The 112,407-nt window shown below is 33.7% G+C and overlaps 18 protein-coding genes, 2 long non-coding RNA genes, 1 other non-coding gene and 1 pseudogene across 30 annotated transcripts; 9 read left to right on the forward strand and 13 right to left on the reverse strand.

Annotated features, from left to right (window-relative positions):
• The first annotated feature begins 626 nt into the window (after positions 1-626).
• Positions 627-4,778, forward strand: LOC107175571 (disease resistance protein RPV1-like). Its single transcript, XM_025094942.2, has 4 exons — positions 627-1,105; positions 2,108-3,194; positions 3,928-4,212; positions 4,398-4,778. The coding sequence occupies exons 1-4, from the start codon at positions 627-629 to the stop codon at positions 4,776-4,778; spliced, it is 2,232 nt and encodes a 743-aa protein (XP_024950710.2).
• On the reverse strand, positions 3,954-7,389 carry LOC102607303 (alpha-glucosidase-like; annotated as a pseudogene).
• A 5,409-nt stretch (positions 7,390-12,798) lies between these two features.
• Positions 12,799-15,133, forward strand: LOC107175570 (disease resistance protein RPV1-like). The gene is made up of 2 exons (XM_015527106.3): positions 12,799-13,280; positions 14,038-15,133. Exons 1-2 carry the CDS (start codon positions 12,802-12,804, stop codon positions 15,131-15,133), a joined length of 1,575 nt encoding a protein of 524 aa, XP_015382592.2. The 5' UTR covers positions 12,799-12,801.
• Positions 15,134-16,838: 1,705 nt separating this feature from the next.
• LOC127900387 (uncharacterized) lies at positions 16,839-19,889 on the forward strand. Of its 2 annotated transcripts, XR_008052465.1 has the most exons (5): positions 16,839-17,351; positions 17,725-17,809; positions 18,010-18,138; positions 19,015-19,553; positions 19,651-19,889. It is a non-coding gene; the product is annotated as an uncharacterized LOC127900387 (long non-coding RNA). The 2 variants fall into 2 exon arrangements; XR_008052464.1 differs by having other exon boundaries at positions 19,015-19,889.
• Positions 19,890-22,033: 2,144 nt separating this feature from the next.
• LOC102627503 (hypothetical protein) lies at positions 22,034-22,651 on the reverse strand. The gene has a single exon (XM_006468402.4). The coding sequence runs from the start codon at positions 22,519-22,521 to the stop codon at positions 22,252-22,254; it is 270 nt and encodes an 89-aa protein (XP_006468465.2). The 5' UTR covers positions 22,522-22,651; the 3' UTR covers positions 22,034-22,251.
• Positions 22,652-24,088: 1,437 nt separating this feature from the next.
• LOC102627218 (UDP-glycosyltransferase 43-like) lies at positions 24,089-26,173 on the forward strand. The gene has a single exon (XM_006468401.4). The coding sequence runs from the start codon at positions 24,430-24,432 to the stop codon at positions 25,918-25,920; it is 1,491 nt and encodes a 496-aa protein (XP_006468464.2). The 5' UTR covers positions 24,089-24,429; the 3' UTR covers positions 25,921-26,173.
• A 5,440-nt stretch (positions 26,174-31,613) lies between these two features.
• On the forward strand, positions 31,614-36,806 carry LOC102626549 (hypothetical protein). 3 transcript variants are annotated; one of them, XM_052434666.1, is made up of 6 exons: positions 31,614-31,908; positions 32,891-33,397; positions 33,707-33,850; positions 34,129-34,369; positions 34,919-35,419; positions 35,953-36,806. In XM_052434666.1, exons 2-6 carry the CDS (start codon positions 32,903-32,905, stop codon positions 36,378-36,380), a joined length of 1,809 nt encoding a protein of 602 aa, XP_052290626.1. In that variant the 5' UTR covers positions 31,614-31,908; positions 32,891-32,902; the 3' UTR covers positions 36,381-36,806. The 3 variants fall into 3 exon arrangements, with proteins under 3 accessions (XP_052290626.1, XP_006468462.1, XP_006468461.1); XM_006468399.4 differs by having other exon boundaries at positions 31,634-31,908; positions 32,833-33,397; positions 35,947-36,806; XM_006468398.4 differs by having other exon boundaries at positions 31,635-31,908; positions 35,947-36,806.
• Positions 36,807-38,711: 1,905 nt separating this feature from the next.
• LOC102626358 (uncharacterized) lies at positions 38,712-43,161 on the reverse strand. The gene is made up of 2 exons (XR_369524.4): positions 40,524-43,161; positions 38,712-39,600 (listed from the first exon to the last, which is right to left on the reverse strand). It is a non-coding gene; the product is annotated as an uncharacterized LOC102626358 (long non-coding RNA).
• Positions 40,607-40,947, reverse strand: MIR167C (microRNA MIR167c). The gene is given in 1 exon segment (NR_129305.1): positions 40,607-40,947. It is a non-coding gene; the product is annotated as a microRNA MIR167c (primary transcript).
• Positions 43,162-48,014: 4,853 nt separating the features above from the next.
• LOC102625860 (cytochrome c6, chloroplastic) lies at positions 48,015-50,314 on the reverse strand. 2 transcript variants are annotated; one of them, XM_006468396.4, is made up of 6 exons: positions 50,150-50,314; positions 49,943-50,072; positions 48,764-48,861; positions 48,647-48,678; positions 48,311-48,374; positions 48,015-48,220 (listed from the first exon to the last, which is right to left on the reverse strand). In XM_006468396.4, the coding sequence occupies exons 1-6, from the start codon at positions 50,207-50,209 to the stop codon at positions 48,080-48,082; spliced, it is 525 nt and encodes a 174-aa protein (XP_006468459.2). In that variant the 5' UTR covers positions 50,210-50,314; the 3' UTR covers positions 48,015-48,079. The 2 variants fall into 2 exon arrangements, with proteins under 2 accessions (XP_006468459.2, XP_006468460.2); XM_006468397.4 differs by having other exon boundaries at positions 49,943-50,064; positions 50,150-50,268.
• A 176-nt stretch (positions 50,315-50,490) lies between these two features.
• Positions 50,491-55,835, forward strand: LOC102625573 (lecithin-cholesterol acyltransferase-like 4). Its single transcript, XM_006468395.4, has 11 exons — positions 50,491-50,897; positions 51,827-51,918; positions 52,104-52,222; positions 52,609-52,744; positions 52,900-52,951; positions 53,392-53,492; positions 53,785-53,967; positions 54,368-54,525; positions 54,680-54,734; positions 54,934-54,987; positions 55,259-55,835. The coding sequence occupies exons 1-11, from the start codon at positions 50,654-50,656 to the stop codon at positions 55,676-55,678; spliced, it is 1,614 nt and encodes a 537-aa protein (XP_006468458.1). The 5' UTR covers positions 50,491-50,653; the 3' UTR covers positions 55,679-55,835.
• A 1,341-nt stretch (positions 55,836-57,176) lies between these two features.
• Positions 57,177-59,237, reverse strand: LOC107175569 (receptor kinase-like protein Xa21). Its single transcript, XM_052434989.1, has one exon. The coding sequence runs from the start codon at positions 59,235-59,237 to the stop codon at positions 57,204-57,206; it is 2,034 nt and encodes a 677-aa protein (XP_052290949.1). The 3' UTR covers positions 57,177-57,203.
• Positions 59,238-60,190: 953 nt separating this feature from the next.
• Positions 60,191-60,952, reverse strand: LOC127900343 (LRR receptor-like serine/threonine-protein kinase EFR). The gene has a single exon (XM_052434990.1). The coding sequence runs from the start codon at positions 60,950-60,952 to the stop codon at positions 60,191-60,193; it is 762 nt and encodes a 253-aa protein (XP_052290950.1).
• A 5,212-nt stretch (positions 60,953-66,164) lies between these two features.
• Positions 66,165-72,313, forward strand: LOC102624546 (phosphatase IMPL1, chloroplastic). Of its 2 annotated transcripts, XM_006468392.3 has the most exons (11): positions 66,165-66,602; positions 67,063-67,130; positions 67,301-67,434; positions 67,730-67,818; positions 67,899-67,956; positions 68,068-68,120; positions 68,441-68,539; positions 68,672-68,785; positions 69,378-69,479; positions 69,700-69,842; positions 71,805-72,313. In XM_006468392.3, the coding sequence occupies exons 1-10, from the start codon at positions 66,309-66,311 to the stop codon at positions 69,796-69,798; spliced, it is 1,110 nt and encodes a 369-aa protein (XP_006468455.1). In that variant the 5' UTR covers positions 66,165-66,308; the 3' UTR covers positions 69,799-69,842; positions 71,805-72,313. The 2 variants fall into 2 exon arrangements, with proteins under 2 accessions (XP_006468455.1, XP_015382607.1); XM_015527121.3 differs by lacking the exon at positions 71,805-72,313 and having other exon boundaries at positions 66,166-66,602; positions 69,700-70,059.
• LOC102625021 (lectin) lies at positions 70,552-71,873 on the reverse strand. The gene is made up of 3 exons (XM_006468393.4): positions 71,498-71,873; positions 71,296-71,414; positions 70,552-71,181 (listed from the first exon to the last, which is right to left on the reverse strand). Exons 1-3 carry the CDS (start codon positions 71,768-71,770, stop codon positions 70,800-70,802), a joined length of 774 nt encoding a protein of 257 aa, XP_006468456.1. The 5' UTR covers positions 71,771-71,873; the 3' UTR covers positions 70,552-70,799.
• A 61-nt stretch (positions 72,314-72,374) lies between the features above and the next one.
• On the reverse strand, positions 72,375-73,495 carry LOC102625305 (protein PHLOEM PROTEIN 2-LIKE A5). The gene is made up of 3 exons (XM_006468394.4): positions 73,100-73,495; positions 72,866-72,993; positions 72,375-72,771 (listed from the first exon to the last, which is right to left on the reverse strand). The coding sequence occupies exons 1-3, from the start codon at positions 73,145-73,147 to the stop codon at positions 72,375-72,377; spliced, it is 573 nt and encodes a 190-aa protein (XP_006468457.1). The 5' UTR covers positions 73,148-73,495.
• Positions 73,496-76,014: 2,519 nt separating this feature from the next.
• LOC102624260 (protein PHLOEM PROTEIN 2-LIKE A9) lies at positions 76,015-77,753 on the reverse strand. Its single transcript, XM_006468390.4, has 3 exons — positions 77,609-77,753; positions 77,338-77,423; positions 76,015-76,744 (listed from the first exon to the last, which is right to left on the reverse strand). Exons 1-3 carry the CDS (start codon positions 77,663-77,665, stop codon positions 76,378-76,380), a joined length of 510 nt encoding a protein of 169 aa, XP_006468453.2. The 5' UTR covers positions 77,666-77,753; the 3' UTR covers positions 76,015-76,377.
• Positions 77,754-82,413: 4,660 nt separating this feature from the next.
• LOC102607007 (alpha-glucosidase-like) lies at positions 82,414-85,817 on the forward strand. Its single transcript, XM_006468411.3, has 5 exons — positions 82,414-82,720; positions 82,829-83,502; positions 83,592-83,822; positions 83,953-84,599; positions 84,688-85,817. Exons 1-5 carry the CDS (start codon positions 82,452-82,454, stop codon positions 85,576-85,578), a joined length of 2,712 nt encoding a protein of 903 aa, XP_006468474.2. The 5' UTR covers positions 82,414-82,451; the 3' UTR covers positions 85,579-85,817.
• LOC102623981 (uncharacterized) lies at positions 85,648-87,551 on the reverse strand. Its single transcript, XM_006468389.4, has 4 exons — positions 87,286-87,551; positions 87,072-87,164; positions 86,678-86,859; positions 85,648-86,007 (listed from the first exon to the last, which is right to left on the reverse strand). Exons 1-4 carry the CDS (start codon positions 87,446-87,448, stop codon positions 85,936-85,938), a joined length of 510 nt encoding a protein of 169 aa, XP_006468452.2. The 5' UTR covers positions 87,449-87,551; the 3' UTR covers positions 85,648-85,935.
• Positions 87,552-88,011: 460 nt separating this feature from the next.
• On the reverse strand, positions 88,012-93,451 carry LOC102623690 (exocyst complex component EXO84C). 2 transcript variants are annotated; one of them, XM_025095154.2, is made up of 8 exons: positions 93,095-93,451; positions 92,542-92,636; positions 91,623-92,095; positions 91,051-91,481; positions 89,827-90,342; positions 89,205-89,393; positions 88,631-88,764; positions 88,012-88,545 (listed from the first exon to the last, which is right to left on the reverse strand). In XM_025095154.2, the coding sequence occupies exons 1-8, from the start codon at positions 93,188-93,190 to the stop codon at positions 88,302-88,304; spliced, it is 2,178 nt and encodes a 725-aa protein (XP_024950922.2). In that variant the 5' UTR covers positions 93,191-93,451; the 3' UTR covers positions 88,012-88,301. The 2 variants fall into 2 exon arrangements, with proteins under 2 accessions (XP_024950922.2, XP_006468451.2); XM_006468388.4 differs by having other exon boundaries at positions 91,051-92,095.
• Positions 93,452-94,005: 554 nt separating this feature from the next.
• Positions 94,006-98,893, forward strand: LOC102623016 (CBBY-like protein). 3 transcript variants are annotated; one of them, XM_015527095.3, is made up of 11 exons: positions 94,006-94,337; positions 94,499-94,548; positions 94,662-94,725; positions 95,110-95,158; positions 95,257-95,325; positions 96,125-96,186; positions 96,626-96,706; positions 96,808-96,962; positions 97,067-97,151; positions 97,826-97,969; positions 98,148-98,522. In XM_015527095.3, exons 1-11 carry the CDS (start codon positions 94,054-94,056, stop codon positions 98,224-98,226), a joined length of 1,122 nt encoding a protein of 373 aa, XP_015382581.2. In that variant the 5' UTR covers positions 94,006-94,053; the 3' UTR covers positions 98,227-98,522. The 3 variants fall into 3 exon arrangements, with proteins under 3 accessions (XP_015382581.2, XP_006468450.2, XP_006468448.2); XM_006468387.4 differs by having other exon boundaries at positions 98,168-98,522; XM_006468385.4 differs by lacking the exon at positions 98,148-98,522 and adding an exon at positions 98,573-98,893 and having other exon boundaries at positions 94,007-94,337.
• Positions 98,894-99,429: 536 nt separating this feature from the next.
• LOC102622723 (protein ROOT HAIR DEFECTIVE 3 homolog 2) lies at positions 99,430-111,541 on the reverse strand. Of its 2 annotated transcripts, XM_006468384.4 has the most exons (22): positions 111,154-111,540; positions 109,840-109,906; positions 109,647-109,749; positions 108,839-108,909; positions 108,015-108,078; positions 107,869-107,934; positions 107,715-107,762; positions 107,559-107,621; positions 107,383-107,439; positions 106,970-107,128; positions 106,807-106,875; positions 106,642-106,733; positions 106,184-106,262; positions 104,221-104,386; positions 102,950-103,074; positions 102,568-102,830; positions 102,290-102,386; positions 102,029-102,199; positions 101,839-101,943; positions 100,751-100,845; positions 100,545-100,641; positions 99,430-99,987 (listed from the first exon to the last, which is right to left on the reverse strand). In XM_006468384.4, the coding sequence occupies exons 1-22, from the start codon at positions 111,305-111,307 to the stop codon at positions 99,697-99,699; spliced, it is 2,502 nt and encodes an 833-aa protein (XP_006468447.2). In that variant the 5' UTR covers positions 111,308-111,540; the 3' UTR covers positions 99,430-99,696. The 2 variants fall into 2 exon arrangements, with proteins under 2 accessions (XP_006468447.2, XP_052290538.1); XM_052434578.1 differs by lacking the exon at positions 107,559-107,621 and having other exon boundaries at positions 111,154-111,541.
• Between the last annotated feature and the right edge of the window lie 866 nt (positions 111,542-112,407).

A 112,407-nucleotide genomic window follows, 5' to 3' on the forward strand; every position in this document is an offset into this window, starting at 1 on the left:
CTTTGATATCTGAGCTAGAATAATTATAGAGTTCATTTATGTTTCCTTGAAAACTATCAAAAAAAATCCTTGTTCCCATTGAGAGGGTTTAGTGTGCAGTGTGTTGGCCACCCGCAATTGACAATTAATGCAATGCGCATGCAAAAACAAAAATATATTAATGTATCGTCGGCTATTTCTTTTCACCTCTGTAATATTCTTCCTTTTCACCGTCACTATTTTCTTGCTTGCTCTAAAGAAATGATGACTTGTGTATTTTATTAACATTTCTATTGTAAGCTTTAGGAAGACTTCTCATTTGCGGCGGTGGATGCGCATAATCTCCAAGAAAATACAAGGAAATTAACCCGGCCCCAAGGTGGCAGGAAAGTCATACAATGAAAGATTAGCAGCCAAAAGTTATCTCATGAGGAAAAAAAGATTTGTGTTACCCATAAGAGAAAGCTACAGCTACAAGTGCAAATTTTCTTTATTTTTAGTCACCTAAACAAAAACACTCTGATTAAAAGCTCCAACCACTTGTGCATATAAATAGACTGACCTCACCTCCACATGATTATCATATAGTACGCCTTTCATTACACTTATACTTGCCATCTCTTTGTGTCACACGCATATATTAGAACATGGCTTTATCATCATCATTCTGCTCTCCAAGAAAATACGATGTCTTCCTCAGCTTCAGAGGGGAGGATACTCGCAACAACTTTACTAGCCATCTCTTTGCTGCCTTTTGTCGAGAAAAAATAAAAGCCTTTATTGATGAACAACTTAAGAAAGGAGATGACATTTCGTCAGCCCTTTTGAATGCAATTGAAGAATCAAAGATTTCGGTAATAATTTTCTCAAAAGGTTATGCTTCTTCAACTTGGTGCTTGGAGGAACTCGTCAAGATTCTTGAATGCAAGAAAAGGAAGGGCCAAACTGTTATACCGGTTTTCTACAATGTGGATCCATCCGACGTAAGGAACCAGACTGGAAGTTTTGGAGACGCGTTTGTGGAGCATGAAAATGATTTCAGGGACATGCCACAAAAAGTTCACAAATGGAGAGCCGCATTGACCCAGGCATCCAATCTCTGTGGATGGGATTCCATGACAATCAGGTCTCATTTACTCTATCATAACTAAATTCGGCGCGGGGGGGTATCCCCTTTTATAAATTAATAATTACTCATTGGTCATATCTTACATTGTACCAGGAAAAGTTATTCGGACGTGTTGCTATTCACCCACAGAGTCAGTTAATATCACTTTTGACATTGAAAGAATGACCTACAAATTCTGCATAGACGAGTGATGTTAGATAAAAAGAATAAAACAAGTAAATAAAGGCTGAAGCCGCCAGACAATATAGCTTCTTTGATGCAAATATTGATTCTGCATTGTGTATATATAATCAGTATGCCCTTATTAATTACTCTATGGGGTTGAACAAATTTTTTTTTTCAATAATAAATATTTTCTATACATTTTTTATTTTTTTAAAAAAAAAATCACAACTTTTTCTTCGGAGTCATCAATATTTTTTAAGATGAAAAAAGTAATAATGTTAGGGATTCTAATATCCAAGTTTCATCTTGAGTCCTAATTTAATAGGTTATAAAATTATGAGTGATGTTACAGATACAAACTTTTGTACAAACTTATCTTGTACAAACTGATGTGACATTAATTCATTGGTTGAATGAAAATATAAAATAATATAAATAAATCATATGGACCAAGAGATATTTAATTCAACCAATGAATTAATACCACATCAGTTTGTACAAAATAAATTTGTACAAGAATTTGTGGCTATATCATTGCTCTAAAATTATATAACCACAATTTGATGGATAAATACCATATCAATTGAGACTCAAATTGAAACTTATATGTTATTATGCCTATATTACTTACCAAAAAAAAAGGTCTTTAACTATTAGTTTTTAAATAAATACCTCTTCATCTTCTTATCTGTTTCCATTCTTTTTTTTATTATTATCTCTTGTTTTCATAAAATAATATGTGGTTTCTTCTCCATTTTTTTCCCCTTTATCTTTCTTTCTTTCTTTCTTTCTTTCTTTGACTCACTAATGTTGTTCATTTCTCACATTTGGTAGACACGAAGCAGAACTTGTAGATGAAATTGTCAAGGATATTTTGAAGAAAATTCATGATATTTCACACTTCGGTAATTCAGAAGACCTAGTTGGAGTAGATTCACACATTCAGCGTATTAATTCACTTTTATGCGTCAGATTGCCAGATTTTCAAATGGTAAGAACTTGGAGCATGAGTGGTATTTCTAAAACAGATATTGCTGGAGCCATCTTTAACCAAATTTCTAGTCAGTTTGAAGGTTGGTGCTTCATGGCAAATGTTAGAGAAGAATCAAAAAGGGTTGAATTAGTACATTTAAGGGATCAAATTGTTTCTCAAATTTTAGGAGAAAGTACCGTAGAAACTTCCATTCTACCGCAATGTATTAAGAAAAGGCTTCAGCAAATGAATGTTTGTATTATTCTCGATAAGGTGGATAAATTTGGACATTCAGAATATTTAACAGGAGGGCTTAGTCGATTTGGTCATGGAAGTAGAGTCATTGTAACCACTAGAGATAAGAAAGTGCTTGATAAATACGGAGTAGACTACGTATACAAGGTTGAGGGATTCAACTATCGTGAATCTCTTGAGATCTTCTGTTACTATGCTTTTAGACAAAACCATTGCCCTGGGGATCTTCTTGTGTTGTCAGACAATGTAGTTGATTATGCCAACGGCAGTTCATTAGCTCTTAATGTATTACGCTCGTCCTTTTATCGAAAGAGCAAACAACATTGGGAAAATGCATTGCACAACCCAAAACAAATTTCTGACCCTGATATTCACGATATGTTGAAAATTAGTTACGATGAACTAAACTATAAAGAGAAAGATTTATTTTTAGACATTGCTTGTTTCTTTAACGGAGAGGGTAGAGATTACGTGAAAATAATACTAAACAACCGTTATTTGGTGCATTATGGACTGAATATCCTAGCTGGTAAGGCACTAATAACAATATCAAACAATAAGTTACAGATGCGTGACTTATTGCAAGAAATGGGACAGAGGGTTGTTTGCCATGAATCTTACAAAGATCCAGGCAAATATAGCAGCTGCTTGTGGTATCATGAAGATGTCTATCACGTACGAAAGAAAAATAAGGTTAGCTAATTAATTTGCTTTTTCTCTTTCTTATTTGGAGATTCAAGTAAGTAATATCGAATCTTCGAATTTTCAAAATTTCAATTTATTATGCATATCCTTACAAATTTGATTAAGATTTTTCTGCGTTATTTTATGCTCACTCATCAATTGCTAATTTCCTTTATTTTTTTAATTAGGGAACTAATTCAATTGAAGGTATGTCCCTAGACATGTCGAAAGTAAGTGAAATACATCTAAGTTCGAGAGGCTTTGCGAAAATGCTAGATCTTAAATTACTTAAATTTTATATGCCTAAGCATTTTGATGATTTGGGTATATTCTCTAAAGTGCATCTTCTCCAAGGCATACAATATCTCTGGAATGAATTAAGATATTTCCATTGGCATAGATATTCTTTGAAAATCTTACCATTAATTTTTGTTTTTTTTACGAGCTTACCATTAAATTTTATTCAAGAGTGTCTTATTGCACTTAACCTACCTCATAATAAAGAAATTGAACAACTTTAGGAAAAAACAAGGTATACCAATATTTTTTTAATGATTTGTCACATCCTACTTATACGTTACAATTTTGAACCAATTTAGAATATTTTTTAATTCATACATTTATATCACAATCTATGATCTATAGAAAATAGCTCAATAATCATCTATTTTTCTTTTGTTGAATATAAATTGTAAAATTCATTAATACTAATCCATTGTAGCAATATGCCTTTTTGTTACAGGAAGCATTTAAGATAAAATGGATTGATCTTCATCACTCTCGAGACTCGGCGAAAATCCCTTATTCCTCAGAATTGCCAAATCTTGAGAGAACAGAACTTTTGAACTGTAGAAAGTTGCCTTACGTTGTCCCACCCATTCATAATTTCAATCATCTTAGCAGCTTGTGTCTCGAAGGTTGCAAAAGTCCTAAGCAATTTCCAAGTAACACCCATTTTAGATCTCCAATTGCAGTTAATTTCTCCTTGTGTATTAATCTCACAGAGTTTCCACAAATCACCGGAAATGTAAGACCTTTTCGTGGGACCCCAATGGAAGAAATTCGTTCATCAGTTGAGTGCCCAAATCTCGAGAATTGCAAAAGGCTTAAGAGTACTAATATTTCAAGTAAAAGCATTTGCCAAAGGCTTATAAAAACTGCAATTAACTTACGGTAAATTTTTTGGCTGTGTAATGTGTATCCTCGTTGCAGTCTTTGGATCTAAGGGGAAACGAGTTTAAGACTTTGCCTCAAAGTATCAAGCAACTTTCTCAGCTGAGATTCCTGTACTTGAGCAGTTGCATTATGCTTCAATCATGGCCAGAACTTCCATTTTCTGTCAGTTATTTAAAAGCAAAAAATTGCAAGCAGCTTCAATATTCTTTGCCCGAGCTTCCGTCATGTCTACAAGAGTTGGATGCATCCGAAGGCTGCCAGCACCTTCGGGGATCTTCATTTCACAGAGTCGAATTCATTTTCGCTGATTGGCTGAAACTGAATCAAGCCAACCCTTTGGCAGATTTACGGCTAGGTATTCAGCAAAAGGCAACTGCGGCATTCAGATTATTCTCTAAAGAGGTTAGCAGTGTTTGAAAGTTTGACCTTTTAACTATCTCGAGAGGTTTTACTAGTGCCTAAGCCAATTTATTAATGCCCATAAATAATCAACGATACTCTTAACTGTATCGCAGAATATGGGGCTTCTTATCAGCGTTCGTTAATAAGTAGAGCATTCCTGAGTGGTTCATCCGTCGAAGTAGAGCATCTTCTAACCATTCAACTGCCACTGCATTGGTGTACTATTCAAAGGTTAATCGGATTTTCTCTTTGCGTTGTTACTGAATTTGAGGAAACTTTAGCTGCTGGGCGTGATTATTTTAGAGTCAAATGTAGGTCCAATTTTGAAACCAAGACTGTGTGTGAAAGTGAAACAAAATTTTTGGAAGGCTTTTACAATTTGACGGTTGCCATGACTATAGGGTTCAAGATTTGATTATTGACTCGGAATCATATATTCAAATGATCCATTGAGAATATCCACTGAGAGCAAATCAACTTACCTTAAGGGCTAAGTTGCCAATATATTTTTTCACATTTTTCACAAGACTTTCTGAAATATGTAAGTCTTTTGCCTTGTTTTCTTGTTCTTTTATTTTTAGTTGTTTTTCTTACTGCATATTTTGAATCTATCATAGATTTTTTTTTTTTTCATTTTATTATGTTACGATATGACTCCAATAGGGCTTGTGGGAATAATTTTTTTTTTTTAATTGTAGTTGTTGTTATCATTATCATCATTTTTAACTCGGCATGGCACTAATGGCATGCAAAGGAGCATTTGTTAGCAAATTAATTGTTCATTTTTTTATTAATTTTCACCAAGCTGCCTATTCTAATGGCGGCTCGTCTGAATTATTATTATTGTTCATATTTTCTTTTCTCCGAAGCTGCGTGTTCAAATATAGTCGGTTCATTTCTATCCAGGGACGGGAGGACTGTCGTACACCAACTTTCAATATGGCAAGAATTGAATAGGCCAAATCATCCCATCTAGCGGCATTATCGCCAGTCAAATGAGCTGCATACTTTCCGGAGCTAACAAAAGTGGATCTACTAAGTATGAATGGCCTTTTACCGGTGACATTGATCAAGGCTGCATGAGTAGCCTTTGCTTCCAGCAGTCCATAAAGGTTATGGCCTTATGGGAATTATACTCTGTAACGTTGCCGAAATGCAGAGCACTTGCCGGAAAAGTTCTGTCATTAATTTGCTTTCCACCTCCACCATTACTAATCTTGTAGGGAGGATCGTCAAAGTAGAAGACGGGGCGAGACTCGAAGTTATGAAATTAGATAACTCATTCATGTCAAGCCAAACCCATCCACCGCAAGAGTATTCCGAAATAATTTGATCTCACCTTCCCAAAAAGTTTCAATGGCAGGATTCAGAAAATCAGGGAAGTAAACATCACCGGCCCAAACTTTACCTTTGTAAGGTACACCTTCGCGTTTAATATAGATATCAGCCTTCATCCCTCTATCGAAAGTATCGTTAGTCTCATTTGTGCTAATACCTATGGGAAATAAGAACCAAATGAGCTTTGCACAGGACAAATAAACCGCAAAAGTGTCAGCAGCAATCAGCAAAGGGGGAATTTGATAGATACCCGGATCCACTATGACCACATATTTTTGACCATTTTTATGAAGATTATCAACAAATGTTTTCATTGGGTCCACAGGGAAGTTGATGGGATCAAGAGTGAAATCTTTGTAAGCATCCATGTAATCAATATCTGTCCACATAACTTCAAGCGGGATACTAGCGTTTGCATAGCCGGCGACCACACCCTCAAGGTATGACACATTCTTGTAACCATATCGACACTGATGAAATCCTGGACACATTTTGCAACAAACCAATGATCAATAATAAGCATATAAATAATAAATTATTCAAATTGAATGTGAAGCCTCAGGACTTACCAAAGGATCAATATGGCATAGGGGCAGGGCGGCCCATCAATTCTGTGTACTGTCGTATAACTGAATCTGGAGACGGACCGGCGAAAAAATACAAATCGATAATCCCTCCAATAACCTTGAAAGTAATTCTGTCACCAGTGTAAACAACATCCATGCCATTGCTGTTAAGTAGCAAGACACCGTGAGTTGTCCCATTGGGGGATCTCAAATCAATGTAAAAAGGGTGAGCGCCATAGAGGTTAACATCAACAGCTGCTGCTGCATTGTCAGCATTCCACAAAGTTATCTGTTTCTGGTCAGGCTTCAGCTTGAATGTCTTCTTCGTGTGGTCTCCGAGTCCGTAAAGATCAGAGCCTTGTGATGGCAAAGCGGAAGACAGCTGAATGTACTGATCTTTGAACACCAAGACGCTATCAGTACTCGAGGCGTTTGGTGACGTGTCGAAAAGAAGTTCACCGGAGGACCTGCGGGTGACGGAGAAGCCGAATGGGGTGGCGTTATGGAGGTTGAAGACCAAATCGGATTCGGGGTCCGAGAGGAATTGATGGTTTCGTGTGGAGTTCGATTGGCGGGCTATTATATCTTCAGGAATTTCCCATCTTTTGTTCTTTGAATCTGTTATTCGGACTCTGAAACGATCTTTTGTTTCGTAGCTGCAGTAAAGCAATAGAATCATGTGTGTATATATATTTACGCATAAAATGATAAAATAAATGAATAAAAACAACTCTTTTGAAACACCTTGCAAAAAGACTGAGATTCTGAATATCAGGACCAAAAACGGAGGAGCTCTTGATGAGGGCAAGATCAGCAGTCAGTGAGGAGGAATCATTGGTAGATGATCGAATAACATAACCGAAACCTGCAGTTTGATCCTGAGCTTCTGCAACTGAAAAAATGTAGCCGAGAGAGATAACTAATAGTGCAAGAATTTGAAGATATGAATGTGTATCCATTTTCTGAGTGATGAGGAGAATAGAATATGCATTTAGGCTACAAGATTGCTTTCATATTTAGATCGGAATTAACTCTAAATTTAGTAATAAATGTTAACGGTCAGTTAATGGACGTGATCATAGCTTTCCATATTGGTCACCACCTCACCCTCGCCAATTATATTATAACTGAATGATGATATGTAGATGGAAAATTTCGTGTGCTAATTTAAAGCACAATGTATACCATCATTTTGGCACGAGCATTATTACCGGGTGATTAAAAATAAATTCCAAGAGTACAGAAGAAAGTCAATGATGGGAATCGTATGAGGAACTTTGCGAATATGGAAATGAATTGGTAGAATTATTGCATTTGTATCAAATTGAATTTTTATTCTTATCTTAAGCCTTTATGGTATTGTCAATTATATGTATATGATACAATTAGAGGGTTCACGCTTCTCCGGCCCACACTTTCAATCTTATTTCACCTTATTTACCCTTTTGTTTTGTTTTGTTTTTTTTTTTTTTTTTTCCCATAATTTCCGCACACAGAAGGGCTAAATTGGTTAATAAAAGCTAGTGCATAACCCATGAAATAGCGTGAACTATTGGGCCAACAGACAGTCAAATCAGCAAAATCATATTGGGCTCAAATACACATTGATCGAATGGACATGGACCAACCCGGTTCAAAACAATGTAGCTGATATTTCTGCCCCAACAGTTTTGTCCAAGATTACCTAATTTTTAGAAATTCCACCTTCAAATTAAACACTATTAATAAGAAGTCTGGTTATAAATGAATTCCAGTTCGTTGACTATGACTTATCGTATCTTGCTCAATAATCCACTTGGCTTGTGTAGCCAAATAATCATCTACCACAACGTATCTAGAATAGTAGTGATTAGCATAAAAAAAACTACTTATACAAATTATGGGAGTAAGACCATTGCCAATAGTTTAAGGATTTAATTGAAAAGCCTTCAAATAATTTGAGCCATTCATGAACATAATAGTAAATATGATTAAAACATTTATGGCTTCCATGTTAATAAGGAGTTGCAAGACAACTACAAAATGAGAATTTGATATAATATAGAATAATGATATATAAATAAGAATCAATCCTAAGAAAAAGATAGAACAAATTAGGTTGGTAAATTATACCACTCCCATATTTCTTAATATAAGATTTAATCGTAGAAAACTAAAAGAAAATAGTGTATTGGTCTAGGCAAATCTATATTAGTATTTTGTAAGTATTTGATAAAAAATAATAAAAATATAGATTTTTTTATCAAATAATTGTGAATAGAAAATAATCTCAACAGTTCGAAATAATAACTATAAAGATTCAATACATTTTTTAAAGTTATAGCCACCATACAAATAAGGTGAGGTTCCCTTCAACTTAAAATTTTTTTTATTTAAAAAGGTGATTTAATTTTTCATTTATTAGATCCACTGAATCAAATGGGTAAGAATTTAAAGTCTATAAGTAATTTCAGTGTCTCCAGCCGTCTACCATTGAATTGAATAGATATAATAGATAAAAATTAAATCACTTTTTAAAGTAAAAAATTTAACGTAAGTGAACTCCCCCCCCCCCCCCCTACAACAGTCTTAGTCGACTTTTAATATCAAAATTACCCTTGTAAGAATTAGTTTTCTCTTTCCATGGAACTTCCATAATTTCCTTCTATCCTTAACACGCTGGCTAATTCATCCTCAGCTTTTCAAGATGTGCTTGACTTGGAAAATTCCATTCATCTGAAATAATTGTCAAGCTCTTCTGTTAAGCCCTGATCAATGAACCTACAAAATCCTTCACATTGGATCTGTCTTTTTTTTTTTTCCATTTTTCCAGTCAACACTTTATTAACAGATTAAAAACCTAAGATGGGTGCTTGACTTGAAAATTTCGTCAACCGAAATAATGTTCAAGAGGGTAACGTGCACAGTAAATTTATATGGTAGAATTCAACAATAATCATTAAACTAAAATAGTTGAGCTTTAATCAAATTAAAATAATAATGAAAGAGAGAAAGCAACGATCGATCAAAAGTGATGGAAGAATTCCATTTCTTTCTATTTTCTTCATTAACTTTTCTTCATTCTTCTGTTTCATCTTTATCGGCGCCCACCGCCACGCGTTTTTCACTCCAAGAAACAAAGAAAAAGGCCAATGACGCGCACCTGCGTCACTTTTTTGTGACATAACTGCCACCTACCTTGTATAATTTTTAGCATTTAACGCTGTGTATAAATTATTTGATAATGAGTAATGCTAAACGTGTCATTATTGTCCAATTAAAATATAACTCTGATATGATAAAAGCATATTTTTGAAAAAAAAAAAAAAAAAAAAAGATAAATGTTTGAACTATAACAGGACAAAATGAGAAAATTTTGGGAAAATTGCTGGGGAGTGGTCTCAAAAAGTGTGCTTGACTTTAGATTCCCCTTCCATCCGAAATAATTAATGGTCTGGATTAGTCAACTACTTTATTGAACATTTCAACTGTTGTTTAGTCTATTAAAACCAGTCTTTACTTCTCTAATCACCCACAGAAATGTTAAAAACATTCATCAGATTGCTGACGTGTGTGAGTCTTTACTAATAAATTCACTGGTTACTATTGCTAATAGCACCATAATCACGTTCTTGGATTTGTGGGGCTGTGTTGACATCATTTTTGCGCAAGCGGTAATCTGTTTTGGTTATTTTTCTTGTTAAATTATTCGCGGGGCGGTCTTGCTATTTTTCCTGATACTGTTGCTTGTTTGGAACATTTGCCAAGTGTCATTTCTTCTACCATCCATCCGTTTACGGGACAGCTTGCCGCCCCACCTTTGAAAACAACTAAATAAGTCTGAAGCCCTTTATTTCCTAAATAATTAAATTTTTATTTATATTTAAAAAAAAAAATTAAATCATATTATTACCCATTTTAAACAAAAAATGATAAGTGTAAAAATCTAGTAGAAGGCCTTCGAAGCATGAAAGAAAAATCTGTTTGAAAAGGATGAAAAAATTTTAAAGTTTTAAATTGTGTAAGGCTTCATTTGGTAAGCTTTTCAAGTAGAGCTTTGTTAATAAAACTTTTATAAATAAAATTTTTACAAAAAAAAATTTAGTTGTTTGATTGTTAATAAGAGATTTTATTAAAAAATTTATGTCTTTATGAAATACTTTAATAGACGAGTTTTTTAAAATTATGTTATGAAAAATATAAAATAAGATTGTCAAATAAATAGAAGATATTTTAACATTTAAAAAAAAAATTAACCTCTACTCCTAAAAACTCAAAATTTAAGCTTTCATTAGTAGAGGTAGAATAACTTATTTAAACTTTAAAAGTTCTATTAAAAAATAAATAAACAGCAACAAAAATTATGATAAGAGCTTGTGGGATTAAATAAGCATTTATGGCCATTAAATAAGTCATACCAGATATGCAATAACATATGTATGGAAGAACTGTTATTGGGTAAAGCTCATGATATGTTCTCCTAATTTGTTGTTTCTCTTCTTTCAATAGTTGTAAAAGGCTACTGTTTACATTTGTTTGTTTTATAAATTAATATAAGGAAATTATCTCCCAACCACATCAAGAATATTTAAAGTATAAGTAGTTAACATTAGTTTTCAATAATATTTCAAAACCACCTCAAAATTTTAGTTTTAAATCAACTAATCATTTTTTAGTAACTCCATCAGCTATGTTAAAAAATCTAAAAGAAATGAATATTTTTCTCTGAATGCATCCTTTACCTTGTTAAATGAATCTAGGGGCAAGATAGTCTTTTATTTTAGATTCTGTAACTGTGGCTAACAAAATTAATGGAAAAGTTGCTGCTTGAAATAAAACTAAAACTTGAAGTAAGATATTATAAGAAACTTGTGGTGTCTACTTGCACTTTTAATACTCTTGAGATGGGTGGGAGATAATTTCCCTTAATATAAATCAAACTCCTCCTAAATATGATATAGGCATAATTTGAGACCAAATCTCTAGTACCACGAGAAGAAGTAAAGGGGGAAAATGAAGAAGTTAAAATGATATGAGAAATTTTAAATGAGCTTTCCAGTCCTCATTCATTATAGAGAGATTTTCAGTTTTCCTCGTACTAAAATCAATATATATCACTAACTTTTTACTGTTTTTACAATATCCAATAGCTCCTCCGGGCCAAAAAGAAAAATATTGAAAAGAAATAGGGATAATGAGTCATATACAAAACATATATTTATTATAAAAATTTAAAAATAACAAAAAGCACTAGAAAAATATTATTCATATCAAAACTCATATTTCTTATTTTCAATATTTAAAATTTTTATTTTTATTTTTATTTATATAATTTATTTAATTTATAATAAATATAAATAAAAATATATATGAAATTAAAAGTAATAATGTAAAATTACAATGTTGAGGTTATTGGATATTATAAAAATAATAAGAATATAAGTATTAAGTAGTATATATATGGTGGAAATTTACCATCTCTTCCACCAACTGCAAATGAATTTTCTGACGTTTTCTTCATAATCCGCTTTGATATCTGTGCTAGATTAATTATAGAGTTCATTTATGTTTCCTCGATAACTATAAAAAAAATTCCTTGTTCCCATTGAGAGGGTTTAGTTTGCAGTGTGTTGGCCACCCGCAATTGACAATTAATGCAATGCGCATGCAAAAACAAAAATATATTAATGTATCGTCGGCTATTTCTTTTCACCTCCGTAATATTCTTCCTTTTCACCGTCAATGTTTCCTTTTTGGCTCTAAAGAAATGATGACTAGTGTATTTTATTAACATTTTTAATGTAAGCATTAGGGGGACTTCTCATTTGCGGCGGTGGATGCGCATAATCTCCAAGAAAATACAAGGAAATTAACCCGGTCCCAAGGTGGCAGGAAAGTCACACAATGAAAGATTAGCAGCCAAAAGTTATCTGAAGAGAAAATTAGATTTGCATTACCCATAGGAGAAAGCTACAGCTACAAGTGCAAATTTTCTTTAGTTTTAGTCACCTAAACAAAAACAATCTGATTAAAAGCTCCAACCACTTGCGTATATAAATAGATTGACCCCACCTCCACATGATGATCATATAGCACGCCTTTCATTTCACTTCTACTGGCCATCTCTTTGTGTCACACTCACATATATATAGAAGATGGCTTCATCATCATCATCCTGCTCTCCAAGAAAATACGATGTCTTCCTCAGCTTCAGAGGGGAGGATACTCGCAACAACTTTACGAGCCATCTCTTTGCTGCCTTTTGTCGAGAAAAAATAAAAACCTTTATTGATGAACAACTTAAGAAAGGAGATGACATTCCGTCAGCCCTTTTGAATGCAATTGAAGAATCAAAGATTTCGGTAATAATTTTCTCAAAAGGTTACGCTTCTTCAACATGGTGCTTGCATGAACTCGTCAAGATTCTTGAATGCAAGAAAAGGAAAGGCCAAATTGTTATGCCGGTTTTCTACAATGTGGATCCATCCGACGTAAGGAACCAGACTGGAAGTTTTGGAGACGCTTTTGTTGAGCATGAAAATGATTTCAGGGACACACCACAAAAAGTTCACAAATGGAGAGCTGCATTGACCCAAGCATCCAATCTTTGTGGATGGGATTCCATGAAAATCAGGTCTCATTTACTCTATCATAAATAAATTCGGGGGTGTGTGTGTGTGTGTGTGTGTGTCCCCTTTTATAAATTAAAAGGTTATTCGGACGTGTTGCTATTCACTCACAGTGTCAGTTCATATCATTTTTGACATTGAAAGAATGGCCTACAAATTCTGTATGGACGATTGATATTAGATAAAAGGAAAAAAATAAGACAAGTAAATAAAGGCTAAAGCCACCGGGCAATATAGCTTCTTTGTTACAAATATTGATTTTGCATTGTTATATATAATCAGTATGCCCTTATTAATTACTTTATGGGGTTGAACAATTTTTTTTCAATAATAAATAATTTTTATACATTTTTTTTAAATCACAACTTTTTCCTCTAAGTCATCGATATTCTTTTAAGGTGAAAAAAACAATAATGTTAGAGATTCAAATATCTGAGTTTCATCTTGAGTCCCAATTTAATAGGTTATAAAATTATATAACCAAAATTTGACGGATAAATACCATATCAATTGAGACTCAAATTAAAACTTATATGTTATTATGCCTATATTACCTAAAAAAAAAGTTTTCAACTTTTAGTTTTTAATTAAATACCTGTTTATCTTTTTACTGTTTTCCTTTTTTTTTTTTTTTCAATTATCTCTTGTTTCAAAATCCAGTATAAACTCATAAAATAATGTGTGGCTCTCCAATTCTTTTTCCCCTTTATCTTTCTTTCTTTCTTTGACTCGCTAATGTTGTTCATTTCTCACATTTGGTAGAACCGAAGCAGAACTTGTAGATGAAATTGTCAAGGATATTTTGAAGAAAATTCATGATATTCCACACTTGGGTAATTCAGAAGACCTGGTTGGACTAGATTCACACATTCAGCGAAATAATTCACTTTTATGCGTCAGATTGCCAGATTTTCAAATGGTAAGAACTTGGAGCATGAGTGGTATTTCTAAAACAGATATTGCTGGAGCCATCTTTAACCAAATTTCTAGTCAGTTTGAAGGTTGGTGCTTCATGGCAAATGTTAGAGAAGAATCAAAAAGGGTTGAATTAGTACATTTAAGGGATCAAATTGTTTCTCAAATTTTAGGAGAAAGTACCGTAGAAACTTCCATTCTACCGCAATGTATTAAGAAAAGGCTTCAGCAAATGAATGTTTGTATTATTCTCGATAAGGTGGATAAATTTGGACATTCAGAATATTTAACAGGAGGGCTTAGTCGATTTGGTCATGGAAGTAGAGTCATTGTAACCACTAGAGATAAGAAAGTGCTTGATAAATACGGAGTAGACTACGTATACAAGGTTGAGGGATTCAACTATCGTGAATCTCTTGAGATCTTCTGTTACTATGCTTTTAGACAAAACCATTGCCCTGGGGATCTTCTTGTGTTGTCAGACAATGTAGTTGATTATGCCAACGGCAGTTCATTAGCTCTTAATGTATTACGCTCGTCCTTTTATCGAAAGAGCAAACAACATTGGGAAAATGCATTGCACAACCCAAAACAAATTTCTGACCCTGATATTCATGATATGTTGAAAATTAGTTACGATGAACTAAACTATAAACAGAAGGATTTATTTTTAGACATTGCTTGTTTCTTTAACGGAGAGGGTAGAGATTACGTGAAAATAATACTAAACAACCGTTATTTGGTGCATTATGGACTGAATATCCTAGCTGGTAAGGCAATAATAACAATATCAAACAATAAGTTACAGATGCGTGACTTATTGCAAGAAATGGGACAGAGGGTTGTTTGCCATGAATCTTACAAAGATCCAGGCAAATGTAGCAGCTGCTTGTGGTATCATGAAGATGTCTATCACGTACGAAAGAAAAATAAGGTTAGCTAATTAATTTGCTCCTTCTCTTTCTTATTTACAGACTCAAGTAAGTAATATCGATTCTTCGAATTTATAATATTTCGTTTTATTATGCAAATCGTTACAAATTTGATTAAGCTTTTTCTACGTTATTTTATTCTCACTCATCAATTGCTAATTTCTGTTTTTTTCTTTTAATTAGGGAACTGATTCAATTAAAGGCATGTCCCTTTACACGTCAAAAGTAAGTGAAATACATCTAAGTTCGAGAGGCTTCGCAAAAATGCTAAATCTTAAATTACTTAAATTTTATATGCATAATCATTTTGATGATTTGGGTATAGTCTCTAAAGTGCATCTTCTCCAAGGCCTACAATATCTCTGGAATGAATTAAGATATTTCCATTGGCATGGATATCATTTGAAAATCTTACCATTAAATTTTATTCAAGAGAATCTTATTTCACTTAACATGCCTCATAATAAAGAAATTGAACAACTTTAGGAAGAAAAAAAGGTATACCAATAATTTTTTTAATGATTTGTCACATCCTACATATACTTTACAATTTTGAATCAATTTAGAATATTTTTTAATTCATACATTTATATCACAATCTATGATCTATAGAAAATAGCTCAATAATCATCTATTTTTCTTTTGTTGAATATAAATTGTGAAATTCATTAATACTAATTCATTGTAGCAATATGTCTTTTGTTACAGGAAGCATTTAAGTTAAAATGGATTGATCTTCATCACTCTCGAGACTCGGCGAAAATCCCTTGTTCCTCAGAATTGCCAAATCTCGAGAGAATAGAACTTTTGAACCGTAGAAAGTTGCCTTACGTTGTCCCAACCATTCATAATTTTAATCATCTTAGCAGCTTATGTTTCGAAGGTTGCAAGAGTCCTAAGCACTTTCCAAGTAACACCCATTTCAGATCTCCAATTGCAGTTAATTTCTCCTTGTATATTGATCTCACAGAGTTTCCACAGATCACCGAAAATTTAAGACCTTTACGTGGGACCCCAATAGAAAAAATTCGTGCATCAGTTGAGTGCCTAAATCTCGAGAAATGCAAAAGGCTTAAAAGTATTAATATTTCAAGTAAAAGCATTTGCCAAAGGCTTATAAAAACTGCAATTAACTTACGGTAAATTTTTTGGCTGTGTAATGTGTATCCCCGTTGCAGTCTTTGGATCTAAGGGGAAACGAGTTTAAGACTTTGCCTCAAAGTATCAACCAACTTTCTCAGCCGAGATTCCTGTACTTGTGCAGTTGCATTATGCTTCAATCATGGCCGGAACTTCCATTTTCTCTCCGTTATTTAAAAGCAAAAAATTGCAAGCAGCTTCAATATTCTTTGCCCTAGCTTCCGTCATGTCTATAAGAGTTGGATGCATCAACATGCTGCCAGCATGTTCGGGGATCTTCATTTCACGGAGTCGATTTCATTTTCGCTTATTGGCTGAAACTGAATCAAGCCAACCCTTTGGCAGATTTACAGCTAGGGATTCAGCATACGGCAACTGCGGCATCCAGATTATTCTCTAAAGAGGTTAGCAGTGTTTGAAAGTTTGACCTTTTAACTATCTCGAGAGGTTTTACTAGTACCTAAGCCAATTTATTAATGCCCATAAATAATGAATGATTTTCATACATATCGCAGAATATGGGGCTTATTGTCAGCATTCGTTAATGAGTAGAGCATTCCTGAGTGGTTCATCCGTTAAAGTAGAGCATCTTCTAACCATTCAACTGCCACTGCATTGGCGTAATTTTCAAAGGTTTATCGGATTTTCTCTTTGTGTTGTTACTGAATTTGAGGAAACTTTAGAAGCTGGGCGTGATTATTTTAGAGTCAAATGTAGGTCCAATTTCGAAACCAAGACTATGTGAAAGTGAAACAAAATATTTGGAAGGCTTTTGCAATTTGACAGTTGCCATGACCATAGGGTTGAAGATTTGACTGTTGACTCGGAATCATATCTTTCTTGGATTTGATCCATGTTTGAGAGTTAGGTTTCTTGAGGTTAATTCTATACAATTGCCTCGTTTGAGTTTTGAGTTCTCCATTTATCATCCTTATCAAACACTTTAATTTGCCAGGTCAAATTTCGTGCGATGCGTCCATTAGATCCAAATGATCCGAAGAGTATATCCACAGAGAGCAAAACAACATACCTTAAGGGCTAAGTTGCTAATATATTTTTTCACATTTTTCGCAAGACTTTCTGAAATATGTAAGTCTTTTGCCTTGTTTTCTTGTTCTTTTAGTTTTAGTTGTTTTTCTTACTGGCTATCTTGAATCTATCATTGACTTTTGTTTTTCATTTTATTATGTTACGATATGACTAGAATAGGGCTTGTGGGAATTTTTTTTTTTAATTTTTAGTTGTTTTTATTATTGCCCTTATTTATTATCATCATTTTTACCTCTGCATGGCACTAATGGCATGCAAAGGAGCATTTGTTAACAAATTAATTGTTCATTTTTTTATTAATTTTCACCAAGCTGCCTATTCTAATGGCGGCTCGTCTGAATTATTATTATTGTTCATATTTTCTTTCCTCCAAAGCCGCGTGTTTAAACATAGTCGGTTCATTTTTATCCAGGGGCGGGAGAACTGTCGTAGACCAACTTGCCAGATAGCTAGAAGTGATGTTCTTTGAGATATATACTTGTCTTCAGATGGCAAAGGTACTTATTCTTTTGAGCCCGCTTTGGGGGCATATGCAAGGCAAGATTACCATTCACAATTCAATTGATTCAATATATCTTTTTTTAAACCAAGCCTTGATGTTGTTCGTTCGTTCGTTTGTTTGTTCTTTTTTTTTCTTTAATCTGTCCCCTTTTTCTTGAACATTATTATATTTTAAATTGATTGATATTTTTATCAGAAACTTGTGAGAGCGGAGATGAACGCAACTGGAATATGTGAGTCGACAAAAGCCATTTTTAATAAATAGTGAAGAAGTCTACTTCAAATGCAACTTGTCGATTGAACTACTTCCAAAAGATTAAATAAGGTGAGAACCATTTCCCCTATATTAATTTGTTCTAAAATGTACAGTTTTTTGCACAAAGGAAATTTCTAGTTTGCCTGAAATTTTTGACGGAGAAAGTGCCCCAAGAGGCAAACTACTTCTTTTTGAGTTTGCCTATTCAAGAACTAATCATTAGGGCTAAATTTTCGGGCAGTCTAGCATGACTCTTGCATAATTCCTTTCATGCTTGATTCAAATGCAACTAGAGGATTTGAACTACTTCCGATAGATTTGGGTACATATATATGTTTATGTCCTTACTATTTCTAACTTAATATATAGGGGCTGATTTTTGTTGAAATAACTGGCTTTGTTAGAGAAATCGTTTGATTCAAAAATTTAAGTTGGTAGGTGAGGGTCTAATAATAGTATACTGAAGATAAGTCTTAACAGTTCTCTTAAAGTGAAACATGGAGTAAAACTTGAGACAAAAACTTGTTAATGAGTCAAAAAAAAAAAAAAAAAGAGCTCAAAAGTAAGCCCAGAAATTGAAGAAATTATTGAAAGAGTTTGTAGGTAGGGGGATTCGAACTTGAGATATTGGCTTTGATATCATGTTAGAAATCACTGCTTGACACAAAAGATTAAGCTGATAGGTAATTAAGGGCTTAAGGATATATGGTACTTAAGACAAGTCTTAACAAGTTTGAGATCAAAGTTTGAATTGAACTCACTGACAGCGGAAGTAGTTGTTCTTATATCAACAGAATTTACCACTTATATTCATAGGTTGGTTCAACTTAATTTGGTTTCAAACTCATCTTTGTCTGATCTCTGGAATTCCACTTCATGATGATTTACTATTACTGTTTGTTGGCAAATCTTTTAAATCATACCTCTCTAATATTTGGTTGACAGAATCTAGCTTGTACATGGAAGTGTTCATAGAATGAAAGGATGTCAATCTCTCTGGCGGGAGCTGATTGCTTGAAATTAATTAACCTATCTCCTTGTAATTCAGCTGGTCTTTTTGAAGGTAGTCCCTTAATTATCTTGAGGCAACTTCTTGTATTCCAGGAGATAACTCAAGTTCTAATCTAGAGGGGGCATTCATATATATTTTTATGGTGGACTTATGGCTGTAATTAATCATTGTCATAAGTATAGAAGAGGTTGTTTCGATTGAAACTGCATGCACGCTTCCAGTGATGAATAAATGTCATCGCGACTTTGGGAGCTTCATGCAAGATGGAATAATTGTCTTCAGCTCATGAAAGGAATGCATGCATGCGCTTGCAAATTATACCACGCATATCTTTTGTGAATGTTATCGAGTAGCTGACACCCTTGCCATTCTTAAATGGGTCTCTTCAGGCTTTTCTCTCTGTGGCCGGTCAACTTCCTATGGAGAGACAGGTTCCATGCTTCTTCTTGATTTCTACGGAGAATATGCCTATGTATATATATCGTTCTCCTTTGCTTTGGTTTTTGTGCTTAATCTGCATTGTCTTTAGTGCATTAAGCTGGATTTGATTCTGGGTATTTTTTCTGTAGTAAGAATTGATGATAATGAGACGGAAACTTGCCTTTTAAGCAACTTTAATTGACTCGTTGAGATGATTGATTTCGAACTCGTACGTTGATTAGCTGTTCTGCTTCTGCGTTAGCTCTGCAGCTTAAATATAATTCCCATTGGCGACTGCCATTTTCTCACTTCATGCGTTTTTGAAGCTGTCACCAACGTAGTCCGTCATTGCAGCTTTGTTTGACCACCTAGTATTGGATAAACCGAACTTTACCCCTACTTAGGAATATAATTTTCAATTTATTCTTAAAAAATATAAAAATATCAAGTTACCTCTATTTTTTATTGTTAAGAAAATGAAAAAAAAATATTAATATCCTTCTATTTGTTATCATCTACTAAATGAAAACAAGGGTAATTAAAATTTTATATTTTTTAGAGATAAATTGAAAATTGTAATTCTATCTGGATGATAAATTAATGTTTACCCTCTAGATTTAATTTTTTAATTACTTTTTTATCCCAAATACTTTCCAAAGTGAGTGTTTTGATTAAACTAAATAGCACCATTTTTTTTGTTTCAAATTTTCACAAGTAATTTTACATTATAAACGATATTTGAACTGCTTATCGAATAAGGATTATAATCATCTCCTTCTCTCTCTCTCCTTATATTCATAATTTTGTAAAAAAATTGACTTGATTGTAAATAAAATGAAAAAATAAATATAAAATTTGAATTTAACCACTAAGGGGGTTAAAAAAAAAGGACAAAGAAGATGAGCCGAAATGTTTCCTTTTGCAAATTGATTTCTGGTATTTGTCCCGGGTGAAACCTCGAAAAGGCAGCATAGGTCGTCGTTTTCGGCTCTTTTTTTTTTTTTTATTCGTTTTGAAACGACGCCGTTCTTCTTTTATTTTTTTTCTTTTGTTCTGATTTCTTCCTTCTTTTCGTTGAACCCAACTGCAAACCACTTGCTTCTTCCTCTTCGTTCTCTTCATCCACCGACAGCCACGTTCATTTGCAAATCCAACTGCAAATCCTTCAGAACCCAGCTGCCCCTTCGTTTGCCTCGTTCCATTTTCCTTCATCGACCGAGGTTCGGCCATTCACAATCCCTAGTCTATTATTCATTAATCTAGTCTCATTTGGTCAGGATGGTGGTAATTTATTCAAGTTAAAGGACATATTTTGCACTAGTAAGGAAAATTTCAGATTCTCAGGTCAAACACACAACTTTATACTTTCCTGCACAGCCACATATATAGCTGCAGAGTCTCTTTGTTGTTGAAATGGATCAAGACATAAAAACATATGAGCACAATTTTTTTAGGACAATCTCCAAGTTCAAAGGAAGAAATTAATGGCAATGAAATAATCATGATGCGAGATATGATTCATATAAACACAACCCAGAAGCATGCATAAGTTTAATAATTTATACACATCAATCTACACTATGCTTCAAACTAAAGAAACCAGGGGCACCATTTTTCAGTTAAGGTATATTATTGTTTCTCTTCTCTTCGTTCCCAGCAAATCAGAACAAAGAAAAAAATTAAAAGTAGAAACGGTGTGATGAAGAGAACGAAAAGGAATAAGCAAGGGGTGTGCAGCTGGGTTAAGTTAAACGAAGAGAAAGAAGAAATAAGAACATAGTAAAAAAAAAAAATAGAAGCAAAAACGGTGTCATTTCAAAAATAATCAAAACAAAAAAAATAATAGACGAAACGACGGCCTATGCTGCCATTTCATGGTTTGATCCGGGATCTCACTCGGGGTAAGTAGTATTTTCTTTACAAATTTATGTTTGAAAGCAAAGCACTTTCTGTAATAGTACTATCAAATAGTGACGAATTTAGAAAAATAATTTATCGGGGGCTAGATTATATATTAATAAAATTTTAAAACTAAAATTTTAAATTGATAGAATATTTGTTAATACATTTATAATTATTCTCGACGTATTTTCAAGAATAGAAAAATGTTTGTGGTGATGACCTATCATTATTTTTAATTATAATATAAGCTTTTATAGTTCTAAAAGTCAAAGTTGAAATTTTGTGAATTCATAAATTTATAGAGCTATTTTTAATAGATTTAATGGAGGCTGATTAGAAATCTTACATTTTTTTTTTCTTTTATTCTTAGAATTTTTTTTAGCCAGCGGGGCTACAGCCCCCATTGGTCACATACTACATCCGCTGCTGCTATCAAATACAAACTTTAATTCAAAAGAGAGCATATTTATGGTTATTCTAGCTTATATTCGTATAATTTAATTTCCAAGCTTATTAATATATTCTCAGGTGCAAATAATTCAAAGTATCTCTGTTTCATATTTTATCAAAAGAAATTAATCTTAAATTATTTCACACACAAAGCCACAAGAAAAGTCGTTTGAAACTAGATAACCAAATGCTCAGAACTGAAATAATAATTAACGATATACGATACAAAATACAAATAGTAGTAATTTTATACACGTCAAGGTGTACGTGGTAAGGAATAGACTTCTTGTGACTCAACTCCTAAATTGCCCTAAATGATTTTGTTTTTGGTGACCAATGAATACTAGACAACAGAAAATTTTTTTGAAAAAAAATGTTGAGGGCAAAAGGGTAATTGATCATGAGGAACGGGAGGAGAGACAGACGGAGAGAGCGAGCTGAGCCTGTTGGCACTGCGATCGTTTGAGTGCGGTCCCACCACTTGAACAAAAAGAGCGCACCGCCTCCGATTCTTCGGGACACGCATCCGCCACCAGACACTCCGCCAACGCCCTGTTCAGGTGCCGACACACCGACTCCCTCGCGGGACCCGATGCCACTCGCTTGTGGCACTCGCACAGCGCCCTGTGCAGCCTCTCGCAACCGCCCTTCGTCGCTTCGCCTTGCATCGCCTTCCCCTGCTCAAATTGCTAACGATGAATTCATTTACGACTATTGATCGATGTGTTGTTCATTATTTATTTAAACATTTTGTTTGTTTTTTAAATAAAATTTAAAGAAAAAGCAATCTGCAGATCAGAGTGAATTAAAAAAATCGTGAGGCCAGTACATGGACCATGATCGTGAACTTTTCTCTTGACGGGCCTGGTCCACTCAAGATCGAGAACCCGGTCCAATAAGATAGATCGGTGGCGATTACCATCCCACTATAAATAAACACGAAGGTTCAATCAAGTTCTTGAAACATATTTCACTTTCGTAAAAAGTTCAATCAAATTCGTTCTGCGAGAGAATAAATTGTTTCACGCTAAGGTTGAAGAAATTTGTCTCTTCAAATCATTGACTTAATTTATATACCTTAGCTTGGCTTTTACCAAACCAAGTTGGTAAGTTCAATTATAGTAGCACGCATGCTTGCTATTTACTGAAGAGTCAAATTTTTTAAGAGTAATGATATAGTTGTAAACTCTTGTACAAACTGATGTGATATTAATTTATTGGCTGAATTAAATATGTATTGGCCCACATGATTTATTTATATTATTTTATATTTTCATTCAACCAATGAATTAATATACATCAGTTTGTACAATATAAATTTGTATAAGAATTTATGACTGTATCATCACTCATTTCTTAATGAACATATAATGTGGATCATTTTTATAGTTGGTAAGCGAAGTCATCCACTACAAAAATTCAAAGCTTTAAGAGATCGTTTGTTATTAAACTGGCCAAACTATTCAATCAAGGGGCGGCATTCATTTAAAAAAAATATACGTATATGTATATGTATATAAATGATAAAAATGAAGGGGCATGGCATGCGATAATGCGTGTGAAGTCATGCCCACGTTTTAACTGTTTCGTCAGGAATTTCGTTCAAAATTCTCCCGAGCAAAGCCCAATTTAAAACACCTTGTTTTTGGAGGATAAAATCACCCCAGCAAAACACCAATTCTCTTTACAATTTAATATAATTTTATTAAATGAAATGACCACTTCACCGATTTTATTTTTATTCTTAATAATTGCTTTTATATATTTATAAAATGTAAACAATTTCATAAAAGAGTTTCTCATGTTTTGTTAAGCTTTAGCTTTTGCTCGGTTCGTTTTTTCCTTCACCAACAAAAAAAAAAAAAAAAGTTTCTCATGCAAAAGATATTAGAAAAGTCATGCATACGACAAAATCCAGTACCATCTAACGTGGCCGAACTTGACTTTTGGAAAAAAGAAAAAAAGAAAAATGCATTTCTCTTGTGGTCCAGAACATAAAATTGACAATGACATCTCAATAACATTCATGGCTTGCAAAATTATCATAATGACAACATTCTGTAAAAGTATTATTTTCATAACCCTTTTTTTTTTTTGAAAAAAAAAAAACAATCGTTTTTCGATCGCAAGAGCCCAACAACATTAGTGGAGGATGTTGTAAGAGAGAAGAGAAATTTGAACTCCGATTTATTATGTCGTATTAAAATCTACTCCTAATCTAAGATCTCCTAAACTTTTAACCATCTTATACTAATGTGTCATACAGTCCATTTTGTCGGCGCACCGCACAACTTTCCTCTGAGACGTCAATACGACTCTTGAGAATTTAAGCGAATGTTTACCGCAACGGCACCTTAGGAAATAAAATCACCACTTCTGTTTTTTTTTTTTTTTTTTAAAAAAAAAAATATTTAAACCGTTCATGAATCCAGAAAAAAAAATTAATTTTCTTAAGATATTCGAGCGTCACATTTCCATTTATATTCAATGAAAATGCGAAGTCATTATTCACTTCACAATATGAGATTGTAAGAAGGAGAATAAAACAAGGAAAGAGATAAACAGACAGACACCCTATGACCATGAGGAAGCTTAATCTGGTGTTCACATCCACTCCAGGAATTGGCAACCTGGTTCCTGTCGTTGAATTCGCGCGTCTCCTAACAAATCGCGACCGTCGATTCTCCGCCACCGTTCTCATCATCACCATACCGGAACGACCCATCGTCAATTCATATATCCAGACACGCGGCACCGCATTGTCCGTTCATGATAATGATGATGTCAACTTCCTCCACCTTCCCACGGTGGACCCTCTCTCGCCAGATGAGTACCAATCCTCGCTGGGCTACTTGTGCACGCTGATTGAGAAACACAAACCCCACGTAAAGCATGCAATCGCTAACCTCATGGCAACCGAGTCAGGCTCGGATAATGCTGTCTCTGTTCGGGTTGCTGGGTTGTTTGTTGACATGTTTTGCACGTCCATGATTGATGTAGCTAACGAACTGGGAATTCCCAGCTATCTTTACTTTGCTTCTCCTGCGAGTTTTTTAGGGTTCTTGCTTTACTTTCCAACTCTGGACGCCCAACTCGCCACTGAGTTTGTTGACTCGGATACTGAGTTGATTGTTCCAAAAGACTCGTCTATCACTGAGTTAAAGATACCGAGTTTTGCGAACCCTTTACCTCCGCTCGTTTTACCTACAACAGCTCTGAAGAGAAAGCAGGACGGATACATGTGGTATTTATACCATGGGCGCAGGTACTTGGAAACCAAGGGGATGATTGTAAATACGTTCCAAGAACTTGAACCGTATGCAATCGACTCGCTTCGTGTCACGGAGATGCCACCGGTCTACCCTATTGGACCGGTTTTGGACCTCCACGGACTGGCTCAATGGCACCCAGACCGGGCCAGTCAAGAGAAGATCATGAGATGGCTCGATGATCAACCTCCATCATCGGTGGTGTTCTTGTGCTTCGGGAGCATGGGAAGCCTTAGTGAGGCTCAATTGAGAGAGATTGCGGTCGGATTGGAGCGGACCGGATTTCGGTTCTTGTGGTCAATCCGTGAACCGTCCAAGGGCACAATTTATCTCCCGGGTGAATACACAAACCTTGAGGAAATACTGCCCGAAGGATTTTTCCATCGCACGGCTAAGATTGGATTAGTGTGTGGATGGGTCCCGCAAGTTACGATCTTGGCCCACCAGGCCGTAGGAGGGTTTGTATCGCATTGTGGGTGGAATTCAATACTGGAGAGTCTATGGTTCGGTGTTCCAATGGCGACGTGGCCTGTGTATGCGGAGCAACAAATGAATGCGTTTCAATTGGTGAAGGAATTTGGATTAGCGGTGGAGATTAGATTGGATTATAGGGAGGGGAGTGATTTGGTGTTGGCGGAGGAGTTAGAGAAGGGGTTGCAACAATTGATGGACGGTGATGATCAGGTGCGGAGAAAGGTAAAACAGATGAAAGAAAAGAGTAGGACGGCTATGATGGAGGATGGATCATCATATAAATCTTTGGGATCGTTGATTGAAGAATTAATGGCTAATATTTGATGCTAAAACAAAAGTAGCTTCAAGCAATTACAGGGTGTCATTTGTTTTTAAATAAATAGTACGGTTGAATTAGGTGGCAAATGGAAAGTGTTTCTTTTGTATTTGGTCGGTTGCTTAAAAGCTATGTCTACGAGAGAATTATTTTATAGTTGGGAGTCATTTGAAATAATCAAATTATTCGCTGTATTTATTTAGAAAAATAAATCTATTAAAAATTTAAATTTTGAAAAATATCTAAAGTCCTTTTCACCAATCTCTTTCTCTAATTTCTTGATTTTTTTTTTAATTTTTCGTCACTGATAAAAAATTATTTTTTTTTTAATAATGAGTTTTGTCCCTCTTAATTTGTGAAACTCTATAATAGAACTAATTATTTGCATTAAAAAGAAAATATCTTAAAGACTTGATGAGAATTGGAAAATTAAGAATAAAAAAAAGGAAATGGATACTAAGTAATTTTATAAAAATTTATTTTGATAATAAATTTTTAGGTGAGATTATTTACGCTCTAGAAAATACTTTGAACACTCTATTAATTTGTACACTCATCTACTAATACTAAATTAAAAAAAAATGGATATTACTTTGTACACTCTTTAAAATACTAAAAGGAATCCTCAACTAAATTTTTAAGTAATTATATTTAATTACTCTACACGCATAAAATTTATAATTCACTGGAAAAATAACTCGAAACACTCATTTCTTGTATAAAATTTTATTCTTTTGAAAATCAGGTGTCAGAATACTATAAAAGAAAATAAATCATCTTATTTTCCATGTTCATTATTCTTCTTTTCAATAAGTTTTATTATTAGTTAAATTTTAATGTATTACTTCTTTTTCTTTTGTTTTTTCTTAGTGGCGGACCTACAATTGGGCTACCCAATCCTAATCAGAAAAAAACCATTTACACCCACTGTATTTTCATTAATTTTATATAATAATAGAGTTTTTCTTTTATTTTCAAATATTTCCTTAATTAATTATATTTTTGCCAATTGAAATTAGTGACTTATGTTATAAAATGATTAAATTATATATTTATTGAATAGACTTAAAATAGTGGGGGGCTAAAATGTTATTACTGCTTTAGTTTATTTAAAAAAATTATAATTGAAAAAAAATGCCAATTTAAATAAAATTATCACTAGTATTAAAAGTACTTACAAAAACAACATGTAATAGCAATTATCAACATTTTCATAAACTTTTTATGTGAATTTTGAGATTTCATTTAGTAGTTACAATAATTAAGATAGCAAGTTAGAAAATAATATTTGAGTATTTTGAGGAGGTTTTACTAGAAGAATTACTATATGATTCTTCAAAGAGAGTCAAAGCGCATACTAAAGAAACAACAACATTCAAATATGTTTTTACTGGATGAGCTTAGTTTATTATTGAAACTTTTAAGGAATAATATGTTTATAATTTTAAAAGATGAATAAATTTTAGTTGATTAATTTCTTTAAGCCTAGTAGCTAGCTACTTGACTTCAAATATTAAAGTTTTACTTGTGAATTTTAATTGATTGTGATTCCATGCATTGATTTAATTTAGCTTAAAATTCTTAATTGATTAATTAATTCTTATATAATTACGTGTTATTATAAGTTGTCATGTCATATTTCATAATTAAAAAATAATATTTTAGCCCGAGATAATATAAATGATTGGGTCAGCCCCTGTTTTTCATTGAATATCAATTTTAATTTTCAACTTTTTTTTAAAATAGAAACTGAATTGCCTTAGAATCCTAATACTTTAAAAAAAAAAAAGTCAATTATATGGCATGAAGCTTTTTCACCCTAAGCCAGCAAACAGACACGTACACCAAGCACGATCGGCTAATGCATCAGCTAGCTGATTACAAGAAGCAAAGGAATCTATCAAATTTATAAGGCATTACAAGGCAAAATTAGTCATCTACGTATTAAGGATTTGACAGTGAGAAAATTAAATGTTGGATGGGCATGTTAAATGAGTGTTCAAAGTAGTAATTTTATATTTGTTTATAACATATGGTCCTTAATAATAATAATCCATTTTGCGATAGTAGAATATTTTGATTAAAGATGGCTAATGGGTCATGCCAACCATCAAAGATGAAATACCAGCTAAGCAACCTAAGAGGGTGGTGAATTGAGTTTCTAAAAAATTATGAAATAATTAAATCAAAATCCAATGCAAATATCTAATAAAATTAAGCAAATAACAAACAAATAAATAACAACAATTAAAATGTAAAGAGAGAAGGGAAAGAGAATCAAACACGAGATTTTTACGTGGTTTGGCAAACCCTACCTACGTTCACGCCTCCAAACTCATCGGATTTGATGATTCCATTAACCAAGCCCTATACACCCCAAGGTTTAAAAATCTTTACAATTGACTTCCAAAGTGCAATTTAGTTTATTATCATCAAAATCAATATTGTAGGAATATTTATGTTAACAGAATGAAGGCTCATGCATGCTCGTACTTGTGCTATACCGTGTCGTGCCTACTATGTACTTCGTGCCATGCCTAATTTTTTATGCTTAGGCCCAGCCCAGCACACATGGCGTGATGTGTCGTGCTTGAGAAAAATAGAACAATAAACTTTTTTTTTAATTTTTTTAAGAAGGCATGACAAATTATTGACATATTTTTTTTAAGCTTATGTACTTTTTTGAGTTTATGTGTCTCTAGTCAAATTCAATATAATCAAAAATTCAAAACTCAAGTCTATATTCAATAATAATAAACTAATAATAGTAAGAGAATATATTACTAATTATTAAGTTAGACCTTACGGCATTAAAATTTTTTTTAACACTTAACAACAACAACAATAATATTAAATTTTTCTTAATGGTTCATTTAATTGTTAACTCGGATTAACATTGAGTCATAAATCATAGTTCATATAACATTAATACATATCTATAAAATCATGATATTTATAATTTTATTTATTAAAATCATGATATCAATTATTAATTTAATAAATTATAAACATAAATCAATTAGAGTATTTTTTAAAAAAACTAAGAATTAAATGAATTTAGAAAACTTGCGCTAATAAAATATTTCAAGTTATTTGTAAAATTATAAAATTTTAAATTTACTTTTATTAAAAAGTGAAACATACTTATTATAGGTATTTTCTCATGTGTGTTTTAACCTAACTATAATCTTACTGTACTTTTAAGGTCCCACGTATTTAAAATTTTAAGTTCGGCCCAACCTGCATGCATGTCATGTTGTGCCACGTGTCCCACTGAAACGTTCTCGTGTTGTACCACTTGCCGCTTGACCCATTAGCCATCTCTAATTTTAATAACAAATAACTCTATAAAAATATGAGCGTTAAAAGTAATTTTTATAGTGTAAATAAATAACATCGTCTTAAAATTTTAAATTAAAAAATATGTAAAAAGAAAATTAGTTGGTTCAAATAACCACTTTTATTTTGTTTTTCAATACGTAAACCTCCAAATTTGTGTTATGAATTGAAACTTTAAGAAAAAAAAAAAAAAACATTGTGATGGTTCATGGTTGTAACATACAACACAGATAACGGTTGTAAATTTATTTTCCTTGTCAAGGCTGTGTTTTTTTGGGCTAATCTAAAAGCACTTGGTTGTGGTGGAACCCATACTTCGATAAACTCTGTCAATAATTGCTTTGCTGTGCCTTTTTCTCCACGAAAGACTTTAAATTTCTACGCCTTTTTCAATTCATTTTTTCTTTCTTTCTTTCTTTCTTTATTTTGCTCCACTCTCAAGAACACACAATCTTTCAATTCTCATGCGTGAGAAAAGGCACCAACTGTTGGGACAAATCATATTAAAATTATATACATGAGACAAAAGAATACATATGTCCAATCACATATTCTTCCAACCAAAATTAGTGAGTTTTGAGGGTGCCAATTACGGTTAGCTTATTTAATATGAATTTTTGGATGGTCAAACCCAATTTGAGATTTGAAGTTTTGAACTCATTCATATGGGTGAAGAGTGATTTAATTTACAATCTCTTCTTCTTCTTCTTCTTCTTCTTCTTCTTTTGGGTTAAAAATAGAAACCGTAACAATTTTTTTTTTCCATGCATGAAAAGTGGAAAATTTAAAAAGTGTGGATCTCGTTTAATTCTCGAGAGAGTGAAGAGTAAATTTTACAATGATGTAACTCAGTTTTAGTGTGAGGACTACATTACGTTAAAACAGCTTCATGTGTGAATGCTAAAATTATATTCTGATAGAAGTCCATTGATGATGATTTGATAATTGACATATAAAGAAAGATAATGTGGGGGTGGCATGACATGATGCGAAGATAATGTAAGAGATAATATATGTCACAATTGGAGAGATAGGCTGACAGTGAGAGGCTGATTTTACCTTCCAGAAAGGCAACTCTCTTTAGTAAAGGTCTATTATTGGGATAGGATTTGTAGTACAGGAAATATAATAACAGGTCAAGCATATGACACATAAGAGAGAAATAAAAATTAAAAAGAAAAAAAAAAAACAAAGTGTGCGTGCTTTGAATTTGAAATTTCACTATTTGAGATAAAACCCATTAAAGAAGAAGAGAGAAGTAAAAAGTAGTAATGATATGTAAAGTGATGATGATTGCTGAAAGGCTTCTGCCTCCAATATAGACCTTTTGTGCCCCACAACTAATTGACCACTTTCAACTTATATTATTGTTCAAACGACCTTTAAATCATGGTTCTCAAAATTTTAAATAAACCTAAAAAAAATTGTAATAATAATGTTAAAAGATTTTATAAAAGAAAGCCAAGAGCTCCTGTAGTACTTGCATGTGTAATATACAGCCTCAAATATATTATTGGCCTACGTAATTAACTTTAGGTAGTGATTACGATAGAGTTACTCTGTTATATAATATTATTTTATAACCACACAATTAAAATAATAAATAATAAAAAATAAATAATCATTATGATTGTTCAATTATTAGTAGTGTTCTGCGGTAAAACAAATCTATTGTAGGCAGATTCCTTTACTTTATTGATTGTTTTGATTATTAAAATATGTAATTACAAATTTTTAATGCATAAAATCTCGAGAAGCAATTAAACGAGGTATTTTAATTTTTTTAAATGTGTAATAATTTTTTTTTTTACTTTTAAGTGCTGAATATTACCAATTCAATTCAGTTTTGAATTTGCATGGTGTGTTTACTTCTTAAATTAGATAATATGAATCATTGACAGTATTTTTAACATATTCATCTAACACGTATAATAGATGAATTAAGGGAATATATATATAAACATAAATGTGTAAAAACAAAAAGAGAACAAGGCCTCTAGCGTTAGGCTAGTCTCCAAAACCAAAAATGGATGGTGGAAAATTATTCGGGTGAAGAGTGTGCTGCTTTTGGGGAGCAAATATGGATGGGTCCCTAATTTCCCCACCAAAATTAAAAATATTAATGGGATCCAAGAAAATTATTTCTTTCTCCTCCATTAAAATTTCTTCACATTGCCACTGTTGCACTTGCTTTCCACCAGAAAATGTAAGTGTGAAGTGATCTAACCAAAAAGAAGGGAAAAAAAAAACAAAAGGATTGATAAAGGCTGCCCACAAAAAAGTATATGCAAAAGAATAATTAAAAAAAACAAAAATCCCATATTATTTTATTTATTTGTTATATACAATACAGTTCTTGTAATTATCAGATATTTATGTGCCTTTCTCTTTCCAAATATAACAATATTTTCCAATTTCCCTTTCTCTTTCCTCAGATTATTAGAAAATTTCTTATAGCTTTCTCTTTCTAAAAATATTTTTAGCTGACGCACAGATACTCACTCAATTCAACACTCTAATAATCACTATGCAAAGTGGCAATTTTGCATTTGTCTCATCATCTTTTCTTCACGGAGATTGTGTGGTAGGGTATGAAAGTCTACTACAATAGTCCTGATTTTTGAGTTACTCCATCACAGCTCCACCATTGCTGATCGGTGAGTTTCGCCTGAGAATATGCTAAAGATTTCATTTTTAATCGTATATGCCATCTGGGTCTTAGCTTAATTTGTCAACTTGGTATCATTTACTATCCGGGTTTTGCTCAGTTTACCATTTTTTTATGTGTTTGTTCTGTTTTTTCGTTCCATTCGTGCAGTTATGGACCCTGTTAATATTTTAGGAACCCATTTCAATTTTTTTTATAATTTATTATAATTTAAAGAACACTTTTTTTTTACTTTTTAACTGAAGTGTTTATTTATTTGGGCTGGCTCTATTTCCTTTCTTTAATCTTTCCAGCTTCTCAGCCCTCCCATTTGTCGAAAAGGTTATATTTTTTTCATCTCTTGATTCTGCTTCTGTTATCTTAAAATTTCTACTTCAGTTCTCCAGTGATGAATTTGTTTCTTTTCGCTCGTGGAGCTTTGAAAGAGATGGATACACCAATATCTTTTCGTACATAATTTTTTTTTTTTTTTTGGGTGGCAATTTGAATGTGCAGAAAATTATTAGAATTTGTAGTCCTTTTCATCTGAATAGATCAGAGGGCACCAAACTTTACATCAGTGAACTGTGGTCTCTATTTTGTGCTATAGCTATGGTTTTCAATTTAGATAGTTTCCCATTTTGCTAGTCTTTATGAGTGCTCGGACTTGGTATTGGTCTCAGAGACTTTCATTCTCTGTTTTATTATAGACAGTGTGTTTGTTAAATCAATGATTTGTGATCATCAATGATGTTTGTCTAGCTTGTTTATTCATCCTTTTTATGTTCTGTAACCAATGTTCTACGGTGTACTGTTATGGAGGTTCATTCTAAATTTACTTTATGTCTACTCTAATTTTTTTTTTCCAATATTATTTTGGTCCCTCATCCCTGATGATCGAAGATAATAACATGATATGTCTGGTCTTTGCCAGAGTTATTAGTTTAGTGTCAACTTGGGATCATAAGAGCTATTGAATTAATGCCATGTAGGAGGGCTGAAAGATGGAGAAGAATAGATGGGATTTAAGATTTCAGAACTCGGGATCTTCACAGTCCGAGGAATCTGCTTTAGATTTGGAAAGAAACTACTGCCATCATCCTAATCTTCCTTCATCAAGTCCATCACCACTTCAGCCTTTTGCTTCTGGTGGTCAGCATTCTGAGAGCAATGCAGCCTACTTCTCATGGCCTACATTAAGTCGATTAAATGATGCAGCGGAGGATAGGGCAAACTATTTTGGAAACCTTCAGAAAGGTGTGCTTCCGGAAACTCTGGGACGGCTGCCAACAGGCCAACAAGCTACTACATTGCTAGAACTGATGACAATTAGAGCATTTCATAGTAAAATCTTGCGTCGTTTTAGTCTCGGCACAGCAATAGGATTCCGTATTCGACGGGGTGTTTTGACAGATATACCAGCTATTCTTGTCTTTGTTGCTCGGAAAGTACACAGGCAATGGCTTAGCCATGTTCAGTGTCTACCTGCTGCCCTCGAGGTGACAAATATGGCTCTTCCTTATGTTTTTCTACTTTCTCTTCAGTGGGGAGGGCGGCAGGGCACGGAGGATAGTTTATTATTAATGCTATCAACTAGAAAAATATTCGAATATTAAGCAGAAATCAACTGTATATGATTATATGAATTTTCGGTGGTTGGGGAAGGGTTGGAATATCCTAAACTTATGCATTGCTGAACATTTTGAAATTTCTGAAATTTTAAATTTTTTTCTTCGATATTATTCCGTGGGTGACTGAGCTCATCTTTTAATTGGGAAGTTAAAAAGCCTTTCTAATACATGGAGCAGGGGCCAGGAGGTGTTTGGTGTGATGTAGATGTTGTGGAATTCTCGTACTATGGTGCACCTGCACCAACTCCAAAGGAAGAACTATATACTGAGCTTGTAGATGGCTTGAGGGGAAGTGATCCATGTATTGGCTCTGGTTCACAGGTATCTTCCTTATTTATAGCACCATTCATGTTATATGTGTGCCCTAAATGGTGGGGAAAAATCTGAAACATGTGTAAAAAAAAAAATTATCTTTGTTTTGAATATAAGTAGTTATTAAAACATGGATCAATTCTGTGGATTATGAAATTCAGGCTGTATTGTTCAAGAATTAAGTTAATTGGTAATTGGAACCATAAATACACCAACCCCTCTTCCTGCCGACTTCAAATTTTTAATTTACAATGCTCTTGGAATTACATTGCTTCTTCTGTATTTAGGTTGCTAGCCAAGAAACGTATGGGACCTTGGGAGCTATTGTTAGAAGCCGAACAGGAAATCAACAAGTTGGTTTTCTCACAAACCGACATGTTGCAGTCGATTTGGACTACCCAAATCAGAAAATGTTTCATCCTTTGCCGCCCAGCCTTGGACCTGGTGTGTATCTAGGTGCTGTTGAGAGGGCCACATCATTTATCACAGATGATCTTTGGTATGGCATCTTTGCCGGAACGAATCCAGGTAAAGCAGTTCTAGATTGTAGCAATCAATAATTTGTTCCTGCATATACTATAGAAAAATCATTACTAATGTATTTACTTGTTCTCAAATTATGTATCTGGGAGTTAGAATTGAACCAAGTTGGCAACCATTAGATGAGTTTTAGACTTCATTAATTCCCTTAATTAGGCAGAATGCTTATAGAGGCTTTCAAAATATTGGGGCCAAAAAATATCCCGAGGAACTAGGTTAAACTAGCAAACTAGCTTTTAACTTTCTAAATTGGCAATATTGAAGGGTGGCACCTCTTTTTCCCCGCTAGTCCAAACTTTTGAGTCTCCTCTTTCTTTGTGAGCATTGAGCTTCATTCTTAGCTTAAACTGTTAAGCTCATTCTAGGTTACGTGATTTATTGTCCTGCGATGTAGTTGTTGTTTAATAGTGGTCTTTATCTTGTATATCTGAGTATTATGTTTAAGCATGATTATCTATTACTTCACCTTTGTGCTAATGGGTTTCAAATTATGTCCTGACCCCCACACATGCCCATTACGGTTTGGTGCCCCTGCAGAAACATTTGTACGAGCAGATGGGGCTTTCATTCCTTTTGCAGAGGATTTTAATTTGAACAACGTAACTACATCTGTGAAAGGCGTGGGTGAAATAGGTGATGTCCATATCATAGACTTGCAGTCTCCAATTAACAGTCTCATTGGCAGGCAAGTGATGAAAGTAGGAAGAAGCTCTGGCCTGACTACTGGGACCGTAATGGCCTATGCTCTTGAATACAATGACGAGAAAGGGATCTGTTTCTTTACTGATTTTCTCGTTGTGGGTGAGAACCAGCAGACTTTCGATCTTGAAGGTGATAGTGGAAGCCTCATTCTCTTAACAGGTCAAAATGGGGAGAAGCCACGGCCTGTAGGGATCATTTGGGGTGGGACAGCTAATAGGGGACGGTTGAAACTAAAAGTTGGTCAGCCCCCAGTAAACTGGACTAGTGGAGTTGATCTGGGGCGCCTTCTTGACCTCCTTGAACTTGATCTCATCGCGACCAATGAAGGGTTTCAAGGTTTGTTTTACCGAACCAATTAGTGATCTTTTCCAGGTTAAATTGTGTTTTGGTCAATCCTATAAAATCTGTTTTTATCTGATACATTTTAGTAACATGAATAAATGTGAAGATATTAAGTAAATGCATAAGTCAGTTGCATCATGTGCATACTGTGGATATTGGTAACTAAAGAAACCGCACAATGTTGAAATAATAGTTATCTTGGCTTTAACTAGTATGCTTGGATTTTAATGGGCTCTTTGTCTGCTAGTGCAAGAAAAATGGATGGTACCCAGTTGTCAACTAATAAAATGCTGCGTGCAAATGGTTGTTTAGGATATGTTAATTTGAGTCTTATGCGTAGCTTGCCATTTGAGATTTTTAATTGTAATATCTTCAAGTAGATTGTCAAGTTTTGAGAAAGTTTGCGATGAGGCAAAGGAAGTTTGGAGAGTTAGCTGGACTGATTTTTCCTTTTATAGTCCCGACAGTTTTGGTTTTTCACTTCGTTGGTAACTGTTTATGTTTTCTTCTTCATGATGTAGCTGCAGTGCAAGATCAAAGAAATGCTTCGGCGGCAGCAATTGAATCTACAGTTGGCGAGTCACCTCCCGCAGAGCGGGAGCAATCGAAAGAAAAAACTGCAGAAAGATTGGAGCCTTTTAATTTGAACATCCAACAAGATTTGGTCGATGGTGAATCCGAACAAGGACCCACTCCCCCGTTCATCCATACGGAGTTTCATGTAGAAGATGGGATTGAATCATCTTCGAATGTGGGACATCAATTCATTCCAAGTTTCACTGGTAGATCTCCAATGCATCAAAACAACGCACAGGAAAACAAGGGATCAAAGAGCCTATCAGCATTGAGGAACGGCCCTGATGAAGATAATTATGTTTCATTACAGTTAGGTGAGCCCGAGCCAAAGAGAAGAAAGCACTCAGACACTTCACTCAATGTTCAAGAGTCAAAATAAACAGAGGAATCACATTCATATGCTCAGGAAAATGTCAGGTCACCACCAGGGCTTTAGATTGTTAGGGCCTTCAAATCCTCAACTGTAAGTATCTCCAAGTGTTGGTTGCAAACAGAAGCTTGTGGGTAATGCCTTCAACCGGGTGAGCCACTGTTCCTTTTATTTTTCTTGCGTATTTAGGTTACAAATGGGGGTCATACAATATTTAGTAGAAAAAAATGTCTAGGCATCAGAGCTCTATCCATATTAAATACTTTGCATATTTATTTTGATTTGTATCACCATATGTTGAAATTATTGTACCATAAACATAAAAGTACCCCTGAAAGTGGGAGTATGAACCGTATCGGAACTGAGAAAAGCTTAAATATTAGTTTTGGTGGGGCACAATGGCTAATGAAGAGCGGTATGGAAGTCTCTTTTTCATGTGTTGATGATCCAAATTGCTTTCCATTTATATACAAAACAATGTATTTCAGTTTGATGATAATAAAAAACTGATTCTTTCTGTTGTCTCGTTGGGGAACTAACTTTTAACCAAAACCAATCCTATTTCAACCGCATTTCTACCTGTCAAAGAGCACCTTAAAGTTGTAGTTAATTATGAATTCTTCTGAGACAGATAATTAAGATGCCATTTCAGTGATGATAATTAGTCACCTATAAGCAATAATGACGCTTGCTGCCAAGTTAATTTGTGAGTACGACGTGATTCAGGAATAACAAATGCTTTTAAGTACTTACTGCTTTAAAATTTGAGACACATCAAGCTAGCTGGTTCAGCACTCTTTAGGCTCTCATTCCCAGCTGTTGGGCCGCTGCATTTTATCTGTTAGGTCCTTTTCTTTTTTTTTTTCTCCTTTTTTTAATGTTTAATTTCATACATTTTTTATAATTATTAATAATAAAAAAATATTATTTACCTTACATTCATAAGCTTTACTTTGATAGCCATATCTTTTTTATCATTATAATTTAAAAGCCACAACACCTCGCAATTAATCGAACCCTCAAATTGACTTGTAATTACATAATTTTTAATAAATCGTGTGTTATATATATTACATGCGCATCATATTGTGACATATTTCAAACAATACTCGGGAACATAAGTTGTATCATTTTTAATTGACCCGGTAAATTAATACCCATCTTATTATCAGAACAATAACAACGGAATGCAAAAGTAAGAAAATATTCAATTAAGACTCATTACCAAATAGAGAATGATGATGGAAAGATAATTGTTAGTCTCCGTGAGGTGGTTCAATAGTAAACATTTATCCTCATTTGTCCCTTGACAAGCTCATGCAATGAGACTAGCTAGCTATTGATGTAACTTTCTCTTAGTTTAAAAGTCTTACGGACCGAGTCAAAAAGTTGGTCATCTATAGTTATGAAAAATAAAATAAAATCAATCAATAAACAAGACGCTCCATTATTAATACATTTACCTTTTAGTTATTTAATATATATTCATATCTCAGGCGTTAGTACGTTGTATTGTAATAATAGAATCAGACCTTAATAGTCAGAATGTGATGGACTCACGTTTTAAACAAAATGATTGAAATAATTATTTAAAAAAAAAGACTGGTATCGCCACCAACCGACATGACTACTAACCACAAATATTTCGTTAGAGGGTAAAAATTTTACTTACCTACTAAGTTAGCTTTTTGGATTGAATACTATGATTTAAATACAAAGATCATTTTTGTGACAAGAAAATAGTAGATTGGCTAATTTTTTTTTTTTTTTTTGAATTGAATACTCAAGCTCTAAGTTTTATCTGGACCCTTTAATTTCTTATCAAGGTAACAGTAAACTAAATTAGCTTTTTAGGACAAATACCGAGTCTTAGTTTGAAGGCGACCAACCGTTGCGGTTTATCCACCATAATATATACAGAGAGAGAGGTAGTTTTAAATAGTCTCCTAATTCCTATTTTGATATATGGGTTGGATGACTGACAAAGTGAAAGATTGTGTCCGCACGGTCGTTAACTTACTCTTAACAAAGGACTAGATTCTGAGATCAACCACCATATTGTCATTTGGTTAGGGTCTAATATGGACCCTTTTGGGTTATTATTAATTTCATATGAATAAGTTTCTTTATTTGGTACAACCACCATGACCTTTGATTTTTATATGCTAAGGGTCATGGAAGATTAATTGTTCGAAAAATATTTCCAATCAAGAACTATTAATTATGATTTGATAAACAATCACACACAAGCAAGAGACACAAGGAGAACTGGAACCAAACAGGCAATTAGTGTAACCTAAAGTCAAGAAATTAAGCTAGAATGTTTAAACCCATAACAAATAAGGAAAAGTGAAAGGAGATTGGAGAAGTAAAAGAGCAAAAATATACAGAAGAAACTAGGCTCTCTTCAAGGAGTGAGTCTCTAGATATATAACCAGTAACAATCACCATGCATGTAGAGAGATAATGAATTTCTTTAAAACAATTCTCATTTGGTTTTAAACTTTTTTGCACAAGAGACTCATGTAGCTAGAACTGAAAAAAAAAAAAACACCAAAATAGTAGCTCTTCTAACACCGATTGCTAATGCTTTGCTCTAATAAACATCTGAATCTTCAAGCTACCTTGATACACCGCAGCTTAGAAAATCTGGATTTCGCAACACAACTCATCTCCCACATGAAAAATGGGTTCTGCATATGATATTCACTTGATACCAAGTAGTGTTTACTAAATATGTGTCAACTTTTACTTGGCAATTAGAACGACTTTCGTTCCACAACACATATGATTTTCAAGTCATAGCATTGCAACACTAAACCGAGCCTAAGAATGAAAAAGAGATAGAAACAGTTTCTCTGTTTGTCACATCAAGAGTGATAATTCGTCAACACAAATATTAATGCTGTCAAGTTAGAGAATTATGATCCTCTTTATATTTTGAACTTATTCTCGGAGGACTTTTTACCGTTTTGAGGTCGATTTGGTGCTAACAGTTGATTAAGAAAACCAAAGCCGCTAATTATATACTCTATACGAAGCTATACCTCTATATCATACAACAGAACTGAAAAATGGGAAATATCAATCAAATGAATGCAGGAATGTTCACCAAAAATTTGAAAAAGTTAATTCTATGTCATAAACATTTATTCATAAGTCAATAAGTTGTTTTGAAAGGAGTCTCTAGAAATATTCATAAATCGTACGGCCGGCCGTTGGCCACCACCTGATATAAAATTAAAGCATGTATATATAGAAAGAAAGGTCAGAATCAACTCAATTCACATGGTATTTATATATAATATACACCACTAGTTCCAAAATCATATTAATCAGTGACAAATTCTCAGTCATCATTTATCAGAAAAATATTTAGACATGACTTCATTATTAAGCACAAATCCACTCAGTCTAATAAACACAAATTATCAAATACTTAACCATTTTTTCTACAGCCGCCGTTTAATTACTTTTTGAACGCAATTAAAGCTTCGAAGGCACAAAAACAGTACTAAATTGGCCTAAATCAACTTGACAAATCATTAATGACAATGTTATTGTATTCAAGTGTGTGTGGTAGTGCAAAATGGTCGATTGTGACTAAACTAAACCTTAATAAACAAATAAAACTAATTAAATACAGGCAATTTTACCTCTTGTATTTTCTTTAGATTTACGTATTAAATAAACCAAAACACTCTGCAATCCTGATGCGATGGGATTTGAATTGGTGAGGATAGTATTAGACGATGAGAGATCACATATTGACATTGTAATTAACAGATAAGCAATTGTGTCTGTTGGGAACATCTATCTTACAATATTATATAAATCAGATTTGTCTAACCAGTCTGTCTTTCTTGTGTCTCAATAATTTTTTTTTTTTTTTTTTTTTGTGTACATTCTATACGTATGCAACAATATATAAAGTCAAGACTCAAGACAAGTATGTTATCACATACATACAGGCAGAGGTAGAAGGACATTGTCTTCAATTGCTTGACATCAATATTTTAGTTATATATATATATATATATAGCTGGATGAGATTGGTAAGAAAAATTGCAAGCTTAACATCAGAGGATGCAATTAAAATCGTTAAATAAGTAATAATGTAATAGAAAATGATGAATTGAAGAAATTAATTACCTGAAATGAAGCTGTGAAGTTGTGAGATGATGAACTTTTGAAAGCTATTAAGATTCAAGAGTACCCTTCCATAAATGTTGGTGAATGAGTAATTGAAGCTGCAAGATGACCTGATGGAACCATTCATCTACGAAGCTAATAAATCACACCCTAAAACTCTCTTACATATTAACCTTTACCCTTAATTTTAGGGGGCAAAAAAGATCAAAATAAAACTAAAAAAGTGATTGGATTTAAAGGCGCTATTCCATCTATCCTCTTAATAATTGCACGAAAATATAAAACCCCACCATTTATTCAATAGAATTGAAACCATGGATCTAATTAAAAGAAATTAAATCTAAAAACTATAAGGAATTAATATATATATATATATACAAAAAGGTTGATTACCAGATCATGCTGGCAGCTTCAATCTCTCAAACCAACATATCAAACACCAACAGGAAGAAGAAGAAACGGGAAAGTAAAATGAATATGTTCAAATGGGAAGAGACGAGAGGGTTCTTTAAGGAAACGAGCAGAAGCTTCAATATTCAAAAAAGGTTAACAAAAAAGAAAATGAAAGCACGAGCCATGCATGTTTTAGGCATGGAAAATGAATATACTCGTGATGACTAGCTACTTTATAGCTTTATGCTGCTCTCTCCTTCTCTCCTTCAAATTTATACATAGATGCAGCTCTCTAATTTTCTTATGCTCTTTCTTTAGTAAAATTGTGTCTCATAGAGAAAGAGAGATGATAGATAGGAGTATTTAATGGTAGCTTTTGGTCCTTATTCGATTGATATTATTATATCCCTTACAGCTATTGACACTGACCCATTAATATAATTTCCTCCCTCTTCCGTTCAACTTATATTTTACATAACTAACACATACGTGGCATCAATATGGGACCACTAACAATATTTTTATAAATTAAGTATCAAGTTTAACCTTGTTTAAACTCAAGTTAAAAAATTTCTCGAAAAGTGTTGAGAATAACTTTTTTTTACTAAGAATATATATTTGATGCAACCCTCAATTTATGAGCTAGCTTCTTGAGTGTGAGTTAGAACCATGAGCTTCTATATGATATCACAACTAAACTCATGCACAAGTTGTAATATTCCCCATTAGTTGATAATATTAGTTTTTACGCTAAGAATATAAGTTTGAAGCAACCACCGACGCATAAGCTATTTTTTAGTATGAGTTATGTTGGAAATACGAACCAATATTGCTTCTTTGAACTTTAAAATTAATTAGTTAGAATAACGACAGCAATAAGAAAACCCAATTGCAATGAACAATGGCTTGAGAATAACATCCTTGTTAATTAATGCATAGTTGTACCCAAGAACACGTAACTCGCAACCATAAACTAGAAAGTTGCATTCCATAAACCTGAAGTTGTTACTCAATCAACTAATATAAATTTGTCAAGACGTGCAAAGCTCTATCCTTAAGGCAAAATTCTACATCTCAAAATAAGATTTTTCTGTGCACAAAGGACAAATAAGATAGTTTGACCTCCAGAACATAATGACTATTGTGAGGTTACACTCCCAAGAGCAACAATTTTGAATAACAAAAGTAAATTGATGAAAAAAATGAGAAACAATTAGAGAGGTATAATTAGAACAATTGAATTATTTTCTTCTCTTTTTATTGTTGTAGTAGGTATCATTAAAGGTTTTGTATAATCTCTTTTATAGAGAAACCTTCTATAGACCCTTTCCTAATTCAATTTGAGTTAATCACTAATTTCCTTATTTAATTTGAATCAATAATCCATTTATCTCATAATTTAATTCAAATTAAATAATTAAATTACATGTGAATTTAACTTATTCTACTCTAATTTATAATTAAATCAAACGCATAAGCAATTTCAATTCAAACATGAAAATAAGTATTCTCCCTTCCTCTAACGTGGGATATTAATATTTTGAAATTGCCGTATAATTCCAACAAGTTAAACACATGACCTTCTATAATAATAAGTTACGAAAGGTAATAATAAGAATTACCCATGCCAACCTTAATAATACAAGCTAGAAACCTCGTGGCGCATGCTTTGTTAATTTTGTCACGATTATGTATTATATATTAAAGACGGATTGAATGGTTCTTCAAGTGTTATAAATAAAAGATTCTAGCTTCTGAATCTTAATTACCTCATTACATGTTGGGATCAACTAGGGTTCCGGGAGCCATCTTCTTCTTCTCTTTCATATACCCAGTTGAACGAATCTATAATAGAAAAAGGATGCATGTTGCCATGTGCTTAGTGAGCTAGCTAGCTCTTGGTCCCTACAGCAATGCTGCAAATTCAATAAATGGGTTTCATTGTTATTTATTTATATGAAGGGGCATGAATTGGCCAGGTTGGTGGAATGATCAGTTGATCAGGCTGCCATCCTCTTTGTCTTTAGCTTCGGGTGGTTCTTCTGTCTCTTCTTTTAAATTGCTGTCATTAGTTGACGCTAACAATGACAATATATATAAATAGACATGTCCTAGTTTTTTTTCAAAAAAAAAAAAAATTAGAGAAGAAGAGGACCACAATCTTTATAATATAGGTTCTGATTAGTAGATAAGAGTCACATGGTTATGCTTTGTAATTTTTCTCCAAGAGTCGAGTCGTCTGTTGATTAAGGTTGGTGAGGTGGTGGTTGAGAATAAAGCAATCTGGGTTAGGGTTTTTCTTTGCAAATTCATTGGAGGTTTCTCCTTTTTTTGCCATTATTTTTTGTCCCACCACTTGTATGTTAGTTGATTGTCCCCTTTTATATCCCCTTTATTTTTAGGGTTTTTAGATGCCCCACAGTAATCAAAAGTTTCTGTCTATTAAGGTTGGCGTAGTATATATACATATATGACTCTTACATGATTTCTTTATTTTTAATTAGCTAGATATATTCTATACATGAAAAAAGAAAAAGACAATTAAAACTAGTGAATTGTCATATACAGAGAAAAAGTGTATATGTTTGTATACATGTATTTTTATTTTATTAAAATAAGAATCCTACTAAAATATAAAAAAAAAAAATTTAATATGTTAAGAATTTATTTTTTATTTATTAATAAATTTTATTAAAATAAAGATGTCCTGTTTATTAAAAAAAAAATTATATATACATAAGAATTGAAGTTTTTAATTCCAAATTCAAAGTTGATGGATAGATGGGAAGAAGATAAAACTCAGAGCTCACCGCACATGGGGAACATCTTGTACTACAAATACTACACAGTTGGCGACTTGGCTTGTCTTTCTCTGACATTTAATTTCTCATTGGAAAATGTATTTCTAGCTCGTCTTATCTGATAGCTAAGCCAGCTAGCTTCAGTGAAGACTCGAGAAAGTTTTTCTCAAGTCCAAGTCTCATGGTCTCCATAGCTCATGGAATCTTTTTCTTTCTTGTATTAATTAAAAGAGTGGAAAAATTATGTTACCCCAGCAATGAATCCATCTCAATTCCACTAATTTAAAATTTAATTCAAAATTTAGGATAACATTATATTTTATTATATGTTTAACTTTTATTTATGCTTATATACGCAAGAATTGAAATAAGTTCTCATACTAAAAAGATTAACTATTTAAAGTAATCAACTTAATTGCAATAACTTAAATCTTGGAGGATCTAGGCATCCATTAACCCCATCTATTATACATAATAATGATTATTTAGCTTGTCCTTTCTGCTTTTAATTATATGGGAGTGATTCAAATTACAAATGAAGTTCCTCTTAACAAGCCAACTCTTCACACATTTTTGCCTTTGTTTTTTTCCCAAAATTAATTATTGGATGCTCCCACTCGAAACCCTCCTGATCTTTGGTTGAATTTTTGTCACATGTACTTGACAACAAATCATGCATTAATAAATACGCGAGTAAATGATAATTGACTTTTTATTATATACATGTTCATATTAAAATCTTATCTCAGTATGTCTCTACTTATACTAGTAAATGCCCTCGTATAAACTTGCCAGTCTTGGGGCAAAATAAAGAGTGCAATAAATGCTTCAACGTCCGTAATAACGGCACAAATTTTCCAAGTGAATCACGTTGAACTTTCCAATTTAATCTTAAATTGAGCATAGAATAATCAAATATTATCCCCCCCCCCCCCCCCCCCCCCCCCCCCCATTTTTCAAACCGTATCTTTGAAATTAACATAATCATTCCGTTAATTACGCAAACCCAACTTGACATTTAACCCAGAGCTAATCAAGATAATTAAGGGCAGAGCAATTTCTCTGGTAAAATGTTAATTGCATATGTATAGTATAGATTGTTCTTAATTAATTTATTAATTAACAAATTGTGGGGGGGTCCACGTCTGATGTGATTATGTTTCGGTGTGTTTCCTATGTTGATCATGTCAATAATTAATTGGACTCGTAAATGAAACCATGGCCATGGCAAACATGTTTAGTTCAAATCCATCAACCAGATAATCATGATTAAGATGCATTAACTAGCGTGGCACTTATATATATATATATATATATATATATATATATATAATTACTTTCCGATTGGAAAAATATCATCTTCTAATTTGATCTCTTCTGAATTTTTTGAAATCTTCTGCAATATGTCTTGTAGTGATAGTGTATGAGTAAGATTTAATTTTTTTTTTAATTTTTTTATTTATTAACTATCAATCAGCAATTAAGTTATTTACTCATGATATGATCAGATTATGAGAGAATCATGATCCTTTAGATTGTCCCCCCGCAACCTCTCATTTGTCGACACGAGCGATCAGGCTGTGAGTTCTTGTGAATCTCAACTTCACCCCATAACGTACGTTCTGGTGGCAATTTTCTCATGTGTAGTGTGTTTCTTTTCCATTTGTGATCAATCCTTGTCACCTTTTCTTTTGTTTTCTTTTTTCAAATTTGTTGTTTTTTTTATAATATATTAAATCAGATCCCATCTCGTCAAATTACAAACCCAAGAGATAAAAATTATTTGTTAAATTGATAGACGACTATATGATTTTAAAATATTATTTAATTTTTATTTTTTTTCACAACTTAAAGATTTTTTACTCTGATTAAATTAATGGTCGTTAAACAATAATAAAAAAATAATAATATCATTGTGATTATTGATTCATTGTTCAGTAAAAATGTAGGTAAATGCTGAATCTTAATCTTAAATTTTGAAAGAGATCTTATGTTTTAAAAATCAAACAAATAACATTGAACACTTTAAAAAAATCAATTTTTATTTTTTAAACTGGTGTTGCAACTTTCATGTTTTAGTAGACTGGAAGGATGCGTATTGGTTTGACAAGTGACATGACGTAAAAATAAGATAATAATCATAAAAAATAAGTGAGATGTAAAATTTTGTTTTCTTTCCCGTTTTGGACGTAATCCTTTTTTGGGACCAATATTGACTGAATTACCAAAAGCTAGGGGGCATAAAGTGAATTTGATTCCATAACCAAGAAGAAAAAGCAAGTCCCCACTCCCTACCAGATTCATCATTTTTTTTTTTAAAGTTTTACGAATTAAATAATTTATCGTTGACTTGGTATTTCAAGTAAATTAAGCATCCACCCTTTTCTTTTCTTTTTTTTTTTTTGCTGGGATACAACCAAAATATTATAATCAAACAATTTCGTTGGTTATTGGAAAACCCAATTTTGGTATCAAATCATTCAAAGTAACTAGCGTGCACTAGTTAACTTGAGTTTTGACTTAACAAGTTTACAATTGGTGGATGGATTCAACAAATAAAAAACTAAGTTGCAAACCAAGCTGTCCTTATAAAAAAGGATGGCGTTTAATCATAATGGAATTATCTTTTGACTAATGAAGCATCAATAATTTCCTGTTTAATATAGCTATTAATTTTTTAAAAGTAATATAATTATTAAAAATTGTTAATAATATGATTATTTTTTTCATTAATTCTTAATTTTGGTGAGATATCAAATTCTCTTAATTGTTGGTGACTACTGATTGATAAACCAAACTCCGTGTCTCTCTTTTATTCTTTTTTTTTCCTCTCTCCTTTTTCTACGGAAACTATGCACGTCAAAGGTGTTAATCCAAGAGTCTTTTTTCTTGATTATCATATTAAACATTATTTTCACGATGCTTCTTTATTTCCTTTTCATGATTTAGTGATAGTCATTTTTTATCTCTTCGTCATTTTCATGACCTTTCTTTTATTTTATTTCTACATGATGCAATAATAGAGGCTTTGTCTCTTGACTATCATACACTCCTTTGCTTTCGTGTTTTTCCACATCACATCTCAAGGGAGTCTTTAGTATAGCAAAGATGTATTAGCTAACTATTAGGTCCGTTGTTTGGATGCTTATATATGGTTGAAAGATTTTCCACCACATTTAAGCTACCACCTTTGATTGATTGTGATCTCGATTTTAATGAAGTATTATCTTTTGAAAAAAAAAATAATAATAATAACAGCAGAGGCTTTTTTTTTTTTTTTTTTTTCTGTCCATTTCCAAGTCTCGCTTATTATTTCCAATCATCCGAGCTCTTTGTATTATTTCATTAAATTAGTTTGAATTAAGATTTATTTGGATTTACATTGAAACCTTCACAGTTTGAATCCAATTTTCGAATTTAACAAATTTGACATTTGTTTTTTTTAAAACTTATTGCATCTCTTTGTAAGGTGGCCCATGACCTAAACTGATTGCAAATTCGAGATAAAGTGGGCCAAGCCCATTCAAAACAGAGTCAGGCCCAATTTTGAGCCTGGTTAGTTCACTCGAGGCACCCGAGGTCAAATCTGTTAGAACTTATAAAAACTCGTCGACGCTAGCCGGAGTAAGTTTGTGCTATGTAAACACAATATGAGCAGTGGCGGATCTAAAAAAATAATTTATCAGGAGTTAAATCAGATAATAGTAAAATATAAAAAACTAAAATTTTGAATATATAAAATATTTACTAATACATTTATAATTAGTCTTTACGCATTTTTATATTTTAAAAATGTTATGCAATAGACTCATTATCAATATTATTGAATTTATTGTTTTTTCTATAAACAACCAAACTATCACTTATCCCATCCGATTTCAAAGATGATCCTTCATGAGTTTTATTACTGAAAACGTTCGTTCTACTATTATTATATAAACTGTAAGAATTAACCATATTTTTTAGAACAGAAAATATTTTAAGTGGTGGGCTATCATCATTTTTAATTAAAATATAAGTTTTTTATTTCTTAAAAGTCAAAGTTTAAATTTTATGGGGGTTTATATTTTATAGTGACTATTTTAATAAATTTAATGGGGATTAATTAGAAAATTAAAATATTTTTCTCTTTTATTATTATTATTATTATTATTGGCCAGTGGGGGCTCATGTGCTGCATCCGTCCCTGAATATGAGCATTAAAATTATACAAGCATAAGTAACTCCCCACATTGAGTTTGATGCTCCTAAGTCATAGGCTGTAGCGATCCATGGTTAAATGTCAGTAATCTAGAGATTGAAAAGCAAAGATCCTTATATTGAAGATGTGATATGACATTTATGAAGTTTGGTTGCAAAGAATCAATCCTCCATACTTTCTATCTTTGGCCACCCTTGATCAGCCTGCGACTTCACAAACTGTGCCAGAAGCTTGATATCTTCATCCTGCAAACGTGCTCCAAATGTGCATTGGCCCCTTGGTGTGCACTTCTCACCAAAGCCCTGCATGCAAACAGGGGACTCACACTCCTTTGTTGTCTACCAAGTTAAAATAGTTCAGCAGAAATGCTAAACTTTTAGAAGAAAACTTACTGGCATTCTTCCCTTTCCAAAGTATGTAACATGGTATATCTCATCTTCTGTGTCAACTCCATTTCTGTAGAGGCAGGCAGCCAATGGACTATCTTAAAATCGAGGGCATAAAAGTAAATGAAAACCTAGAAGCTCCTACATTTGTTAATCATATTATGGCATTTAATTATACTTGGAGAACATATAATCATCTCAAACGAGTCTTATGAAAAGTAAACCCAATTTAGGTTCCAGCACATTCAACTGCAAGCTGGCCTATTTTTAAATTCTCCTATAGTTACACCAGTTCAGAATGTTGACGGCAAGAGAAAATGCAGTGAAATTGTGCCACGTTACCTCTGTAAATCTTTCAAAAAGAGCGTTGCGCCCTGATAAATATCGGAAGTTATTGATTAGAGAGGAAGCTACAGTTCAAAAGGATGATTATCTGGACTTCACGATGAGGCAACTTACTGGTTGAATTACGTTTCCACCACCATCATGGCACCCAATGCAAGCTTGACGGAACAGTGAGGCCCCCTTTTGAATATCCACGGTTTGCGCAAGTGACACTGCAGCATGAAAAAAGCCGAGAGAAACTGGTAAGCATAAAACATTGTAAGTGTCATATTTCTGGAGTTCCAATTCCATGGAGAGTTGTTGCTTCCAATGAAATGATTTTAGTGGGGAAAGGCGATATATTGTAGCAAGTCTAGTTGGACACTGGATACTAGTGATAACTTGCTCCTCTTTCATGATGTAAGAAATTATTCTAAATCACAAAAGCTGAAATTCTTTCCTGCAAAGTAAGTTTCAGCTGCTGTCTTGTGACTACCTGGTGTTCGCACGTGAGATGAAGACAAGGCATTGCAAAAATGAACATTCAGAGCACTGAAATCTGATAGACTGATAAAGCCATTTCAATGCACATTGAATCATATTACAACTTTGTTTCAGAAAAATGAGTTGCTAGTAATCATAATGACCATAACAACATGATCAAATTGCAACATTAAGTTTAAAGCTAGCTATATTGAAGGATAAAGAAAAGTTTTTATTTTTGGCCAGCTATCTCATCAATGAAACTGATTTTACTGGCTTGCCCTAGCCAGCAAAAATATTATTTTCAATACAGTGAAAATAGCAATTTTTAAAATTCTTTGCAACATCATGGGAAATATTCCACTTCTCTTTTTCTCTTAATGTACAATGTCCTTGTTACGCCCCTTATCCTATGGTTTATTAGAAATGAGCTTCAATGATGAATATGATTTGCTTGATCAAATACGCCAGTATTTTCTTTTTCCTACCTCTTTTACAATCTAATTTTACCCGATAGAATATGGAACTTCAAGAATTAATTGCCCTTCTCATACCAAAATTGTATCTAACAAAATTTATTGAAATCAAGCTATATATGGAAGTTCAAAATTTCTTTAACACGGTCTAATAAGATTGCCACGCAAGGTAAAACAAGAAACTGAATGCTCTAAAGTATTAAAGCTTATCACAAATAATATATTCGTCTAAGAAGAAATTTTGACGTGTGCTGCCGGTTGATTCTCAAATCTGGAAACCACAAGCAACAGTAAAATATATGCAATAGCGGATAATGAGCCCATTAACTGAATGGTGATGGTGGTTAAATTTTACCTGGGTCGTTGCAGATAGGCGATAAGACTAACATTGCAGCCATGAATGGAGGAGCCAAGCTCTTTACAAACTTTACTTGTTTGCTCTGCAATGGAGCTGGGTTTTGCATTTCTGCTTCTTTCCTATTTCCCTTTGAACACAAAGCACACATTACAAAAAATCCTTATCTTCCAGTTATCGAAAAATATGATGCGAAGAGAGGCTGACCTTTGTTGACAGGCGAAGCTTTGGATTGTTGCAGCAGGTCACCAGTGAAAGCAGCGCCATTTCTCTTTTTTTCTATTTGTACTTTGTGCTTGTGGGGAATTTTTTTTTTTTTTTTTTATAAAATGGGTTGGTTTGATAAATTTGACTAATTATGCTTTTCCCGTATGGCTGTGATGACGTGTCATGACTCTTTTGGTTCCGGAGAGACTCTGTCTTACTAGTAAAAAACACCAAAAATTATCCTCAATTATTTTAAACAAAAAGAAAAAAGACACAATAAAATAATAATAAAAAAATTGTCGTCTTGTCAATCAAAGTTCCGTTCAATTCATGTAATCCATAATGTGAAGATTTGGTGGCGCCTTTAGCTTCACGGCTCTTTCTTCTCACACTCCATTAACAAAGGAAATCATTTTTTTCCCAGAATTAACCAAACCCTAAAATTCCAACATTTCGCTATTCGAACTGATAATCAATAAAATTTCATACCAATCTTGATTCAATATGGCTGTGTTGTTGGAGGAAATAGTGCAATCGGTGGAGCTATGGCTGAAATTGTTAAGGGATAAGCCGCAACCTTACGTTGACCCGGACCTTGACCCGGTTCTGCTGGTGCCGGGTGTTGCCGGTTCGATTTTGAAGTCAGTGGACAAGGCAAACGGGAAAGATGAGCGGATTTGGGTTCGGATACTTGGGGCAGACCACGAGTTTAGGACCAAGCTCTGGTCTAAGTTTGATCCTTCTACCGGTAATTTTTTTTTTTTCAAGATAATTTTTGGTTCTCCAAAGCTTGATTGTGTTTTAGTTTTCTTCTTACTTAACACAATTGGATAATTTTGCTGAAATTGGTGGAAAACGGAGAGAAAAAAAAATATAAATTTTGTTGCTAAATAATTAAGTGGAGAAGAAAGATTAATTTCATTTGAGGATTGTTGAGACCTCCTTTTTGGCTACTTTATTTGTTTGTAGTCATAGATAAAATGTTGTTACTTTAATATAAATGTTAACAGTATATATATTAGTTGCAGGGATTTGAGAGAGTCTGTAGAAAGTTAATTTTTTCACTAAAAAGTACATGCTGAAGATGTGGTATTTCTTGTTAGCTGTTATGTATGATTCATTTGGGACGTGATATGTTACGAATTTGAATTTAGTTACTTACCAGGTTTCGCTCTAAGTGAAGTCTCTTGTTGCTTATCTTTTTGCATTGGGTAATGTATGTTAGTGATCATCTAAACACACTTGTGATAGTCAGTAGATGCTTTGGGGTTAGTATGAGGAACAAGTTCACTTTCATCATGCAAGATACTAGATATTATTTGATGTCTGTGAAAACTTTAATAGAGTGGGCTTATATTATCTTGGTGGATACCCTATTTTGAACTTTCGTGTTATTGGGTATTCATGTGTATGGCTCGTGCCCCCTTCCTATAGCACTTTGGGGAGACAGTGTTTATGGTCAGAAGATGGTAATCAGCCTGTTAAACTCCTTTGAGCATGTACTTCCAATATCTAATTATGTTCTCCAAATGGAACTTGATAAGTCCGCTGATGCTTTTCTGTGTTATTTATTTTTGTGCTTTTTGTTTTCAAATTTTTTAATATTTGTTATGCAGGTTTTGCAGATTTAGATTTCAATAATTGAAGTTGGTTAATCATGTTATTCTTGTGAAACAGGTCGAACTGTGTCTTTAGATCCAAATTCAAGTGTTGTGGTTCCTGAAGACAGATATGGATTGTATGCAATTGATGTCTTAGATCCTGACCTGGTATTGTAGTTCTTTTTCTCCCCTCAATATTGTTTGATACTTTTAAGGAATCACTAACGTGGACACTAATGAAGAAAACAGAATAGCTAGTGAATATTTTAAATGCCATGAATGAACTTCAATTGTTCTATATGAGACAATGTAGTTGTTTGGACTGGTGTTAACTAATTATATGTCCAATGCAGATCATCGGACGTGATTGTGTTTATTATTTTCACGATATGATTGTTCAAATGATCAAGTGGGGTTTCCAAGAGGGAAAGACTCTTTTTGGGTTTGGTTATGATTTCCGCCAAAGTAATAGGTAACTTTCTAACCTAAAACGTTGTTAATTGCTTTTTTTTTCTATGACCTTGAGTAGCAGGACATTTTTAGGGTGTCATGCTTTTTGGATCATAAATTCTCTTCTTCTCTCGGAAGTTTCTGTCACTTTATGAGAATGAATTGCACCCCATTCCTAACGAGGGATAAAGCAAAAAAAAAAATTGGATGTTGCTTGCTTACATATGTATATTGCATGGTTTTCCAATATCTCTTTGATTTTACTTTTTAAGTGTCCCTGTAAATGGCATCTGTGCTTCAACATCTGTCTTCCATTTTAAAATGATTTTTCTTCTTGAAGCTCAAAGATCTTCTCCTTCGTTATATTCTACAGATCTTTTGAATGTTTATGCTTTATTCATTTTTTAGATTGCAAGGAACAATGGAGCAATTTGCTGCGAAGTTAGAGGCTGTGTATAATGCTTCTGGAGGGAAAAAGATAAACATCATCAGTCATTCTATGGGGGGTCTGCTGGTCAAATGTTTCTTGTCCCTGCATAGTGATGTATGTTTTTAATTTTTTTTCCTTCCTGGGTTGCTGTTCTTTTGTCTTCTCCTCTCCACACTCTAAGTTCGAATCTGTAGTCTATGCTCTTGTTGTGTCCTTATGCTGCAACTTAAACTTGGCAATTTCATCCTATTTCTTTTTTTTGTTCCCAGATTTTTGAGAAATATGTGCAGAAATGGATTGCAATTGCTGCGCCATTTCAAGGTAAGTGATTGTTGATTTTATGATACTTGGGCACGGAAATAGACATCAAAGCAGCTGTAAGAGAGAAAAATGCATAGCTAAGGAATCTGTTTCTTCTTGAAGTTTAAAATGCCAACACTCAAAAACTCAAAGGAGAACAAAATTAGTAGTAGTAGTTGTTGTAGTAGTATTAGTATTGTTCAATCTTATCTACTTTCCTGAAAATGTAACAGTGATAATATTCATGTTCAATCTTATAGACATGGTTTATTATTGGTGATATTCCATTGATTAATCATGGAATGCAGAGTCATAGATTCAAATTGAACTTAAACTTCTAATAAGCTTGAAGGCGAAGGACTGTGGACCGGTCTTTATTTCTATTTGTAAGCAAGTACTATTTATGTAATCTTTCCTGAATATGACTTTGAAACTTTGTTTGATTTATAATTGTCCAACAGGTGCACCGGGATATGTTACATCCGCCTTTCTCAATGGGATGTCATTTGTTGAAGGGTGGGAACAGAACTTTTTTATATCAAAATGGAGCATGCACCAACTGGTATGAGTTGAATACTTTAGTTATTTCAAGTTGCATGTCTGTTAAAAAATTTTCCTACATTGAGCGTTAAAATTTTCTTTTAATTTTAGATTTTTGGTGTTTCATGGCTTGTTAAGTCGTATCTGTATGTGTTTTATCTGTACTGTGCTGTCTGGTGTTCAGTTCTCATATTGATCAGATCAATGATTCATACACGACTATAAACATTTTCTTTGCCATATATATTTATATGTGTTTTTGTTCCGAATCTGTGATGTGGTTGAGATTAATTATTAATACTGCAAAATTTCAGTTGATTGAATGTCCATCAATATATGAGTTGATGGCTTGCCGGAATTTTCATTGGGAACACATTCCTCTTCTGGAAATATGGAGAGAGAAGAAAGCTGCCGACGGGAACTCTCATATTATCTTAGAGTCTTACCAATCAGAAGAGAGTGTAGAAATTTATAAGGAAGCTCTCTACAGTAATACGGTGAGCCATGAACTTTCTTATGTTGAAATAGTTCTGCTAAGGTTTACTTGATCTTTAAGTGAAAGTAAGTTTCACAAGTTTAAATATTTATGCTCAATTTGAAATTCTTTGATCATGTTGAGATGAAGATGTCAGAGAGTAGCTATACTTTCAGAGCTTGACTTTTCTTGTTTCTCTGTTGACCTTTACCAAAGCATTTTGTCGTAAATGACAATAGACTTCTTAATTTAGAAAATTTTCCCCCCCAATATCTGAGAGTTTGAATTTTGTATTAAGATTTGTAGCACAAATGACAATACAAATTATAAGTAGTGACCATAGTTGGAACTGTTGAGTCGAAATTTAGGATATGTGCTTAAATGGCTATTTTAGTTTAATATTTTTTTATTTGATAATTCAGGTTAATTACAATGGAGAAATGATTCCTCTACCCTTCAACTTGGAGATCTTGAAAATGGCAAATGAAACATGCAAGATCTTATCTCGTGCTAAGATTCCTTCCCAAGTTAAATTCTACAACATCTATGGGACCAATCTTGAGACACCGCACAGTGTTTGGTAATTTTTTTATTTGAGTGTTTCATCAATTTTTACACCGTGGAAAAAACAGTACTTATATGCTAGGATTAACCATCGATAGAAGCTCTAGAACAGGAAATATTTTGTTGCTTGTTGAGTTTGTGGATTCTTTAATTTTAAATTTTCTGTGCAGCTATGGAAGTGATGATGCACCTGTCACAGATCTACAAGAACTAAGAAATATCCAGGTCCTTGTCTTTTACTGAATTTGGTCTCATTTCATGTAGCGTAATTTCTGAATTTAATAGTTTGCAGTTCTCTACCATAAATATTTCAATGTTGTCCTCTCTGATTTAAATCTTTCAGGTTTTGTTGACTATGTATGAATTCCTAGCTTTAAGCAGTTTGTTGTATACTAAGTTTTAGTTAATGCTTGTAAATTTGCAGCCTAAATATGTATATGTTGATGGAGATGGTACTGTCCCAGCAGAATCAGCCAAGGTTTGCTAGCTTTCTTGTTCTTAATTCTTTCTGATTTGATGTTATACCATATTGGTTGTGCTATAAAAATCATTTTTCAGTTTCTATTAAATAATAATAATAAAAATAATAATAATGTTGGACAAATTTGTAAGTTGTTGACATGATGTCTCAAGTAAATGAATTATATTATGGGTAATATATTCGAGTCACATGATGATGAAGGGGAAGTTTTGCCACGAGTGAATTGACCACACCTATCTAACTGTTATTACCTTTGTGAGACTTGCAGGCGGATGGGCTCAATGCAGAAGCAAGGGTTGGAGTCCCGGGTGAACACCGGGGAATTGTCTGTGAGCATCATGTGTTTAGAATTCTCAAGCACTGGCTCAAAGTTGGTGACCCTGATCCTTTCTACAACCCAATAAATGATTATGTAATTCTACCCACTGCTTACGAAATGGAAAGGTACAAAGAGAAAGGCTTACAGGTTACTTCACTGAAAGAGGAATGGGAGATCATATCTGAAGAACAAGATGATGGTGATAATATGGCTGATAGGAAGCCTCTAGTGAGCTCGATATCTGTTTCCCAATCAGGTGATGACCAATCTTCACGTGCAGAAGCCCATGCTACCGTTATTGTTCATCCTCAGAATGAGGGTAAGCAGCATGTTGAGCTGAATGCCATGAGTGTGTCCGTTGATGCTTAAGATTGAATTGTTGTACCAATCTTGAGACTGCAAGTGCTCCCCTGTACATGTCTATGTTATTAAAATTGTGTTGTATATAAGAGCTGTTGGTGATACAACCTCGATCTTGTGTTATTGTTGTATGGGACATAAATGAATATGGCGTGTTATGTGCATAGATAGTAGTGCAATTAGCTTATATGAACTTGTATTGGCGTGTTATGTGGCAGATGATTTTCAGAATGTCCTTTTAAATCTGCTTATGCAATAGTTTAGGACGCTCTGCATTCACAACATCTCAATCCTGGCTTCAACCAAAAGAGGTTATGGCGCATGAATGTTCTGGCGATGTATTTTGTCGGTACAAACTACAAATCTAGCAATATCGTATTGGATGAAATGTGGGTATTAATTCAACGTTCGGACGAATACAACTGATAAATATATAAATGAGTAATGATATAGCTACAAACTCTTGTATAAATTTATTTTGTACAAACTGACGTGGCATTAATTCATTGGTTGAATGAAAATATAAAATAATAAAAATAAATCATGTGGGTCAAGTGATATTTAATTCAACCAATCTTATCATGCCACATCAGTTTGTACAAAATAAATTTGTACAAGAGTTTGTGACTATATCATTACTCTATATTGGTTGAATTAAATATCACTTGGTCCACATGATTTGTTTTTATTAATTTATATTTTCATTCAACCAATGAATTAATGCCACGTCAGTTTGTACAAAATAAATTTGTACAAGAGTTTGTGATTGTATCATTACTCATAAATACAAAGCAACGGATGGAACTAAAAATGAACAGCCTCTTCTTAGACATCAATGTAAGCCGACAGTGTCTCTCTGATTCGAACGAGTCTGTTCGCCACGTCTTTCATGCTAATCCTCTTATCGGGTAAATCGACTGTACAATCCATGGCCAAACTAAAGATTGAAGACACACATTGTTCCCTAGCAGAGAAATCGTTTTCTTCACAATTTAGCAAATTGGCGTCTGCAACTTCAGTGATTGAACAGCTTAATAATGAGTCGCCAACCCAACGCTTTAAGCTCATTTCCCCAGCAAAAATTTCATCTGTCGGTTTCTTTTTTGTAAATGTTTCCATTAGCATTATACCATAGCTGTAAACATCACATTTTCTTGATACTTTTCCTTCCCTGCCATACTCTGTGGAGGATATAGTTGACATTGACACAAAAATTAGTAATCTATGATAACAGAATAAAAAATCAATGGCGAAGAAACTTTGTAAGTTCTATTTCCATTGACAAGACCTTTTGAGATAGTACAGTAGTCTTAGGATCAAATCTCACTTGCTCCAAATGCTAATGAACTTTTTTATTTATGAAAAAATAATGACGTAAATGAAATCCAAATTCCTCTCTAACCCTGATGCAAGCAGGATTTGAATCTTGATCTATTTGTTAAACCCAAAAGATCTTACCGGTTGAAAACTTGAGAACTAATATAACAACAATAGTGTAGACAAAAAATTAATTAAAAAAAATGAGAAAGAAAGTTTAACAAGAACCTGGTGCCATATAACCAATTGTGCCAAGGGTCTTTGTTTGTCTCATAGATTCTTCTTTGCCCAAGATCTTCGCAATGCCAAAATCACTCAGATGCCCTACCATGCTTTCGTTTAACAATACATTCGAAGGCTTAATGTCGCAGTGAACTATTGGAGTGGAATAACCGAAGTGAAGATATTCCAAAGCTGACGCAACATCTATCATTATCTTCAATCTTTGCAAAATGTCGAGGAAGTAGTTGTCAGAATACAAACACTTCTCTAAGCTCCCGTTCGACATGTACTCCAATACTAACGCTTTGAAATCATTATTTGAACAGCTACTGATGATTTTGACAAGGTTTCTGTGACGGATGCTACCCATTACTTTACATTCAGCATGAAAACTCTCAAGTGACCCGTCAAATTCCATGTGGAACACTTTTGCTGCAATTTCCATCCCATCTGGAAGTACTCCCTTGTAAACTGAACCAAAACTCCCCATGCCAAGTAGTTTGTTTTCGCTAAATCCATCTGTCGCACGCAAAAGATCTTGGTAAGAAATTCTTCTCCATGTTGCTTGTGGATACATATTAGCATCATCATACGGCCGTGTGCTCCCTTTCTGACGTCTTCTTCTTCTTCTTCTTCTTCTCACAAGCTTGGCAGTCAGGACAACTATCATTGTTAATGCACTAACCAGTGGCAAAACAATAAGTAGAACAACAGTAGTCCTTGACCTAGGATGAGATCTGGTTTTGCATGGTGAGACTTGAAGCTTTGGAGAACCACACAATGCTTGATTCCCCAAAAATGATTCAGCTGAGAAAGTTATGAAAGGTCCTCTCGTAGGAATTTCTCCTTCTAATTGATTGAAAGACAAATTTAGATGTTTGAGGTAAGAGAGTGCCTCCATCGACTTGGGAATAGTTCCAGAGAGATTATTGTTGGACATATCTACGAAGTTCAAGCTTTTTAAACCGCCAAAGGATTCAGGAATTGGACCCTGTAATCTATTATACCTCAAGGAGAGAAGCTGTAGACCTTGTAGGCCTCCAATAGTGACAGGGATAACACCTGATAGAGCATTCAACGACAAGTCCATTTCAATCACAACCTTAAGATTTCCAATATCTGGCAGAAGAGAACCATTTAGAGAATTTGATGACAAGTTAAAGCGCAAAATATCCTTCAGGTTCCACAGAGTAGAGGGTATAATGGAAGTCAAGGCGTTGGAGCCCAAGGAGAGATCTCTGAGGGAAGTGAGATTACCCAAGCATGCAGGTAGTCTTCCAGAAAGCTTGTTATCACCCAAGTACAAGTTAGCCAATCTATACAAATGGCAAAGATCTTCTGGGATGGATCCTTCAAGTTTATTATTTTGAAGATACAAACCTTGAAGTTTCTGTAATCTGCCCAGGGTAACTGGAATTGTTCCTGTCAATTCATTGTTTCCCAGTCTTATTACTGACAAGTTGTTTATGTTGCCAAGTTCTTTTGGAATGCCACCACTGATATTGCATGATTCCATGGATAAGCTTTTCATAGAAATTGAAAAATTCCCAATGGAACTTGGAAGAATCCCATTTATTGGATTTTCAGATAAATATATTATTTCCAAATTTCTGCAACTCGTCAAGGAGGAAAGAAAGCTCAAATCTGGAGTAGGAGATGTCAAAACATTACCAGCTAAGCTGAGCAATTTAAGGCTTCTTAAATTACCAAATGTGGTAGGAATCAAGCCTGAGAATGAGTTAAATCCAAAGTCTAGGACAGAGAGCTCGGAAATGTTGGTAAGGGAGCTGGGAATTGTCCCGCTGAAATTATTTTCCCCCAAGAAAAGCCTCTCAAGATTTGGAAGGCCAAGGTCTATGCTTGATGGAAGACTACCTAGGAGGTCATTATCAGTGACCGCTAGTTCTTTCAGTGTCGAGATATTGAAGATTGAAGCTGGTATGAGGCCAGCTAAGTTGCTTGATTGAACCCCCAAAACCTCTAAGTTACGAAGATTACCAATTTCATTTGGAATCTCACCTGCAAACATGTTGAGAAATGAGCCACACTGATTTTTTTTTTTTTTGCATAAAAATCATTCAATAAGAATTCTCTCCTGAAAATGTACCAAAAGAGAACTCTGTACATACAACTGAAGATTTAATAAAACTATTATTATTTCAGATAAAATTTGTTCATATAGAACCGTTATATATAAGATGCTTTCAGTAAATAACAAGAAAAATTTTGACAGAGAGAGGTTCATATATATATGTACCTATCAAGCTGTTATTGCCAAGAAATAAATTCCTGACAGATGTCAAGTTCCCAATATCCCTTGGTATGCCTCCTTGGAACTTATTAAATGCCAATGAGACGACATGAAGCTCCTACATTTCCACAAATTGGTTGGAATTGGACCAGTAAGCTGATTATAAGATATGAATAACCCTTCAAGAACAGGAAGATTTTGACACCTGTTATCAGGAAGGCTGCCGACCAGCCTGTTATAAGTAAGATCCAAGTTGGTTAAAGAAGAAATGTTGAAGATTTGTGAAGGAATGGACCCTGTTAGGACATTATTTGGCAGCAGTAGTAGCTCCAGCTTTGGGAGGTTCCCCAGCTCCTCTGGTATTTTTCCTGTGAAGTCACCGAAAGAAAAAGAAAATTTTCAGAGGTGATCATCTATATATTGTAGGATTCGGTATAATTTTATTAAGATGAGATGATGTATTAATTGGTTCAACTGCTCATCTTCACTGGACGGTACAGGAAATTTTGGGATGGAATCCTGCTCACACAACAGAGTTCGAAGGGGGTCTAATATTTGTATACACAAGTTGGGTTTATGAATTACTGTATCTATTCAAAAACATTTGTACTAGTTCTATGATATTAATAATAGTAGCTGTGTAGTACCTTCGAGTTTGTTGTGGCCAAGATACATACTCTCAAGCTCAGTCAAGTTTCCGATTTCTCTTGGTATGGCACCGGTGAAGTTATTCAACGATAAGGATAAAGATTCCATCTGTTGCACTTTGATAAAGTGGATGGTATCTCACCATCCAACATGTTTCCAGACAAAAAAAGGAACTTCAAACTCGGAAGATAGTTGAAAATATTTGATGGCAGCCCACCAGAAAGACCATTATCACTCAAATCGATTACAAATAATGAAGGCATGTTGAAGGCGATGGAAGGGAAGGAACCGGAGAGCTGGTTACCACTGAAATCAAGTATTTCCAACGAAGATATGTTGAAAATGGAGGATGGTATGGTTCCTGAAAGCTGGTTATCACTAAGATCAAGTTCTTGCAGTAAAGAAAGGTAGCCTATGGTTTCTGGGATTTTCCCAACAAAGCTGTTATGTTTCAACAGCAAGTGTTGAAGTCTTGGTAAAGATACGAACCATGATGGGATCTCTATGTGGAAGTTATTGAACCTGAAATCAAAGTACTTCAGTCCGCGTAAATGGCTCAATTCTTCAGGAAGAGAGCCAAAAAAACTGTTGTTTCTGATGGCTAGCACTGCTAGAAATGATAGATTTCCTAGTTGAGGAGGGATGGTGCCTGTAAGTCCAAGGTAGGAGATATTCAGGGCTGTCACTCTACGGTTGCGAACACCACAGGCAACACCAATCCAGCTACAAACAGATGAAGTTGTGGACCAGTTGTTGGCCAATAAATTACTGGGATCATGTTTTATATGCTCCTTCAGGGCAAGAAGAGCAAATTGATCTGTGGTAACGTTGGTTACTGCTGCCATCACTGAGGAAAGCATCAAACAATGAAGCAAGGGAACAAGGGTAATGATCATAAAACCAATATTTCTCCCCATGAAAGACAGTAGGTGGAAGAACAGTGAATTGTGAATATAATATTTTGCTAATAGAGAAACAAGCTAATGAATATAGGTGAGTGTGTGTTCTTGTGTCTGTGTGTGTATGCATATATACAAAAGATGAAGTGCACATAATTTCTAAGAAACTTTGAAGAAAATTATCCCAGTTGAGTGTTACGGGTCACTCAAATTTACCACAAACTGACGCTGAATTGACGTGCATGGGTTATTGTGTAACATGCTAATCCCGTGGCATAAGACTTAAAATAGAAAAATAGTTTTAGACATAAGACTTGAAATAGAAAAATAGTTTTATAAAATTAAAGAAACATTATTCCTTTGTCATAGACTTTGATTATGTGTCTTGCGGCAACTTGCTACTGTCCGTCTGTTTTTGACTCCAAATTAACTTATTGCTTAGTAGTTTAGTTGAAAGGCTTATTAAAAAGGTCCCTATTGTCTGTCAAAAAGGTAACAAAAACCAGAGGGTTCAGAAAACTATCATCCAACACCTCCTTATTTTCAGATCCATCATAGCAGGTGCTTCGACGCGATTGACATAGTTACAGATGATGTTCGTACAGCAAAGACGGTAAAAACTGTGGTGTAATTACACCCAGTTGTTGGATTCTAATGGATTCCATCCATCCAAGTGGATTCAACGATTGAATGCAACTGTAGTATGGTACTATAGTTGCACCATAGCCGGACCCAACAAAGACATATTAATTTCTAGAAACTGAACACATATTCTTGGAAAATCACATGTGCACCGGATCCCTAGCCATATAAGCTCATAAAAATTATCTGAAATTTTTGCAGATCTGGTGATTGACTTAATGGATTCATAAAAATGGGAAAAGAAGGCAAATATGTGACCTTTTAAGTGAGACCAAGCGCGCGGGAAGATAGCGGACGAAGAAGACAAATTTTTCCTTTTGTTTTTGACAAATGAGGAGGACTTAAATGATGATTTTCAAAATATTCTCTTTCCATTATCATTTAAAAATATCAGGAACCTAAAAAGAAACTCCTTAAAATCCTCTCAATTCAGCTTATTCTTTATAATTAACGTGATGATAATTCCATAACAACACCCGAATTTTTTTTTTTCATCTTTGAATTACAATTCTAAACTAGGATGTCATCTTTCAGCGGGTGGAGTAGAAATTTCTCCACCCTTGTTGTTTAATTATTTATTGGAATATTTTTCAACTTCTCTTCACAATATTTCAAATAATGTCATTTTCTTAAAAGAATTTTCCGAACTTATGTCTATCATTAACGTTTCCTTTAAATAATAATAATAATTAAATTAAATAAAAACTGATTCTTATAAAATGGTAGTTGGGTAAGTCAACTTTTTTACATTATTAATTGGGCCATCTTATTTCTTACATAAGAAATTCTATTAGAGGCAAATGAAAGAGTGAAGAAGTGTTATTAACAAACAAAGTTGAACTTAGGATGTGACACATACACCGACGAAAACTGAAGTCACTATTTATGAATCAACACAACCTTAAAATAACATGTAGTGCTAATAGATTAATACTAGGAGGATCCCTCTAAGTTACATGCATGTACCTTACAACCCTCTCACATGAATAGTATCCATACACTATTCATGTGAGAGGGATGTAAAGTACATGTATGTAACTTAACATTACCCATACTAAGAAGTATCAAGCTATTTTCTACTACCGTTATTAGGTCCTAATTTATATTTATATTGAAAAGAAAAAAGAAAAAAAAAAGTCACCATCTGGTGTACTTGAGTCCAGCTGTTTTTTTTCATCATTTTGTGGTTTCCTACTAATTCTGGTTGCTTTCATTGCACCACTACTCTCAATCCAATGTTATGTTTTTTAATAAATAAAAAATGTGAATAAGAGTGCCAGTCAGGGTGCAGCCAAAATGGTAAGTATGGAGGGTCACAAGAGTCAGGGTAACAAATATTTTGAGGCGAAAGTTAAAGAGAAGCGAAAAGAGAAGTGAAAATGTAAAAATCCGAACTATACTAAAGTAGTGTTTATTTTTTAGAGTAGGAGTATGGAATGTGGATTTCTTCCACTTCAGTGTTTATTTATCATTTTTAAGGAGGGAGTGAGATTCCCACTCTATGGGTCCCATCCAATTTTGGAGTGGGGAGTGAGATTCCCACTCTCATGGGGGGAGGTGGGAGTGGGAATCCACTCCCCCCTCTTCCCTTTTACCCTCATAATTAAAATAAATAAATAAAATTTAATAAAATAAATAATATTATATTTATTAAAAATAATAATTATAACATATTTATTTTATTAAATTTAATAAAATAAAAATAAATAAATATTATATTTAAATTAATAATATTAAACATTAATTTTAATAAATATTAATTAATTATTTAATTAATAATAATAAAATATTTTATTCTAAAAAAATATTAACTTTGTACTATATTATCAATAATAATGTTTCATTTGTGTTGCTATTATTAATAATTTTTATTCACATAATTTAAATTAAAATTAATAAAAAATTATGATTTACATAATTAAGAATATTATTAATTATTATTAATTTATAAATATAATAAAATATTTATTTTATTTTCTAAATATATTTTTTATTAATTTTTTAATTACAAATTATAATTCTTTACATAAGGATAAAATTATAATTTAAAATAATTTACTCCCAATCTAAGACAAAGTAAACAAATAATTGGGATTCTGATTGACAATCCATACTTTCATTTAGTTTAAGTAAACACCCTACTCTCACTCCCACTCCACACTCCTAATCCAAGGATTCCCACTCATCGAGATTCCCACTCCAATCTAAAAAGTAAACGCAACATTAAGGGTCAATTTGGGGGGGGGCCCCCTATGTTGCAACATACCATTATTTTTGTCCATTTGTAATCTAACCATTGGATTCAAGGCAAGAATGATGCAACGGCAGTGATGTATTTATTTAGGTTATTTTTATTGCAATTCCTCTTATTTTTTGAAATGTCAGGAAAAAATGTAATAATTATTATTATATTTATTGGCTTAGTTGTTAAATGATATGAATAAGGAAGAAATAGGAAATTTTAAGAGGACTTTTATTATTGATATTAGGCAATTACAATGCATGATTCAATATTCTTTTATAAGAGCCACCATCTGTTAAATATAAAATAAAGCCTATGTTTGCTTCCTAACTTCAGAAAGATAAATATGTTTATTTATTCTACAAATTCATAAATATTTCATAATTATCTAATTATTACTATCATTTCTAAATCTACTCTCATTATTTAAATTTATTATTAATTATATTTAATTATTATTTTTATATTAATTATTAATATATAAATATACTATGACATAATAAAATAATATTATAATATAATTTATTTTTAATATTGTAATTATTATAGTAAAAATAAAAATATAATTTAAATATAATTAATGTTTCAATTAAGGCAAAAGTTAGCACATTGTAGTGAATTATATAATTAACCACAATCTAGCTTTCAAAACTTCCAAATATAGGTAAGCAATAAATTAATGTGAACAATATTATAACAATATACAATACTTTGCTCCAAACACATTCTAATAGTGCATTTATTAAATAAGAATCGAAATGCGCTAGAATCGTAATAAGGAATAGACTATTGATATGTTTACTTTATTTTAGAATTGGAATAGACTATTACAAGTTATTAAAATACCTTTTGTTAATTGTGTCCCTAATATTATTTGTATATATTATAATTAAAACAATAATAATAATAATAAACTAAAAATAATAATTATGACAATAATGTTAATTATAAAAATTAATAAAATTTAACAATAATAATAATAACAACAACAACAAATTAACTGAATTAATAATATTAAATAATTAAAATAATTAAAATAATAAAAAAATATTAATAAGTTTTAATAATAATAATATTAATAAAAATAATAACAACAATAATTAATAATAATTAAAATAAATAAAGTTAATATATTTTAATAATAACAATAATTTTAATCATAACAAGATAAATATTAATAATAATGAATTAATTATAGTATAATAACAATTAAAATAATAAAAGTAATAAATTTTGATAATAATAATAATGACAGTAATAATCATAAATAATAATAATTAAAATAATAAAATTTAATAGCAATAATCTTATATAATAATAATGATATTAATAATAATAATAATAATAACAAATTAAAATTCTTTTCAGATGCCATTTTATCCTAAAAATGTACTTATATATAAAATTTTATAACTTTGAGTGCGTATTAAATTTTGCAAAAAATATAAGGCTGTGTAGTGTAATCAAACGCAAAAAGACAAAAGTTGTTGCATGTTGCAACGGTTGCAACATAAGCGGACTCCGCATGTTTGAGATTGTTTTTGGGAGGTTTAAATGTGATTTTAAAAATTTAAAAATTAATTTTAGTGTTTAGTAAAAAAAAATTAAAATAACTTTTGTCAAAATCAACTCCTCCTACAGCTGATTTAAAAAAGCAGGAAATGAGTAGTTTTTACATTTTGATTTTGATAATCAATTTTATCTTTTAATACAATTCTATAAGTATCCTTAAAATTATTTTTTAAACTCAAAATTATCCTTATTCAAATTGGAAACAAAATCAATATTTTAATAAATTTTTATTATAATTCATCAATATAAATTTATTAATATTAACTTGTTGGTCGAATTATTATTAAATTTATTATATTATATTATTAATTTTATTATTAATTATTTTAAGATAAAAAAATAAAATTAATATATTATAAATTTTATTTTTAATAAAAATTATTATAATACATAATTAAAAATATTATATATACAAGTTTTTATATGCATAAGTAAATTTTATTCTACATTATGTATATTTTAATCATTTATTTTCTTTCAGTAGTTTAACAGTAAAGTTTATTAAATATTCATAATTACTTTCAAAACTCTAAGTACTTTTAAAAATAAAATTTAATTAATTTTTTTACAGTTAATTATTTATACGGTAGAACTAATAATAATTAGTTTAAAAGAATTCCCAAAGTGGCCGTACGTACAAGTGTCTTGGAGTCAAAAGGGAACTATAATTTCTATTTATTTATATTTCCTTCAGATAACCAAAAAAAAAAAAAGGGACAGAACAAAACTCGACCAGCCGGTCCACACTCGAGATTCTGTCGAAAGCTGGCAAGTTTTAAGGATTTTGGAACACAAAGGAGCAAGGACACGAACGCGAACGTGAACGCGAGGCCAGAATAACAGAAAATGGGGAGGTCTCTAGTTTCCTTCACAAACGTTCCTCTGAGATTTTCTCAAGTACCCAGATCATTTCCCCCACCTAATCACTCAACCCAGTGCCAAGTTCCGAGACATAACGCCAATTCCTTCTCTGGGTATCAAAAAGCTCGAGTTTTAACCGCCAAACCAACGAGGACATTTTGTACGAAGGCCGTGCTTTCTGAGATCCCGTACCAAAAAGTGGGTGCCAAATCAACTGGACCTATTCCTCCTAGTCAGCTCATTCAAGTTGTTGAGAGTGCTGCTAAAACTGGCGCTGAGGTTTGATTTAACTTTCTCTCTTTCTGTTGATTCTTCATTTTTCAGCGGTACCCAGTTCCTTTTTTTTTTTTCCTTGTATTTTGCAATGCATTTTCAGCTTATGAGCTGTTAATATTATTACAATTATTTATGATTTTGTTTTCTTTATTATTTTCACGAGTTACCCGTTTGTTTATAATCTGTGGCTTTTTTTGTTCAATGCATTCTCATTACTAGTTAACGAAAGATAGGAAGGCGCCGGTTTTGTTGATTTATTGTACAAGTTTTTGTGCTTTGAGATGAGTGTTCATAAAATGTATTTTGGGTTCTGGCAAGTAAATATTGACTTTATTTATGGCTACTGCTAAATTTGCTATAATAAAATACGTTCTATGTAACCATATGCTTATTTTCCAGGGTAATGATCCCCTTTCTGCTGTTGCCAATTAAAAGTGACCTCTGACCACTTTTTTCTTTCCAGGTTGTGATGGATGCTGTTAATAAGCCTCGTAATATAACATACAAAGGACTTACTGACTTAGTGACCGAGTAAGGGACTTCTCTCTCTGTCCTCTTCCTCCCCATCCATTGACACTTCTGATTTATATGATTTTTAGTTTTATGTTTTTGTTAATATGTCATACTTGATTTCTTAATGGATAAGACTCTGGAACTGAGCCCGGGCAGGATTCACCTCATATATGCAAATTTACTTGCAGCACAGATAAAGCTAGTGAGGCTGCTGTACTAGAAGTTGTACAAAAGAATTTTGCGAACCATCTCATTCTTGGAGAGGAGGGCGGAGTTATAGGAGATTCATCATCTGATTATTTATGGTGTATTGATCCTTTAGGTTTATTTCTCAAAACCCTTGACCTTTCTTCTTTTACCTTTTTTAGTTAAGTTTTATTATTATTTTTCCTGCAACTCGGAGTTTATCTTGATATTTTAGATATTTTCAGTGTGGTCAATATTATTATTAGGATTTGCATAATCAAAATCATTTGTGTCAGAAGAAATTTTCATGGGAGTGGCTTTCAACTATTTCTCGTTATCAATTTCTGGTGGATCATTTGTTTATACAATTATCTTTGATTCAAATGAGCAATATAATTGACTTTGAGTTGCAAACACTTGTATTGGTGTAGATGGAACAACAAATTTTGCACACGGTTATCCTAGCTTTGCAGTTTCTGTGGCAGTTTTATTTCAAGGAAACCCTGCTGCTGCTTCTGTGGTAATAATCACTTAAAATTTGACTTTATATTTCCTTAATTTTGTATACAAAATAAAATAACAATGTAGTTTTATTTTCAGGTAGAGTTTGTTGGCGGCCCTATGTGTTGGAATACTCGAACATTTTCTGCAACTGCTGGTATGAACATTTCAAATTGTAATTATTATTTCTTTCAAAATCAAAAGATTATTCTTGCCCAATGTTGTTTGAGTCAATTTTATGTTAATGGATTAATATTCATTATCACAGGAGGAGGAGCATTTTGTAATGGCCAAAAGATTCATGCCAGTCAAATTGATAAGGTGAGTGCTTAGACGTAAAATGAATATCATTAAGCATAATAAGTATACCAAATCTTAGAATACATAGACCTGAGCTTCATTACTTTCAGATGATGGCACCGAGAAAAAGTTAGTCAACAAGAATGTGTTTTTTAGCATCATCTACTAGGGCATAAATTTTACAAATATTTAGCAACAGGTTCCTATGTATCTATAGAAGTTAACTGTATTCAATCTTTTTGGTATAATTGCTTTTGAGAAAATGTATGCTGATTATGCTTCATATTTTTGAAAGTTGAACCTTTTGGTTTTATACTAGCTTTTTTTTATCTTGTTTCTAGGTTGAGCAATCTCTTCTAGTGACAGGCTTTGGATATGATCACGATGATGCATGGGCGACTAACATAGAATTATTCAAGGAATTTACTGACATCAGCCTGGTACTAAGTGTTTGTATTCTTTTTCCGCTTCCTGGACAGAAGCCTTTCTGGTCCAAGTTGTATAACTCATATTCTTCCCCCCATCTCAACCACCTTACCCTTCTTTTTCCCTTTCCTAAATGTACTGCTCAGGGTGTTAGAAGACTTGGTGCTGCTGCCGTGGACATGTGTCATGTAGCTCTAGGGATTGTTGAAGCGTATTGGGAATATCGTCTAAAGCCATGGGATATGGCTGCCGGCGTTTTGGTAAATTTCTTTATTTTATGAATGCTTTTACTTGATATTTATGTTGTTTGAAATTGGTTGCCTGTTTTTGGAAACTTGAACTGTTACTTCCACCCCTAATCTGTTTCATAAACCTTTTTACTTGTGCTCAAGTTTGATGTACTTGTTGCCAAAGTAGCATGATTGTTGACCAGGATAAGTTCATCCCCCAAAGTAATTCTCTTTTGTTTTTCCCAATTTGTAATGCCTAAAGGTCAGATATGTATAGCTTTGCTGGATTTATGATTGCAAGGTAAAAATTGATGATCAAGACAACTTCTTGGATCTAGGTACTAGTAAACTCTTTTGATTTCTGGGGAGCAGCAGACATCTCTTTAAAAGTTGTGGCCAACATAAGTTATGTTCTGTAAAGATTATAAATTGTGGTTGGAGTCCTTTCCAAATTTCACTGTTATGAAGTTTTAACCCCCTTTTAAAAATAGTGAGAATGTTTTATTTTGCTTTCCATGTTTGCTTTTATGTGGGCTTAATACTGCTCACTTTCTGTAGACCAAGATGTTTTAAATTCAAGTTTCAGTTATTAATTTAATTTAATTTATTCCTTTTCAAGCAGATTGTTGAAGAGGCTGGTGGGGCAGTTAGTTGCATGGATGGTGGCAAATTTTGTGTTTTTGATAGATCTGTTTTGGTATCTAATGGTGCACTGCATGCCAAGGTTAGATGACTGAACTGGCTCTAGTGTGGAAATCTGTGATCTAGAACGATACGTATTTGTATTTCCAAGCTGAAAATGAAGCTGTTTTATATTGCCACTGAAACTAACAGCTGCTTCACATATTTGGTTATTTCACCTTGAAACAATTTAAAAGCTATTTCATCAGTGTGTTCTGTGATATTATCTGATGCATGATATCTTAATGTTCATGAATATGTAGCTATTGGAGAGGATAGCACCTGCAACGGAGAAACTTAAGAGCAAAGGAATTAATTTTTCACCATGGTATAAGCCGGAAAACTATCACACAGGCTTTTGAAAGGCTCAAGACAACTCCGTTGGAAGGCTTTTTACGGCAAACAGGTGCTCTCAGTTGTGTTCTAAGTTTTATTCATACTTTATTTTGGTGATCTGAGATATCATCTAATAAAAGGTAGTTACTGCAGTAACATCATTTTTATTTTGTATGGGTCTTTGTTGTTGTATGCTCCCCAAACTGTATCCTTTATTTTCCTGTTCTTCCGAAAATATTTATCTGCATATGAACATAACTCAAAAAATACCTCAACTTACTTGATTAGTGACCTTCAAGGTAGGGTACGGTTGCAGGATGGCTAGAATATTGAGAATTTAAAAAAATTAGTTGAAGTGTGTGTTACTTAGGGATAATGTGGCGTGTTATAAATGCATGGAGCACATTGAAAAGTATAAGATTGAGGTATTTTTTTGGTAAAATGGGAATCACCTTGTGTCTTTTCTTTCAACGTAAAACAGGGTATTTTTCCCAGTTTTAACTTTAGCATATTTGTGTAATTTTTCTGTTTTTGGAGAATAAGCAAATAAAAAACCTGCTGCTGAGCACTTGTTCAATCAGAAATAGAAAGTGGTTTCCTATCATTACCCTTTTAATCCTAATATTGATGACCCAAAACTCATACCTTGTATGTTTTTTTTTTATCCTGACGGGATTCATAAAACAGCCATTTTATCTTTGTTTCTTCCAAATGACAAGATGGTCTTTGTCATCAGCATCTTGAATTACCTTGTTCAAAACCAAAAATAAAAGACTCAGCCCACTGTTAGAAAGCTGAAAGAGTATTTTATACATGGTGCAAGAGTGACTTAACAGGCTCAGGTCTCTGAGTGGTATTGAGAAAAATAAAGCATTAAGTTGTAGAAGTGAGAGTTGATTATACAGCATACTTCGAACGATGCTAATTATTCATAACAAGTTTAATCTGAGAAGCTAATTTCTCCAAAATGTTTAAAAGAAATTATTGATTGTCCTGAAATTTGGTTCTGCAATTGGAGAATTGTTTCTTATTCTAATGCTTGATTCTTTGGACGAATGATGACACCTTTGACGACAAGTCCTTTCTTCCATTTCCCACCCTCGTATTCATACATAGAGATTTCCATCTCCCCTGCATTTTCTGGTGTACTTTTAAACTCGCCAACAGGGATCTCTATCCACTGGTTTCTTGGCTTTACAATCAAATTTTCTTTATGTTCTTGCTTCGTTCCATTTGGTAAGAGGAGTCTTAGGCTCACTGGTACTTCCCATCCGTATGCCGGGTCCTTCAACATTATGACAAATAAAACTTCATATGAAATTCCTGGAGACAGCTTTGTAGTATCAAGTCTTGCATGAATCTCCAGCCAACATACTTGAACTAGTTCAGCCACATCCACAATGTCATCACTGCAAATGACAATTAGGATTCTATCAAAAATAATAGCTAGTTTCCTTATAATCATATTAAATATGTAACTCGGTTCTTCTGGGTATCGATAATTTCTTGTTCTTGTTAATTACCTGGACTCTTTTACAGGAGTCCATATCCAGAAACGATTGTCTTCTGCCCAAGTAATTAACAGAGCCCTTGAAAACAGCATGAAGCTGTTGCATCCTGACTTCTTCTCTACCCAATACCTCTGCATTATAGTTAGAATAATTATGTTTAATCATGATAATGATATGAATTAATACAATTAATAAGATTAAATATTGAACTTGCCTTGCTCTTTTGGTTTAAGAAAACTCCATAGTACAGCTGATCATACAGCTTGTCCACAGAGGACTTGTCAATTGGTGAGTCTGCATCTTTAACAATGGCTTCGTACATATGTGGCAACTTAACTTCTGCTTCCTTGGCTTCACAAACTTTTGTTTCTTTTGTATTGTCAGCCGGCTTGGCGGCTATTGCAAAGTTTTGTGACTCATTCTGACTGGGTTTCTCATTTGGTTGTAACTGTGAAGAAGAGTCTTCTTTGGACGACCCAGTTCCCATTTTTGTGACTTATTCATAATCTTTGGCCATGCAGTTCAAGTTTTATAGCATGAGAAGGGTCAAATTAGCCATTGATATATCCGAAAACAAGAGTTGAATATGGGAAATATTGAAAATAACACGACCGAGGGAGGGATACCATTCTTCCATTTGTAAAATACTTTAAAAGCTGTTATTAATCTTATTGGTGACTCAGAATTATTCCTATGCTTTACCAAAAAGGCATTGATTCGTGGTAAAGCAGCCGTTGTATCTTTATTCCTTCTAGATGACAAAGATGATCTTTATCAGTTTTCAAGAGCATCTCAAGTCACCTTATTCCAAATGAAAAGTCAGATTCTCAGCCCACCATTAGAAAGCATATGGTGTCTGTGGTCGCAGAAGATACACAAGCAAAGGATTTTCCGATAAGCCTTGAGTTGGATGAACGTATCACGTCATATGTATTATCATATGCATTTAAAATGTTTCAATTTTAGCTGTATATCGTAACTATTATTGTGGTTCGATAGTTTTGATTATGAATGTGTGTATTTAATAGAATTTTACTGGATGGAATATGATGGACATCTAAAAGCAAAGACATTTAACAAAAAGCAATCAGTTAATCTACTAATTTTGGCTTAATCACGATTCCTGCAAGAACCATGCCGCCCTTCCACCAGTCGCTCTCAATTTCAAACATGCCAAACTCCACGGTTCCAACAGTATCCCTCGGAACCGCAAAATCGCCACCGGGAATTTCTTGCCATTCTTCTTGTTTCTCTCTGTAGAGCTGAAGCATTACACTTTTCACTTTCTCTTCTCCATTCACTCTCACCTTGAACTTGACTGGAACTGAATGCCACCCAAATGCATCAACCCGGAACTTCACAATGTAAAATATTTCGTATGCTTTCGGTGTCAATGCAGCCATGGATGAAATGATTGGCAACTTTCCTGTGACCTCAATCCAGTTCACTTGGAGTAGCATTGAACCTTCTTCAAAGCCAGCTAATAACCTGGAACCCCCGAAACGGAGAAAAAGAAAAAAAAAATAGTAACAATAATGCTGAAAATATGAAAATCATTAAAGAATCAAGTTAAATTTCTTACTTTGTGTTCTCTTCTGTTAGTTTGATCCACTGCCAGTACCGGGGATCGTTGCCCCATATAATGTTGAGAGCCCTTACAGGAATTTTGATTAATCCTGAAGAATCTTGGTCTTTCACTAAAGAGCCATCCTAGACAGAAAAATAATTTGAGCATGCATGATTAATACTTAATCGTAAAATAATTTATAAATAATTATCCGGAATATTGAGCAAGGATTGAAAAAGTTGTACTTACAGCCTTCCAGTGGGGATTGGAATAGCTACGGCTATTCTCATTATCCATATTTCAACTTGAATAAAAAATTTGCCACCTTCAACTTGAAAAGCTCGAATTGCAAGATAAATAATTTTGAAGGGCATGAGTTGGCGCAAGATAATTTCCTGACCGAGTTGCGTAAAGTAGTAATAAGTAAAGACACCGTCTAAATTGGAACACAACTTTCCGTCTTTAGCTAACTTTAATTTCTTTGCCAAAGGTAAGAACGGAATAATTGCCTTCAGTCATTTACATAAACAAAAGTGATATTATTGACACATGGCATGCTCTTTCTTTACAAAGTTACAGTGATTCGTGCATGTCTTTAATTAGATGAGATATGGATGGAAATGAGACAGATATAGATTGGATCTACTTACCTCTAGATTCAGATCTGTAGTAAAAATTTAGATATGTATCTACTCCAGATTCGTCATGAATTATTGTTTTTCGCTCCATATTTAAATCTAAAATAAAAAATAAAAATAAAGATGTATATCTGCTTCAAATTTAAAAGAAAATTTTAAATTTAAATTTGCTCCAAATTCGTCATTAATTCTAAATCTCAATAATAAGACAACAATATTTTTTAGAAAGAAAATTAAAGACTAAAATGCATAGATAACAATTAAACTATATAATTTGTATAAAAAATCTAATAAATATTACAGCTTCTACTTTTACATCAAAACAAATAAATAAGAAAGATAATAAAATATCTATAAAAAATAAATGGAGGAATAAGATCAATATAATATTCTAATATCTCATTCACCATCCTGATATTCATAGCACACCATCATTATTCCTATAACATTAAATAATCACATATGAGTTAAACATGATTTATTATATTCAGTACTTTATTATTTTTATTGTGACCATGTTTAACTAAATATATGGATCACAAAATTATTTTATAGTTGATAGCCACTACTGATTAATAATTATACGATATGAATAAGATTATAAGAAAATGATAGAAAAGAAAACTCAAATCTAGAGATTCACCTAATAATTAAAGGATTGATTCCAGTATTCAAATGAAGTGGAGAAGCGAGAGTAGACTAAAAAGAAAGAAAGATGTTGAAGTGAAGAATGAACAACTTAAAAAAATAAGGGTTGGCTGTTCTAATTTTATTTTACACTTAATTAATTTTTGTCTTAATAAAAAAATAATTTTTGTCTTATTATCATTTAAATACCTTTAAGTTTTAAGATTTTTAAATACATACTAAATGCCACTAATATGTTATGAATAAATTTTATTATCGTTTATAATTACATAATTGTTAAGAAATTTTTAAAATAAAATAAAATAAAATGGTAAGTGGATATGGATTTGAATCTAGATATTAAGATGAATCCAAACTTGCTTCACATGCATCTTAGATCCACACATCGATACCAAACCTAATCCAAATTCATTTTAGACCGACCTGAATCCAATCTGATTGGATTTGAAACATGTAGATTTTTGGGTCAGATCTGATCCATTAACATCCCTAAGATGAGAAACGAATCGAGACTCCTCGCTTACTCTATACGTGCAAAATTATGAATTGTACGAAACAAGTGAACACAAAGTACACCCATAAATAAAAATAAATTAATTAGAAAAAGAATATCACTGAACTTTTTTTTTTTTTTCAGACTTCACTATCCAAAATACGTATACTTATGGTGTGTTTGAGATTGAGGTTGGACAGCTGTACCTCTAAAGTGTTTGGTAAACATTAACTCTTGTAACTTAGAAGCTATGTTAATATGATTTTTTACTTGTATAATAAAAAAATTATTATATCTTTAATAATTTTGTCCAAATTATTATTTAAAATTTATATTTACTATATATTATTAATTTTGATTTCATAGTTACAATTTTTTTTTTTCCACAGTAGTTGTAACTTAAAAGTTATAACATCTCAATTCTAAACAAGACTTTAATTAAGGAGAACCCAAAGCGCACATCTTAGGCTTCCCTTCTCTACTAAGGTGGGAAGTGCCAGAGTTAGACTAAGAAATACTGAAAAAAAAAAATCACTTAGTTACAATAAGGTTTGAACCTTTGGGTGCTAAAATAAGTGTCTTTATAATCTTTGAAGGCATACTTAGTGTTCTGATCAATATTGAACTAATTCAATTGCATTTGCATTATCCTTTTTTTTTCTTTTAAGTAGTTCAGATTTAATCTACTCAGTACAGGGACATCTACGGAAATTTTTATTTTATTTCATTTTTTTGGCATTCCTCAAATCAACAGCGTATTGTACTATTCCCCACCTTGCATCAAAAGGATCTTCATCTGGACACTTGCTCTAAATTGAAGAACTTAATTTTGTAGAATAGTAAGAACCAGTGGATCACTCTCATCACCCACATGCGGCTTCATCATATGAGGGCTGGTGTGTTATCACATGCAGTGTCAGTTATGCATGTAGCTTACCTAAAAGTCTAAACTTCTGAAAATAAAGATGTAGATAATAGTTGTCAAGTTCTAATATTCGTATTTTGTGGGAGGCTCATTTAGGATTGTTATGTGGATCCATTTGTTCTCGAGGGGTCTCGATCGCATGCAAGACCTCAAAGGGTAATCATGCCTTTGATACCACGTTGGGTCGCCACTTGACTTGTAAGCAGAATATAACCTGGAAGGTAAGAGTCTCTAGATAATACTAAGAGTATTGAACCATGCACCGAATATGCTCTTAAAAGAATTGAATCATTTGAAAGAAGTAAAGGTTGAACAACTGCAAGAAGTAGATAAGAAAATACAAATTATTATAAGTGCATGCTAAGGGGGGCACAAACTAACGGCATTTGATTTTAATTAAATACAGCAAGGGAAGAATAAAGAACTGGAACTGTTGTAATACCAAAAATGACAGATATAATTGGGTCCAAATTTCACCATTCTCCCATTTATGTAATGACAATAAGAATAGTGACAATAATACAAACAACATTTAAAAATATATATGCTTGCAGCCACCGATAACGATAGAAGCTTAGGAATTCATTATCGGGGACGCTACGTTCATCTTTGTCCGGACATTAATTTGCCCTTGTATACATCCGATGCATGCAAATTAGCAAAACTAAAGTGGGGATTTATTTGTTTAACAAAAAAAAAAAAAAGTGGGGATTTATTTGTGGTTCATATTAATTCCGTGTCGAGTTATGACGAATCATATTACGGAGGCCCATGATCCGGGAGTTATTAATAGAAACATCTATACTCAAATCGTTTTGGTAAGTTATTTCACTTCTCTGATGAATGCATGGTGAATTAGCAAACCTCCCTTCCACTTTCCATTCCATACCTCATACAGTCCAAAATAGAGCTGGTTTTCGCCTTGTTCCGGAACCAGAATCTCAAACTTTTCGTCAGGAATTTCAGCTGCTTCCTTTCCAAGGTGATCAAGTGGCTTCATTTTTCTCCAGGTATACTTTCCCTTCTTGCCTAGCTTAGCCATCATAAAAACTGGACAGCCGCTCCAGCCGAAGGCGTCCGCTTTCAGAGAGATCTTGAACCCAATTTGATACTTCTTCCCGCGCTTTACTTCCACTGAACCTGTTGCTTCAAGCCAACATACTTGAACTAGTTCTACAGGATCATTCGACCTATCATAGAAAGCACAATATTGTCAGAATGCAAGGAATAATTTATATTGTCAGAATGCAAGGAATAATATATGTGAAGCAATGAGGTGGCTATTAGGGCACTTATTCGAAGGACTCTCTCTCTATTACTCTTTCATATGAGCAAATATAAGTTGGTGATTGGTTTTTAATAAAATAAACATGATAAATTAATAAAATTTGACTCGAAAGAGGTAATAATATATATGTGATATAAGATCTTTAAAAGTTCAAGTTAATGATAGCTTAATTGGTAGGATCTTATCCTTATAACAAATGTGTAGTCTCCTCCCCAATTAGTTGAAAAAACACAGGCATCTTGTTTATGACTTATAACTAAATGTTATTCAATATGGTTAATGTAACAAGACAATGTAACACGTGATACAAGATCTTTAAAAATTCAAGTTCATGATAACTTAATTGGTAGGATCTTATCCTTATAGTAAATGTGTAGTTTCCTCCCCAATTAGTTGAAAAAACACAGACATTTTGTTTATGACTTATAACTAAATGTTGTTCAATATGGTTAATGTAACAAGACAATAGTGCGCAAATTGAGATTTGAGACTCACCTTTTTTCAGGTAGATGCCAATAGCGAGGGTCATTGCCCCAGACAATGTTTAATCCCCTGGATTTTATGGCTGCCTCCGTTCTCTCCTAAAACGAGTACTTCCAATTAATTAATTCTCAAGACTTTGAATTTTTGGTTTAAGCATAAAACCAATTAATAAATAAATAAATAAAGCCTATAGGTATTATAGAAAACAAAGTAAGAAAAATATATTTGAAATGACTAATAAATGAAATCTGAAGTATGAGGTCGATGAGCATATATTTCTTACCGCGTTCCATTCCATTGCCTCCTGTTCTGCTTCATGATGTGGTTTTTTTGAAGACATTGTGAAGATGTTTCTTCTATTCTTTGTAGGATTAAATATGAAGAAATAGGTGGTCTAGGTTAGCCTTTTATAATATAGGAAAGAATAAGTAAATAGAATGCAACAAGAAAAACAAAGGAATCAAGTAAATTAATGCCAAAGACTTTATGCCAAGAATAGTATCTACACTTTTAAAAAGAGATTGTTGTCAGAAAAATTGAAAAGGTGGACAGAGCAGAGCATATACTTATATTTAAGTGCATAGTATTTGATCAAGAATTGGTCGGCTTCTCCCAATTGCTTTCGTATAGATGCTTCTTTGCATTTTATATTCCTGATAATTTTTTTCAAAATATTAAGATACAAAGAAGACGGAACTTATTCCAATCGCCCACCGTTTAGGTTAAAGTTGACGCGTAAACTTTCTTAAAAAAGTAATAATTTTGTGTACATTGATCATCGATCGATGATCGTCATCATTATGTTGATGGATTGGTATTTGGTATTGTTTAGCGATTTAATATGTTCTCGTGCCGAGTTGAATTTTTTTATTTTTTTTCCCCACCTGCCCTTTTTTTATGTAAGAGATATACACAATGGTATTGGCGGACAAAAAGAAGACGAGATATTCTTAACTCATGGTCATAACTCATAGGTTTTCGTCGAATTTGGCAACAAATTCTTGAAAGGTGACATGCACGATGCAACAATTGACCAATGTGCAGATGAACAGAACACTTGATTGTATAATTTCATAGAGTCTAGTCAGAAAGAGAATGCACTTGAATTATTGGCCGAACCTGAATCTATATTATGAGGAGGCCATCATGTTTTAAATGGTAACTACCAGGGGTTAACTGATAATAAGATTATATCTAAAGGTTAAAATTGTAAAGATAATAATGATTATATACAGTAAGGTGGTATTTGTTTTTGTTTGAAATCTAAATAGATCTGAAATAGTTTGAATTATGAATATAACTGAATGTCTGAATCTAAATTAATTTTTTTTTTGTCTGAATTACTAAAAGAAAATTAAGTTGTTTATTTTTTTAATTTAAAAAATTTAAAAAGTAGTAATTTTGTGTATGTACTCTTACAAATAATAAGTATCTCAAAGAACTTGAATATGATAATATATTATCATAATATAAATCATGTTCAATTTAATACAACCCTTTGTATTCTAAATTAGTATATGTTCAATCAATTTTATTGTAGTTCATGATGTTTTTATATGAAAAATATTCATAAAACATTATGAAGATAAATAATGATAATTTGAAGAAAAAAAAGATAAAAATAATAATAGTCTAAAACTATATTGTTATAAGTTATAGAGATGGGTAATAATGCTAATTATTATATTTTATTTATGTAAGGATGAAAATTAATTAATTGGATGGGGATATTTTAGAGAATATCTTTTAATGATATCATTCAAACTTTTTAGATTTAGAAAAAAGTTTTAAAAAAAATAGCTTAATAACTTAATGACTAAAACTTTTTATTAAGTTGAAAAAAAAACAAATTTAATGACTGAATTGATTGAAATTAAGTCATTAGATTAAAAAAAACAAACAGCCCTAAGGCTCTGGAATTGTGGTTGGATATATAGTTTTACCTTAAAAGCTATAACATTAAGGTAAACATTTGTTGTTGTAATTTGAAAGTTAAATTGATTTTGTCTCATTCTTGTATTATGTAAAACCTTTAACATTAATCTTTATTATTTTTATCAAAATTATTATTTAAAAGTAATATTTACCACACATTATCAACTTTAATGTCACAATGGCTATAACTTAAAAACTATTGCACCTTAATATTAAAAAGAGCCTGAATGAATGAGAAATAAAAAAGGAGAAAAAACAAAAATAAGGCTATGTGCTTATTAAAGTACATAACATTTTTAATTCTATCATTTTAAATTTTTGCTGCCACTGCCCGTTGACGTTGAAATTTGGACCATTTGGTTACCGATTGGATATCAAATCTATGCGTCATCATTAAATTTATTTGTTAAGAATATGATTAAAAACTAAAAGTAACCCCTCCACTTTCCTTCTTTTTCTCTTTTTTTTTTCCTCATCAAACACTGCCTACAATTAATCGATCTCAATATTTTGAAGAAGTATAATTTATATATGCGGGTAATATTGGAGCCATAATTTTTTCAATTAAGACAACAGTTCTAACAATAATAAAATAACTTAACATCTTAATTCATAAGTAACTCGAGACGGAACTATGTTGAGGTCAAGAGGACTTGCCGGTGGAAAAAAAAATCAGGTAAAATAAAGTGAAATTGAAATTTAGTTCATTTCTATATAAGCTTTATTATTGGACCCCTAAAATTTATAGGTTTTATCGTATAGCTCTTTTAATTAAGTTTCTTATTTTTCTATTATGACTCCTATTAACCAAAATCTATTGTTTATATGTTTCAATTTACTTTTATGTATAGAAATATTGACAAAATTGTTTCATAATCGCTGCTATCTATATTTATAGAGTTATGTTCTGATGAGGGATCTTACAATATAGTTAAAGTATGGGATCTCAATTTGAATCTAATGGCCCTTATGTTTTTTATTTTAAAATCTACACATGATAGGGCCTAATTACTCTTAAGGGTTAATGTCGTATGAGTAAACATGTTTCAACAAATATTAAAAAGGTGATACAATTTTTAAAAATAGACAGAAAGATGGTAAATCATTAACTTTTCTGTTAACTTTAACGAAATTAGTTGTCTTTTAATGAAATAATGTTTTTGCCCTGTGACTTTGTTTAAATATCAGGGCTAATGTCACATGGGTGACATGAGTTTCAATATTTATCATACGGGTGACAATCATTTTAAAAATACCCGTATAGATGACAAATCGTTAACTTCCGCTGTCAATTCTAAAAAAAGTGGTCAGTTAATTAGGATATGATGTTTTTACCCCTTTTCACCGATTTTTAATTTTCTTTTATAAAAAAAATCTAAATTAAAATCTTGTTGAATCAATCTAATTTTTGAACATAAAAGAAGAAGCAAATCTCTCATAAATCGTGAAGCATGACATAAATCCAATATTTTTTTAAAATCTCATTAACACTAATTTTGTAAATATTAGTACTCAAATCCTCAAGAATCTAATATGATACCTTAGTAAACATTTGTTATTTCAAAATCCTATTCATAGCAACCAAAATATCTGCCCAATTCAGCAGCAAAAAAGATATCCTATACATTTTTCAACAACGCTCTATTAATATCTTTCCCTTATGTCCTCTATCAATTACAACATTCTTGTGTCATTGGAGTTAATAGCAAAAGTCAACGGTTAGTCACTTTTAGAAGTATTTTCGAAATAGCTTTCACTATGAGATAAAGATTGATATATGTGTCACCTAGGAGACATTAATCCTTTGTTTTTTATTACTTCTATTAATTGTTTCCATTTTGCCCTTGCATCGTTACAATTAACAATAAAAGTTAACGATTTGTCACGTGTCTACTTATTTTTAAAAAATTATATCACCTTTTTTATAATCATTGAAACGTGTGTCACCCGACATTAACCCTAACTCTAATTTAATTAACTTCAGTGGCATGTGGGTAAGTAATGTTACACTTATAAACTTTGGTTAAAAAGTTTATCTATTGTCGTTACTAATATATAAAAGTTTCTTAAGTAATCTAACGGGTTCTATGTAATTATTTATTAAATACTCTTTAAATTAACTTCAGTGGCATGTGGGTAAGTAATGTTACACTTATAAACTTTGGCACGGGATAGATGATTAAAATGTTCGTCTCCCTCAAGGACTAGGGTTGCGCACGTGTTTCCTCGCAGATTTCTTCAATTTGATAAGTTGATTTCGTGTAATTGTTGTTTGTCCATCTCGGAACGAAAAATTAATTAAATTAATAACAACATAGAAGTGAGAAGATATATTATATACGAAGAAGAAGATATCGTGGATTGTCATGATTTTTGGAATTATCTGTATGCATTTGAATGTTGTTGATGCAGTCAAGTTGACGTGAAATTTCAATTTTCAAAACATATAAATTAATTTAAGTAATCATCAAAGACAGGTTGTCTGTAAATTATTTAATACATATTATATCAAAATAAAATCACCGGAGTTGGAAGATTATTTTGTCACCAAAGCAATTGTTTTATTTTCCACCCAATCAATCCCGTCGATGGTTCTCAAGATTTCATTGTCTTGGGATATGCAAAACCTAGGCTCTAAGAAACACAAAGCAGTTTTCTTGTAAATTAATATGTTGCATATTAGTCAGCACACATATATAACAAAATTTGGTATAAAATAAAAAAGCCATAATATATCACAACATGAAACACCACACCCATATCTTGAAGGTCATAAAAATAGCATTCAATCGCATGTCATGTTATCACCGGATAGTAATGCTCACCTGACCAATAATAAGAAGAGTGCCACTTGAAAGAAAATTTAACAATTCGTTACTTATTTAGATGTATTTGACATATTGTATTACAATATTAGAGTGTATTAAATTATTTTATAAAATAATGATATAGCCACGCAAATTCTTTGTGGTTGTATAATTATTGTAAATTATAATATTATTTAGATTTGTTATTTGAATATTTTGTTATTACTTAAATATGAAATTAATTATTTAAATTTGTTTAAGAAAAATATTCTGCATGCCGCCGGCCGCCATCTACTACAGACAAGTTTTCCAAGATATAAATAAATGTAAGAAAAGTTTGGGGAATAATAATCAGGTGATCATCACATTCACACAAAATTAATAATGGATACAGAAAAAAGAGCTTCTTTGTGTCAACATGCCATATTCTTACTTGCAGTACATTTTTGCTACTACATTTTGGCATTAGACTCGTGTAGTGTTAGTGTAGCTGCAGCAAAAGATCAAGAACCCGTTGGATATGGCTACTCTATTCTATCGTCATCATCAGCCACCGTTGACACCTCTCTAAAATCATTAACGGCTGATCTTAGCCTCATCAAAAACTCATCCGTTTATGGCCCCGATATTTACAACCTGAATCTCTTTGCCAGGTAATTGAATTAACCGAGCAATTACTACAATTCATGCATTTCATTTGATGTTGTTTTCCAAACTCCCGTGATTAATTGAAGATTCTATCTCTGTGTCACTGCATGCAGCTTGGAAACCAAAGACCGTTTGAGAGTCCGACTAACAGATTCCAATAACCAGAGATGGGAAATCCCACAAGAAATAATCCCCCGCCAATTTCATCCGACAGGTCACAACCGCTCTCTGCCGGAAAACCACTTCCTCTCAGACGCCACCTCAGACTTAGTCTTCACACTCCACAACACCACCCCATTTGGCTTCTCCGTCTCCCGCCGCTCCTCCGGCGAGACCCTCTTCGACACGTCACCCGAAGGTTCAAATGCTGACACATTCTTGGTCTTTAAAGATCAGTACATCCAACTCTCTTCAGCATTGCCAAAAGGAAGCGCTCATCTTTACGGACTTGGAGAGCACACAAAGAAGTCACTCAAGTTAACGCCTAATAGCAACGACACTTTGACTTTGTGGAATGCCGACTTGTTTGCGGCTTATCTTGATGTTAATCTCTATGGGTCCCACCCTTTTTACATTGATGTGAGGTCGCCCAATGGGACTACTCACGGTGTTTTGCTGCTTAACAGCAATGGCATGGATGTTGTTTACACTGGTGATAGGATTACTTACAAGGTTATTGGAGGTATTATTGATTTGTATTTTTTTGCCGGACCTTCGCCGGATTCAGTTATACAACAATATACAGAGTTTATAGGCCGCCCTGCCCCTATGCCATATTGGTCCTTCGGTAAGCAGTCGGTTGAAATTCTATTATCTTCTGATTTTTTTTGTGTGTTGATGATATTTGATTCGCAATTTAACCTTGTGTATTTTCAGGATTTCATCAGTGTCGATATGGTTACAAAAATGTGTCTGATCTTGAAGCCGTGGTTGCTGGCTATGCAAAAGCTGTCATCCCTCTTGAAGTTATGTGGACAGACATTGATTACATGGATGGGTATAAGGATTTCACTCTAGATCCCATCAACTTTCCAGCTGACCAGATGAAAAAATTTGTCGACACACTTCACCAAAACGGTCAGAGATACGTTCTCATCTTGGATCCTGGTAATTATATGTACATGGCCGGTTAACAGAGACCGAAATTAATCCCCTAGTTTAATAAATTCACATTAAGATGGATGACATTGTTATCTCATAATCACATAATTAACGTATTGGGGTACATTTCCTGCAGGTATCAGTGTGAATAACAGCTATGAAACCTACATTAGAGGAATTGAAGCTGATATCTTCATAAAACGTGATGGTGTCCCTTATGTAGGTCAAGTTTGGGAAGGGCCGCTCAACTTCCCAGATTTTGTAAATCCAGCCACTCAAACTTTTTGGGAAAATGAGATCAAATTGTTTCGAGATATCCTTCCTATGGATGGTCTTTGGCTTGACATGAATGAGATTTCTAACTTCATCACTTCCCCTCCCACCCCGTTTTCTACCCTTGATGATCCTCCTTACAAGATTAATAATAACGGGACGCGGCGGCCAATTAATAACAAAACTATTCCCGCAACAGCTCTGCATTATGGCAACGTTACAGAATATAACGTTCATAGTTTGTACGGACTCTTGGAAGCCAAAGCTACTCGCGCAGCTTTGATAAATGCTGTCGGCAAAAGGCCATTTATGCTTACTAGATCAACTTTTGTGAGCTCTGGAAAGTACACGGCTCACTGGACAGGAGACAATGCTGCAACGTGGGATGATTTAGCGTATACGATACCATCTATTTTGAATTTTGGACTCTTTGGAATTCCAATGGTTGGAGCCGACATTTGTGGTTTTCAGAGAAATACAACTGAGGAACTCTGCCGACGGTGGATTCAGGTAAGACTTATGGGGCTGTGAAAACTTCAGTTGAGTACTTCAATTATGTAGTCCATGCAACTAATTTCAGAATCCTTTTCGAATGCAGCTGGGTGCCTTTTACCCCTTTGCAAGAGATCACTCTGACAAGTTTAAAATTCGTCAAGAGCTATATCTCTGGGATTCAGTAGCTGCAACAGCCAGGAAAGTGCTCGGTCTCCGTTACCGGTTACTCCCATATTTCTACACATTAATGTATGAAGCACACACAAAAGGAACTCCCATTGCACGACCACTTTTCTTCTCATTTCCTCAAGATGCCCGTACTTATGAAATTAGTACACAGTTTCTGATTGGCAAGGGTGTGATTGTGTCACCCGTATTAAGGTCAGGAGCAGTTTCAGTCGATGCATACTTCCCAGGTGGAAACTGGTTTGATCTCTTCAATTTCTCAAATTCAGTAAGTGTAAGCTCAGGAAAGCAAATCACTCTTGATGCGCCGCCTGATCATATAAATGTACATGTTCGAGAAGGTAATATTTTGGCATTGCAAGGAGAGGCCATGACAACTGATGCAGCCCGGAAGACTCCATTTCAACTCTTAGTGGTTGTCAGCAATACAGAAGATAGCACTGGAGACGTTTTCTTGGATGATGGCGAGGAAGTGGAGATGGGAGATGTCGGAGGCAAATGGAGTTTAGTGCGATTTTACGCTGGAATAATTAATAATAATGTTACTATTAGATCACAGGTTGTGAACAGAGATTTTGCTTTAAGTCAAAAGTGGATCATAGACAAAGTGACTTTCATAGGACTGAAAAAGTTTAAGAGATTGAAGGGGTATAAGTTGAGCACCACCAGGGAATCAGAGTTCACCAAAAACTCATCAGTGATCAAGGAAAGTGTAAACAGTATTACAGGATTTCTAACAATAGAGATCTCAGAACTATCACTACTCATTGGACAAGAGTTCAAGTTGGAACTGGAACTCACCAAGTAGTCACAGAGCAATTCAAGAAGAAACATTAGGGGCATGCAATGAGTGTAAACTAGTATTGCAAAGTTAGAATAAATGCTCAATAGAATATTGCCATAGATCTGAATTGTCAACCATCTTCTCTGGCTTGACAAAATTCCATCAAATTGATTCATATCAATATAGTTTCTTACTTGGATCTTGCATATTATTAAATTCTTTACTATTAACATGTAGGAGGGAGAGAGAGAGGGGGGGGGGGGGGGGGGAGAGAGAGAGTGCATGTTAACATTTTTATATTAACTACAAAAATGACTAAGCATTAGCAATAAATCAAACAAACAGTGCGTGAATATGATTACATCCTCAACAATCTCACAATCACTTAGATCCATCTTTCTTCAGAATAACTGCAGCAGAAGCAAGATCTTCAGCTGTCACAGGCTTGTGTAGCTGCAAGTTCAAATTTCCAACTTAAGTTGACCAGAAGAATCTAGGAATAAGCTTCAAATAAATAATTTTTAAGTGATGCATCTTCTTTATTGCTTTGCAGCATTGATTTTCTGAATCCATGATTGATTACAGAATTATCCATACAAGGCACAGCAATCAGTGAGAAAATTGAATATGACTTTAAGCCGGCTACCTCGTTTATGCAGACCTAATAAGTTAGCTTACTTACATTCTGGTAAAGTAATCTATCCTCATACAAAATTATTGGCAGGCTTTTTAGCCTACCTAAAGATTTTGTGTTAGCGACTATCATTTGATTTCAAGTGTGTGTCTGTGTGAAGACTTACATGAAAATTCCTACACCAATACATGCAGCAAGATACACTGAGTCGAACTGTTAAAAGTTCTATAACTGCAACATATCACTTTTTACAGATCCATTCCTCGGCATGTCAGATAAAATTATACCATTCAAATTTTTGCATTACTTTTTCTAGTAATTAAATTCCTAATCAAGACAGAGAGAAGTAGCAACCAAAGTTTAACACGTGTCCAATGTATGCACTAAGTATCCAATATGATTCTTCCAGAATAAAAAAACAGAGAAAAAAAATTGAATTCTGCATACGTACATGAAAAAAAAAAAGCATTGGGTAAAAAGGAAACTTACAGCTTTTGCAACACTAAACCAATGGAAAGAGCGAATGAAAGCATCATCTTTTGAAGGATAGGTGTCATGATTCCAATATGTTAATTTGTCAAACCTCGCTTTCGTTTCCCAACAGTTGGAATTCGCTTCAGACATATCAGAAACTTTTCTCTTGCCAAGATTTTTCTTTCCAAGAACAAAGCCTAGAGAGCAAGAATTTGACAAAGAGAATTTCATCGTTTATTATTATATAACTGCTGAAATCAAATAAAAAAAGAAAAATGATAAAAGAAGAGAATTCTTACAAACTCAAAATGTCACCGGATGGATGAGTTATTTTCCATGAATTAACTGGTTATGCAACAATTAAAACACTTGATTAACTAAGCTGCACGGAGAAGAGAAATAGGCATACCAGAATAGCCATCAGGAAGGGGAATCGTTGCGCCGTGCAATTTCCTTCCTCTGAAATGTGCTTCCTCTACTTTTAATCCATCAGCCTCAATCCCTGTTAAATTAAACTCCAAATTTTAAATCTTTTTTATTTTTTATTTTTTGTTTTTATAAAAGATAAACATAATATGCATACATATAGGTGCATAAATGAAGATAGAAAGGGACATACATACCGGTGGGTTTGGGTCTGAAGTAGTCGGAGACGGCGCAGGGACCGTCGAATTTGATGCAACAAGGGAGCTGGTGGACCTGACCACTCAAATTCACCACCGAATCTTTACCTTCACTGCTTCGAATTAGGTTTATGCTCCCTATCGATCCTCTTCCTTCTTCCATTTTCCCCTCCTTTTGATCGCCTAACCCTAACCCTAGCCTCTTTTTAACGAAGCCACATATTCCCGCGCTTTTTAGCCGTGTTTAACAAAATGAACGTGCTATTTCAACAAAATAACAAAAATGTAACCGTTGGATGCTCATCATAATTTTTATTTAAAAATATTTGCATTGAAATGAGAAGAGTTGATAAATATTTATGATGAGTAGTGTTACACATCTCAAAAAATCTATCACGATTAATATGGTATTTATTCATTGATACATAAGATAATTTAATTAATTCATTAATAATATATGAAAAGTGAGATAATTTAATTAATTTATTAAGAATTTATGAAAATTTGTCAATAATTTAATAAATAGAAATTACACATCACATACCACATTATTTAGAATAAAAATTCTAGGTGTCCATTTTTACTCACTCAGTTTTTCTTTTTTAATATATATAGACAAGTGTACAATGTGAAAATTTACCCCCGGTTATGAATCCACCATGAACAAGAAAACAAAAATGGGAGAGCATCTAGCAATGGTATAAATTTTCAGAAGTTCCTTAGGGATTGGGGGTCATAAATAATAACTTAGGATTGCTTTTCATACAACAGTTTTACAATTATATCCAGGGACAAATACTAGAAGATACAACATTACAACAAAAGATTCTCATCTATTACAACACTTGCCGTCGTTTTTCTCCTCTTGACCTGTATATTGATTGCATCATCCAACACACATCTGCAATTCAAAAATCTTCACCCGACAAGTGATCCGTCTACCATCCTCTTGCGTTAAAGAATGGAGTCATTTTTTCCTATCTAAAAATCAATGCTAAACCACCTAAACACAAAACTTAGGCCTCAGGATCAGTGAAGTTTGGGCTCTCAAGTTCACCCATACTTGCAGAAGCAAAAGATTCATACGATTCTACAGTTGATAGTGAAGAAGCAGTATCAGCTGAATCTGAGTCTACGTCGTCGTTTAGGATAATATGTTCCTCATCGATATCCGAGGTATCTGACCCAGATCCTCCTAATAGAAGTTTGTTAATCGCTGACTTTGCAGTTTCAACAAACCATTCGTCCTCAGGGAGTGCACTAATGAGAAGATTGCACTTGTTAGTCACTATTAGAGAGCAAAGGAAAGATAAATAAATAGTTTCAACAGTAATAGGAATAGTACCTTGGGTCTATGCCTCTAGTAGAAAAGGTCCTGATTGCTCGAGCAATTATGGCAGATGCAATCTGGTGTACATGACGAGATGGGTAGCCCGCAAAACGTGCAATTTCAACGGTAAAGTGCATATCAAGAATGAGCTGCCAAGAGAAGATAAAATGAGAGCTTAGCAGATGTATGAAGAGAGAGAGAGAGAGGCTCCATGAAATTTTTCCTTGGCTGCTAAATTGTAAAAATAAAAGTATTTTCAAGTAGCTATCCAGACATTCTCATTCCAATCATAAACTATCATCTAAGTAGCTATCCAGACATAGAAAAGAAAAAGATGGCCAAAGTTTTAATTCCGGACCTGAAGCTGATTCTATATCGAAAATCTTCAAATCTGGAATTAAAATCGGGATTAAAGTCCAAGACGAGTTTACAACGTTATAAAACAGAGAAAAGCGCAGTTTACAACATTGCAAGCTCGTCATGGATTTTAATTCCAGAAGTAAAACTGACTGTGTGTTATGTGTGTGTGTTTGTGTTGAAATGTGATAAAAAACCAACAGAAATAAGTTTGGAATCAGGATAACATTACCTGTTGCAACCCAAGTGGCTGAATTGGAGATGATTCATCCTCGAACACAGCCCAGAATTCCTGTTCAGCAGACAACCACATCACAACTGTCTCTGTCAACCTAGCAAGCAAAATTTTCTGTAACTTTTCTTTCCCAAGCAGCACATCTCCAGCAACAGTTGCCAACTGCTGAAGCTTTGCAAAGAGTGCCTGCAACAAAACCACCAAATCTTACAAAAAGAACCAGATGCATAAGTCTGTTTTACCAGGGCTAAAAAGTATGAATGCAAGGATAAACAAAACTTCAATTAAAATTGAAGTCCAAGTTTGTAACAATAGCAGAAGCTCAACATACTACATAGATATTATATCCATGGGGGACTAATCCCAGATATCAACAAATATTTGCTTTGAAATAAGCAATGCTGATGTTGTCAAAGTGAAATGGATAAACCATAATTAACCAAGGATTAGAGATGTTGATTTCAAGTCTCTTCATAAGAATATGGTGATTATCAAGAATTTCAAAGTTAGAAACCATTATAAATAATAAAATAAGAAAAGAGAAGATAATGACCACATCCAAGTGTTAGCATTCAAAAGGCCACACAAAAAACTTCAACTTTACAGGAAGAAAGATAACCTGAAATGGAAGTGAAGGCAGAGGATCAGAATCCCACTGTGTATATTCCTCATTTCCACTTAAATATATTTGTCCATTTAATCGTGTTTTTCCCTCTCTTGAATAGATGAAACTCAGAACATATTGCCGACAAAAGTGATCTCTAAGTTTGTCAAATGAATGCTGAAGATGGCGTTTCCAATCTTTTAGTTCAGTTGTAGTGCTAGCGTTAGGCGCAATGTTTTCATTTCCCACTTCTTTGCTTTCATTCTTGGGATTCCAGACTTTTGACACAGTATTTGGTAGAAGTTCATCCATGATTGTAAATGCTACTCCTAAGAGTGAAAGTTGTTCTGAATCTGTCTCAGCTCGAAAGGGTATGGTCTCCTTCAACTCAGTCAGATTGTCATCGTCTGAAGGACCAGGCAGGGCTCTATTCAGTGCATCCAAGTATTTATCAAATAACTGTGAAATTCTAGTCAATACGTTTCCTCCAAAATGCAGAACAACCAGGGGGGTTAGCTGCTCCAATATCTCCTGTAAAAGTTTTTATTTATCCCAATATTATATTAAAAATGGCAATTGAGTCATCAATAATTAATTGAGTAGCAATCAGTCAATACAACAAACACATACAGGAGAAGAGAGAGAAAAGAGAAGAAGAAGGAACAATAATGAACTGCAGAGTTTTAATTTGAAACATCCTGCCAGGTCTGAATACATATGCATGTAGAAGAACATAAGTACCAGTGACAAAAATATTGATTATGAAAATGCTCACCCTTAGAAAGATGAGGATTCATGAGTCCACATCCACTGGTCCACATGAAATTAGGCGTACGCGTACAAACATAGAAACTTAAAAGCCTTATCTTCTAGGCCTCACAAAAGAAACATAAATTCTCACACCCTATTACCAGGGCACACACAACTATAGAATTTTGATATAAGACAGGTAAATCATGCACCGAGTCAAACTACCCAAAGACTAACTTATTTTGGACCATTTGGCTCAAAATTTTATCAGGTACCTCCTTGACAAAACATCCAAGAAATTGATTACAAAAACTGTTTGAAGTAGCTGAGAACAGACAAATTGTCCAAGATAATCAGCTTAACTCAATTTTTCAAGATTAATCTCTGAAAGGCGCATCATTTTCAGATTCTTGAAGTTAAAATAGTTGAAAAAGACAGTTAAGTCAACATATACGCAAAGATAAACACATGAATAGGAGGCATACTTACCTCAACAATGTGCATAAATCTACTTCCGCTATCAACAAGCATGCTATCTGACGATGTCGCAAACAGAGACAATGGAGACATAAAGTGAGGTGACAACAGCAAGCTTTCATCAATATCCTCCAAGTTGAACACCATTTTTCTAGCCCGTCTAAAGTTCAATTCTAAGACTTCTTCAATGTAGGGCCGCAAGAGCAACAAAAGCAACCTTGACAATTTTAGGCCTTGCGATTCCAACAATGAACAGTAGTTAACACTAGCCTCAACAGAAATGCTAGCTGCACGCATGGCAGAGATTGTCTCAGAAGGTGGTGCATTCTCCTTCACCAACCTTACAAAATATTCAATTTCCCATTCTACCCATTGGACAACTCTATTACTATATACAGGATTGTCACCAAAAATCAAACCAGAGTCTTTTGTTGTCAATGATACTGTAGAAAAAACAAGCTTAGATATTGTAGCTGGAAATACTTCGGGACATACAGAAGATGAAGGAAGATAAACCTCAAAGCTCCTTTGGAGACGGGACGCATAATATTTCAGCAGTAATTGGTGTGCTAAAGGACCCTTACCAAGTTTGATTAAATCAGTTAAGGCCTTCTTCAGCTCTAGAATACCGATTGAAGGCTGTTCAGTAATCTTAACCAACTGATCCTCAACCATTGCCTTTCTTTTCAAGAAATCACTTTTGAACGAGGAAGCTTGAGCTGATGAAGCTTCACCTGAGCTCCTCAATTCTGGAAAGTTTCTCTCTTCAGCATCTAAAACCTCTATTGCTTCTTCCACCTTATGTTCAGCCAGAAGAACATCAATTTTCTCCAAGAATATCATCTTGCATTTGTCTATTTCATTTGGCAAAGGGTCTTCAAGTTCAATCTTTTGTGGATCTGACAGAGATTCATCAATGTTTCCATTGGCTACTGACAACTCCTCCAACTGACGGCAAACACCCGTCATCAAATCTTGGACAAGAATCCCTTGAGCAGATATATGCTTTCGCAGTTCCATCAGTTCATGCTCTGTTTCTACAACTTCTTCAGATAGTCTACAATTATCATTGTAATCATGAGATGCTTATTTAATTATTTTTAGTATCTATCATATATAACCAAATTGGCCATTAGCAGAGCATAAGGAGAGGGAAATGTTATCAAGAAATCAGTTCATAGCTAAAAAATGGAGGATCAAGGATAAATTGTGTACTCCTGATAGCCACAGTTAAAAAATAAAAATAAATAAGGCATAGAGCCACTACAATAGGGACTGACTAAAGTTCTTTTAATTAAAAATTACTTCTACAGTGAAACATCTTTTCAAGCTTCTAAACTCCCACCTCTTTTGTTTTGTGCCAATAAGCTAGTGATATCTTTTGTATATAACTTTCAAGTGTAATAATGCTGCAATAAGATAATAAACCAGAGCAGGGAAAAAAAATAATATCAAAATTCTTTGTGATTGCTCATTTACCCAAAACAAGAGACATGTCATTACCTCAAGAAAGCCAAGTATTTGGTGCGCATATTGCCACATAAGTTTTCCACAGCATCCTTCAAATCCAACAGCTCACAGCAGAGCTTTCTGATTCCCTACATTGATAAACATGGAAAAGAAATGACTTCATTCCTTCAACAAGAACTGAGAACATATAAGTAAAAAGGAATAATTTCGGATACCGATTGAACTCAAACTAATTCAACCACACTAAGAGATTCCCATAAGAAGATAACTTTTGCCCGTTGTCAGCTTTCCACTCAAAACAGAAGAATTGAAATCAAACTACTCCAATACATTGAAAATAAAATCTAGACAACCCAGTTGTGCATAACGCATTGCCAAGATAAAGATTCATCTTTTAAAAGCTAACAGCAACAATCAGCATGAACTTGAAGCTGAGAAAACCCCAGATACAAAGAAACAATCTTTCGTAAAGACATGAGAAAAAGTAGCAATTTTTGATAGACTGAACTCAATGCATTACAAACCCAGATGACAAAACAAGAATAAGGAAAAAAGAATGTATATATATATATATATATATATATACCTTTTCAGTGTGGGATTGGTAGACGGAATCGATCTTGGACTGAGGAGTGATGCTCTCAATTGATGGGAAGTCGTCATCTTCTTCACTGCTCTCCATTTCCCTCTTTTATTTCTCGTTTACGAGTACAATCTTTGATTTTCAGATGCAGAAATGAAATGAAGAGTAATTTTCAAGTGGATTTGAAGATTGAAGAGCAGCAAGAGCGAACGAGGAGCATGCGATGTGTGACTTTGGGACTTGCAACTATGACTCTGTAGTCTACACCCCTTCACTTCCCGTTCCCGTTAAGATGACGGAGCTGTCATCAACCGTTTCGTCACAGTCCAAGTAAAACATTTTCTCTCTTCTTTGTACCCGCGGTTAGTGTAAGTTTGATAATTCAGATTTCAGACAGATATTTTAGAAATATAAAATTCAAATAGACCCCCTCGTGAGCAGGTTCGAAAAGGGGCAGTATAGTAACAAATGGTGGTCATCTACTAATAAATAATGTGAAATCAAAATATTTAATTAAATTTATTTTCAAATGCTCATCAAAATAAAATCTTGCCCACCAATCACACGAAGAATTCGAAAAATGTGGTTTACTGTATACGGCGGGGGGTTCCCATGTAAATGTCTTTTCCACTTATTTTTTAGATAGAATTGCTAAAATTCCTGTGGGATTTCAAAATTTGTTAAAAAGGAAAATTAAATTATATTGTAACTTATTAGTCAGTATAAAGGTAGAACGACATGTCGTACAATTGGCATTATGCTCTGACAGCATGTAGTGTAACTTTGCGCGATCCAGAAAATAATCTATTATTTCCTTAAAAAAAATAATAATCTATTATTTCCTTAGAAGAAAAAAGTTTCTCCAATTTACCAAACACACCCCAAACAAAAGCTGTATTTACATAAGCGGAAAGGTAAAGAGTGCTCATAATAAGTCGCAGAAAAAAAAAATTGAGTAAAAAATGGCAATGAAAACCAGTTCGACTTCATGTTCCCTCCTTAACTCTCTGCGCTTTTCAACCGCCATAACCGTCAGCAAGAAATCCTACTATCATTATCAAGCTACCCAACTGAGAAACCACAACTGTCTCTCTCCATTTCCTTCATTTTCCTCTACCTTCCCCAGAAACTACAATTTTCATGGAAAATGTCTTCACGTCAATCCTTTTTCTGCTTTCAGCTCCTCCTCCGGCCATGACAGTCAAAACCCACCTCGGGACCTCGCTGTTCTTCTTGAAGTTGACGGGTACCCTCTTTTGTTTTTCCATTATTTGATTATGAGACACTGTGATAAATGGTTTTTAATTGCAAGAATATAGAAGCATGCTTGTTTACTATACATTATGCATATAATAATATTATTGTTTCTGCTTACAATTTCTGTTCTTCAATCATTTTTTTTTCCAGAGTCCTTGTGGATGCATATCGCTTTGGCAATCGGCAAGCCTTCAATGTAGGTGAGGGCAGATATGATAATTTTACACGAACTGCATTCGGTTGGGAATTATATCTATATGTTTGTAAGTTTGACTTGCGATTTTTTTTTTCTTGTTTTGTTTTGAATTGTCAGCATTTCAGAAGCTTGGACTTGACTGTGCTAATTGGACTGCGCCTATCTATACAGACCTTTTAAGGTGTGAAATCAATTAAGATTGTTTTCTTATTCTATGGGTTGTTTTGATTGTATTTATAGTTTTATTTACTATGTAACTTCCAAGAAAGAATAAAATATTTACTATCAAAAGTTTGAGAAACCAGCCATGTCAAGGTTTTATGATATGTTCTCTTGCTGTTTCACATTCAATTGTGAAGTTATTTGAGAGACGTCACTATCATTTGCTTTACCACATAGGTCATATTCATGATGCATCTTGCTTCTCTTTATTGTTTACATTTTGCTTTAAAACTTATCACTCGTGATGTCTATAGTTGTCATTTCTTCCATTAACAAAAGTTTAAGCATTGCCATCTGATATGTTATTTAAGGTTGTTCTAAAGCAATTGTAATTGCCTTACAGGAAGAGTGCTGGTGATGAGGATAGAATGCTGGTTCTATTTTTTAATCGTGTAAGTACCTTCCCTCACGTTTGTGAGATACAGCTACTAACATGTGGCTGTTTACCTTTGGTGTTTAATCTGTCTTACTTCTATAGCCTTTCTTTTAGATTGGTTGGCCTACTTCAGTACCCACAAACGAGAAGAAAGCTTTTGTCAAAAATGTCTTGCAAGAAAAGGTATTCTTGGGCCAAAGTATTTCGTTTTTGTCTTCTTCCTTGTAGTTTTTCCCAGGCAGGGGATTCAGGGGTGAATATGTTTTAACGATTTTTAAAAACACTTAATAAATGCGACTAGCTTTTAGTTTATTCAATTGTCAAATAATTTGCCAAGCACGTGGACATTATGTTTGAGAAGATATCAGAAGCAATATCACATTATGAAAATCTCGGAAGCAATATTAGATTATGAAAATCCCAAAGGCCTCAAATTAAAATAGAGTTGAGGTATCAAAAATTTTTGTTGCGCTTACACCTTCATGTGAACAAATTTCACAGGGAAAGAGAAAAGAAAAAGATTGGAAATATGTGGCTAGTTCAAACTACTCTGAATTAATAGCTTATGGTTTGATATTTCCATCTTGGTACTCTACTATTCTTTTATTGGTATGTCAAAGAAGCATATTTGGTGCAATAGGAGAGTTGGAAAAATTAAGATAAATGGAGATTGGCCTTACCATCTTTTTACCCCTTTCTTAAACTTTACATGTTCATCTTCAGCCAAGTTGAGCGTGTTCTTCGCTATATTTCTTAATTTCTTTTATCACTAGAATCCTTTTTGTAACTTTTCAATACTTCACTTAATTCTTTCTTTATATAAAAATGTCAGTTTAGATTGAAGAAACTTATAAAAAATCATGTTCAATCTTAATTTTGCTCAAATAATCTGCTGATTTTCATAGTTTTACCCTTTAAGAGAATAAAGGTGCTGATATATTATGTATATTATGCTGCTGAATCATTTGTGTTGTATCGGCAGAAAAATGCTCTGGATGAATTTCTGGCATCAAAAGATGCACCTTTACGACCTGGTGTTGAAGAGTGAGATGTCTTATCCTAATTGTATAAAGATTTGTGCCTGCTATATTATGTATATTCTATTTGGATGAATCTTATAATAAAAATACTGGGGCTTTACTCGCTGTTTCCTTCTGGATTGATGATGTATTTGTTATTAAAAATCATTTTTCTTTTATTCAGATCTTTCTATTTTATGCAATATGTGAACAAATGCAGGTGATCCAGTTGGCACCACATTAATTGGTTTTAAGCTCCAATTCTAACAGGACTTTGAATTGACATATGATACCATCCCAATTCCCAGCATTGAAATTTTAATTTTGTCAGTCTTTTTCTTTGAATTTGCTAAAATTTGCTTTTTTTAAGAATTTGCTAAAATATGCTTTTTTTAACTCATTTATTGACCTACAAAGGTCCCTATTATTTATGTTTTAAACCTGATTTCTGTTGCAATTCCCAGTTTTGTTGACGATGCATATAATGAAGGAATACCCCTTATTGTCCTAACAGCCTATGGTAAAAGCGGAGATAGAATTGCCAGGTATGCTGTGTTAGTTACTCATTACGGGGCTCTGGCCTATGGTCTTTCTAGCATATGGATGGGCTTCTAACTTTTAATTTTATCTTATTGAAAATTGTTAGATCTGTTGTTGAAAAGCTTGGCTCAGAACGAATTTCAAAAATTAAAATTGTTGGGAATGAGGAAGTAGAACGGAGTTTATATGGCCAATTTGTACTTGGCAAGGGGATTTCTTCAGGTGTGGATGAGCAGCTTGCTACAGAAGCCAGAAAAGCAGGTAGAATCTTTATCCAAAGTTCTCGTGCATCTTTTAGAACTACTATAAGCTTTTTTGCATCAGAACTGTGGGTGCTAAAGGCTGTGTTCTTGTGTTTGGGTCAGTTTCTGCTCAAAAACAAGAGATAGCAGAGGAGGTTGCATCAATGCTAAAGTTGAGTGTTGATATTGACACTAGCTCACCTGAAAGGTTGATCCACTTGCTTTACTTTGCTAGTTAAATATATATCGCTCTTGCAAACATTGAAATTCAATGATTTTGTCACTTGCATCTTGGGTTTTGTTTATTTTACTTGAAGAATTTATATCAGGGACTGGTTACAAAGTCTGATTGTTTGCTTCTATAATACCTTTGGTGGTGAATTTCTGTTTCATTCATCGTAGTGATTAATGCCCTTTAGTATTGTTAATCTTCACACAAGTATGCAACTTCATGAAGCTTCTCTGAATTACTTATGCTAAGATTAGTTGCATATCATGTCAAAGTAGATCTGATGATTAGTTAGTCTTAGAAGAAATTCTGTAATTAAACTGAATTGTTACTTAACCTAACATACATAAAATTGGTATATTCAATTAGCAACTTTACCATAAAAATAATCCTATAGTTGTATGACCTAGGAGAAAAATTATTCAGGCCTAGCGTATTAGAAAAGGGCTTCTGTTATGCTTTATCTTATAGCATACTAAGAAATTACTAAACCCAAAATTTCTTCAAGGGCAGAAGTCCAAAATAGTATTTAAGCTCTTAACAAGTTGCTAGTTTTGATTAAAGAATTTAACTACATTTTACCATCTCAAATTAGTTTCTCATTTGACTCTGGCAATTCAATTTCTGTCTGATGTGTTGAGTTTTTAATCCAGCTTAGACAAGATTGTAGCTGCATTGCGTGCGGGAGCGGAATATGCAGAAAAACCAGTTCGTAATTGCTTCCTTATTGCTGGAAGTCAATCTGGAGTGGCTGGGGCTCAACGAATTGGCATGCCTTGTGTTGTAATGAGAAGCAGGTAAGGTTTATTTCTTGTCATTGTACTGCCCATTTATGAGATGAAATTTATGTGCTTTCCACTGCACATTTTTGTCCAAGAACTGTAGGTCACAAAATTCTAATTTGCAGTGGATGTTGTTTGGTCTACAAATTCAAAGTCAGTTACTCACTTTCTTCTGTTAACTAATTTATTGAAGATGTATAACCACTCTTCCAGTCTCAAAGACACAGAGACTTGCTGACATGCTGTGTAGAATACTGAAGTCCATTACCTAGCCCAGAAGAGAAGTGAACTTGAAGTTGGTACTGGCAATGATATTACCAAAAGAAATTGACATGTCATCAATGTCCATTGGTTTTAAGAATTTTGAAGATCATACAACAACATGCTCTTTCCTTCCCTCTTTCCATCTTCCTCACCGCACACACATTCTCGATTCACCATCGGATCAAACCACTGATTAAATTTCCTGACAGGAAGCCTGATGCTATACTTATACCACTTTATAACACTTATTTGTGCCAATTTCACCATATATTACATAATTAAGTTTCTATTCTGTTGGGATGAAGTCTATGTTAATCTCTTGCCTACATTTCTCATTATGCTTCTTGTATGTAGTTTGACATCTAGAGCAGAGTTTCCTTCAGCAAATGCTGTAATGGACGGCTTTGGAGGAGCAGACCTGACAATCTCTAAACTACGCCACAGCCAGTGGTGATGAGATTGATTCCAAGTATTATGTTTTGTGAATCTATGGTGTGAGCTGCATCTTATCTTCCAATTTCTTTAGTATGCAAGTATGATTCTGCCCTATATCTGATTCCTGTAGATTTTGAAAAATTTTAATTCATTGAAATCATAAACCCCGTTCTCCAGTTGGGCCAGGTAGAATTATTAAGAGCAGAGTTGGCTGTGGCTCCATTGTCGTGTTGCATCGTATGTGGAGGTGGTCTTAAATCTTTTTGTGTGCCCATAAATGCTTAGGGAAATTTTACACATATCCTTATCAGTGTTGTCATATTAATTTTTTGGCCATTATTATTTAAAAACTAACTTGGTGGATAATCATCTAATTTATTTCACTGAGAACGCTAAAATGTCAATCGATAATCAAGAAGAAGTATTTATAATGCTGGCCTAATTCAACGAGTATAGATTTTATTCTTGTCTTCGTTCTAATCTTCTGTTAAAGGAGTAGGCGGCGGACTTAAATAGTTCTCCTATGGGAGGAGTAGAATTCCCCCAACTATTAGTTTGACTTGAATTTTTTAACTGGTAGCGTAGCGCTGAGGATTGGGAGTTGGGACTTTATGAATGACAAGTTCACCACCTAACCAACTGGAGAATGTAGTTGATAGTTAGTTTTTAAAAAATAATAATAATAATAAAACAAAAAATCTTAAACAACACACAAAAGTAGATTCATCGAAAGGGTTGGGGTCAGTTTTCACAACTTATATCAAATAAGAAAAATGTAAGTGAGAAATGACATCTTCCAACTCTTTTATTCCTTAATTATAAATTTTAATGTTAAAATTGTTCAGTATACAAATTTCTCATCCCAGAATCATTCTTCTTACACCTTGAAAACTTTGCGTTTCCCTCGAATTCATTCCCACGACCTTTTCCTATCTCTAGGGTATCCCATTTTCCCTTTCATATGATACAGGGGGAAAGGATTTGTTCTATGAAAAAAACTGCCCAACTTTGATACAAAATACTACACTTTTGACATCTTTCCATCAAGAAGATTCAGCCTCTGGGATATTTGTACTTCGCCTGCGAATCAAGTTTAGACCTGAGGACTCAAACTCGCTTTCAGACGATGAAATGTTAGATGATACAGATGACTCAGGAATTGAGCTTGATCCTGCTGGTGGCGGTGTTTGATATCTGAAACTCTGAGAAGCTAGGGACTGTTGTGGTCTTGAGGCTTCCGGAGGTCGCTGCCCTTGAGCCTCCTCAGCCAATCGCCTGATGAGGTTCATAATAGTAGGAAGAAACTTTGATGAAATGGAAAGAATGCCTGGCAGCTGGTAGCAGAGCAAAACAAGACATGAGACTCACATACAGCATCCATCTACTTATAAAAGCAAATTACACTGACTAAAAAGATAAAAACAACTTAATATGAAATGCATCAAGGATATTTGATTTCATAACTCTTCTATTTATCTCTCTAACGCAAACTGAAACAAAGTCTAACTGAAAGCATGATTTCACTATCAGATTAATACAAGCAAATGCATGTTCAAGTTATTTGCCACAAGCCCGAAGGTGTAATATGACAATCAAAGAGAATAGACCTCAATCTAAAATTGAGAGTATCAGTAACATTTTGATGTACAATCTATAAACCCTAGTAAATGTAAGATATAATCAATTACATTATAACTACTATGCAAACTTGAACAGCTACAATTTCAGAAACAACCACCTCACAAAAGAGTTCGATGAGAGAACAATTAGAAACAGGATGTTAATGACCAATAAGCAACCATTGAGGATTTAACAAAGATCCCTTGATTTTAATAGCCTTTTGCCTGTGCAAAGTGCATGTGTTATCTAAAGACTCTCTTAAAATACTCACAGCTCCATGTCGAAACTCCGCCGCAATGTCCATCTGTACCCATAAGGCTCTCAAAAGCAGATATGCAACAAACAAAATCATGAGGTAAAGAGGATTCCTGTTACACAAGCAGAACACCCGTCAATAAACCAAATGACTAACGCTAGGGGTAGGCTCAAATTAGTATACACTGTACAAGAATGATCAATCTGGATGGGCATCATTACTTTAAGAGGAGCATGAACTCGTTAAAACCAAGTACAGCCATTGTCAAAATTGCCCAAGGAGGAGGCATCCAGTTGTTATTCTTCTTGTGAGCCTCCTGTGGTGAGCAGTATCATATATTAGTGCTAAATACTATACATGTCAGTGTATGCACTAATGACCCATTAGTGAGGAAACACAGAGAAAAAACAGCCAATCTTAAAATCATCTGAGCACATTTCTATATTATATGAAGAATTGCTGATGCAGTAAGCAGTAAGGTCTAGAAATGATTAAAAGTAGCATATTATGACGCTAGCTCTACAGATGGGAGCAGAGATTCAAGATTAGAGCAGGAGAAAAATTTTAAACAGTGAAAGTGTGAACTAATACACATTCAATATTTCAACAAGCGCACTAGTTCTATGCTTAGCATCTGTAATAATTGGAACATGATTAAGGCTTTTCCTTTTTCTTTTCCTTACATTTACTGCATGCTTTTACATTGAAAAAAGTCACAAACTTCCTGTCTTTCCATACATTAACAAAACCATGACTTTTATTACTTTCATTAGAACTCACAGCCCCAACCTACATATCAACTCAGAACACTGAAAACTTCAAACAGTTGCCCACTAAATTCCACCACCACATGCCTGTACATGTGAAGTCTCCATGGTTCAGACTTTTACAAGTATAATGCAATGATACAGAACACAAGATTATCCCAGTGAACATGAAATAGTATGCATGAAATTAGAAAATCAAGAAAGCTTAGAAAGGTGAACTTTGTGAATCATAGAAATTCACAATTTCCAAATTTCAATTAATGCAAAGAATTTACAGTCAGCCACTCATGAACAGAAAACTTCCCCAAATTCATTATAAAATTTAATTTCTCTGCAGACTTGTCAGATAAATAAGGCAGATACAATCAACTTAATTTAGCAAATGCAAAGGACAATATACATACAAACTAATTTGAAAAATTGCTGTCCAGCAGGCAAATAAATTTAAGGACAGTTACTGATGCAAACACTCACATGCCAACAAGTATGTCATCAAATGCTAGGTGAGAGTTCTTGCAAACAAAAGAATGTACTATATGTACCTGCGCGGAAATAGCTTGAGTAACTGTATACTCAGTTTCTGCTTTAAACTGTCTCCACAAAGATTTGCATTGCACTGGTGTTATCAGCTTATCTTGTGGAGAAACCTAGTTCATTTTGCATCAGCTATGAGAATTTTGATAAAAAACGATATACTCTAGGAACAAACTACCAGTATTAGCTAAAGACTACCTCCTCCCACATGCTTGAGGCAAGAGGGTCAACAGAATCTCCTATACTCCTATCCCGAGGCAATGATGCAGCAGCAGTTCCGTCCATTAGAGAGGAAAACAGCAAACTCTCAACTTTATCTGGTTTCTCATCCAAGCGTATGGCAGCCATGACAGATAAAAGCCTCAATGACTGCACCAAGGTGATAGTAAAAGAGAAATCAGATATAATCATACTGCAGGTAGTTGATCTCCCATTGATAAGAAAGCCATGTAAAATTACCGCGGCACGAGCATCCTTTGTTATTGTCCTGATGTCCTCTTTTCCAGTCCAAACCCTTGGCAAAGAGTCATTGTCATGATTGAAGACTGTTGAGAATCTGAAATATATTTACAGGGTATTAAGCAACAAAGATGATAATAATATTAAAAATATCTTATCAAGATGATAATAATATTAAAAATTTCTTATGAAGATGATAATAATAATAACCTTCCAATGAGTGATCTCCCATTTGACCAAGCTAAAAGACAAGAAAAACACAAATAAAATATCTTTACCTGTCCTTCATGCGGATCAGAACTTTTCCAGCTTCTTCTCTTGCCTTTTTCACCACAACATTCCTTGCATAGCTCCTTAAATTTTGCACCATTGTGTCAACTGCAGCTTGATCCATTTCAAAACCAGCAATTGCAGTTGAAAACTTCAATACAGCAGCTTCAGTCTCACGTTTAAGAAGCCTTCTTATTGATGCCCAGGTATCTTCATCACCAACTTCAAATAGGGATTCTACAGGTCCACTAAGTGCTTCAGTAAGATTTTTCTGCATTCAATAAGGTGTCAACATGGGAGTCTCAAGTAAATGCATATAAAAATAGTGTGTAAAGAGCAATGTTAACTCAAAAAGCAGTTATGAAGTACTGTATTAGCCAAGAAAATAACCTCATGGTCAGCTATTATTGCAGACAGCTTGACACTGCGAACAGATGATGCTTCTGTATCTATATCACGGCGAAGTTTTTCTCGGACTTTTGAAGCATCCCACTTAGCCTGTCTTATAGCAGCATCTGAGAGAGGAGTTATTGAATTGTCATATCAGACTGCTAATAAGCATGTACACAAGTTGACCATCAAAAGTAAAGATTTGTTCCTAGTATGTAAGAGAATAAGAGGGAGACCCGGTTGGGGGGGGGGCGGTGTTGCGAGGGGGGAGAGAGAGAGAGAAACAATGAAGACCACCCAATCATTGAGTTGGTGGAAGTGGCCAAAATTATGAGTTTTATAGCAGCAAAGGGTGTTTGAAGAACTTAGAAAATTCCTAGTGAGGAGAAAAAATCCATCAAACAAGATTTTTACAAGCCTCTGTTCTAATTTCTTGCCAAACATCCTACTTTAGAATGTTTTCCAATACCATACAAGTCTTAATTAGCCATTAATAATTATCAAATAAACTATTAAAATTCCCTGTAATTTTTTTGGGGGGGGCCGAGGGGGGAGAGACAGAGAAACAATGAAGACCACCCAATCGTTGAGTTGGTGGAAGTGACCAAAATTATGAGTTTTATAGCAGCAAAGGGTGTTTGAAGAACTTAGAAAATTCCAAGTGAGGAGAAAAAATCCATCAAACAAGATTTTTACCAGCCTCTGTTCTAATTCCTGCCAAACATCCTACTTTAGAATGTTTTCCAATACCATACAAGTCTTAATTAGCCATTAATAATTATCAAATAAACTATAAAAACTCCCTGTAATGCTGCACCACTTCATTCACGTATTTAAATTGGTCAACAACCCCTGTGAGTTCTGAGATTTACTGTAGTCAAGCCAAAACTTAGTCACGGTAAGAATTTAAGAGTACACCTAAACACAGATCGAGTTCCATATTGTAAATATTATGCAGTCAAGCAGAAGGGGTAGTTCTCTACCTCACCGTTGAAGGGGATATGAAGCATTTATGGAGACAAGTACAAATGGGGAAGAAGGAAAAAAGAGCACTAGCTGAATAGTAAACTGGCTAAAATTACAAAACAGTACGAATTTCCATATGGCTTTAATGTAAAAATCCGGAGCTTCAATCATGAGATAAACATACAAAAATTGACTTCCTTATCAGAAAAAAATTCTAATATTGAGGCAGCAGTCAACTGAAGTTCACCAACAAAAAATAGGTACACGATTATAATTTGAGAGCAAGCTATTCCAAATTTTCTTACCTGCACACCCTCGGTCAAACTCAAGCATACAAGACTGAGTACAAGTACGAACAGATGCAGCAAATCCCTCCCCTTTCTTTAGTGATTGTTCCAATTGGATCTTAAAACTTTCAAATGCTTTAGAACGTAGATGACCCAGCAAAGTACTATATGTAGGGTAGACAAACTGGAAATTGGGAGAAACATTGTGAATAAATGAGATACAGAAAAACTTAAAAATTAAGAATAATTATAAAAATAAAATAAAAACTTAAGGCAAAAATTGAAATAAACCATTTTAAGAAACCATACAATGCGTGAAACCAAATTCAAAAGTGCTAGGTGCAAATACGTCACTGAGTTGTAGGGCTTGACCAGCGTCCTAGAATCAAGGCTTACTATGAAAGTCTGAATCAGGCTTGGCTCAAGAAAAAATGTTTGCCTCATGCATGGCTTAGTGAGAAAACTTAACTAGACGAGCCTAAGACTCAAAACTTTAATCCAGCCAGAACTACACTCTGTCTCTTTCATGCAGGTGTTTGTCCATAAGGGAGGGCATGGGACCTTATCAATACAAGCTCATTTGTAAACATCCACAGTTCATGCTCATCTTTGGCATGTTTACCAAGTAACTGTGCATGCAACTAGCGTTGGCAATGGGACGGGATGGGGCAGGATTTGCCAATCCCAATCCCATCCCACATATGCAAATGGGATAAAAAAATGTCACATTCCCGTCCCTTAATTTTTTTTTTTTTTTTTGGGATAAAAATTTGTCCTTATCCTGTCCCGTTAAATATCCCATTATCCTAAACAGTCTCGAATGTAAATAAATAAATTCTAACTTTTTTTCTTTTAAGGATCCTCATAATTCAATATAGTAAATCTTGACTAAATACAAAGTAAAATAATCAAATAATAGTTTTATTTTGACTACATGCATATTCGAATATAATTTTATGCTAACATTTTTTAATTGCCTATTTGTTTCCATTGCACATTAATATTAAGACTTACGCTTCAAAATGTTAGATTTGGACAGTAATCAACTTCAGCCATGTTAAATACAACGCCAAACCAAACACTATTTCAAAAGCATCCTCATTTATGCAAGTGGGATAAAAAAAAAATCTCATTCATGTCTCTTTGTCTTTTTTTTTTTTTTTGGGACAAAAATATGTCCCAATCCCATCCCAAATAGGGTGGGATCCAACAATAAAAATTGTCATCCTTCCCTGCAACCAAACCAAGCTTGTGGAGATCACAAGCAGTTTGGCTTAGTAGCAACCTCATTTATTTCTAGAAGAATAATTTCAAATCTAAAGAATCTACCAGACAATATGTCAATGTGAGAGGCTAAAAAAATGAATTTGGGCATGGCTGAGTGGTTTTCAAGCAGCTTTATTTGGTTGGCCCACCCTCTTACCTTTTGAACCTTGTGGAGATCACAAGTTATGATAGCCTAAAAACCAGCAAAGTATGCAGAAAGTAAGGGGCCAAAAAAAATGAATTTGGGCCTTGCCCACCCCCCTACCTTTTGAAAAAATGAAAAATAAAAATAACAATTCATCCAGAACCAGCAGGAATGTAGTTTTGCAACAGCTCCACAAATGGCGTTGTAGGACTAGAGAAAGACATTACTTGTGAGAAGGTGTCAAACAGGAGCCCAGGACACTTTGGAATTTAAATTCAATAGTGGTTTCAATTTAAGTATTCAAGATTTTTTTGAAAAAAAAAATAGGAGGGTAAAACAACTGTCCATCGTTAAATACCATTTTTAACTCATTATCAAAAGCATGAGTTAAAAAATGCAACTGCTTGTGCTAAGATAGTTTCAAGGTAAATCTAACAAAAATAAGAATGTGAGAAACCACCAGCTTGACCATTTTCCACATCAGGTCATCTAACATGCATGAAAACTAGATTAAAGTTCTTCCCAAACAGAAAAAATGAACAATACAATAAAAAGTATATAGAGCCTTACATCCAACGCTTTTGATTCCAACTGTTTTCGTTTTGCATTTCTCACACCTTCATCAAAGTATACTGCCTCCATGTCATACCTAAAATTATTTCAATGTTAAATTCAAGGTCAGAGCTTCCAAATGGAATGGAACCAATGAACATATCCTGAGGCCCTCAGCATAAATATATGCAATTACTCAAGAAAACAGAAGTAGCAAATCAGGGCTTCAACTCCTGGTAAAACATAACTTGTAAGTCAGGATATCAGTTTAAAATTTTTATGCATAGGAAGTTTACATAAGCTTAAGAAAGGATGAAATAAACAAGAAATGTTTTCCTAACACATTCTATAGCCTTTGCTTCATCACACCCAGGTGGAACATCTTAAATACAAATTAAAGATTTATCCACCACGAGTTTGGTCAATCATATCATTTAAATCTGAAGATTAATATATCAGAAAAGATGTGAACTTACTCTGAAAGATATGTATCTAGGACAGAGCTCAGCCTTTTTCCAAAACCTGAGACAGGACCTTCTTGAACAGCTTCCTCCAATGCCAACCACCCCTGCAACAGATCAACTTAGTACTGGCAGAGGAGAACAGTCTGTATCCAAGAAGAAAGATGTATGCTAACATACCTCATCAGCTGATAAACGGCGGAGCTTGTCATTGGCAATCTCCTCACACCGAACAGTTGCAACCATTACCTGATTAAAACTAACAAAATATTTAATGAAACAAACAAGTGATAATTCGAAACATGAACAGCATATTTGCATCGCAGAAGGACAAATACAAGACCTTATGAGCAGGAAGATCCAGGTCCTTGTTCTCTTTTATCACTCTCCATATCTGCTGTGCGCTAAAGGAAAATCCTGAAGCAGGAACTACTCCCTGCCTATCACCAGCAAGTCCTCCTGGAGAGATAGAATGGAAAAACCGCTGTCTCAGTTCAGCAACCTGTACAATATGTTAAGTAAGATCGAAATTTGTAAGCCTGTAAAATAACAGCTGCAAACTACTTATTTCACAGGAAATGAGAAGAATTAAATAGGATAAGACACCAAATGACAGATATTATGAACTCTGATTATTGGAAAAACATGTCAGGAATCAAATATTACTGTCCCAAGAATTCAAAAGTTCAAGCAGCAAAGGTCAAAACACATATAAACCAATATTCAACAAGCTTCTACTTTTAATAAAGTGTCTACCTGCTCTTTAAATTGCTCTTCTTTTTCTTCATAGCTAGACAAAGCAGTAACCTCCACCTTCAAGTCAAAAGTAAGAAATGTCAATAAACTTTTATCAACCAAAAACTAAAGTGCCTGTAGAAAATGAATCAGTGACAGAAAGAGAATCTGGAAAAAATAAAATAAAAAACTCTCACATTAAAAAATTCACTAAGCGGAGTATTTTTAAGGGTTTGGGGCTTAGGAACTGCATCCCATATCTGCAGGAATAAACACCTATCAAAATGCTGAATGATACAATAAAGAACAAGAGATGAACAAATGCAAATGTAACCAAAAACAAACAAATTTACCTTTTGAATATCTTCTCTTAGAATGGGCTCTAGATATTCAAGAGGAGTCTGCAAGGACAGTACCAACAGGACAAACACTCAAACAGAGAAGAGAAATTATATTCCACAAAGTAAATGAAGCATAAAGACGAAGAAGAAAGACATGACTCCAGACCTTTGTCTTGTCGCGTATAACAAATAGAAGGGTCGTTTTGCGTGGGCTAAACAAACGCATCATGACCTACAAACAAACCGAAAAGCAGACTATTCTCTTCGATAAATGCCCACTAACACATTGGCAGAGACAACTAACTAGAGTACCTGAAAAACTGTCTTTAGAAGAGGCTTATTGGCTGCCTGCTCCCTACCGATATCATGGCACCACCTGCATATCATATTAGATATCTGATTAATAAATGAAATAACACCCAATGTGTATGTTTTCCTGCAAGTTTCCGAGGCTTCTAAGTGATCTCTCCCTTTTACATTTATAAAACTCCAAATATAGATCTACCGTTTGAACAGTGAGGGAATTCAGTACAGACAACAGAACAAAAAGTAGGATTCACACATGCTTTTCTCTTTAAGGAATAAATAGATTAAGGTAAATATTGTCAAAAATCATCTCAATACAGCACTTTTCAGACATCAAATTACTATAGGTATAATCTTGCTCCATGGAACAAAATTAATGTCATAAGTGTTTTCTCAAATATTTATATGCGATCCAACAAAAGAAAGAGGCCAAGGACTAAACCATCAACCCACAGCACAGAAATGAAAGACACTTCCCGCAGCCCAAAGCCCAGGAAAGTCCAAAATCTGTAAAAGATTAGGAATTTTAATGGTAATGACCAGGATTCAACCAGCCTAAACTACTCACATGCACAACCGAAACTATATAAATTAGATGTAGTATTCAACAGAATAAGCCAAGATTATGAAATTTTGTTGCAAATGTCTTATTAGAGTCAATTCAAAACAATCCATCAAATGTAATTTATTTCATTCCAAAGCCAGATTGGACAGGCTATTTTTTAAAGAAAACTAGAAAAGCATTTATTTTCTCAAGTCAGCCTTCCTGACCAAGATTTAGCTGTCTCATGCTAACATATTTAGTAGCTATGAAAAAATATTTAACTCACATGTTTATCAGCACAATATCTGCAATTGCCAAAGCAAACAGGGCGCTTTGTTTCTCAAATGTTGTGTCGTCCTGTAAATATCAAATTTACAAGCACACATCATGTGTAATGAAAAAAATTCCCAAAAAGTAACATACGATTGCAACAGATAAATAAATGCAGCTTCTAATTTTAAAGATAAACAGTTTAATTTTTTTATCTGCTAAATTACACTGAAAAGTTTATAGGCCCAAGAATGTGCAAATGTTCAAAAACACACCAACTTATGAAACATAGGAGGCATGTATAGACTTCAGTGTTTCAGAAATCTTGCAGAAAGATATTGAAAAGAGTTGACAACCAAAAGAAAGGACAAATCTGTCTAGAAGCATTTCTAGATTTACAAAAGGCTCTATGACTAACTTTAAGCCTCATAAACATCACATCAAGCAGGGACCCTAAAAGTCAAACCTGATAAACATTTGGATGAAATATCACTACATGAAGATACCAAGGATATCAGTTTCGGGACTTATCACCAGAGAAAAAAACCAAAATCAATATAAGATCCTTATTCTAAATTGTTAACCCACTTCAGCCTCCTGATTTAGAACAAGGCATACCTATTCTAAAGGTTACCTCAGCGCTAAGCATCATCTATCCTAATTAGAATTTTATTATTCGTACAGAATCAACCCATATTTAGTATTGCCAACTACAGAAAGGGTAAGAGCTATAAGATAGAGAAAACTCCTTCATATAGAATCATAGCCCCAGATTGCACTAAAGTTTGAACTGTAGCAAAAAAAATCAATAAAGATCTTTATACCTCCCCTCTTTCCCTGCTATCACTACCCTCCAAATCCATGGCAATTGTGAAAGGCTCAATGCCAACACACTTCGCTATCCAAATGCCTTTAGTTGTTTGACTCCTGCAACAAAATTGGATCATTTTTCTTGTTTCTTATAGTAGGAAATATAAGGAGATTTATATAAAACTTGAGAAACATAAAAAAACCAACCTTCCCCTGAATGCATCCATCTCTCTGAAATTGGTATGGAAAAGATGATTCATCAAAGTACTTTTCCCTGTTCATAATGACAAGAGAGAAATCAGGCAAAAGCAAACACGTGATTCAGGCAACCATTATCACTAACGCATTTCCATAACATCAATCAAAAGAATATGCATAAGCAATCAATGGGAATCACAGCAAAAAAAATTTAGGATGTACAGTTTATCAACCGAATTTAAGATAGCTTAACAAATACAGACTCACTGAGTTCTTCATCGGAATGTTTTTTTTAATCTTGTGGGGGGGGGGGGGGGGGGGGGGGGTGTTTAAGGAGGTAAATGACACCTGAAACCCTCAAATTTACCATGACAACATTTAGAGCCATCCTTTTATGGATGCTTGACCCCTAGACTTTAGTTGTTACCAGTTACCACTAAGGTTGACATCTTGACTAATGTCAACAACCAGAAAGACAATATTGCCCTTAAAAGATTTAAGCCGTTACGAATGATATATTGAAATCTTTTAGGGGCAATGCTGACTTTCTGGCTGGTCAACATTAGTAAACGTGCAAAACTTTACGACAAAGCTAATGCCAAGTGGTAAAGTGGTATTTCTAAAAATGGACGGACTTAATTGTTTATACAAAAAATTGTACAGGGTAAACACTTGTTAATCCTTAAACATTATTGAGTAAATTAATTAAGTCATTAAATACTCAGATGCAGCAACAGCTAAATGTAGATAATACTGAGCTAAAAGAGTCATAAATGGATTTACAGGGTCTAGAAATCATTTTAATGAAGTCGAGCATTTTGAAGTCCCATGGTATAAATTGGGTTGGACTAAGTCAAATCATTTTGGGATGAAAAGAAAACAATCAGCTAGATGCATGTCTTGAAAGTGGTTTTTCAGTAAAAGAGTGCTTCTAGTGCTTTTTACCTTTTTGAACAAAACACATTTAACTACTCTCACAGAAATTACTTTAAACTCAGAGGCATTGCTCTACAAAACACTCACAAAATGCACCCTTATCTCTTACACATACAAGATTACTTGATCTATCTAACCTACAGCTTGTAAATCACAATGGCAAAAAAAAAAAAAAATCAACAAATTCAATCATGAATTCTTATCTCGAATCCAAAAGCAGCAACCAAAATCTAGCAGCGAAAGAGGTCATAACACGGTAAAAGCAGCTTAAACTTCCAAAATAACTGAAAGCCTAAATTCAATAGATAATTCAGCTCTTGAGCAGTCAAATCCACTAAACTCTCACAAAAACAAAATGAAATAAAATAAAGAACAAGTGGAGCATACCGCTACTTTGAGGGCCCATGATGGCGACGACGGCGTAAGAGAGGCCGCAGTGGTTGAGCTTAGTGGTTCTAACGAAGTTCTCAAGGCCATCCACATTGAATTCGCCATTGCCGTCGATCAGTTGCATGCAGCAGCATTCGTCCGCCATGCCCATGAGCCTTATTGCCCCCCACAGTAGAGCCAAGTGAAAAGCTAGGGTTTCGATTGAACTGATTTAGAGGATCAATCAATTTAGATTTTAATGTTTGTTTTTTATATTTGTCTTGGTATCAAGTTTCCTGAGAATAGTGAGAATGGAGTAGAGAAGAAGCAAAGCCCAAAAGAAGACAGGAGTCCGATTGTTTAGTTATGATGATTTATACTTTTTAATACAACTCCCAACGATGGTGATGATATGATGAATCATGAAATGAGTAAAGGAACAGATTCATGCTCCAGGCCTACACGTATTTACCCTCCTAAGTGACGTGGCAATACTACTACGTGTTGCTTATTGATTCGGTTGAAAAATTAACCCAAAAAAATTAAATTACTAATAATTAAATTAATTCATACTTTGTACTGGTTGGACACGACTTAACATACCATCGACTATTTAAGAGTCCAAATAGCATATGAATCCTTATTCTTCAATATTTTACAAATAAATAAGTAATTTATCAATTTGTTTCAAATAGGTTCCTAATGGTAATCGGATCAGCTTCTCTCTATATATATGTATATGTGTGCCTGCGTGTACATATATATTTCCTCTTTTGAGAAAATATTGAAGCTAGGGAGCCAGGAGTTCTGAAGCAAATCATAAAAACAGTAAAATTTGATTACCGAATAAAAGTTGAAATTTTCGATTCATCTAATGACGATGCATATTGAAGGAAGCAATTGCGTGTAGCTACCTTCCATTTAAGTACCATGGGAACGATCCGCATCGGCCGTTCGTAAAACTTATATTTGAATATTATTTTCAATTTTTTTTACAGTATCTTAATATTTTCATCACAAATAATGTATCATGGAATAATTAGATGATTAATTTCATAATTTGAGAATTACTTAATACTCTATGATATTATTCATTTTATGAATATCATATCACTTTTGGTATTAAAGTTAAAATGCTATTATTTTTTCATAAGTAGTTAAAATGCTATTATTTGATAAGTGAAATGTTACTCTTTTTTATATTTTATGTTTCAGTCAAACATTCATGCCACTGGTGTGATAATATGGGCCAGGATCCATATATTTGACTCA

This window comes from Citrus sinensis, chromosome 2 (assembly GCF_022201045.2).
Source record: "Citrus sinensis cultivar Valencia sweet orange chromosome 2, DVS_A1.0, whole genome shotgun sequence".
Taxonomy (NCBI): Eukaryota; Viridiplantae; Streptophyta; class Magnoliopsida; order Sapindales; family Rutaceae; genus Citrus; species Citrus sinensis.

Bases quoted from the DNA above. Each gene is read 5' to 3' on its own strand.
- LOC102624546 (XM_006468392.3), top strand. From the start codon at position 66,309: ATGGGGAGGTCTCTAGTTTCCTTCACAAACGTTCCTCTGAGATTTTCT. The intron at 68,786-69,377 runs GTAAATTTCTTT...CTTTTCAAGCAG, and splicing joins ATATGGCTGCCGGCGTTTTG to ATTGTTGAAGAGGCTGGTGG. The intron at 69,480-69,699 runs GTTAGATGACTG...ATGAATATGTAG, and splicing joins ATGGTGCACTGCATGCCAAG to CTATTGGAGAGGATAGCACC.
- LOC102627218 (XM_006468401.4), top strand. From the start codon at position 24,430: ATGACCATGAGGAAGCTTAATCTGGTGTTCACATCCACTCCAGGAATT.
- LOC102625305 (XM_006468394.4), bottom strand. From the start codon at position 73,147: ATGGATAATGAGAATAGCCGTAGCTATTCCAATCCCCACTGGAAGGCT. The intron at 72,994-73,099 runs GTAAGTACAACT...TTTTCTGTCTAG, and splicing joins CCAATCCCCACTGGAAGGCT to GATGGCTCTTTAGTGAAAGA. The intron at 72,772-72,865 runs GTAAGAAATTTA...CGGGGGTTCCAG, and splicing joins CTAACAGAAGAGAACACAAA to GTTATTAGCTGGCTTTGAAG.
- LOC107175569 (XM_052434989.1), bottom strand. From the start codon at position 59,237: ATGTTTGCAGGTGAGATTCCAAATGAAATTGGTAATCTTCGTAACTTA.
- LOC102625573 (XM_006468395.4), top strand. From the start codon at position 50,654: ATGGCTGTGTTGTTGGAGGAAATAGTGCAATCGGTGGAGCTATGGCTG. The intron at 50,898-51,826 runs GTAATTTTTTTT...CTTGTGAAACAG, and splicing joins TAAGTTTGATCCTTCTACCG to GTCGAACTGTGTCTTTAGAT. The intron at 54,526-54,679 runs GTAATTTTTTTA...TTTTCTGTGCAG, and splicing joins GAGACACCGCACAGTGTTTG to CTATGGAAGTGATGATGCAC.
- LOC102623981 (XM_006468389.4), bottom strand. From the start codon at position 87,448: ATGGAAGAAGGAAGAGGATCGATAGGGAGCATAAACCTAATTCGAAGC. The intron at 86,860-87,071 runs GTATGCCTATTT...CTTGCTCTCTAG, and splicing joins CCTTCCTGATGGCTATTCTG to GCTTTGTTCTTGGAAAGAAA. The intron at 86,008-86,677 runs GTAAGTTTCCTT...TTGAACTTGCAG, and splicing joins GGTTTAGTGTTGCAAAAGCT to CTACACAAGCCTGTGACAGC.
- LOC102623016 (XM_006468385.4), top strand. From the start codon at position 94,054: ATGGCAATGAAAACCAGTTCGACTTCATGTTCCCTCCTTAACTCTCTG. The intron at 94,549-94,661 runs GTGAGGGCAGAT...TTGAATTGTCAG, and splicing joins TCGGCAAGCCTTCAATGTAG to CATTTCAGAAGCTTGGACTT. The intron at 97,970-98,572 runs GTAAGGTTTATT...TCTTGTATGTAG, and splicing joins TGTGTTGTAATGAGAAGCAG to TTTGACATCTAGAGCAGAGT.
- LOC102627503 (XM_006468402.4), bottom strand. From the start codon at position 22,521: ATGCAAGGCGAAGCGACGAAGGGCGGTTGCGAGAGGCTGCACAGGGCG.
- LOC102623690 (XM_006468388.4), bottom strand. From the start codon at position 93,190: ATGGAGAGCAGTGAAGAAGATGACGACTTCCCATCAATTGAGAGCATC. The intron at 92,096-92,541 runs GTAATGACATGT...TGATAATTGTAG, and splicing joins AAATACTTGGCTTTCTTGAG to ACTATCTGAAGAAGTTGTAG. The intron at 88,765-89,204 runs GTAATGTTATCC...TTCTCTTGGCAG, and splicing joins AGCCACTTGGGTTGCAACAG to CTCATTCTTGATATGCACTT.
- LOC102625021 (XM_006468393.4), bottom strand. From the start codon at position 71,770: ATGGGAACTGGGTCGTCCAAAGAAGACTCTTCTTCACAGTTACAACCA. The intron at 71,415-71,497 runs GCAAGTTCAATA...ACTATAATGCAG, and splicing joins TCTTAAACCAAAAGAGCAAG to AGGTATTGGGTAGAGAAGAA. The intron at 71,182-71,295 runs GTAATTAACAAG...TGTCATTTGCAG, and splicing joins ACTCCTGTAAAAGAGTCCAG to TGATGACATTGTGGATGTGG.
- LOC102625860 (XM_006468396.4), bottom strand. From the start codon at position 50,209: ATGGCGCTGCTTTCACTGGTGACCTGCTGCAACAATCCAAAGCTTCGC. The intron at 50,073-50,149 runs GTCAGCCTCTCT...TTGTGTTCAAAG, and splicing joins AGCTTCGCCTGTCAACAAAG to GGAAATAGGAAAGAAGCAGA. The intron at 48,375-48,646 runs GTAACGTGGCAC...CTGCCTCTACAG, and splicing joins TTTTTGAAAGATTTACAGAG to AAATGGAGTTGACACAGAAG.
- LOC102624260 (XM_006468390.4), bottom strand. From the start codon at position 77,665: ATGTCTTCAAAAAAACCACATCATGAAGCAGAACAGGAGGCAATGGAA. The intron at 77,424-77,608 runs GTAAGAAATATA...TACTCGTTTTAG, and splicing joins AGGCAATGGAATGGAACGCG to GAGAGAACGGAGGCAGCCAT. The intron at 76,745-77,337 runs GTGAGTCTCAAA...TTTCTATGATAG, and splicing joins TGGCATCTACCTGAAAAAAG to GTCGAATGATCCTGTAGAAC.
- LOC107175571 (XM_025094942.2), top strand. From the start codon at position 627: ATGGCTTTATCATCATCATTCTGCTCTCCAAGAAAATACGATGTCTTC. The intron at 1,106-2,107 runs GTCTCATTTACT...CACATTTGGTAG, and splicing joins TGGGATTCCATGACAATCAG to ACACGAAGCAGAACTTGTAG. The intron at 3,195-3,927 runs GTTAGCTAATTA...TTTTTGTTACAG, and splicing joins ACGTACGAAAGAAAAATAAG to GAAGCATTTAAGATAAAATG.
- LOC102607007 (XM_006468411.3), top strand. From the start codon at position 82,452: ATGGATACAGAAAAAAGAGCTTCTTTGTGTCAACATGCCATATTCTTA. The intron at 82,721-82,828 runs GTAATTGAATTA...CACTGCATGCAG, and splicing joins AACCTGAATCTCTTTGCCAG to CTTGGAAACCAAAGACCGTT. The intron at 83,503-83,591 runs GTAAGCAGTCGG...GTGTATTTTCAG, and splicing joins TATGCCATATTGGTCCTTCG to GATTTCATCAGTGTCGATAT.
- LOC102626549 (XM_006468399.4), top strand. From the start codon at position 32,903: ATGGAGAAGAATAGATGGGATTTAAGATTTCAGAACTCGGGATCTTCA. The intron at 33,398-33,706 runs GTGACAAATATG...TACATGGAGCAG, and splicing joins GTCTACCTGCTGCCCTCGAG to GGGCCAGGAGGTGTTTGGTG. The intron at 35,420-35,946 runs GTTTGTTTTACC...TTCATGATGTAG, and splicing joins GACCAATGAAGGGTTTCAAG to CTGCAGTGCAAGATCAAAGA.
- LOC107175570 (XM_015527106.3), top strand. From the start codon at position 12,802: ATGGCTTCATCATCATCATCCTGCTCTCCAAGAAAATACGATGTCTTC. The intron at 13,281-14,037 runs GTCTCATTTACT...CACATTTGGTAG, and splicing joins TGGGATTCCATGAAAATCAG to AACCGAAGCAGAACTTGTAG.
- LOC127900343 (XM_052434990.1), bottom strand. From the start codon at position 60,952: ATGGCAGCAGTAACCAACGTTACCACAGATCAATTTGCTCTTCTTGCC.
- LOC102622723 (XM_006468384.4), bottom strand. From the start codon at position 111,307: ATGGGCATGGCGGACGAATGCTGCTGCATGCAACTGATCGACGGCAAT. The intron at 107,935-108,014 runs GTACTCTAGTTA...GTTTGTTTGTAG, and splicing joins TTCTAAAGACAGTTTTTCAG to GTCATGATGCGTTTGTTTAG. The intron at 106,876-106,969 runs GTCTTGTATTTG...AGTTTTAATCAG, and splicing joins TGGATCTTCCTGCTCATAAG to GTAATGGTTGCAACTGTTCG.